General features: G+C 42.7%; 1 protein-coding gene across 6 annotated transcripts; it reads right to left on the bottom strand.

Annotated features, from left to right (window-relative positions):
* Positions 1-33,686: 33,686 nt before the first annotated feature.
* Positions 33,687-99,176, bottom strand: LOC147431849 (uncharacterized). Of its 6 annotated transcripts, none has more exons than XM_086494315.1 (12): positions 98,877-99,172; positions 59,139-59,235; positions 58,910-59,056; positions 57,943-58,074; positions 57,356-57,503; positions 57,157-57,195; positions 35,888-35,962; positions 35,737-35,796; positions 35,593-35,657; positions 34,859-34,949; positions 34,679-34,768; positions 33,687-34,100 (listed from the first exon to the last, which is right to left on the bottom strand). In XM_086494315.1, the coding sequence occupies exons 1-11, from the start codon at positions 99,001-99,003 to the stop codon at positions 34,712-34,714; spliced, it is 1,038 nt and encodes a 345-aa protein (XP_086350441.1). In that variant the 5' UTR covers positions 99,004-99,172; the 3' UTR covers positions 33,687-34,100; positions 34,679-34,711. The 6 variants fall into 6 exon arrangements, with proteins under 6 accessions (XP_086350441.1, XP_086350440.1, XP_086350442.1 ...); XM_086494314.1 differs by having other exon boundaries at positions 34,660-34,768; positions 98,877-99,170; XM_086494316.1 differs by having other exon boundaries at positions 34,660-34,768; positions 59,139-59,226; positions 98,877-99,168.
* Positions 99,177-144,179: the final 45,003 nt, after the last annotated feature.

The raw sequence follows: 144,179 nt of genomic DNA, 5'->3' as shown, positions 1-144,179 counted from the left end.
ACTTCTTCTTCATCTGCTTTTAGTTGTGCATTTTTTGGAGTCGGCTTCTTTGAAACAACTGTTGTTGATTCTTCAAGTATGTCAATGATGACATATTCTTGTGGTTGTTTTTCTTCCTTCGATTGTGCTTCTTCATTTGATTCATGACATAGTTGTTGGTCTCACCTTTTCTGCTTTTGTACTCATTATTTTCATTAGCTTGCTTCAACACCTTTATCATAAAATAGGAAACTACGGCATAGCCTTCCTCGTCACAAAACTTTGTAGGCACTATTTTATTTACGCACACATCTATAGTATCCAAGATTTGGTTCCATCTGAACGGCTCAATTAAATCCTCAAGAAATGAATCTGGGATGTAGTCTTCGTCCTATACCGGTCTTTCTAGCATACAATCCTCTTTGGCTAAACTTCCATGTTCTCAAGCTCCACACAACCAAAGGTGTGTTTTGATTTACATCCATGTTGTTATTTTTGGTTCGTTTATGGTTGTTGAATCAAACCCCTCAATAGGTGTCTTTGTGATATCTCTATAGCTATGGTCTTTTATGTTCTCTATTGTGGTTGTCACTTTATGTCTCGGATAGATATGGTCATAGCCCTAATCTTAAACCATGTTAAGTTGTCTCATGAATGGACATCCGAATTGACATCAAAATTATTGTCTTTCTCAAAATCTACTATTGCAAATGTATCTTCGTATTCTATCCCACAAGATGTTATAATTATTTGCTCTAGCATACTCATAGGTCTCTCTACATATCCATCTACGAGTTGCAATTTTATTTGGGTTTTTCTAAGAGCCGATTTTGTTCCATTTTTTCCAAATTTCTTTGGTGGCTATGGCTACTCTAGTTGTTGCATAGCTGTTGGTGATGCAGCCAATGGTTTTTCTTCCCTATTAAATATGGTTTTTGATCCATACTCTTGATTGGCTATGAACATTAAGGTGTTCTTGTTCATGGAATAATAATTTCTCATGGATTATGGTACATACAATGGTTTTTCCATAATCCTGAACTTTGCCATGAAGGTGGTATCTCTAGCATAAGAGCTACTCTCTAGAATCATTCCATAAGTATCTCTAGGCTTTTCATAAGAAGAAGCTGTCATCACCAATTCTTGGCTCTCATATGGTGCAATAGATTGAGTGTAGTTGACGCTACTCTACTATCATTCAAAGAGGTGGTTGTTGTCCTAGCATACGTTGCCGTCTCTCAATGCTTGGCCAATCTTGTTTTGACCCATTAGGAATCTTGAAGGTGGCAATGTATGCCCTGCTTGAGGCTCGTATGGTCTCTCTCGTACATAGTTCTGGTTATAATAGCAATTGCTCATCTCATGATTGGTCCATTTATGCTCTATGGTACACCATTTCAATGGATATTTTGTGTTTACTACTGTTGGTTTTGGCTGTGTATTACATAAGTGAGTAGGATGGTCCCTCCCACATATGTCACACTTTCTCATTTGTGGTTGTCTCATGTTTATGTTTTGTCCAAATTCTAGTCTCAATCGTTGTGCTACTTATTCTGCTAGCTCATCTAGATTGGGCATTGTTTAGGTTGAGCAACTCACATTGTGTTGGTTTCACTAGAAGACAAGGAGACATCGCTTGTCGTAGTTTTTGCATCCTCTGTAATCTCACCATAGCAGCTATAATAAGCATATTTTATTTAGAAAACGGGACATCCCTTATTGAGCCGTTTAGTACGTCTCATAAAATTTTCTATTCTAGCGTTTTTTTGCTCAAAATGTATTCTATTCTAATGTCTTCTACTAGTTGATCAAGTGTGTTTTAGAGCTTCATGATGCTTGTTTATGTATATTAATATAATCAAACATTGAAGAGCCATTGAGGAGGAGCATGACCTGCTTCATTTTTCCTTATTGAAGTATCATATCTAAAAAAGTTGACGTAATATAATTTTTTATTATCAAAAATGCATCTAGTACTTTGTACACCGCTATTAAACGTCCCATCCCGTCCCGTAGCGTGGCTGCTATGAATCTCACAATAACCTTTACCGTTGTCCACAAGAAGGCACAAATCTTCTTTCGTGACTCACTCAAAGGTGGTACATCCTTTTAAGTGTAGATCTTTTTAGAGAGTTTCATTTTTTAAGCCCTCTATAAAGAGAACTGATAATCTTTCCTCCACCGGTAACTCTCTTGCGGGACATAAGGTATTGTTTGAATTGAAGCAATGCTTCCTTTACCTTTTCATTGTTCTTTTGCTTCGGGGCATATATCTGTGACACTATGTTGTGCTTGATTCCCCTTTTTTTACTCAACTCCTCTGCAGATCCTTGCAAGAATTATTCAACGTTTGAAAAATCCTCTATGTTCAATGGTTGGAATCAAGTCACTGCTATTATCCCTTCCAAGGTTAATCCGAATCCCTCATATTGTGTATGAAAATCAAATACTTGTTGAGCCCTTAATACTTATTTAAATAGTGACACATGTGCATATGGATTTCTAGACCCATTGTTAACCCTCACGGCACACGGACACCCTATGATCTATAAACGTTGTATTGTTTAGAGTCAGGTACCGGGCTTGTCGGACCAATAGGAACAGGGTAAGGGTGATCGCCGATGACAGGCGCACTCTAACTGGAATATTCAAGGAGTTAGTTGGCTAAGTATGGGCGCCCAAGTGTGAATGGGGTGAGCTCATATAAAAGCCACTAAACCTAATTTTTACTCATTCTCTCATTGTGCAATAGAAGCCGCTCTTGCTCCATCTCCACCTTCTCCTTCACCATCTCCTTGTGTGTGTGTGTGTGTGTACGTGTGAGAGAGAGTGTGAGAGTGTGTGTGTGATCGAGCGTTGCGGCGGCACGACGGTGGCGAGGCGGTTGAGCGCGGCATAGCGGCGTCTCCCTCTTCTTCGCGGCGCGGGAATCCTTCATTCGCAACTACGCAGGAAGGTGAGTGACACACCATTCTTCCTTGTGAGCTTGTCTGTTGTATGACTGTGTGCTAGGAGCCTTTGTGGCTCGCACACGGCGCGTAGCAAGTCCCTAGCCTTGACATCTTTGGCGCCGCTGCCGGGGAGCTGCTGCGCGTGAAGCTCCAATGGCGACCTATAAATTGTATTGAAGCTATTTTTTATGTAGGAAAGGCGTGGCTTAAGTTTGATTATTGTTGTTATGAAAAAACAGTAGAGAAAGACACAATGTTGTTGACTGCATTCAAGTTTTATGTGTTCTGTTAAGCTCTGTTTTGCTAGTTCTATTAAGCTCAGATTTCAACTTACACAATTAGCATTTCTTGCGTTTCTGCATTTTCTGCATTTTTTGGTTTGCACTACACAGTTCTGTCAAGTTTCAATTTTCTGCATTTTCTGTGTTTTCTGGTTTGTGCACAGTTAGGCACACAGTTAGTTAATTAAGTAGGTTAGTAATTAGGTGAACCACTGATTACCAGGTCAGTAGGTAGGTGAGACAGTAAATAGGTAGGTGAGGTCAGTAGGTAGGTGAGACAGTAAATAGGTAGGTGAGGTCAACGCGTACCAAATAATATCTATAAATATATTTATTTATTTATTTATTTATTTATTTATTTATTTATTTATTTATTTATTTATTTATTTATTTATTTAAAATTCCTTTTTTTTTAAATTCGAAAAATAAAAACGTGTGTGAGGGGGAGGTTATAAAAACGGACGGGTTGGTTTGTATAAAAGTGAGATCGGGATCAGGATCATTTGACCCAATCCCAATCCCAATCCCAACCTCAGGCTCAGAGACTCCCATGCCCAAGCCCAGGCTCAGGCTCTGTCTCTGTCTTATGATATAGGGTAGTCTCACTCCTATATATATAGGCTAGACTCACAAGGAGGTAGTGAGGAATGTGGGATAAGTCCTACACTCTCCTCTCCTTCATTGCACACTAGGACTTGCTATTTGGAGCCTAGTTCCCCAGCTAGGAAAAGACTGTTTCGGGCTTTTCTGGAGCAAAATAGAACCAAACGGTGGGCTGTAAAGCACAGCGCATCCCTCCTAGCGATACGCTCGTTTCGAGCTATCACACGGCCCATTCCACGACACGCTCTAAAAAATCTAGCAAAAAAACAAACAAAAAACACGCAAAAAACTAGTCACAAGGCCTCCTAGAGCAGCTTTTTGACACCTTAGGGTATCAAAAGCACATGCACTTACGCTCTGGGAGGGTGCTAGAACACGAGCATATTGAGGGTGCCTCTGTTCATACGGACACCCATTACCCATCCACGATAGGCTCTAGACCCTCAGCGGGGACACAAGGTAGCACCACCCAAGACCCTAAAGTAGCCGCTAGTGATTCCTCCTCCGACTCAGAAATCATGGAAGCATACCCTACCCAAAACACTGAGAGAGAAGGCCATGCACCTCCCGAAGCTCCACAGCCTAGTACTAGTATGTTTAGCCGTTTCATGGAAACATTAGGTAGAGCTACTCGCTCGGAACCTGATGCAAATGAAGCATACGAAGGGGGTGGGGAAGTGGACTCTCCTTTCACATCGCACGTGGACCCCACACCCCCAAAGAGTGTCCATGTGGATATCCTGCCAACTTCTTACCAAGAAGGCCCTGTTGAGCTGCCTCCTTCAGAAGTTCCCTCTAGAGTACCGTTGGTGACAAGTAAAACCACGGGGAGCAACATTGCTTCTACCTCACAAGAAATCGTTAACACGTCGACTCTAGAAGGATTGTTCATTAATGATCATTGGACATACGACCTCCACATTGAGGTGTTGACGGATCTACACTCTGGCCACGCCTACCATGTAGGATGGATAGAGATTGTACAATCCACCTCTAGTGCCACGAGCATCGAAGATCAACAGAAAATGATCTGTAATGTTATCCATGGCATTATTCAATCAGAAAGGCAAAACCGAGGGGTAAATATACTCTCAACTCGCCCCATGAGATTTTTGGATACGAGCAAGGCTCAACAGCCTACTCTATCACAAATGGAAACTCCTCTAATGAGTCCCATGGACCCATCTTACGAGATTTCTGGATACGAGCAAGGCTCAACAGCCTACTCTATCACAAATGGAAACTCCTCTAATGAGTCCCATGGACCCATCTTACGTCATTTCACCTGGGGTCTCTATGCAATCTGAGCCTCCGAGCGACAACTTTAGCTTCCCTAACTTGGCTCAACCCTCTATTAAGGAAAACACAGTGCTCACTCCAGGGATAGGCCTGACAGAGAATGTACCGATGACATCTACGGTTAGCACAGTGCCACTACCTAGTGTCGTAGTACCTAATATGGGGCCTCGATCGTATGTGCCTCTAGCCCCTTATGCACACATGGCCCCCACACCTCCAATTGTACCACTTGTTTATGCTCCTCGAGTGCCGCTCCCTAGCCCTTATCCGAGTGGAACTATGCCCGGTTATGTTCCATATCCTGCATCATCCACACATATGCCAAGACCGGTACCCGTCCCTCTCCCACATATGATTCCAAGAGTACCTCCACCGGCCCTGCCTCCTCACATAGGTGACTTGGCAACGTTTGCTCAAACCATAGGTCGATCTATCGCGGAAAATATGCATCATGCATCTGATAGAGAGCCTAGAAGTAAGGCAGTACAAATTGCCAAACTCACGCAAAAATTAAATGGGGACGAAGATGCTAGAAAACACATTGAAGTGTTTGAACAAGTATGTGATTCCTTAGGGGAACGTAACGAACTACGTAAGTGCAATGCCTTAAGCTTGACATTAAGTGGGAAGGCTGGAGATTGGTATAGAACCCTAAGGGTGGACGAGAAAACAATCTACCCTACCCTTCGAAGGTTGTTTCTAAAGGAGTACATACGAGAAGGTGTGCTTTGGGGTGTAGCATCTCAGCTACAGAAGGCCGAACGTAAGGAAGGAGAATCAGTAAGGGACTTCATTAGTCGTCTAAAGCACTTAAACTCTCGTTGCCCTCTAAATGAGCGCTTCAACAATAACCAACTGCTTGATCGATTCATTCGAGGGTTGAGGAATGAAGGAATCTATAATGGACTAGTGATTAGAGGTATCACAACCTGGGAAGATGTCACTGCCAATGCAATCCAATTAGAGGACAACTTGATGATAGCAGGCATGAGGGTGTCTACTGACACGAGATCCACTAGCTCACAAGCCATTGAGTATGAACCCATGACTGCAAAGCCCATTGCCAATGAGCCAAAGGTATTTGAGACATTCTTGACAGACCTCACCAAGGCAATCCAAGAGTCTCTTAAGGATAATCGACCCCCTCAAAATAGTCACATGTATCCAAGAAGGGAGCAACAATGGTGTTCCATTTGCTTAGGTCCACATAGCACTAGTGAGTGCCCTACGTTTAGAGTAAAATTTAATGGAACTTGCAACGCATGTGGTAGGTATGGTCACCAAGCTAAGTATTGTTTAATGATCAAACGTATGATGGCAAATAGACCACCTGTAGCCTGGACGGATGCGCCTCGAGCTCCTGTATTGATGCCTACTCCACCTGTTGAGCAACTACCGCAACACATGGTCCCTAGATCTCAAAATGTTGTACAAGCTACACCGCTACCACCTCCTGTGCTAGGACCGCAGCCCCCGCATCCAAGAGTCGCCCCTATGAACCAAGTGGGTTGCGAGCCATCTAATGCTTATGCAAATGGCTGTGAGGAGGAAATAGACACTAGTATTGCCTACGGACTTGATACATTGGAAGAGTGTCCTATATACTACATGGAAGATTGTTGGGGGCAAGTCAAGCCGGTTTATCAAGCTGCTGCTCTCGCATCCAGAGGTCAAAATATCAACACCCAGGCTAGGAGGCCACCTCTTCAACGCTACAAGTGTGGTGGACCACATCGGGCAGTGGAGTGCCCTATTAGGCTGCAAAAGAATGCTGCACAGATGCAAATGAATCAAGGGAGCACGTCTGCAATGCCAATACTCACATGTAATCGTTGTGGCATACATCACTTGATTTCCCAATGCCCCTATAACCCAAATGCGCCTAAAATCACACCCCTAAATTTGGTCGAAATTGCTAGTGTGACATCGCCAATACCACCCGTCGCACCCGCTTATACGATTACACGGTTCATGCTTCAAGGGCCAGGCCATATCCTCGAAGAGAGAGATACCGCGTCAGTTATCCAAGCAAAGAAAAAGAAGACACGAAGGAAGAGGTCGCAGAATACGGGAAATTCAAAGCCAAGTTCCAAAACAAACATAGGAACATGAGATGACCCCGTGTATATAAATGACCTCGAGGATGATTCAGATTCAATCGAGACAATGGAGACTAGAACCAATACCACAAAGGGAAAGACCGACAAAGAAAACCGTAACATGGAACCAAATGAAAACCGAATAAGAGAAAACCATAAAGAGCCTCTGAAAACACCACAAGTGTTTCCAAATCCAATCCAAGACCCCCAAGATAAACCGCAGGGGCAAAAAGGGAAGAATCGTAAAAAGAAGATTGGAAAGGAAACTAGAACCAGAACCCATGCATGTCAAAATTCATGACACAGTGTTTCCCACACAAGTTCATCCACCCCACATGAACCATAGACCGTTAGCCATACCTTGTATCATCCAAGAAGGGAGTGAGGACGGGACATCAGAAAGTGAGCATACACCTTTCTTGTTGGAAAGGATGTTTAACGAAGGAATACCTAATCCCATTGAGGAATATGAGATTCCATCCTCACCAGTTCCTAGTCAAGGACCTACACCCTGCAAAATGCCAATGAATGTTGCCAAACTAGTGGACTTCATGTCTTCTGAGGTCTGAACCACGATCATAGCAAAGCTATATGGAGGTCCTGAGTTATTCTTTGCACTTCGAGCATTCCTTAACGGAGAGCTACAAACGGGATTGCCGCAGTTTGCGCAACCAAATAGGCCTGAATCGATTATGATTGATGAGGAAAATCATGTGCAATCACTTGACTTAGATGGACACGAGTCTGTGATCGAGGTACCCATTAACGAATTAGGGCAGTATTTTGAAGGCGACGAGTCTAATGCGACCCTACCCATCACTACCAAGGGATTAACTATAAAGGGAATTCTTGATGGTGGTGCGGGAGTTAGCATCGTTACAAAAGATTGTTGGGAATCCATGGGAAAACCCCGCCTCAGTGTTACTAACATTGTGGTAAAGATGGCAAATGGTACCATAGCCAAACCTATGGGGATGCTCAAGGATCTTAAGATCAAAGTTCTAGGACACAAGGTATGACATACGTTCATTGTAATGGATTTCTCTAAACACCTTATGTCATATGAAATGATTTTAGGACGACCATTCATGAGGGAAGCACAAATGGTTCATGATTGGTCTAAAAATCATGTCTATTTGTAATTCCAAGACTCTGTCCTTAGAGTGGATTTGGTGACTGGTAAGGTACACCCCCTTAGGGAGTAAAACCATTATTGATCATCGCTCTGACACCACAGTTCACTCGGCCCTACTACAATATTGTTACACTTTTAAGAAGGATACAGACATTCGCCAAGATTCTCCTTACATGGATGTGTTACCGGGTATGACGGAATCAGACAACGTGGACTGGGTACACCTAGCTACAACCATAGATACCTGGGGAAATAGAGGAACCACTTGGGTCACACCAGAGGGGGAAGAGGTACCACAAATTGCACCCTTGAACATGATAAGTGCCATACATGCATCTTCTAAGGGCAAGGCAATTGTAGACCAATCTGACAGTGACACCGATAGCTCAATAGAAGACTTTGACCAACACGACTCAGACATGGACTCCCAGAGTGAAACGGATTCTGAATCTCATGAATTAGAGAGTGGAGTAAGTTCAGAGTCAAAACATTCGGAAGGACCGAGCACATCAACCGATGATAGCTCCTCCGAGAGTGAAGAGGACACCAACGAGGACTCCTTTAGTGAGCTAGATCTAAATGCAAATCAAAAGCAGGTCTCAAATAAGAAAAAGAAAAACTTTAAGAGGCGTCGATATCGAGCCAATGTACATGCTAGGATAAAAAAGAAGAGATCCTCAGCAGAATGGCTCAGTTATATAGGAGCATGTGATGCTCATCGAAAATTGGTAGATGATTGGGGTGAATATCTCCAAAATGTTATGTGGTGTAGACCACGACCCCATGACATAGCCCAATTAGAGATCATAGACAAGCCAAAGTTGAGCCGCACTGCAAGGAGGCGTCAAAACCAAGAGTTAGCTCGACAACACAAGAAAGCAGAAATAGAAGCACAAACCAAAGCACAACCAGAATCCACAGACTTGCATCCTGCACCAGAACATTTCAAATCTTACACCATAGGGGAAGCAAAGGTTGTGTACACAAAAGCCCAAAGAATACCTATCGATGGGAATAATGGAATCTATGATGGTCCGGCAATAGTTAAAGAAATAGAATTAGCCAACCCCGGTGAAGAATCAAAACCTGTTTTTATTGCCCAAGACCTCACAGAAGTTGAAGACGCGGTCCTCAAAGAGCTTCTCAAGGAATTCAAGGACATATTCGCTTGGACATACCATGATATGAAAGGTGTTCCACCTTCTGTGGTCCAACATACAATCCCTATGATTAGCACTGCGAAGCCCGTACAACAAAGACCCTACCCGATGAATCCTAAGTACGCAAAGATCATTCAAGAAGAACTAGAAAAGCTTATCAAATGTGGGTTCATATATCCTATTGAACACTCTGAATGGGTGTCTCCAATAGTTATCGTGCCAAAAAAGAATGGGAAACTCAAGGTGTGCGTGGACCTCAAAAAAGTTAATGCAGCTACTAGAAGAGACCATTACCCCCTACCATATTCCGAACATGTACTCGAAAGAGTTGCAGGCAAGGAAGCTTATAGCTTTCTAGATGGGTACTCAGGCTACAACCAAATCACGATAGCGCTAGAGGACCAAGCTAAAACTGCCTTCATCACAGAATTTGGCGTGTTTGCATTTCGTGTGATGGCTTTTGGCTTAACGAATGCCCCTGCTACATTCCAACGATTAATAAACACTGCTTTTAAAGAATATTTGAGAGAGTTTTGTGAAGCTTTCTTAGACGACCTTTGTGTTTACTCTTCTTGGAAAGAACATCTATCATGTTTGCGGAAGGTGTTTGAAAAGTGTAGGTTATATCGTATCTCATTGAACCCGTTCAAATGCCAATTTTGGGTCAAGCATGGAGTTATTTTAGGGCATATAGTATCTAAGAATGGTATCTCAACCGATGAGAGCAAAATTAAAGTGATTCTAGAGTTACCACCACCAACCAATTACAAGGGAGTTCAAAGGTTCATGGGACACGTGGGTTATTATCGACGGTTTATTTTATTTTTCGCTGAGATAGCACGTCCTTTGTACAAGCTTCTCATTGAATTTAAATGGAATGAAGAGTGTGACCAGGCCTATGAACAATTGAAGAAAACACTAGCAAGTGCTCCGATTTTAAGGACACCTAACTGGCATGTCATTTTCCATGTGCATATTGATGCATCAAACTTTGCTATTGGGTGTGTTCTCACTCAACCAGGAGAACATAAATTGGACTATCCCATTAGCTTTGCAAGCCGTCAATTGAACAATGCTGAAAGGAACTACACCACTAGAGAGCGAGAAGGTTTAGCAATGGTTTATGCAGTAAAGAAATTTCGCTACTGCCTTCTGGCAAACAAGTTTGTATTTTATGTGGATCATCAAGCGTTGTTGTATCTGGTAAACAAGCCATGCTCCACAGGAAGAATCACACGATGTTTGTTAATTCTTCTGGAGTTTGATTTCACGATTGTAGTGAGACCCGGTAAAAGGCACGTCATGGCTGATCATTTGTCCAATGGTGAAGCCCCTACAGGAGTTGATGATGAATTACCCGATACTTCCCTATTCATAGTTGAGACTATGCCTGAATGGAGTGAGAACATTGTTAACTTTTTAGTTAATGGTTTTCCACCCAAGGAACTTCGTAAGGATATCGCTCGAAGGCTAGTAAAAGAATGTGAACCCTATTGTTTGATTGCCGGAACTCTGTATAGACTAGGCAAGGACGATATTCTTAGGCGTTGTGCCCACGAGGATGAATATTTGTATATCTTGCAAGAAGAACATATGGGCATAGCAGGAGGACATTTTTCAGGAGACCTGACTGCTGGAAAGGTGCTGCAATCAGGCTATTGGTGGCCAACTTTATTTAAGGATGCATCACTTTTTACAAAAGGGTGTGATGAGTGCCAACGTTACAAGACCACACAGCGCAAAGACAGAATGCCCTTACATCTTGTTAAAGTAACCCAACCATTTGAAAAATGGGCCTTAGACTTTGTAGGTCCAATTAGTCCCGCAGCTCGCAACACTCAATCTTGATATATTCTAGTTGCTACAGACTATGTAACAAAGTGGGCTGAAGCTAAGGCTTCACAAAAAGCTGACGTGAGGACAACAGCTAAGTTTCTTTTTGAGAACATTATCACAAGATTTGGTTGCCCTTTTGAAATTGTTAGTGATAATGGTACCCATTTTATAAATGAGGTAATAAGAGAGCTTACCACGACCTTTATGATATCCCACCATAAGTCTACACCTTATTACCCGCAAGCTAATGGACAAGCCGAGAGCACCAACAAGACTCTAATCTCTATTTTAACCAAGACGGTAGAAGCTCATCGCACTGATTGGGATTTGAAGTTGACATCTGCTCTATGGGCTTATCGTACTGCTTATAAAGTGGCTATTAATTGTACGCCATTCAAAATGGTATACGGCCAAGAAGCGGTTATGCCTTGGGAGTTTGTCATTCCTAGTCTTAGGGTAGCTCCGCAAGAAGGATGGAATGGTAACCCCTTAACCGAGCGTTTGTATATCTTAGAAAAACTAGACGAAGAGAGACAGTTGGTTGTGCAAAATGCTCTTGTGGAAAAGGATAGGAGAAAGAAGTGGTTTGATCGCCATGTGAAGGACAAGGACATCAAAGTTGGTGATAAAGTCCTTATGTATGGAGTACGTAAAGAGAAGAAAAAGTTGAAATATGCTGGTAAAGGACCATATAGAGTATGTGAAATTACCCCACAAGGTACCCTTCGTGTGGAAACTCTTGATGGAGTTGAAACCATTGGATTCCTCAATGGGAGTAAATTCAAAAGATATTATGATCCTTTAAGCCAAGAAGAACTACAGGCCATTCATCAAAAGAAGGCCGCCAAAACACAAACCGAGTTAAAGAAGATACAAGCTCAAGCTGAGGCTAAGGAGCGACAACAACGTATAAGACAAAAACGAGAGGCTAACCTTGGAGTCACAAATGCATTCCACGTGGAAATCGAAGAGGATTGGTTGGACTCTGACACACCTCTACGATACCCTATTGAGTTAAATAGTGCCTATGGAAAAGTGCTATATAACGCCTTATTGGACACGGGTGCTAAATATAATCTGCTATCCTATGGAGTAAGGTGTCAGTTAGGGAATCCACCTCTATCTGAGAGTATTATCCAAGTCCAGGGTGTCAACAAGAAAAAAACTACGGTTTTTGGAATCTGGCACACTTCTGTCAGTTATGAAAATGGAATTGTAGCTCAAGACTTTTTGGTCATGCCTACTGGAACTATGGAGGGTAATATAAACCTAGGACGCACGTGGATGATAGCCACCAAGTGCACTATTGATTGGGGGACTGGGGGTGTCACAACACAAAAACCAACTCTTATCCCTACCACTCAAGCCATAGTCCCTGAGATATTTCCTAAGGGAATAAAACCCAAGACATTGCATGTCCAGGAGGTTGAACCATACGTCCCCATAGCCCAACTCTCTAGATCTTCAACTGATGTAGTTGAAAGAAAGCTTGAGACACACAAGAACCATCCTAATATAACAAAGAAAGCATACAAGTGGGTCCCTAAAGCTTCATGCTAAAAAACGGAAGCCTCGTAAGAAACGTCCCACTCGCTCCAAGAAATGTAAAAAAACGTGGTGCTAGATTCCTAAACGACTATTAAAAGCCCAAGGATACTATAAAGGAAATGATCAAATCTGGGTGCCCAAACGTAAATTGTACTCTTACCTGTCGCCTGGCCCATGTAAACCCAATCCTGTGGCTCCAAAACGAATTGAAAATCGTGGAAAGGAAAAAATCACGGAATGCGACACACCTGTTCCAGAGCTAGTTTGGGTACCAAAGAAAGAACGATTTTTTCCACCTAGCTCAGGAACAGGAAAAGCAAATGAAGCTTCTTGCTCTTCATGTAGTTCCTATACAGAAATAGAAGCTTCGACACAACCTCCACCTACCATTGTACATATCCATACAAGCAAGAAAGAGTTTGCACCTCCCGTTGTAGATTCACCACCTCCAAAAATGTTGCAAATAAAATCATGGGAGAGTACCTTACCACCCTTGCAACTAGATGAAACACATAGGGTGATCGAAAACTATTGGTTAAAGCCTTTACCCATAACAACTTGGAACAATTGGTTTCAAAAGGTGATGACATCATTCCAAAAAGTATGATCTACCCAAGGAAGGGGGGAGTGTTTGCTGACATCCGTCATTCACTTGCTTCCCTCTTAACCTTCCTCCCTGACCTCTCAATCTTAGGGAATGTATATATAAAGCCTTATACTCACAAAAACAAGATAAAAAAGTAAAGAGCAAGTGCCATAACACAAAATAATAAAAACAAATTATGCACAAGAACACGACCCTTGTAATATTTGCACTATAACCATCATCTATTTGCATGTACAGATATGGCTAGTACGCTAGAGTCATCCACTCCTGCCTTGGGTGAGAGGTACCCTCGCTACTTTTCACAAATGTTTCACATGGTCTTTCCAGTGCTTGCATGTGAATGGTATTTGATAGGTACGCTAGCATGTGAGAGGAATTTTGAGGAGTTAGAATGGCTGATACGTCTCTTGACCACGTCTGATCCATACTTAGTAGAGAGCGTTTCTCCCATTGCACAAGCCTACCCTTTTGACCAAGATGACTATAGGCATCTAGTGACCTTCTTAGTAAACATGGGCACCTATGATGAAGAAGAAAATTTACATGACTACACGGATGGCACATATGGTCTCATGGATGATGACTTTGTTTATCTTGACGACGAGGATAGGGGTTTAGCCTTAGGGTTTCCCCCCAACCTCTACAATATCCTATTCCCTTGACTCTTTAGGGGGAGTGCAAATAATTAGGTTAGGGTTTCTTATGTTTTTTGTTGTGTTCAATAAGTGTTGGTACCTTTTCCCACTAATGTGCCTCCTGGAGGTATTCATTTTGTTTCCTAGTGTGTACAGGAGCGTGTTGATGTTGATAGGATTTGGACCTTCATGGAACCTTTCTCTCGTTCACACTTCAAATCAAGCGCGACCATCAACACAAACAGGTGTTTTATGTCCATTAACATTGCCCTTATCTTTTTGCATCCATGTTTGTTTGCTTTGATTGTGATTGGTAGCATAATATTCAACGCATTTGCTTAGTATCAAACATTTAATTCAATGTAATGTTTTGTCATAATCACTTGTCTAGGTTTGAAAATCAAGCAGTCCGACTAAGCTAGTTTAACCAAGCTAGGTATTAGAAATCTTCTCTTAATACCATGGGGAATGCCTTCCTAATACGCAATGGTTACTTAGGTTCTTAATCCGATTTAGGCAGCATTGTGTGAAATGTACTAGGGCTTTCTAGTGGGCTTAACCCTATTGACCTTTAGCTTAAGTATTATAAAGGGAGTTTACTAATGTGATGAGCCTGGGGAGGGTAACAGTGTTATATAACCCCCCAAAGTTACAAAATTAAAATGCTAAAAATGAACAAACAAAAAATCAAAGTGCCACAATGTAAAATTTTAGGCTGGAAGAGAAATCCCTGCTTAAATTGGTACTTCACTCACATGTATCGCCTATGGTACTAGAGCCCTAGAGGTTCCCAGTGTGGGCGCTTTTCCTTGAAAAGAAAAAAACCCAAGGCATACAAAATAAGCACACACATCAAAATTGAATCAATGTGAAAAGACTTTGGGGGGTCAAAGAAAAGGTAATCAGTCAGGCGATGATTTCATGAGAAATTCCTTTTATCGTAGCTTAACTACAAGGTCTTCTAGGTATAGCCTCTAGTCAGCCCTCGAACATCAAATACTTGGCTCTCGCGATTAAACAACTTAATTGACCAGAAAAAATTGAGAAGTTACCCATGGTATTAATAGTCGAGCTCTAGTGCCTTTTGACCGTTAAATTAGCGACCCCGGACTTGTTTAATTTTTTACCTTTACATCTGTTTATGCATTTGATTATATTGCAATTTAATGTTTATTGCTGACAAATTGTCTAAAATTCTGTTACCAATCAATTTGTCTGTCTAAAATTGCATATGATTTTTTATTGTATATGAGAATGCAATTACTGTGGCAATGTTGTTTGATTTTGCAGTGATTGAAGAAGGCTACGCACATCCATGTCGACTGCTCATCCATCTCGACGAACGAGCTTCAACTGGATAGCTTCCGAGGACGGAATCTACATCAGGAAGGGGGGCATGTTAACCCTCACGGCACACGGACACCCTAACATTGTATTGTTTAGAGTCAGGTACCGGGCTTGTCGGACCAATAGGAACAGGGTAAGGGTGATCGCCGATGACAGGCGCACTCTAACTGGAATATTCAAGGAGTTAGTTGTCTAAGTATGGGCGCCCAAGTGTGAATGGGGTGAGCTCATATAAAAGCCACTAAACCTAATTTTTACTCATTCTCTCATTGTGCAATAGAAGCCGCTCTTGCTCCATCTCCACCTTCTCCTTCACCATCTCCTTGTGTGTGTGTGTGTGTGTGTGTGTGTGTGTGTGTGTGTGTACGTGTGAGAGAGAGTGTGAGAGTGTGTGTGTGTGATCGAGCGTTGCGACGGCACGACGGCGGCGAGGCGGTTGAGCGCGGCGTAGCGGCGTCTCCCTCTTCTTCGCGGCGCGGGAATCCTTCATTCGCAACTACGCAGGAAGGTGAGTGACACACCATTCTTCCTTGTGAGCTTGTCTGTTGTATGACTGTGTGCTAGGAGCCTTTGTGGCTCGCACACGGCGCGTAGCAAGTCCCTAACCTTGACACCCATTGTACTTTGTCTTGATACATTTGGCCACTTGCACTCCTTGGGCATCTGTATATGTAAATGCATAGAGGCTCTTATGATCTCTCCAACATTGGGTTCTATATACTTATAGAAGGTAAGTTGATCCCCATTTGTGAACCTATACAATTCGTTATGAGTGTAATCCGTTAGAACTCTCATGGCTTTGTTGATTAGCGGATGCTTCTCCTCTAGGTCTTCATCAATTTTTTCTCTCGTATTTTCAAACATACACATTTGAGTTGAGGTGTATAATGGTTGATTTGGTTCCCTTGAGGTGAATAATCTTTTGGCAAAGATCCATGAGCCATGCCTTGAGTTGTACGTTTGATACGTCTCCACGTTTTCTCTCAATCCCACTATCGAGGTTGCAATATTTCTTGTGGTTTTCATTTCTCTTAGTTGAGTAGAAAACCCTGGTGGTGGATGATTTTTCATGTTTGAGGCTCACTCAATACTCTCAAGATAATCTTTGATAAGCCCACATTGGCTTAGTGCAACTTATCCATTTTTTGTCCTTGGTCAGGTCTCTCAAAAGTTACATCTTTGTGATCCTTTGACCTATGGAAACTGGTTTTGGGTACCCTAAAAGTTTAAAATTAGAAAACCTATCAAATTTGAGCTCACAAGCTCTTATCTTGGCTTTACATGACCCAAATTGGAGGTGTGTAGCAAAAGTTAGAGCAAGTTTGGTACTGCACTTGAAACACAACTCAAAACAATCTCAAGACCAGTACATAAAAACTTTTTCTTGTATCTTGGTCTCTGGAGGGTATTTTTGACTCAAAGTTGAGATATAAGATACTCTAAGTATTTAAATACTCGTGCTATGAAGAGGTAGATGGATCGTGATCCATAACCCTCTGTCAAATTTTGATAGTAGTAGCTAGACAAGGTCGTCTATAAGCTCTATACCAATTTTTGAGGTTGGGGGACCTGTGACTTCAAATTTTGATAGTAGCTAGACAAGGTCATCTATAGGCTCTGTATCAATTTTTGAGGTTGGGAGACATGGACTTGATCTCTGGAGAGCTTGTAACACTCCATGTTTACAAGCTATATCTCAAATATTTTTCAATTTGAAATTGTTTTAATAGGTTAATGCCAAACCATAAGTCTGATCTACGATTTTGAACCTGTCATTTGTTTTGATGCCTTTTGACCCTAGTTTGCTCTTTTTTTTTTTCAAAATTGGACTTGGAGATGAATTTCCTTATACATACACTACAGTCTTGGGAAATTTCAGGTCAAGCTATTACCATGGAAACATGGATTATCATCCATGTTTTGAGACCAAATTGAGTTTTCTTGGTACCATTAGGATCAACTTGATTATTAGATGCTATTGTATTGGGTTTCAACCTCTAGAGTGAAAATCGGATCAATTTTTGCACTTTCTCAGAATATTTGGACAATTTTGGGAAATGAGATGAAACTTTGGGATAAGACTATAAATAGCATGTAGATCAAGGCTGCTAGATTTTGGCTCAAAAATTTAGAAAGGGTACATGGATCGCAATCCATGTTTGGAAAGCTTTTGATCCCAAAATGAACCACTTTCAAATGAAGGTATTTTTAGGCTATCTTCAAAATCTTTTTGCATTTGGACAAGAAAAAGTCATCCAAAAGTTAAATCCTAAATCTATTTAAGCGGTTTTTGGTTATCTTCTATTGGCCCTATCTTCTGTTCTAAGCCCTTTTGATCACTTTTTGAACTCTTTTTGTAAACTTGACTTTGGGAATAACATGTCTCTGCTACTCATTGCTCAATTTTCAGCCATAATGTCAGATGAGGTACACAGATTTTGATCCATGTTCCACCTGCTTTTGACATAAAACTTTGTCAGCTTATAATCTCTGCTATCTAGAAGCTATTCCCAAAATCTTTTTTTATTTGGATAAGAAGAAGTTTAAAAAAATTCAAATTTGATCTAGTATATACTAGTTTTTAGGTTTTTTTCCATCAATTTACTATTTTTGAGCTCAATTTGATCCAAACTTTGGTTTTAGTCAAATGAAGTCAATATCTATCAATTGGCCTCTGTTATGTCCAATTTTGTCTCACGGATACATCGATCACGATCCATGTTCCACCACAAAATCTGTTGAAAATTCTCATTTTGCTTTCGATGAGTTTTCTAAGGTTCTGGCACCCTTTTTTTGGATTTAGATAATCTTTTAGGTCACTTCCATGAAATTTCAAAATTTTAGTGTTATGGCCTTCTTGTCCTCAAAATATGGTTTTCGGCTCTTTTTGCCTTGATCTTTTCAACTCAAATTTGATGGTGATTGTTGCTACTTGCCCTACTCCTATGTGCTAGAAAGAAACTTAAAACAAAAAGGAACAAAAACAATGCAAATAAAAGTCGTAACAAAAAAATGGAACAGCACTCTCAGAGAATAGAGAAAATTTGAGGAATGAAATGCATTTGCTATCTCACTCACAACTCTCTTTACCTTTCGAACATAGATCTAGCAAGTCGGCGACTCCTAAACACTATCAAGTGTTAAAGTCCCATTTAGCTACTTTGTTACTAGTGTGAATGGAATAGAAGGAATAATCCTTGGAGATTGAAGGCTCTAAATACGTACTAGATCACTCATCATCTAAGGATCATTCTCCGGCAATGGCGTCAAGTGTTAGCAAGTCACCGCGACAGATGTCTATATCATAGCTTGTAGACGGCTGGATAGTCACCATGTGGGAACGTGTTCTTAGAAGATGGGCAGTGAATCACTTAGTAATTACTAGAGTAATTACTAAAGTAAACCCGAAGTATATAAATAGGGCCCATTACATTGATATCGGGTTGGCAATTGTAATCACTTGTATTAGCGCTTTGGGCTATAATTGCATTTGAGCGTCAGTGGCAATATTATTGGCTATATTTTTTCTCTGTAATCGTATTCGTTGTAATCTCAATCATGGTATATATTTCAGTGATACTTACTTCTCAACAGTCTTCTGAATCTGAATCTGAATCTGAACTTTATTCCAGTCTACAAGTCTGACTCTTATTTCAGTATCTACAATTCAGTCTAGTCTTTGATTTCTGTCTAGTCTGTTGTCTGAAATCTTTCCACACTAGTAGCTGAAATCCTTCAACACTGGAATTAGCTGTCTCAAGAGATCAGCTCCAATTCCATTTTGGCGATCACGGTGGCTCGAGCTGAAGCTCGTTGACTGAAAGACTCTTCTCCCAGTTGAACTTTTCAGCAATGGCACCAAAATCCAATCGTGGCCAGAAATCTACCAATCGTGTGGACCCCATTCCTGAGGAGTCAGGAAGAGAGTCTGACCCCAAGCAAGAGAAAATGACTGACACTGAGTCTCAAGAGGAGCATAGTCAGGCTGATGAGGCGAAGGACTCACAGCACTCCAGTCATTCTCGACGCAGACGGGCAGAACGGGTGGCACGAAAGGCAAAAAGTTCCAAGAGTTCTTTGTCTCGCCAGAAAGATGAGCATATCAAAGGCAGAAAGGGAAGTCACCATACTTCTAGCAGACAAAACAGAGAAGATATTGATACTGAGACAGAGAAAGAGATTGATTGGGATGCTGACACTGACAGTTGCAAGAAGGCTCCCAAGCGTCATTCTGCAGCCAAGAAGAGAACTGGCGGGATCAGCAGTAATCGAAATGATTACACCGCTTCCCTGAAGATTTCCTTTCCCATATTCAAAGGAGGGAAAAAGGATGATCCCGATGTTCACATACAAGCTTTCGAGCAGTATGCTGAACTAAAAATCCATTGATGAAGATGATTGGGGGGAATACCCACAACACTTGAAGGAAGCAGCAAGGAAATGGTATTACCATTACCCTGCATGCTGGAGCATCATATAATAATTATTTTCGAAGCGTTGTCTCCACCCTCCATTTCCTTTTTTCCTTTCCCATATTCAAAGGAGGGAAAAAGGATGATCCCGATGTTCACATACAAGCTTTCGAGCAGTATGCTGAACTAAAAAACATTGATGAAGATGATTGGGGGGAATACTTTCCACAAACCTTGAAGGAAGCAGCAAGGAAATGGTATTACCATTACCCTGCATGCCAGCTGAGATCATATAATAAATTACTTAAGGCCTTCAGGTTGGAATATTTCGATAATCGAGGAGATGAGGATATTCTCTGTGAATTAGATCAGATCAAACAGAGGAATTTGTCAGTCCGCAGCTATGTCGAAAAGATCAAAGAACTAACCAGGTAGTTGCAAGAACCACCGTCTGAAAAGAGATTGAGGGCATGGTTTCTGAATGGATTCAGAAGCAAAAAGCTGAGAGAACAAGAAGTACCAGCCCCTACAAAGAAATTCAATGATCTGGTCCAGCAAGCATTAAAACTGGAACAGCAAGCTAAGAAAGAAAAGAGCCACAAGAAGCGAAGGACCAGTCGCAGTAGTTCGGCTACTAAAACTTATGATGCCAGTGCAACGTCCAGCAGCTCCGAGAGCTGCTCCAATGAATGGACAAATGAAAAATCTAAGAAAGGATCATGGACCAAGAAAATTGAAGAAATGGCTAGGCAGATTGCAGAGATTAGCCACACAAGACAGCCGGTCCGGAAGATGGAGACTTGGTGTTCCAGATGTAAATCCAAGGACCACATCTCCATGGAATGCCCACAATGTACCTACTGCAAGGCCTTTGGTCACCTATGGAATAATTGTCGCATCAGAGTTCACCATTTCAAGAAAGGAAAGGATCTATCAGTGGTTGCCTACACTGAACCAGTAAAGGAAGAGCCAATCAAAGTAGCCCAAGACGAGGGACCAGGTACCAGTGGTACTGGTCAAGGACGTGGCAGATACCAACAAGGAATGGGCAGAGGAAGAGGAAGAGGCAACTTCCAGACCAGGAGCATGAATTGCTACACCTGTGGGAAGTATGGTCATTTTGCAGCCCAATGTCCAGATACACCAGTAACGACTGCTAATGAGGCTAAGGCACCAGAGCCAGTCCCAGTCAGAGTAGTTACCAGGAGCAAGGGAGTGATCATTGAAGAAATTCCAGACATTTCAGAAGTACCAGCTAATCCTAACAGCAGCAAGTGGGCCCAGCAAAGGGAAGTTTGGAAGGCCAAAGGAAAAGAAAAGGTAGTAGATGAGTGGCAAGAGCAGCGAGAACTAGCAGCTAAAATCACAGAGGATTTAGCTAAGAAGATGCCAGAGCAACTAGAAAGTTCTGAGGCTAGGGTCATTCAGAAGATACCAGCCCAATCGACTGATAAAGATCAGTTAGTACCGGCCATGACACAGACCATGCTGGCTGTAGTACATGGACTAGCTGATGAAATGGGAGTGGAAGGAAAGAGTAGTACTGATAAAGAAGAATGGCATTGTGAAGACACTAGTTCTTCCAGCTCTGACAATCAGTCTAACCAGGAGCGAGAGGAAATTCAGGTGAAAATTTGTGATAGAATCCAGAAGCTGACTGTAGAGCTGGAGGATATAAGAAAGACCTTACCTGAGGTGGCCAACTTTATCAGACAACGCAGGAAGACTGAGGCAGAGGCCTGAACAGTGGACCTGACGGCTATCCGGGATAATGAAGTTCCACTTATTCAAGTAGATTACAAGGTCAGGAAGCAGTGGGAACCTCTCTCAAGCATCATACTGGATGGAGGAGCAGGAGTCAACATAATGGGAGCCCATCTTCAGCAAAGAATGGGTATAACTAACATGAAACCAGCACCATTCAAAGTAAGAATGGCAGATCATCGAGTTGTACAAGTGACGGGCATGATTGAAAACATGCAGATAAGAGTTGGGAGGGAGAAATTCAAAACTAGTTTCCTAGTCTTGGATGTAGAGGGAGCATATGGAATGCTATTAGGCCGCCCATGGTTAAGAACAGCACATGCTATTCATGACTACGCAAACCAGACTTTAACCATAGAAGGGGCCAGTGGCAGAATCAAAATCGAGACCAACAACACCAGGAGCTAGAAAAAGGATTTGAGGCCGAAGGAGTTGTGTCGGAAATACCGAGCTAAGAAAATTGAGCGAATGCTAGCAGCTATGAACATCTTTCCTTTGGCAGAAATTGATTTGAATGCAGTCCTACTAAAAAAAGAACAAGCTGACAAGCAGAAGAGACAATTCCCTGATCAGTTTACTGAAGTCCATACAGGGGAAAGAACCGTTCAGCTAACTGGAAGAATAGAGGAACCAGAAGATACTGGTAAAATAGAAGAATTAGTATGTTCTGAAGAGTATCCATTGAATCAGAATAATGATTCAGAGATGAATGGACCTTCTTGGGACTACGCTAAATACTCGACCAAACAAAAAGAAGGAGGACCAAATTGGTTGCTTCCAGATGATCAGGAAGTAGAGGAGTGGAACCTGGGATCAGAGGAAAATCCCAGAATGATCAAAGTCAACAAGCACCTGAAACCGACAATGAAGGAAAAGGCAAGGAAAATGTTCCAGAACCATAAAGATGTATTTGCCTCGGAACATACAGATTTGAAGGGAGTAGATCCTGAAGTCTGTCAGCACCGAATACCACTGAAACCGGAAGCTAGGCCAGTCAGATTGCAAAGATACCGGATGAACCCCAACTATGTAAAGAAGGTCAAGGAGGAGATTGATAATCTTCTCAAGGCTGGGTTCATTACGGAAGTAGCAAGTAGTGATTGGTTATTTCCAATAGTTGTCGTTCCTAAGAAGAATGGGAAATTAAGGGTTTGTGTCGACTATAGGAAACTAAATGCTCAGACCATTAAGGATCCGTTTCCCTTACCTTTTACTGATATGTTGCTTGATGAGATTGCAAGATATGAGATGTATAGCTTCATGGATGGTTATAGCGGCTATAACCAGTTACAGATTGCTCCTGAAGATAGGGCCAAGACCACTTTCATCACTGAGTGGGGAGCATTCATGTATCTGGTGATGCCTTCTCAAGATTTGTACACAAGTTTGCTTCTCAAGCAGTACCACTATATGAGCTTACAAAGAAGACCAGTAAGTTCAATTGGACAGCTGAGTGTGAGGAGAGTTTCCAGAATTTGAAAAAAGCCATTACCAGTAAACCAGTCCTCAGGCAGCCGAATTGGGATATTATTTTTCATGTACACGTAGATGCTTCAGGATTGGCAATGGGGGCAATATTAGCTCAGCCAGATGGCAGAACAGACTATCCGGTCTATTTTGCTAGTCGGAGATTCAGTCAAGCTGAACAAGGCTATACGACTACTGAAAGAGAAGCCTTCGGAATGTTTTTTAGCGCTACGAAGTTCAGGCATTACCTATTGGGGAAGTTATTCCATTTTTATGTGGATCATCAAGCTCTTCTGTTTCTGATTAACAAAGTTATTATTCAAGGCATGCTGATAAGATGGATGATGTTCCTTATGGAATTTGAATTCAGAATTTTTCATAAGCCTGGCCGAAACCACTGTGGAGCTGACTTTCTTTCCAGAAGTACAGAAGGATATTCAGAATCACCTCTGAGAGATGAACCAGTGGATGCTGATTTATTTCAGTTAGAAGCAGAAGAATCAGTGGATCCTGAATGGTATGATATTTATCAATTCCTTTCCCAAGGTGCCTTTCCAGAGGATTGGAAACAGAATCAGAAGAAGGCTCTGATCATAAAAAGCCTGAAATTTACCATCATTGGGAGAGTACTTTATCGATTGGGCGTGGATGGTATACTTCGGATATGTGTCCCTATGGAGGGAAGAATGCAAGTTATCTCAGAAGCGCATAATGGAGAGTCTGGTGGACACTTTTCCAACGAAGTGACCTACAAGAAGATTCTACAAGTAGGTATGTGGTGGCAAACAATGATTGCTGATGTCAGAAGCTTTTGTAAAACTTGTGACATATGCCAAAGAATGGGCCAACCAACAGCTGCAGACATGACTCCCTTAATGCCAATACAACCATTGGGAGTATTCATGAAATGGGGACTAGATTTTATGGGACCTTTTAAAAAGGTGACCCCCAGGAAGAATAAGTACATTGTGATGGCTACTTGTTATGTTACCAAGTGGGTTGAAGCTAAAGCTCTTCCTGACAACACAGCCAAGTCATCTGTAAGGTTTCTGTTTGAGAATATTGTCTGCCGATATGGATGTCCAGTGGAAATTGTGACCGATCAAGGGACACATTTCATCAATGATACTATGGAAATCCTATTGGATATGCTTTCAGTCAAGCATTGGAAATCTACTCCTTACTATCCCAGATGCAATGGACAGGCTGAAAGTAGCAATAAAACAATTAAGACTATTCTCACTAAGGTGGTGGTGCAAAAGAAACCAGACCAGTGGGATTTGAAGCTTCAGACTGCTCTATGGGCTTATAGAACAGCTTATAAGGTAACTACTGGAATGACACCATTCAGAATGGTGTATGGTACTGAAGCTGTGGTTCCTATGGAGTTTGTAATTCCCAGTCTGAGAATGGCTATAAAGTATGGACTGGACTTCAACCATAATCTTAAGAAACGACTGGATGAACTGATGCAGTTAGATGAACTCAGGCAAAGAGCTATATTGGAACAGGAAATTGTTCAACAAAGAAGGAAGCACTGGCATGATCGCCGAATTAAAGTCCGAGAATTCCAGAAAGGAGACTTAGTGCTTCTATATCAGTCTAAATTGCGTCCAAAGAAGCCGAATTTGAAGATTGTCTGGGTAGGACCTTTTGAGGTTGATTGGGTCTTCTCCAATGGCACAGTCAGATTAAAAGACTTATCTGGACTGATGTTGTCGGGAGTATATAATGGAGCAAATATCAAACTTTATTATTCAGAGACCAGAGAAACTGGGTTAGAAGAAGTCACTAAGGAACTGGAAGTTGTTGATCAAGAGATACCAGAATCAGATATTTTTGGTCTTTTCCATGTGCAACCAGTTCCAGCTTCAGAACCAGTATCGGAAGAATCAGATCATGCTGATTTAAGAACCAGTACCAGTATGGTCGAGCCAGAGTGGGAATCAATTCAGAACCAGTATGAACACACTTTCCAAATTTTAAGTGGTCAACGGTCAAGTGGTATGCCAGTGATAATTATTACAAGGATGGGTTGCAGTCTTGTCCAATGCATGTTTGCCATGACAGCAACCGCGCACACAAGTCTAGGAGCGGCGAGTGGTGGAGCTTTTATGGCGCGAACACGTATAACAGTCAGGAGAGTTAGCATTTTTCCTCATAAATCTGTTGCGCGACGCTCACCAGGAAACGGCTTTAACACAAGTAAGTCCTCTTCGCCTTCGCCTGTTTCATCGTCGTCGACCTCACAGTGTATGGGTATAAGGAAACGCTCAGAGAAGATGTAGGAAACTCTTGAAGAAACCCAGGCTATAGTTGCTGAGGCAAAGGCAAGTCTTCCTGTTCTTTCATACAGTAAAATCCAAAGATATGTCTTTACTGATCACGCAATGACTCTGCTACAACTCTGGGATTTGCGAGTTGTGTTGCAAGCCACAAGGATTGCTTTTCAGGTAGATATTATTAAGCAAGTCTTGATTCCTTTGATGATGAAACTAGCAGTGCTGTGATAAATAATAGGAAGGTGTCAGTGACACCAGAAGCCATTGCATTTTCATTTCGGATGCCTAATGAGCCAAAACCGTCTGTGGCAACTGCACAGCAAATAAGTACTACTCTAAAGGAGGACAAAGAAGCACAAGGCAAGTGCTCAAGATGTTCCAGTAGCAGGACTAGAAGCCTCCGCTGCTTACAGGTTTGTCGCCGAAGCAGTCAGTCTTAAGAATAACCCAACGTATGTGTCCGAGAAATTATTTGCTATGCTGCTGGCCAAGATACTGGATCCACAAGTCCATATCAACTTGTGTCAAATACTCTCGCATAATGTACTCCAACAAACTGCTAAGCTGAAATCTCAAACTGTTTTCAAGGCATGGTATGTTTGGCAATTTCTGTATTGGGCTACTACTGCAGATGTTAATGAGCAGGTAAAGCAGGCATGGAGTGAGCAGCCCATTTCTGAACCAAAGAAGATTGAGTTGTCCTCAGACGATGAGAAAACGGACAGTCAAACAATTTCCAATGACTTGAAAGGGAAAGCCACTGCACAGGAAGTTGGCAGTTCAAAGAAACCAAGAATCACACTGACAAAAAGCAGTGATTCTTGAAGCAAATCGAAAGCCATGTTAAGGCAGCAAGCACTGAGAAAACTGTACCTGATTAGTCAGTTGTCAATCATACAGTTGCTACTGGATCTGGGAAAGATCAGGTAAAGCCAGTCATTGAGGCGAAGGTACCAGACCAATCAGGAGACAAATGCAAGAATCAACTGGATAAGGGGAAAGGTCCAGCGACCTCAACGTTGTCTAAAACAGTTCCTGCCACTTCTGGAAACCCTCTGCAACTGGTTAAAAAGGATAAGTTGCAGCAAATGCAAACTCAGCAATTGAGAGGGCATCTCTTGCTCACCAAAACGGATTATGCAACTCTACCTTATGTGGCTCCTGTGGCAATATATGAACCTGTCGATTTTGATCCAACCACGGTCAAAGACAGATGTTCAGTACTGATACAGTCTTCTTGGAATACCATTGTCAGCTGTATGGGACAATTGGTGGAGGCTGTTGGATCAGAAGACGAGATCAATAAGCTCAAGGCTGACTTGGCAGAAGCACAACATCCGATTGCAACACTCCAGAAATCGCAAGAAATGCAAAACATACAACACAGGGTATTGGAAGCTCAATCAGAAAGAGCTCAGGAGTTGTTGAACAAAAAGCTAGCCAAGGCTGAGTCTGAAATTATGATCATGAAGAGTCAAAAAATGAGGCACTGAGAGCTGCCGAGCGAGCTGAAACAGGGCTCAGAATGAAGCGGGCAGAATTCAGGAAGCTGCTAGTGCACCATACAGCTCTGAAGCGTTCGCTGATTGACAGATACATCTACAATAGCTTGTCTGAAATTTTAAACCCCGCAGGCAATGCTGTTTTTGACTTAGAAAATTTAAAGTCCTTAATGGAAAGTTTGCAGAGTGATTTGCAGGACAAGATGGGTGAGTTCAATAATGCTCTGATGAACCAAGCCATAATGGATTATATTGAGCAACAGTCTTCCCCGGATGAGGAAGGAGAAGATGAAGAAGATGAAGCTGATCAGGAGGAGGAGGAGGATGAAGAGGCTGGGCATACAAAGGATGATGGTGATGCCCCACCACCATCTTCACCCCCAGGACCTGGTACTGGTGGGACAGGGCTATATGAAGCGGCTAGTCATAGCCAGACCAACCAGACCAGACTGAAGGACAGCAGGAAGGACAGGGAACAGAGCACTAGTCGGGTCATCAGCAGACTGAAGAGCAGCAGCCCAGTAACACTGAGAATCAGCCCACGGATCAGTCCCATCACAGCAAAGAGGCTAAAGGGAAAATGAAGGTTCAGGATGAAGGACCAGTGAATGATCATCAGCATTCACTGCAGCTCATTACCTTGAATAAGCAACTGAGACATCAACAGGCCTCCATCACCAGATAGTATCTGGAGGATGAAGGACCAGTGAATGATCATCAGCATTCACTGCAGCTCATTACCTTGAATAAGCAACTGAGACATCAACAGGCCTCCATCACCAGACAGTATTTGGAGGATGATGCTCTCTGGACTGATTTAGAAAGGTTCCAAAGACTATATGTGGGAGCCAGGGAAATGGTAAAACATTGGAAATCTGTTGCTTTCCATGATAAAGAAGCTTGTAGACTACCTGCACATCCCAGTACAGTTCAGCTGTTGGAACGAGTTCCGAAATGGATACTCAATGCTGATGAGAAAGTGGTAAACCCGCACTGGCAAAGACAGTTTACTATAGATTGTCAGTCTTTAGCTCTAGAACTGGAACTTCTGCTGGGTAACAAACCAACTTACCGTTGTATGAAGGACGTTAGGGTCCAACTTAAGGATGTTCTGGTACAACTACAAACTGCCAGAGGATTTTTGGACCATAGAGTGAAAGCCATCCTGGAGGACCAGACAGCCACTAGCAGAGGACCTCAAACGCAAATGTCAGTGGGAGCACAGGCAACTGCTCTCCGAACTCTATTCCAGCTAGTAAGAATTACTAGGAAGATGATGCAACAAGAAAACCAGGCAGTCCTGAATTTCGTGGAATTTGTGTCTGATTCTCCAATTCTCTTGTATGCTGTTCCAGCAAGAGAAACTGAGTTGCCAAGATTCTTTCCAGCGCTATATCCACAACATCAAGAACCAGTTGATCGACTCACATATTTCAAAATAACTGATGAGCTTCGGGATTGGTATGAGCGATCAACTGTGGAATGGAAGACTTGGCAGACATTGCTCAATGATGCTCTTCAAATCAATGACATTCAGGCAATGAAGGAAGAGCTACACAGGATTCAGCTATGTATGGGCCAGTGGAAGATTCAGGTCAGAGGATTGACTAGGATTACTAATCACTTACTACAGCTCACGGTCGAATCTTCCAAACTGCCTGAGAAAGACATTGCAGCAAAGCCGGGCCAGGCACCGCAGTACAGGGAGATGGCTGAGATTCTTTTCGAAGCTCGCGTCAAAAAAAATCAGCCTCTTCTAGAAGGATTGAATCATACTGCTTCGCATTGTCATAAACTAGCCAAAACCAGACTGAGCAAGGGCAGGCGTACACTCTATGATCCTGACACCAAAACCTATCATTCTCTCACACCTTATGAGGTAGAGATGACCACAGACCGGCGGGATCAGCTTGAGCAGGAGGCCATTTACCGACTGATTCAGAAGGAGAATGCTGATGCTGGAACTTCTCAGGCACCAACCCGGTCAAAGAGCAAAGGCAAAAGGAAGACGGTCCAATGGAAGGATACTGGGTAGTTCTATCTCAGAATTCCGGGGCGACTTTTCTTCTCAGCAGGCAGGGAGAGGTGACAGCTCCACCTTGGACTTTTCAGCTACCTCTCGCAATCTGTGATCTTTCTAGAGATCTGCATCCTTCACCATCTTCTAAATGTCAAACTCTGACAATACATCAGAACCAGACAATGGATTTTTCAGTCTCACATCAGAATCAGACATGAGAATTTTTTAGAAATTTTGGATTCTTGCCAAAATTCAAGAAAGAAGGGAAGGATGTAGATGGCTGGATAGTCATCATGTGGGAACGTGTTCTTAGAAGATGGGCAGCGAATCACTTAGTAATTACTAGAGTAATTACTATAGTAAACCCGAAGTACATAAATAGGGCCCATTACATTGATATCGGGTTGACAATTGTAATCACTTGTATTAGCGCTTTGGGCTATAATTGCATTTGAGCGTCAGTGGCAATATTATTGGCTATACTTTTTCTCTGTAATCATATTCGCTATAATCTCAATCATGATATATATTTCAGTGATACTTACTTCTCAACAGTCTTCTGAATCTGAACTTTATTCCAGTCTACAAGTCTGACTCTTATTTCAGTATCTACAATTCAGTCTAGTCTCTGATTTATGTCTAGTCTGCTGTCTGAAATCTTTCCACACTAGTAGCTGAAAACCTTCAACACTGGAATTAGCTGTCTCAAGAGATCAGCTCCAATTCCATAGCTATCTGACACTAACATACTCATTTCAATACTCAAGGAAGTGACTCAGATGGGACACAAAGACTCTTTGAGGATATCAATCTCAAGAAGTGAACCTAACAAGCAATGTAATCAGCCTCTACAACTTAATTCTCAACTCAATGATCCAAAAATCTGCATATGTCCTATCTCACAGCTTTCAGTCATCACATATTTTCATTGACTAAATGGACTTGGATGGCCCCATGAAACTTTAGGGGAAGCTATACTAGGTCTTAGGAGACAAACCTACACAATCTAACAGCATTCTGACAAGGTACAAACATTGTGATCCATCATGACCACGTTATAAAAACTCCACCAAAATCATTCAAACAGGTCGTCATAAAAACGACATAAATGGACTTTTAGGTACTCAAATTTGAAGAGAAAGCTGAAAAACACTTCGCGAAGAATTGACAATGCTTACACTCAGATGAAAGTACAAGAGACAAGAAACAGAATGCAAGTTTTGGAATTGAAACAGGATTACCCAATCATGAGAAAACTGGATTACAAGTTAAGAGTTGCTCGGCTGCTTGAGCGCACGTACGTAGATCTCTTTTCGTTCTCCAAAATTAAGCCTCTCTTTCATACTAAGGTTATTATCTTTTATACCTAGAGCTTTCTAAATTGCCGGTGGCCAGGCTCACATGGACCTTTACAAATATCATGAAATAATTACAACTCATAGAATAGATCTACTACTTTGAAATCAATATTTACACAGGTAGCTACAGTAGCTCGAAAAAATAATATAGTAAAATATATTAAAAATGTGGTGTCCAACTAGGTGGACATACGTATGCTAAAATGCCCAAACAAGGGTCCAAGGGAGAAGAGAAATTACAAAGAAGGGTGACGATGATGGGTGCCATTTTATTATTTTGTTAAAAAAGAATCATAACATTATTCATTTGTTTATCTCAATAAAAGCAAAGAATGTGTAAATGAAATGCATAAAAACTAATCGTTTGGAGATGTTTTAGTGTATTTGATGGCAAGAATGAAGCACCTCATACATTTGGCACAAGAGGCTCCCTCCACTTTAAAGAGAGGAAAGGAGAGACCAAAAGTCTCAGATGAGGAGAAGAACCGAGTCGAAGCAAGCAAAGTAAAACAAAAAAATCACAATTAAGTACAAAGAAGTCCTTCAACCTTGGGTACTAGGAGGATGTGCTTATGTTCAATCCACTTATGAGCGTAGGAAACTTTTTTTATCTTCACTTCCTAATAGTTTTGAGAATTTTGGTTACGTCCATCGTAGTTATGAGCAGAATGATTAAACAAATACCTTGGCGCAAACATATTTGTCGTGCTTTAAAGCAAAAGCACATACACACTTTTCACATAATGTTTGGATATTGTATAAAGAACATGGACCAATCACACTATGAAAACTACTCACACAACTTGTTTACAAACGGCATTAATAAAAGAGTCCCAATACAAAATAGACAAGCTCAAGAATAGAGTATGCTTAACGCACATGAACATTTTTTAATGTGTACCCTGCACTGAAAATTTAATTTAAAGCACACTTGGAAATGACTTTTGGTATACATTTTATCACATAATGAGGACTAAAAAGTAATATTTATTATCGTCTTTAACAATACTTTTTCAAGGTCGCAGTATGTTTTTGAAGAAAATAAAAACATTGTGGCAATGCATAATATTGAAGGTTTTGCTTTGTTCTTCACTTTCTCGTATGTTTGTGAACAATGAAAGATTTCATGATCAAAGAAAGCTTTTGTAATGGAGGATCGTTATAAATGCTTTTGTATCAAAGAACTCTTTGTTCGCGAGTGAGAAGTTAGAAAACTCGAAGGAAAGAGGTCACTGTGTTAAATGATAGTGGAGATGAGTGTGAATCCCAAATAGATGATGACTTCATTTCATTAGTTACTAAAATAACGAGAAACATTTTTGCTAGTTACAGTGATGTAAATAAAACCATTTGTACTATTTCGTACAATGTAATGCCATTTTTCTCATATTCTAACTAATAGACTCATGTTTTGTTCGTAGATTTTATGAAAATGTCAACTTTATGTGACAACAATGAAACACCACCACTATAAGCGCACAGTCTAGAAGAAGATGAAACGATGGAAAGCTTGCAAAAAAATACTATTGGAGATGTAGAGAGAATTGTGCGAAGATGTGGAGCATTAAGCATTGCTGCGTACATTCCTTAATAATTCTAATCAAAGCATTAAGACAATGATAGAGGACTATTGAATTAATGTTACAAAAGTGAAAGAGTTGTCTTTGCATGGAGAATTCACATCTTTAAAAGTACATATAAATAGATCAAACATCATTGTAGTTCGCCCAAAAAACACAACCAATATCACCCGCATATAAAAAAACATGTGCATAATCATTGTTCTTAACTTTCGTGGTGATGTTTTCTACTTGAGAAGAAGAACATTGTACTTTGGCATTGATACTTGTGAGAGGAAAAAACTAAAAAAACACCACCAAAGTTTACAACAATAAGTATGGTGAAACACTACTAAAGTTGACAACAATGATTTTGAACTTGGTTTCATATATTAATTCTATTATTTGAATAAATTACAATGACGTTTTACTAATATAAATATAATTGTACTCTCAAAGATGTGAGTTCCCTATGCAATAGCTAAATTTGCACTTCTAATTGTGACACTTGAACATGTGTAATGAACATTTAATTATCTTTTAACATGTCTTCAAGGAACTTCTTCATCCTTGGGAATAAAGATGTGTTTTTGTCGAACCCACCTGTGGACTATGGAACCCACCTGTGGACATAGTCATACTTGGCTTTAACATTTCATTTGGTTTCCTTGCCTCCTGTAAGGGTCTCTCCCTTCCCATGCCTCTTATTGAAGTGGAGGGGCTTCATCTTTACCATCGAACACACGAACATATCTCCATAAGATTTAATTTTGGAACGTGTTTGATTTAGTTCAAGCGCTCTAAACCAAAGAGAAAGGGTTGTCCCTTTGAGGACAATTCCAACTCAGCACCTCCCTCTTGGTGGGCTGGCTACACACTACATTAACACCCACCTTGCTTTTACCGAAAGCAAACGCAAGAATAATGCTACAATGTTTTCTAGAAAACAATAAAATGACGCGCACCACTGACACCCTCCTTTGCAATGCTCTGTCTTGCATACTCCCTTCTACATGCATACTCGCTTCCTCACCACACCTAAGCAGACTGAGAGCAAAAAAATGCGGGCATAGGCTCAAACATTTCGGCGCTACACCCTTTTTCCATCTTCTGCCACTAGGTCACAATTTCGGCACTACCCTCTTTACTTAATGTAATGGTACCAATACTGCATGTGTTGCCTATGCATGGAGAAGAAAGTAGATAGGATACGCTACCACAACTAGCAAAGGGGACACTTGAAGTGCAACGAAAGCTTCCACAACACTTTTATATGCAAATTGCAATTGAAACGAGAGAGAGAGAGAGAGAGAGAGAGATCTTAATATTGTCCTCGGATGTCATTTATGATCTATGGGAAAAAAAAGTTACATGTGATGTAGTATGCGTGACTGATGGGACCCGATTCTCGATGCTCCAAAATTTTAATGATGCGAGTTGCAATGGAGAGCCCACGATGTGGCTGGGTGACAATGTGTAGGTCTTATATACCTAGATGAATCTAGGATAAGCCCAGATTCACCCTTGAAGGAATGTGTAGGTCTTAAGTCACGACTCTTATCTTCAAGGATAAAACAAAAGAGCATTTGAAGGGCGAAAAATGAGCCTTAGTTGCAACTTGGAAGGGAGGACAAGTAGGATTTACATTTTAGTCGGGGGTATCAATTTGTAAAAAATATCTTTTTTAAGTGGAATATAACGAGACTCTCTCTCTCTCTCTCTCTCTCTCTCTCTCTCTCTCTCTCTCTCTCTCTCTCTCTCTGTGTGTGTGTGTGTGTGTGTGCGCGCACGCGCACGCGCACGTGTTGAAGAGTGTGAGTACCACACCACTAGAGTGCTCAGTTTTTGGTCACATCCGAACTTGCTTCCCACACATTTTCAGCGTTAAGAAAAAATTGTCTTCAAAAGAAGAGTCCGAGATCAACCCTTCTAAACTTAGCTTAAACGTAGCTTAATGATCGATGGGTGACTCTCCCTCGCGCAGAGAGAGAGAGAGAGAGAGAGAGAGAGATCTATAAAAGCTGCAAGTGATCAGCAATGTCTCAATGTTTTCAACCCAACACAAGGATCCCTAGAAGAATACAGTCGAGGGGACAGAAGCAACAACCGCTCCGTAAGACGAGTAGAGTGGTAAATCTTCACTTCATTCTTCAGCAAGTGAGTATACTTTCGAGAGAAGATGCATGAGAAGATAATTATCCACTGAAGCTTGAACATATATCAGATATTCCATAAAAGTCCAAATAGCCTGCTCACCTGTGGCAACAACATCGACGGTACAAGTGAAAATTGGAAGTGAAAGTGTCAGACATTCTGTGCACTTATAGAACTTGGACAAGCCATAAGGTGCTCTAGCCTAGACATCAGGCTCTAACAACAGAAAATCATAGCACAAAGCTTAGAACAGTCTACGGCCAGCTCAAATCTGCACTAAGAGCTTCATTGGTTCTAAAATCCTGGTGTTCATACATCAAGTCTTGGGGATATATGAAAACATCACAATCCTTCTTCAAACAGCGGCCACCCCACCTGCTCTGCTCTTACATACAAGCAAAATGGTGAATTAACAAGTTTCTCTACACCTAGCAGCTGTGCACCCTACACACGGAACAAAGCTAGAGGAATAGAGAGAATATTTTTCTATACCTAATCATTCCAACTGCTTTTGTACTGACCAGTTTAAAGCAAATACTGGGTTTGAAAATTTGTTTTTGAATGAAGGCAAAAAGAGAAATTCGATGCAAATGCTAGACTGTACAATCTGGTTCCTTAAAAATAGAAAGCAGAGTTAAGACCTGTCCATACATCAACTTACTTTTCCTGGTCATGCTGACCTTCAAGAGAAGCCTGTATTGAAAGCTCAACACTCAAGCTGGCCGACCTTGTTTGGCAGGAGTCCATCCATAAGTACGAAGCAGACGAATCTGAACAAAGGATCAATATATAAGCAGTACAAGGGATGCAAGGACTAGTAGGGCTTCAACATGTACAGATGAGGTAAAAACTGTCCAAACCTGGGCAAATGCATAGATGGCCTTCACCACTCGTGCATAATCCGTGCCAACAGACTTAATTACAACTTCAGCTAGGAAAGTTCCCCAGAGTCTGGTGTATAGAACATCAATTAGTTTTCCAAAAGGACATTCTAAGCAACATCAGAAAAGGATCCACATTATGGAAGAGCATTGACAGAAAATAATTGTGATGATTGCAAGATGCTCCAAGTTAAATGCCTGACCACCACATTATACCTACACTTTCCACCTTATCTAACTCATTCATTAATGGCCATCTTTTCTCATACTCTTCTCCACCAGAGTAAGCTATGAGAGCAAAGCATGCATTGCAAAACTTTAAGAGTCGAACAAAGTAAGTTTTAACATCAAATCTTAGTTTACAACCTCTGTGCTGAGATATGTTTAATGCATACACGAAAGAAAAAAAGCGGCATAGGATATCAATTACACTTCAGCGAGACAAGTGCAAGATGCCATGTGTCTTAACAGCATGACTTAACGACGAAAGAGAGATCAAGAGTCACTTGGATAACTTCTAATGTAAAAGATTGTCTGAGAGACAACTATAAAACAAAGAATGAACGCACACAAAATATTCAATAACAGATCAAGTGCTAGGCAGCACCACTCTCTTCCAACTTGAAAAATGTTAGCTTGAAAATGCTAACAAATGTCAGTGGACATTTTTCGTCTTTGTCATTCCATGAGATTAAGGGTTTACAGTCACTTACAATGGCCCAAAGAGCATCGATGTTCTTTGCAAGGCGGCATAGCATGATGCAGCTCCAACAAGACCCTGAACAAAAAATCAACAACAAGCTCATCACTACTTTACTCTTGTTCCTAGAGCGCCTCACTATTGGAGCAACAATCACCTGCCGTGCTGCAAGCACTGCCACCCGTGCTTGTAAATTCACAGCTGCTGCTCGCCCACCCTTGAGATTACCAGCAAACTCAATCGCTGAGAACTCTATAGGTTATAACAGCCCAAGTATAACATGCCTCAGTCTAAAGAGAAATACGCACCTTTTTTACAACCTCCTTTGCGACTTGGTAGCGCGCCATTTCTACAAGGACTCTTCCTCCGATTCTTCTTGCAACCTAAGGGCATGTGTAGACAGGTATTCGAAAAGCCGGGCATTCGTGTTATGCATGAATGCCAATCCCCCCACACCTCTCTCTCTAGCTAGCCATCAGCTTCATTGCCCATGTTAGTAAGTAGATTCTCTTCAGGATTAAGGATTTTTCCTTCTTATGTTTTTCCAAGACGATTGTATCACATTTCATATGGTTGTAGAAAGTGGCTCGTTGTAAGAGAGGATAAGCACGCAAAGTATGTTCGGCTTGGAAGCAATGGTAGCACTGATTGTTCTTTCTCAGAACCTCTTGTTGCACGGAGATAAGATTTGATGGGAATGGGATCGTGCTAGCTAGGGCGGATGGAAGACAAACATTGTGCACACAAATGAGTGTGTGTAGGCTCTATAGATTATCACTCAAGGGAATTAGGTTCCAACATAAATTAACTTGGACTCATAAACACGATCTTGAGTAGTTTGCTAACTCATCACAAGCTCACCGTAAACAAGAGAGATATAATGCAAACATGGAATGAGTTTGTTTATTCATGAAATGAGCTTTGAGTAGCTTTACACCTTGCACCACTACATGTGGGATAATTCCACCTTTTCTCTCCTTGACTTATACTCTAGTGACTCTAGGACAAAGTCAGACCTTACAATCCTCCCCTTCAGGTTTGGACTAGGACAATACATTGAAGATTCTTTATCCACTAAGGATGACACGGTATCCACACACGATGTCGATACATATCCACTAAGGATGACAAAAGGAGTCCTCCCCTTGAAGTAGAGAGGCTACAACGTGATGAAGAAAGACAACACTCCAATCCAGGAGCACAGACAATATACATCCCCAATCCAGGAGACAAACAGCATAACACTCCAATCCACGAGCAAAATCCTGAAAAATGTCTACTTTGCTCTAATTCAAGAGCACCTTCGTCTTCTTCGATGATTTGTCTTCAACTACTTCATGGTCTTTGTCTTCTACCCGCACCTTGTTGGTGCCAATGATGTCGATGTCGTCATAGCTTTGTCTTGAGCCTATTTAAAAAAACAAGTGCAATGCAAAAATACTGATGCAAAAGAACTGTTGATGCGGATGCTAATGCTATTGCTGCCAAATGCTGCCTTGGAGCGGTCTTAGCACCTACAGCTTCTCCGTACAATAGCACAATGACATTATCCTCCTTAATGATGGATGTAGTGACATACATTGCAAGAAATTGTGCTTGGCTGCAAGATTTTCAATTTTAATGTGTTCTTTAAAATTTCCCCTCAATGTGAAATACCTCTTCACTCGAGGTGAGGTCACTCTTCACAAAAAAAGGTTGTCTTTTTTGATTGCTTGGAAGCCCACCTTGAAATTCCTTTTGGATTCCTTTTGAAGCTTTAAAGGCTTTGGATTATTCGCCTTTGTAAGCTCAAGAGAAGTTCTTGAATAGCTTTGATAAAGAGAATGCTTAGGGTTCCTCTACTTTCAATGCTTATTACAGGTGTACAAATGCTACAGAGCTCGTGAGAGCAGGCCCTTATGGCTTAAGGTATTGCAGCAGGCAGGAATAAGCCCTTAGCTTGGGGTTTGCCTCGGTGCAACAGGTGCGCGAGAAGGCGGGCTTACAAGCAGGCAGGGGGTAGTCCACCGGGCAGGCGCGGGAGCGGTCCCTTGCGGACCCAACAAGACTTTGCAGTGGATTTTACCACCACAGTGGAGTCTGCCCGTGGAGGAAAAAAGCGCCGCAATGCGTGAATTACCGCCGGCAAACCCGATCGGTGTTTCGTAGCTCGATTGAGTTGATTTTTCGCGTCTGCTTGCTCTCCTCCAAAATAGGCAACCCAAATCGAGCACGGGACTACGTCCACACCCCAAATTAGAGTCAATGCTCTGAGCCACAAGGCCTTGCCACTTTCCTTGTATAGGAAAGCCAAAAAAATATATATATGCTCGTTAGGCAGACCCTTCTACAAACATACACACCCAATAATGTCACATGCACATCTAACCCTATGTGCATGTGGACAAGCTATCATAGGTCTAGGGTTCAGGTCAGCCTAGGAAGTGTTTTGACAACTTTATCAGCCTGTAAGCAGGCCGTGCATGTCCAGGCACTTAGAGTAAGTTGCATATCCTCTGATTGCACATCCAATACCACCCAACATATGCATTGTCCAATGCAGAAGGACCAAATCCCGGCCAGTTTGGGGACAGAGCATTTTACAGAGAATTTGGCAATTTTATTATATTTTTAAGAATTTCCAAGGTCATGGGCTATAGGGGAGCTTGCTCGACCCAGCTTCCAACAGCTATATAGGCAGACAGGGGGCGCTCATTATCAACAAAAAAAGCTCGGGCACTTGCAATGCAACTTCTCAAAAAGACAGGCAAAAGACTCCTTAGCGTTTTAAGCCAACAGAAGCAGCCAGCGTTTTGGGATTCCAATCCTTAGCGTTTTTTGCAGCAAAACCTCCCTAGCGTTTCCACCAACAGCAGATCATCCTAGCGTTTTCAGTTACAGATCAGGCCTAGCGTTTTCCAGATTTCCAACGCTAGATCAGCCAAGACCATTAGCGTTTTCAGTTTTCAGCACTTAGCCTTTGCACATCTAGCCCCTAGCCTCACAGATCTCACCTACCCACAGCACGTTTACAGTTTCAGCCCGCTGTTTTCAAATTTCAGCATCTGCGTTTTTAGCACATCGTCGTCGAGTCGTCGTCATCGCCATCCTCGCCGACACAGTGTCAATAATCAACGGGAAGTTAGCGTTTTGCAGATTCCGCCCTAGCGTTTTCAGTTTCAGCCGTCCTCGTTGTCGTTATCATTGTCATCGACATCGTCGGCAAGTCCATTGCATTTAAACACCATTGTACCAGATTTGTGCAATCTATATAGCATAGACCTCTCTCGCCATAGAGAGGGGGGCCCTTGGAGGAGGGGTTTGAGAACCGACTGGTGTCGTATTCTTCTCTCTCTTTCTCTCGTCTCAGCACATTCATTCACAGTAGCATTCACTTGTTTGTGATCACCGCACTCTCTCTCTAATGGAACGGAAGGCTCTCCCTTCCGTAAGTAAAAGGAACCCTTGAGCACAATTCGGAGCACTCATCCTGAGCAATATCAACATTCACTTCCGCTGCACCTTACAAATAAAGGGGGGTAATGATTTTACTTAAGCGCGGGGGTTAAAGGCTCGACTTCAACAGTGAATGCACACACACAATGCTCACACACACCTATGATTGGAATTTCAATTGAATGGGCATATGGTGTCGGAATGGGGCAATCGAGGGCTCTATGGAGAGCTTGTGTAACGCTTCTAGTTGTTGATCGTTCATTAACTACCTTAACTCATGATTAAGACTTAAGAAACTTGAACTGTACTCAAAAACAAGACTCGAAAGACTCTGGGTTGATTGATTGAATGTGTGATACAAGGGCTTCTTATATAGGAGACGAAGAGACACAAATGAAAAGACACGTCTCCTGGTGAAAAGACATGACTTTAAACGTAAAGACACATCCTTTCGGCGAAGAGCTGCAACCATTGGGCGAAGAGTCGCAACCGTAGAGCGAAGGGGTGTGACCAGTCGTCGAAGGTGTCACGTGACACATCCAACTCTATGTGTCCGTGGACAAGCTACAGCATGACCAGGGTTCAAATTAGTCAAGTCAGTCTAGAATAGGAAGTGATCTGGCACTTTTGTGAGTCTATTTACAGACCGTGCATGTCCATATAAGGTTGTATATAAGCAAACCTAGCGCTAGCAATTTCTGGCAGCAGAGGCAGCAGGAGCACGCTCAACAAGCAACTTCTCAACAGAACCCAAGAGGCCTAGCGTTTTGGCTCCACAGCATAAACCTAGCATTTTTGGACCAGATCAGCCAACGTTTTTGGATCAAGACAAGCAGCCTGGCGTTTTTGCACAGTAGATCAGCCCCGGCAGCAGCAAGACAGCAGAAACCCTAGCGTTTTTGCAACAGAAGACAAGTCAGCCCCTAGCGTTTTTGGATCAGGCCCCCACCTCAGCGTTTTGCAGATTCATCGCGACAAGACCCAAGAAGCATCAGCGTTTTCAGTTTTCAGCAGTCAGACTCCGCAGTAGAACCCCCGAACCTCGCAGATCTCACCTTCCCGCAGCAAGGTTTACAGTTTCAGCCCGGAAAACGCAGATTTCAGCATCTGCGTTTTCAGCTCGTCGTCGTCGCATAGTTGTCATCGCCGTTGCCACCGACATAGAGTCAAAATTCAGCAGATAAAGATTTGCAGATTTCAGCCCTTAGCATTTTCACTTTTCAGCCCGTCTCGTCGTCGTCCTCATCGTCGTCGCCATCGTCGGCAAGTCCAAGCATTGTAGAGATTTGTGCAATCATAAGTAGACCGCTCTCGCCATAGAGAGTGGGGCCTTCGAAGGAGGGTTTGACAACATTCTGGTGTCGTATTTTCTTCTCTCTCTATCTCTCACTCTTAGCACCTTCATTCACAGTGTTCACCACTTTGTTTGTGTCCATTGCACTCTCTCACTAAAGGAACGGAAGGCTCTCCCTTCCGTAAGTAAAAGGAACCCTTGAGCACAGTTCGGAGCACTCATCTTAAGCAAAGTTCAACATTCACTTCCGTAGCACCTTACATTGGTATCAGAGCTTTGGCAGTGTTTTGTATCACTCAAGGAAAGAACCACAAGAATCACACAAAAAAAATTTGCTTGTTACGGTCGCACGCAAACCAAGTTCTCTTAGGCATGTCGATTCCTGATTGTGTTCTTGAAGAGTGACAGGAAACCCAAGAAAGAAGGGCTTGTCCAACCTCCCCTTGTGCCTCTTTTCACTCATTGAGAGCGGACCATGCACTTAGCGGCCGGCCAATCGACATGAGGTGGGAAAAAGCAACCTTGGTGTAAGCACAAGGCCGCCAAGGGGTGCGCCCGCGGAAAAGAGTAGAACTCGGGTGAAGAGGAGATCCTTCTCTAGCACAGATTGCAAGCGAAACAAGAACCTCAAGACTCTCAAGAACCCCAAGAACCAAGACCCCCAAGAACCCAAGTTCCTTGTGGACTTAAGAACCCAAGACCCACAAGAAACCAAGTTCCTTGTGAACTTAAGAACCCAAGACTTCAATGGATGGTCATCACTCGAAGCGGAATGGATACTTCGCTTGGAGGTGATGAGCATGAGAGAGGCGAAGAAGAATTTTCCCCACCAGGAGGTTTTTCTGACCCTTCCCCTTGCCCATCTACGCCAAGGATTGCACCAGATCCTATGGAGGCTTGGTGCAAGACAATGACGGACATGATGACAACGTGGCACGAAGCAAGAATGGCAGCCATGGAGCGTGAGCGCGAGCAATTACCCTTGGAGGCCAAAGAATTTGATCGCAAGTACGCAGAAAGAAAAACAGAATCGGATCGCAAAAACGTTGTTCATTCTTCCTCTCTCTTTTCTAATGTGCAGGCAAAGATTGAAGAGATTCGGGGAAAGGAGACTCTCTTAGTCTCTTCTTCTCCAAAGCACGACACACATGATTTGGTTGATAATGACAAGCATGATGAATTGCATGATAATGATAAGCATGATGATTTGCATGATCAAGATGTGGTTTCTCCCAAGCATGATGATTTGCATGAAGATGATGTGATTGTTCACAAGGATGATGTCTTAGTTGATACTTTCTCTAGTGAAGCTAACCTCATTGCAGAGACGACCAATCACGAAGCACCGATCTTGGCTCTCGAGTCAAGGTCCAAAGATTTCCCTCAGGAAGAACCGATCTTAGCTCTCGAGCCTAGGTCCAAAGAACCCTCACAGGAAGTACTATGTGTTCGCATGATTAGTCAGCACGCATGTTTCATTTGTGATCGTTTCCTGTATTTTAGCCAGCGTCTTTATGTGATCCCTTTTCCTAGGCATGACATATTATACGTTGAGCACCTTTCACTCATGGATGAGCACAAATGTATGCGGATTACTCATGAAAAGCTGAAAAGTATGCATTCAAGAAAGTCACATTCCATGTCTCTTCCTTGGCATGACACAGTATCCGAAAGAGCACAAGAAGGATTGAGCATCAAGCATCGGCATTTCCATTGTGTATTGCCACAGTTGATTGATTTAGATCAGAAAGTTAAGATTCGGCCCCATTGTTTGCGTGTGTTTGATGAACAGTTTGGCACTCCGTCTCTATGTTCATCTCCATTGCATGCACATTTGTTCGAAAGAATAGTCTTTTTCTAGTCACTTTACATGGAATGGGTATGTTCATCTTTTTGTGTTGGAAGTGGTTTCAGGAATTTTCAGCCATGGAGATTCTTGAAGAAGGAAGAAGCATGACTCTAGACGAAGTTGAAGCATTAAAGGAGCCACAGAAGACTTTGTGTCGCTTTCAGCCCGGCCCAAAAAAGCAAGCATTTGCAAACCTTTATGAAGTTCAAGTATCGCACGATCCACGCATCAAATGGGCCAACGAAGAGTCCTTTCCAGGATTCCGGATGCTATTGACGATCTCCTTCGACGCCATATAGTTAGGTACCAATACCTCACTTTGAAAAGGAGGGGATGTCACGTGACACATCCAACCCTATGTGTCCGTGGACAAGCTACAGCATGACCAAGGTTCAGTTCATTCAAGTCTGTCTAGAATAGGAAGTGATCTGGCACTTTTGTGAGTCTGTTCCCAAACCGTGCATGACCAATCACTTAGATTGATGCATATCCTCCGGTTGCACACAGCATGATCATAAGCATTCCCATCAAAATCCATCAGGGGAATTTTCCAGTGCATTAAACCTATTTTCCCTATTTTGATATTTTTCACTTATTTATTAAGTGACTTTTGTTGAAAAGTAGGTAGGGCAATTTTGGTAAGTTTATATATAAGCAAACCTAGCGCTAGCAATTTCTGGCAGAAGAGGCAGCAGGAGCAAGAGCAGGAGCACTCGCTCAACACGCAGCTTCTCAGCAGAACCCAAGAGGCCTAGCGATTTGGCTCCATAGCATAAACCTAGCGTTTTTGGACCAGATTAGCCAACGTTTTTGGATCAAGACAAGTAGCCTGGCGTTTTTGCACAGCAGATCAGCCCCGACAGCAGCAAGACAACAGAAACCCTAGCGTTCTTGCAACAAAAGACAATTCAGCCCCTAGCGTTTTTGGATCAGGCAGAAACCTCAACGTTTTGCAGATTCATCGCAACAAGACCCAAGGAGCATCAGCGTTTTCAGTTTTCAGCAGTCAGACTCCGCAGTAGAACCCCCTAACCTCGCAGATCTCACCACCCAGCAGTTCCTCGCCGCACGGTCAGATTCCGCAAGGTTTACAGTTTCAGCCCGGAAAACGCAGATTTCAGCATCTGTGTTTTCAACGCATCGTTGCGTCGTCGTCATCGATATAGAGTCAGAATTCAGCAGATAAAGATTTGCAGATTTCAGCCCTTAGCATTTTCACTTTTCAGCCAGTCTCGTCATCGTCGACATCGTCGGCAAGTCCAAGCATTGTAGAGATTTGTGCAATCATAAGTAGACCGCTCTCGCCATAGAGAGTGGGGTCTTCGGAGGAGGGTTTGACAACATTCTGGTGTCGTATTCTCTTCTCTCTCTATCTCTCAGTCTCAGCACCTTCATTCACAATGTTCACCACTTTGTTTGTGTCCATTGCACTCTCTCACTAAAGGAACGGAAGGCTCTCCCTTCCGTAAGTAAAAGGAACCAATGTGCACATTTCGGAGCACTCATCTTGAGCAAAGGTCAACATTCACTTCCGCTGCACCTTACAGAAGGAGTGTGGCTTTTGGCAAAGAGATACGTCTTTTAGGCAAAGGGGTGTGACCATCCAAGCGTAGGGGTTCTCCTTGGCACGGCACTTCGCGTATCTGCAACTACGAGTAGATGTAATATTGTTAACATAGTCACAATCTTGACATTCCCTCCCATTTAAAATAAGAGCCCGTGTCAAAGAAATGACTCAGATGTTGATAGAACTCTAGAAAAGCATTGAATCTTTGAAAATCTTCAATCTTTAAGTTATCGGAAACCTTTGTCTTGAACCTTTGCTTCTTGCGAAACCTTTTTGCTTTTACTGTTAAATCCCATGTCATTGCATTGTTCAAATTCTTTTGAGAAGAATCTGGTTTAATCAGGTTGACTGCAACAAGAGATTGATCTTCAGAATCCTTCATGCGACGTAAGTTTTCTGGTTTAAGATCTTCTGATAACTGCGAAACATTTGGTGAAGAGGAAATCTTCTCAAGGCACTCTTCAGATGGGGTAGCTTCAACTTTAGTAATTACCGGAGAGGATTTTGTCTTGAGAGTGTAATCATCGTCTAATAATGAATCCCAAAATTCTTCAGTCATTTTCAGAAACTGCCACTTCATGACTTGCAATTGGCACATCATCATCCAGCAAAGAATCAAAGAAAGCATAGTCGTCTTCAGACTCAAAATCTGCAACCATGTCCTTATCTCTGTCTGGTAACAAAGTATCACTTGGAAACACTTCTTCATTAATAATAATTTATGCATCTACATCGGAAATTATATTCGTTTCATAATCCACTGTGTCATGTTGTTTGACTTGTACACGTGAGGCTTGAATCACTCGTTCCGCATGATAAAGCCCATGTCAAACCAGTTCGCATCCATCTTTGAACAAAGTGATAGTATGATCTCCAAAGCTAATTGCTGGATCATATTGGAATAACCATTGCTGACCAAGAATCATGTCGTAGTAAGATAAAGGCATGACCTCGAAATCCAGTTGATCTGCATAAGTTTGAATCTCGAATTGCAATTGTCGAACTGTCTCATCACAAATTAAAATTGATCCATCTGCTAATTCCACATTACATAAGTGAGATGTCTTTTGAGTTGGTAAGCCAAGCTGTCGAACTATCTGAGTGCTGACAAAATTATTCGAGCATCCACTGTCCACCAAAATATTGATGGAGCGACCATTGATAGTTCCAAGAAGGCTCAAAACTTGCTTTGAGAGAGGCTCCAAAACTGAAGAATTGCATTGAGCATGCTTCATAAGAATAGTCGTATCCTTTGAGACACGAATTGACCACAGATTTTCTTTTATCCTTAGCAGAATCTGGTTGTTCCGAATTCAATGATGTTTCCGCGTTGGAATTTCTTTTCAATTAGACGGATTTGGTCTCTTTGGACATTGATACCATCTATGGTCACCACCGCAAATTGTACATAATCCTTCTTTCTTTGAAGTCGAAGATGCATTTGACGAAGAGCCTTGCTGAGTATTGGAATGCCGATCTTGAGAAAAATCACGTCCTTTACCACGATCAAGTGAAGGAACATTTGAGGAAGATCTGCATTAAGACTGTCGATCTTGAGAGTAGAACCTTGAAGTTGAATAAAGTGTTGTGGCTTGCTGTCTGAATTGAGATTGATATTGTTGACTTTTGGCTATAGCTATCGCGCTGTGAAAAGCGAGCGTATTTAAAGATCTATCACCGGGGAGAAGATTCCGTGTACGGCGCCAATTATCGCCAAGACGCTCCACATAGGCAATTGCGACATCCAAGGTGGTAGGGTTGTATTTATGCACATCGTCCTTCAAGTTGGGTCGATAAAGCTGTGAAGTTTATCAGAGGGACTAAGGGTCTCTATCTCCAGAGTTAGCCTTTGGAACTCTGAGATGTACGCGGCCAAGGAACCTATCTGGCTCAGGCAGCGAAGAGATGACCAGGTATGAAAATCCGCATTGGCAAGCTCGAACGCCTTGCAAATAGCACGCCGGAATTTATCCCAAGAAGGTGTGTGTTTACCATCAACAACCCGTCGTTGCTACCAAAGAAATGTTGTATCCTTGAGCAGAAAACTAGCAAGTGCAACTTTTTTATTTTCGACTAAGTCAGTGTTGGACAAGTAGACCTCCATTTTGAACAGACATTGGTCCAACACGCGCTCGTCGCGACGACCATAATAAGACTCGGGCAGTTTAACATCAAGCCTCTTCTTTTGTACAGCATTAAAAATTTTATGAAGTAATTGAAGTTCACGATTGTCTACCTCTTCAAGTGGATCTGGTTCGTTCGGTTCGTCCACTGAAGCTTCAGAAGGTGTGGAAGATGCTGCATGTGAAGTTTGAGAGGCAACACGACGACTTCAAGAAGTGTTTTGCGTCTGCATCTGATCCAAGCGAGTGTGTAGTGATGCGAGGCTTGTGGAAAGTGTGGCCATCTGCTCCTTGATACGAGTAAGGGCATCATCAAATTGACCACCTCCGTCCTGAGAATTCGGCATGGTTACTAAGCCTCAAAGGGAATAACGAACTGGTGCAAATTCTGGGAACAAGTTCTGGGACGGGTACTCCAGGAGCGGAAATTATATTTAGAACGGGTTCTGGCTCTGGGGGTCGGGTAATAATCTCGGGTTCTGGAGTATCAGATATGAAGATCACTTCACGTTCCGGCAAAATTTCTTCAGGAAGCTCGTCTATGGACAAGAGAAATGGGACCGGGATATGGAAGTCGTCTTCGGCTATGACGGTAAAAAATCTCTCGCGCTCACAGTGCACACAAGGCCAGCACGGGAGAGTGGAAGAGAGGGTAACGCCGGCTGTAAACGGATGCTGGAGTTCATTTTAATCGGGTGGGTTTTTTTTAAGGTTAGTTTTTTGGGGGTTTTAATTTGTCAAGTGAATGAGTCCACATGGGTTTTTTTAAAAAATTGGGGCACACCAACCAATTTGGGCGGTCACTTAAGCATACAAACTTTGGGCTGTTTTTTTCTTAATGGTTCAATAAGTTAGCACTGCTGGGATGAAACGTCAAAACAGCCAGCGCAAGAGGTTCAGCGCAAGGAAATTCAGCAGCCAGGGAGCGGGGAAATTCAGCAGCCAACGAAGAGTTGCGTGACGAGTGCCATTGTTTGGGAAGGGGTGCGAGCACTCAAGAAGAGGCACCCGCAGACATCGCTAGTAAAAGGGGGTGACCCTTGGGGAAGGCTGCACCACTTCAAGCAGAAGGGAAGAAGAAGCACAGCATGAATGGTAGCCGGTGAAGAGGCACGGATGGCTACCAAGAGGCACATCCCAATGAAGAGGTGCATCGCGAGGCTTCCATCAAGAAATTTCAGCACGCACATCGGGTACGCCGTCCCTGCGTATATCTGTATTATGTATGTATTACAGATAGGTAGGGTAAGAGTTACCTCATGCTCGTGTAGAGGTGTGTATACCACCTTTTTGCTCTAATACCACTGTAAGGATTCTAGTAGCTAATCCTTCATTAATTACTGAAACTGATGATTAAGACTTAAGAAACTTGAATTGTACTCAGAAACAAGACTCAGAATACTTTGTGTTGATTGATTGAATGTGTGATACAAGGGCTCCTTATATAGGAGACGAAGAGACACAAATAAAAAGACACCTCTCTTGGTGAAGAAACATGACTTTAGACGTAAAGACACATCCTTTCGACGAAGAGCTGCAACCATTGGGCGAAGAGTCGCAACCGTAGAGCGAAGGGGTGTGACTAGTTGTCGAAGGAGTGTGGCTTTTGGCGAAGAGATACGTCTTTTGAGCGAAGGGGTGTGACCATCCAAGCGTAGGGGTTCTCCTTGGCATGGCAATTCGCGTATCTGCAACTAGGAGTAGATGTAATACTGTTAACATAGTCACAATGGTGACAACTTGCGAGGAGAGCTTCGGGATTATGTGACCAATGCAAGGAGAAAAAGAACTCAATGATATTAATTGAAGATGCAAATTAGCAAGAAATCGACACAAAATGGGTTCTAAGTGTAAACAAAAAAGATCCTGATCCTCTCCCTAATCAAGCCTACCTAGCCATGGAGGGTAGTGGCCTCTTGGGTGTGCCGACGCCATGCCCACACATAGGTAGATTAGGGCTTAATTAGTGAGGGATGCAACTAGTTATGGAAAATGCCAATGGACAGTAACGATAATTAAGAAATAATAATCCCTCTAATGGAGATGCTAATCATTAACACACAAATGCATAATAACAAGCCTAGCTAGCATAACCGGGGGCTTTGATACCACTTGATGGGAATGGGATCGTGCTAGCTAAAACATCGTGCACACAAGTGAGTGTGTGTAGGCTAGACTATCACTCAAGTGAATTAGGTTCCAAGATAAATTAACTTGGACTCATAAACAAGATCTTGAGTAGTTTGTTAACCCATCACAAGCTCACAATAAATAAGAGAGATGTAATGCAAACATGGAATGAGTCTGTTTATTCATGAAATGAGCTTTAAGTAGCTCTACAGCCTTGCACCACTACATGTGGGATAATTCCACCGTTTCTCTTGACTCATACTCTACTGACTCTAGGACAACGCTCAGACCTTACAAAGATTTAAGTTCTGAAACGCTTGCACATTGGTTTAGGGAGGTTCAAATGGTGTATCTATGAATCATGTGGTAGTGGAGGGTTGAGAGGTGTTCTTGATGATGTATTTCTCAAAAACAAAACAAAGTTTTCCTTCCACCATGTGGTCCATATGCTCTTTGCATGGAGGAAACTGAAGTCGCGGAGCGGAGCATGGGTCGACTCTCTCTCTCACACACACACACAGTGAGCTTACACAATACACAGTACGCAGAGATCTGTTAGAAGGGTTATCTCCCAAATCCTTAGTATTCACAAAGAATATGTTAGTATATACAAAGAGTTAGAGGTAAGTGAGTTAGGCGGGCGGCCGGCCATATCAGCATAAGAGGCCACTTGGGCTTTAATCCCAACAACCTCCCACTTAAAGTCCAATGTGGCACTTTAAGTAACTGTAAATCTATGAACATAAATGTACAAAGATTTACATGGCTGCCATCTATCCAATGCCCAATAACTCACGACAATGCACAAAGCCCTCTCTTGGAAGTCCCTTTGTGAGTAGATCAGCAGGATTGTCCTTGGTGTGGATCTTCAGCAGTTGTATCTGCTTGTCTTCAAGTACTTCCCTAATGAAGTGATACTTCACATCAATATGCTTAGTCTTCGAATGGAACACTGGATTCTTTGCCAATTGTATAGCACTTTGACTATCACAATATAACTCTGGCATATCTGCATTGATTCCCAAGTCTGCAACCAATCTACCAAGCCAAATAGCTTCTTTGCATGCCTCATTTGCTGCAACATACTCAGCTTCTGTAGTAGACTGCGTAACACAATCTTGTAATCGAGATCGCCATGATATGGCACCTCCAGCCAATGTAAAGACATAGCCTGATGTAGATCTCCTCTTATCCAAGTCTCCTGCATAATCTGAGTCAGTGTATCCTCTGACACTCAAATCCTGACTACCATAGCATATGCGCATACTCTTTGTATGTTTTAAGTATCTCATGATACCTTTCACTGCCTCCCAATGTTTCTTGCCGGGATTTGACATATATCTGCTAACCACTCCCACTGCAAATGCAATATCCGGACGTGTAGCAATCATTGCATACATCAAACTACCCACTGCAGACGCATATGGAATCTTATTCATTTCAGCCTTTTCTTCCTCAGACACAGGACAATCTTGTTTGCTAAGTTTCACATATGGTGGCAATGGAACACTCAATGCCTTTCCCTTCTCCATATTGAAACGTTGCAAAACCTTGTCAATATACTCTGTTTGAGATAACCAAATCAACTTCTTTGATCTGTCTCTCTCAATGCGCATACCAAGTATATGACTTGCCTCACCCATGTCTTTCATGTCAAACGATTTTGCCATCTTTGACTTCAAAGCTGAAATTTCTTCCAAGTGTTTGCCAGCAATCAACATGTCATCCACATACAAAATAAGGATCAGCCAACTGCCATCCTTAGCCTTCTTTGTATATAGACAGTGATCGAACTCACTACGTTTGTAGCCTTGAGAAAGCATAAACTGGTGGAACTTATGGTACCATGCCCTCGGTGATTGTTTTAAGCCATAAAGACTCTTTAACAACTGGCATACCAAATGTTCCATGCCTTTCTCAACAAACCCTTCTGGCTGCTGCATGTAAATTTCCACATCTAAATCACCATGCAAGAACGCTGTCTTGACATCCATTTGGTGCAACACCAAATCCAATATAGCAACCAATGCAAGAAAGCATCTCAATGTAGTCATCTTGACCACTGGAGAGAAGACTTCATCAAAGTCAATGCCTTGTTCTTGCTTAAAGCCCTTGGCAACAAGCCTTGCTTTGTACTTTGGCTGACTATCATGAGCGGTGATCTTATACCTGTAAACCCATTTACAAGGTAGAGCCTTTTTGCCCTGTGGTAATTTAACCAACTTCCATGTCTGGTTTTTATGCAGAGCTGTCATCTCTGACTGCATGGCCAATTGCCATTTTTTCGAGTCAACCACTTGTAATGCTTCCTTGTAACAAGATGGTTCTCCGCAATCTGTGAGCATGACATAATTTAGAGATGGCACATAACGATCAGGTGGTTTGGAGACACGCTCAGAACGTCTCACCACAACTGATTCTGCCTCTCTAGCCACTATAGGCTGTTCCTGAGCCTGACCATGCTGTCTTGATGTGCTAGCACTAGGTCCATCTTCCCTGAAGACAACTCTTCTGATCTCCTCTGTCTTCTCTGGCTTAGCGTGAAACTTGGCTTCATTGAAATGCACATCATTGCTACGAATAAGCTTTCTGTACTCAGGATCCCAAAGCCGGTAACCCATCTCGCCCGATTCTCCGTAGCCAAGAAATATACACTTCTTGCTCTTTGGTTCTAACTTATTTCTGAACTCCTTAGGAATATGGCTATAAGCTTCACAACCAAAGACTCTGAGATGCTTATACGAAGGTGCCTTGCCTGTCCATAGCATCTCGGCCACTGCACTCTTATCCAGAACCCTACTAGGAGACCTGTTGATCAAATGGACTGCTGTAGCCACTGCTTCCGCCCAAAATCCATCAGGCAACTCAGCATTTGACAACATGCTTCTGACCTTCTCTTGTATGGTCCTATTCATACGTTCTGCAACCCCATTCTGTGAAGGATTATATGGTGCAGTAAGTTCCCGCTTAATCCCTTTTTCTTGACAAAAGTCTTGAAAAGCTTTGGAAACGTACTCTCCACCATTGTCAGTTCTCAAGCACTTCAGCTTCTGACCACTCTGATTCTCCACCAGCTGCAAGAATGTCTTAAAGACCTTGAGCACCTCATCCTTGTGCTTCAAGAAGTAAACCCATACTTTGCGAGAATAGTCATCTATGAATGTACAAAAGTACGCTGCTCCCCCTAGTGACAAACTAGGCATTGGTCCGCATAGGTCACTGTGTACAAGAGCTAACCGTTCGTCCCTACGATTCCTCTTTGATCTGTGCGGTTCCTGTGTTTGCTTACCATAAACACAATGCTCACAAAACTCGAAATCTTGAAATGAAAAGCCAGGCAAATAACCATAATGAGAAAGTATTTCCATTCCTCTTTTTGACATATGTCCCAACCTACGATGCCACAGTGACACACTTGGCTGCTCAATCACATTAATTACATGGTTTTTAACCTCTGAAACATGTAAAGTGTACAGAGTTCCTGACTTGCTGCCATGTGCTACAGTCATCGAACCTTTGGAGATCTTCCAAGCGCTGTTCCCAAAAACTGTCACATAACCCGCATCATCCAACTTCCCTGTACTAATCAAGCTCTTTCGGATTGCTGGAACATGTCTGACACTCTTGAGCCATAAAGAAGAGCCATTCTGAAACTTCAACTGCACATCTCCCACTCCAAGTATGTCACAAACCTGCTCATTGCCAAGTCTGACATAATCTTTAGTAGCCACATATGATGTAAACCACTCTTTGTGCGGAGAAACATGTAAAGATGCCCCTGAGTCGATAATCCAATCACTCATAGCATGTCCATCCTCTGCAGTCAAGAAAACAGAATCAAGATTGCTTGTAAGGAAGATGTCACCAGCTGCTATACCAGAATCACTGTCTGAACCAGATCCTGTGACATTCACCTCTTCAATCTTCACTGAACTCTTCTTTTCATCTTGCTCAGAACTCTTTGTTTTGCCTTTTTCTTGTTTCCACTTCGTACAGTCTCGCTTCATGTGACCCTTCTTGCCACAATGGTAGCATTCTATGTCATCCTTTGACTTCGAATCACGAGACTTACTTCGGTTTTGTACCTTCTTACCCTTCTTCTCTTTAAACTGTTGTCTCCCTCGAACGACCAAAGCGCTATTGCCTTTGCCTTTGTCAATGTTCTTCCTGTTCACTTCCTCTGTGAGCAAGCTGCCTTCTACATTGGCACTTGTAAGACCTTCTGGCGCGACAGAATTACTTAACGCTGTACGAAAAGTATCCCAACTGTCTGGCAAAGTGATTAAGAGAAACATAGCCTTCACTGAATCTGGAAAGACTATCTCTTGTGCTGTTAACTGGCTGAAAAGTGAGTGAAATTCATTCAGATGATTTGACATGGCTGTCCCTTCCTTCATCTTCAAATCCACCAATTTCTTGAGCCAGTAAATCTGAGAAGCAGCACTTTGTTTCTCGTACATATCACATAGCTTTTGCCATACGCCATACGCTGTAGTCTCTTCTGCTACGTTGAAGTAAACATTTTCTGCCAGTGTCAGCATGATTGTGGAACAAGCTAACTCGTCAAGCTCTTCCCACTCATCTTGAGCCATAAATTCTGGTCTCTCCCCTTTGAGCTTCAGTGGCTTCACTTGTTTTTTCTGCACCAAAACCTGCCAAATCTGCTTCTTCCAGAATGGAAAGTTTGTGCCATCCACCTTCTTTATGTTGTAAAGAGTCTCACTGTGAGAAGATGCCATATCTGCCAAACTGTTTACTCCTGAGAAAAATCCGGCAGAGTTTCCCCTGTAAACTGGCCTCTGGTCTATAGATGATGCTCTGAAGACGAATAAGTGATGTATGTCGATGTCGATATTGATGTCGACCACCTCCTGCTTGCCAATCTACACAAGACGGATTTCTTTGCGGCTGAAATCTATCTTCTGCTGTAGTGCTCAGAACGAAATTCTGAGGGCATAAACGGCTTCGAAAGGGGGGTAAAACCCCAGGTCACCTACTGGAAACGCTCCCGGAACGCCGAGTGTGAATTTTCGAACTCGGGATCCAGAATCTGCCGGAAAAGTGCGCGCGCGCGCGATTGCGCAAATCCGCACTGAACCAAGGCTCTGATACCAATTGAAGTCGCGGAGCGGAGCATGGGTCGACTCTCTCTCTCACACACACACACAGTGAGCTTACACAGTACACAGTACGCAGAGATCTGTTAGAAGGGTTATCTCCCAAATCCTTAGTATTCACAAAGAATATGTTAGTATATACAAAGAGTTAGAGGTAAGTGAGTTAGGCGGGCGGCCGGCCATATCAGCATAAGAGGCCACTTGGGCTTTAATCCCAACAGAAACTTGAACTTTCACATAGCAATCCTGAAGAGGAGAAGGAAATTCACAAGTGTTCTTCTCGCATTGGTCCTCCAAGGTACAATCTTTGAAGATTGAAGCCGGTGGATAGGCAACCCAGCCCAAAACTTCTAACTATAGTCATCCAAGGTCTCCTTTGGATACTTAGTCAATTGGTTCTAAGTAGAAGGATGGTGAGTTCAAAAACAGCGATGAGATAATTCTTTGCAAAAGCTAACTTGAACTATTGCCACATCTTGGGTGCATTGTGTTTTGCAATAAGAGCACTCCACCATTGCAAAGCATTGTCCTCCAGAAGTCTAGCAACTCTTCCAAGCTTGGAATCTTCAGTGTGAGAGCCGTTGTTGAAAACAACATTAAACTATTGAATAGACTGTAAAGTTTTAGGTCAATTCTTGACAACGGAGAAAGTGTCCAATTTGACAGTAGAGTTGCCATCTTTGAATGATGGTTAAAAATCATTCACTTGTCGGGGTAAGGTACATCCCAATGTATCATAAAGGCTTTGAAAATCACCTTCAACATATGGTGCATCATGTTCAGAAGAGACAGCCGATTGGAGCTTTTGTACCAAATCCACTAGAAGGTCTCGATCCATTAAAGTTGTCATGGGAATCTTGGGATTGAGAGGATTCAGAGAAGTTTCATTGGTTTCTTTTGCCAAAGTCAGATTAGGGTTTGCCTCCATCGTAGGTAAACATTTCTCTTGTGACTCTGTGAGAGCAAGAGAAAGGCTGAGCTCTAAAACCACTATAGCTTGTCGGCATGCCGACAAGAAAAACAATGATACGCCTTGAAAATAACTGAAAGAATAAATAACTACTAACTTTACTTGAGCAGATGCAGAAGAGGTATAGCTCCCCTTTAGAGAGCAATGGCCTTCAAGTCGAGCGCCCCTCGCAGTATTTCTTTATTTATTTGCAAAAGAGAGTTTATAACTTATTTGTGTCACCACACAAATAATCTGAGTACACCGGCACAGAGGCCTTTAACTTATAGGCACTCAAGTCCCAAAAAATAGCTTAAAAGCTTTGCTATTAAAAAGTTGTACATCAAAAGCATCTGTTATTAAAATCATAGTGTCACAAACTGCTGACGTGTCAAGCCATTGAAGAACGGAGCCAACCTGCAGATCCCAACCGAGGGGCCTAAACCCTAGAAGAAGCAGCCGAAGAAGCTTTACCAACTTGCAAAGTCTTGCCAAGTAGCCTATTGCTAAAGAGGAGTTCCCGCCAACTTATGGGACACCGTCCGATGGGGCCCAAAGTGACTAAAGACATTAAAACCGAGCAAGACACACACTCAGAAGAATGCGCAGCCAGCTGATGACGTGGCAGCTGCTGACGTGGCAGACCTGTACGGATTTCCGGATTCTGCGCTGACTGCTGATGTGGCACTTATACGGATTTCTGCGTTTTACGCTGACTGCTGATGTGGCAGATTGTACGGATTTCCACAGTTTGCACTGGCAGCTTTTGGGCAAGATGCTTTTTGGGACCAGATGCTTTTGAGTTTGAAGCTTTTCATGTAACTGCTTTTTAAGGCCAAGGGCCTCTAAATATGTGCAGAGGGCTCATACTCTGGCACTCTTCCGGGTGAAGGTGCAGAGCGTGAGTACCGGCATTGTACAAAGTTCAAGTAATATAAAGAAATACCGAAAGGGGCGCCAAGGTTTGGGGCCAGTGCTCTCTCAGGGTGGAGCTCCGCCACTCACCGTCTCGTGTCGTGCATCTCTTTCTGTTCAGTTGTTATTTGAAGTGCTTAGAGTTGTTCCGTTTGTTCTTTTCCATTGGCACGTGGTGCCCGTCCCGGTTACACATACCCCAAAAAAAGCTTTTGCTGCCACATCACCAAAATCCATAAACCTGCCACATCAGCTGCATCCATACAGCTCTCAAATCGTGGCAGATTTTGCACTGCAGCTTACGGGACCATGGACTTAGATTTGGGCAATGGATTGGAGCCATGTCACCAAAATCCATAACTGCCATATCAGCTGCATCCAACAGCCCTCAAATCGCTGCAGATTCTGTTTATGTTTGGTTGTAGCTTCATCATGTCAACAGCTTGCTACATTCTCCAGCGTATGGGAGATCTTCTTCATGGGGGAATTGAAGAGGAGAACACAAAGCAGGCAGTGCAAGACATATGAATTACAGGAGTCTTGAGATGCTACACGCTTTAGATGAGGCACGAGTAGAGGGGACCTCACTGGACAATACAGTCCCCCATTTGCATATGGTGGTCATCTACTTCGACAAGGGTCATGGCACCGTCTTGTCTTCTATAAGGGAGGGCATAGTGGCCCTATCCCACCATCGATCTTAGAGGAGGGCAGCACAGAGGCCTACACACTTGGGTTCAGAGAGGCAGCACATCTTATCACTTCTTTCACCATATCCCCACTACCCCTTGGAGCCAACCACGCATATCTTTCATTCATTCAATAGCACACCACCTAGATGCACACTATACATGACCATATATATCACACATGACCTCTCTAATGTTTACACCCAAGGACATCTACTAGTGTATATGGAGGCATCTACTAGTTGGACCCCTCGGCACCCTACTAGCACTCACCAGTCAGATTACCTCCATCTTACATACCTCAACTATTACCAGCTTCCCCACCACTCACACAGGAGGCACCGCCCCTTCTAGGACCATGCCCTAGAGCATATGATAGGATGATGAGTATAGACAGCTCCACATATAACTCCATGCACAACCTGCCTGGAAGAGATCACAGAAAGAAAGAAAAGATGATATTAACATCCTTTAGAGGGTAACTTGACCAATAAAAACATCTTGGGCATCAACGCCATAAAGGCCTAAGAAACAAAAAGGGAAATGCAATGCTTCTGGATAACATCTTAGGACTGCTAAGAGCGCCACGCTTGCAAAGAGATGAGAACTCCCATCCACCATAAGAAGCGACCTTCGAGGAGCCCCAAGAGCTAGAGTTGTATCACTTACTTAAGAGCAGAGATGTAGCCATAGCCTGTGTCAGCTAAAAGAACCTCGCCCACCCACCTCCATTGAGGTGGCATGACTATGTGTAGAGCATCTAACATGCACAAAGAGCCGTAGCCTGTGTCAGCTCAAAGAGGCTCGCCCGCCCACCTCCACTGAGGATCTACAGAGATGGCATAACTATGTGTAGAGCATCTACCATGCACTGGGCAATCACTGATACCAAAGCTCCCAGAGCCGCACCCAGTCACATCTACCGAACAATTGAGGAGAGGGGCCATACCTCGTGATCATACAAGGATGCAGAGTGATCACCTCATATATGCCTTGCCTCACTCTAGTGCCTGGCCCAGTAGATGTTATGCATGCCTCTTTACTTCCCTTCTCTTCGATTGTTGATGGCATGAAGGCAACGCGCCTCTCTCATCCCCTTCGTCAAAATAGTGGCGAAAGGCACACTCTCCTTCCCAATTCTTGGTGTTGAACAATAGGGCATGCATCTCTTCTTCCTCTTGAATGTTTCTCTAATGATAATGATGACCCGCTCTTTTCAACATTTTTGTTGATTGCCCTCATAAAGACTCTTTGCTCGTTCTGTTAGAAAGCTTTTGAAGCTAGAGCTAATTTCCTTCATGTGCTACATATGACACCTAATAGTGTAATGTCCCGAAACAACAGTATCTGATTTTTCCTGTGATAGCATAATAAAGCTTTGTTTCTTTCTGCTCTCTCTCTTATGTGCACCCGCACATTGGTCCACAAGGATACCATTGACACATTTCATCAATTACACACCGCGCATGGTACACACATACATCTTCAAACAAAAAAGGCAAAGCTCACCATTCTTTGGAGAAAAGATACCGAAAAGACACCTCCTCCCTGCAAACAGAGAATAAATACGACTTATTTTATCCCTTTTGATGACATATTTCAGAATTAAAAAAGATCTAGCAACATGAGGCGTTAATTCTGATATGCACAGACGAAACCCAAGCGATAGATTAGAAACGACTAATTATAAATAAGACCTTAAACAAACCTTTAGAAGGACCTTCAGGAACTCTGCACCGCCAAGCCTAAGAGCAACATGCAAATTTTTTGAGTACTGATCCATATGGTTCACTCTTTCTGCACTACCTGCAAGCTGATGCTTCCAAGGAGACTGCAAAGAAATGTTGGTCCGTTCCCTGCATATGGCAGACATATTGTAAGGACGCAAGTCTGAAGCCTCTTACGATTGTCTTTGCAGTCAACAACTTTCTTGAAACACAAACATGAAAATAAAATCAAGGAGAGACTGGGATACAGGTTTGCATCACCATTGCAAACAGAATCAAGGCACCAATGAGACAGCATAGAAGAGATCTGCCTGCATCAGAAGTATGATACTCTTTCATGACAATATGCCATTTAAACCATCTTCACAAAGCAGTTTCAGACATGTACCCTGCACACCTCCAAGTCCAGCTAAAAATAGCAGTTAACAGTGCCTACCAAGCATGCTGCAGCTCCGGCATGAACAGCCAGAAAGGTAGAACTTCCGAGCAAGATTCCAATCTTCAAAAAGATTACAGCACTATTGTACTTTTATTAATGCTTTCTCTGAGACTAGGTATAGAACATGACCTAGTATTTTGTTGAAGAAGATGTAAGAAAATTTCAGCTTCTAAATCCTCAGTGGAAAGCTTCGCTGAGCAATGGACATTTAATTTTGCGCGAACACCCAGTAATATGGCACGGTATGTTGGTCTCCAACCTCTGCATAAAATGGAGAATGAGAAACTTCACAGCGTAGGAATCTCAAATGAAAGTAAAAGCTTATCTGTCATGAGAAAATCCACATAAGTCCTTAAATCATTTCAAATCAATGTCATTTTGTTTGCTTTCATAGTCGACATACCACAACTGATCAATTACCTTAAAGCCCCTCTTCGAAAATTGTCCACTCTTGAAAGCCGCCAGGAAGGCTGAACCAGCTGGACTGGCTCACTGCCACGTACTACCTGCTGACCTGGCCACCTCATGACAAGAGGGTGCTACACCTAATCTATGGCTAGAAATCATCCACGTGATCAGAAGAACTTGGTGCCACACATTCTTAATGTGAACTAGCTGTGATCTTGGTGTCCTGAACTTTCACAGGTTACTCTTAGTTCACTCTCAATTCATACCCCAAATAGATTACACCTAGTTCACCAGACATATATTTTTCCTCAGGTCTGCAAGACAGCTACACGTTCTTCTCTTGTCCATGGACATGTAGATGGTTTGAAGTTGAAATTAGAGACAAGAATGCATTATCACTGACTTTCTTTTGCCGTCTCTAATAATCTTTCTGAACAATGTTTGTCACCAAACATCCATGCCATACTGAGTTTGGCATGATCAAAAAAATTAACCACGTCAATAAGACCCTGCTTCAACAACGGAGTTGCTAAGTTAAATGACTAACACTGTCTTCATATTATAAACTCGGAAACTTATACTAAAGCCATGAATGTTACAAGCATCCACATTATACAAAAACTCAAAAAACTGAAAGGGTAGAGAACTAAAGGGCAATGTTTATAAAAGAAGCTCAATTGCAAGCTACCTTAGCGTCTCCTTTGCATCTGCACCCAAATACAAAAATCTTGATTCCAAACGCTCCACCAAGGCTTCTCTCTCTTCTGTTTCCTGATCAAACTTTTTGTGAGACCCGTCTCCTCTTGTTACGGACTTCAGCAAAGGACTTAACAAGCTGCCATAAACATAACCAAATAGTTTTGACCAACGCAGCAATGCATTCAAGAAAGTGCTTTGAAAGTAGGAGCGAAATTCACCTTTGACCATACAGTATGTTGGCCAAGTCATGAAGCTCAGCATCACTTGCTAGCTCTAGTACATCACGAAGATCCCGATCCAATGTTGCTGCATGCTCTCTCATAGAAATTGAAACCAATAGGCAATAAGAGTCTAAAAACAAAAGTTTTTCATTTAAACAAAACATTTTCGTCAAATGCAATCTGTTGTAAGCTTTGGAAGATTTTGTTAGAAAGAGTAATAAACAGCAATTTTACATTTAAAAATATTTTTTCAATTAGATAAGAACTTTCTTACTATTACTAAATATCTTCTAAGCTAAGAGCGCGCGCGCGCACACACACGGGGGGGGGAGAGAGAGAGAGAGAGATGAAATGAAATGAAATTATATATTAACTGTAAGGTGCAACGGAAGTGAATGTTGAACTTTGCTCAAGATGAGTGCTCCGAACTGTGCTCAAGGGTTCCTTTTACTTACGAAAGGGAGAGCCTTCTGTTCCTTTAGTGAGAGCGTGCAATGGACACACACAAAGTGGTGAACACTGTGAATGAAGGTACTGAGACTGAGAGATAGAGAGAGAAGAATACGACACCAGAATGTTGTCAAACCCTCCTCCAAAGGCCCCACTCTCTATGGCGAGAGCGGTCTACTATTGATTGCACAAATCTCTACAATGCCATGGACTTGCCGACAATGTCGACGACGATGAGACGGGCTGAAATCTCAAAACGCTAATGGCTGAAATCTGCAAATCTTTATCTGCTGAGTTCTGACTTTATGTCGGTGACGACGGCAATGACGATGATGCAACGATGACGCGCTGAAAACGCAGATGCTGAAATCTGCATTTTTCGGGCTGAATCTGCAAACTTCGGTGGATCTGACCGTGCGGAGAGGATCTGCTGCGGGAAGGTGAGATCTGCAAGGTTTGGGACTTGCGGTGCAGAGTCTGACTGCTGCAAAGGCAAAACGCTGATGCAAGGGGTGTTCTACCACCAGGAATCTGCAAAAACGCTAAGGGTTCTACTACTCCCAAAAACGCTAGGGCTGATTCTGCTGTTCTGCTAACACTAAGGCTGATCTGTGATCTGTTGTCGCCAGGCTGCTGCAAATGCAAAACGTTGGGCTCATTTACAAAGCTGAAAACGCTGGGCTGGTTCTTGATGAAAACGCTAGGGTTGCTCCTTGGCTGAAAACGCTAGGTGATCATGCTGGGGAGGGTCTTGCCGAGAAGGTGCCTATTGAACACGCGGTTCCTCCTGCCTCTTCTACTAGAAACTGCTAGCACTTGGGTTTCTTATATACATGCTTATCAAAATTGCCCTACCCAGTTCCCAACAAAAGTCACTTTAAAAAAATAAGTCAGAATTAGCTAAAATAGGGAAAATAGGTCTATGCACTGTAAAAATGCTCCTGATGGGTTCTGATAAAAATCTGATGATCATGTTGTGTGCAACCAGAGGATATGCATCTACTCTAAGTGCCTGAACATGCACGGCCTACGAACAGACTCACAGAAGTGCCAGGCTGACTGAAGTGAACTGAACCCATGTCATGAGGTAGCTTGTCCACGTACACATAGGGTTAGATGTGCACGTGACATTGACGTCTACAAAAGGCCAAAATGACCTATGAGACCAACAAGTTACAAATTGGTGAATCTAATACAAAGTCTGTGTGCAGAAAGAAAGACTACCATTCTAAACAAAATGTTGTAGTGAAAGTATAAGTGGGGGAAAGACTAGAGACTCTCTAGTCAATACAAAGGTACAAAATAATGAGGGATGCAAGAAACTTAAGCTACTAAGAAGGGAATTATCCTCCAGCTCAGAGTAAATCCACCATCGGTCAGTGTCGGATCTCCTCCATGTCCTCCATGGTCAAAAACCTGATTGGGTATCGTTCGTGGCGCGCCAGAATAATGCAAATCCTCCTCTGTAATCCCCGTCTATGTCAAGATTCCCTCCTCTATAATCGTGAATGTCTAGATCTCCCTAGGTGCATCGCACGGTTAATCATTGTGCCTCTAGTGGAGGTGTGTCAGGTGTAGTGTTTAAGGATTTAGCTCGGATCTAGTACTCCGCACAAACACAAGGTTACTTTACTTCACTTGAAAGAACCAAACTGAATTGAATGAAAGAGAGATGCACAGAGAGAGAGAGAGAGAGAGAGAGAACACCGTCGATTCCAACCACCCTCGAGGGTCCCCCTTGCTCTACTGCCAAAGTAAGTACCTTGCTTTATTACTTGCACAAATGCTCATACAAGGATGCTAAATGCTGAGATGCTGAGATGCTAATGCAGAGATGCTAATGGGTCCTTGGTGCTACTGATGATGGGTACCAATGAGGTACTAAAGAGTACTGAAGTAGATACTGCGGGGTACTTTGGTACTGCTCGTGTTTGGTACTACGGGTAATTGGTGCTTCGTATTGCGGGTACTTCGTACTTGGTACAACGGATACTCTCAGTACAGAATGTACTTGGGTGCTAAGGACACAGAGATCCTGATGATCCCTACGCTGAGCCAAGCAGGAGCCAAGCCAAAATGCAAGGGGTGCTAGATGTTGGGGTACTGCATTGACGACGAGAACGACGACAATAAGGGGTACTTGTGTTGCGGTGTTGCTGAGGTACTAATGCGTACTACCGGAGATGCTTGGTACTGCACTTCACAAGACGGGCACCACGTGCCAATAGAAAAGAACAGACTCAACAGACTATTAGCACTTTCAATAACAACTGAACTGAGAGAGAGAGAGAGAGAGAGAGAGAGAGAGAGAGAGAGAGATGACACGCGACACGGAATGCCAGAATTCCACCCGAGAAAGTATTGGCCCCAAACCTTGGCGCCCCTGTCACAAATACGGAAGCGTAGCTGCTCACTAAGATAAATATCATGCGGAATTTAAGAGAGACAGTTCAACATGACGAGTATGGAGAGAGAGAGAGAGAGAGAGAGAGAGAGAGAGAGAGAGAGAGAGAGAGAGAATTGACACAGTATTGGGGACCAAAAGATGGGCTGGTCCCCCCCCCGTCAAGAGTATTCTTTTATTCAGGGAGAATTCGTATACAAGCACGAGAACCCGAGGAAACCCCTCCGTTCTGTAATCTTAGACCCAAAGGTCGTGCTTTCCCGTAAAGGGCTTGGGCACAAGGATGTTCCTTCTCGTAAGGGACTTAGGCGCGAAGCCGTACTTTCCCGTAAGGGACTTCGGCGTGAAGCCGTACTTTCCCATAAGGGACTTAGGCGTGAAGCCGTACTTCCCGTTAAGGGCCTTCCCGTAAGACGGGAGATTCCTGCAAAACAAACCACACAAACACGCGACAACAATTCATATGGCGAATCCACAATAGATACCTGTCGCTCTTACGCGGGAAAAAGCGACTTCCGTGCTTCGTAGTCTCGCGATCTCTTGCGGCAGAGTCTTCTCTTGCTGACATTGGTACCCCCCTTTGAGTGAGGGCATGTGGTGCTTTTATAGCTCCCTCGCCATGGCACGAATAGCTGCTCGCGTAGAGATCGCGGCCGTTTTTTTTCTTTTTTTTTTCCCCCCCTGCTGTTCTATCCGAAATAGGGAGAGAGAATTCGCTGGCTGGTTTTGTTGCTTTATCTTCTAAGTGGCTGCCCACTTATTAAGTGGGCGGCCGGCATATTTTAAAATTAGTCTGAACCTGCCCAAAAACTCAATAAAACCTTATAAGTTAAAACCAATGCATTTCACAACACTTCCCAGGCGTCCCTGGATGCAACCACATGCACGAATGCAATGCAAACATAGATTCCTCACGGGAAAGCGTCTACCTTCCCGCGATTGTTCCTGCTTTTCGTAAAAAGCTTCATTGAACCCATCTTTATTCTTGTGCTTGCGTTCTTACGCGTATTTTCTTACTCAGTTCTGATTTCCTCCTTAGACCCTTAGTGTGTCCCCTTACCGATGAACCTGTCACCCATCTTGTGACTCATGAGGGACCACCATTACCTGGTCTTCTCCCACCGAACTAACAGGCCAACTCCCTCACGGTGCTTCTTGTCACCCATCATATGACACACCAGAGTTGTCTGTTTCCTGATGGCTTTTCTTACAGATCTGTGATTCCTTAACTTATTAGTTAACTTGTGCACATTTCTTAATAAGGTCCTAATTCTAGAAAACAAAAATTAGAAACAAAATAGTCAAATTAGTTTCAGCCCCTTTCGATATTTCTTTATATTGCATCAACTAAGTACAAGCTGGTACTCCACACTTTGCACTTCTCCAGGACGCATGCCATAGAATGAGCCCATGGCCTCATATTTAAAGTCCCTAGGCCCAAAAGCGATTTACATGAAAAGCCCTCAAACTCAAAAGCATCTGGTCAAAAAGATACTAGCGCCAAACACTGCCAGCGCGTTTTGCGAAAATCCGTACAACTGCCACGTCAGCATTGTTAGCGCGTTCTACAAAAATCTGCCAGGTCAGCACTGTCATCGGAATTTCAGGGTTGTCCGTACAACTGCCACGTCATCAGCCCACGCGCGCGTGTGTGGGTCCTACTTTATTTTTAATGCCTTTATGTCACTTGAGCCCCATCGGACAAGGTACCCATAAGTTGGTAGGACTTCTTCTTCTGCTGTTGCTTGTTGTATTTAGGGTTTAGGCCCCTCGGCCGTGATGTGAAGGTTGGCTCTGATCTTCATTGACTTGACACATCAGCATTTTGTGACATCTCCCCTTCTTGAAAGAAAGTAATCGTCCGCAATTACAGCATATCTGCAAAACAACTCAAGCTAGCTCAAAAATTTCCGAGGGTCGTTCTGAGGAACAATCGGCTTGCTCTTTTTGTTAAGGAGTTGGCTTCTCCTTTCGGCTCTTTTGATCAAGGAGTTGGCTTGTCCTTTCGTTCAGATCGGAACTCTTGATATTCCGGCGTAGTAAAATTAGCAATCACACTCAAAGCGCACTGACCTTCCACGGGTGTCTTCATGCACTAAAATTGCACACCCAGGCAATCTCATCCAATTAGGAATATTCAGCGGTTGGCACATCTCAATGCAACACAAATGCTCACATATGCATGTTACAGACACAACAAACCGCGCCGCTAAGCACTCCCCTGTGAGACAAACAGTCTACGGTATGAAGCTACTCAACGACTATCTCGTCACCCCCTCCCTCGCAAATAACCTAAAACGGTCCAGGCCATGAGCTCAGAGGACTGTACAACCAAACACTCCCCAGAGCGCAGCCTGCGTCGCTTGGAGGTTCAAGCATACAACCAAATGCTCCCCACACATCCCGTCTTCGTCGTTCGGAGGTTCACGCATACAACCAAACACTTCCCACACATCCCGTCTGCGTCGTTCGGAGGTTTTCTAGCATACAATGAAACGCCCCCCAGACATCCCGTCTGTGTTGTTCCGAGGTTCAAACAAAACCAAAACAGCATTTCTCACTACTCCACCCGGGAGTAAAATCAGCAATCATTGAAACCAGTATTAAAATCAGAGTCAGACAATTCAAATCGGCACCAAGACGGGTTTAAAACAGATACCATCCATTTCAAACAATACTTTCTCAAACAATGTTCAAAGTATCTAACTCTAAAGCAACTAGAGAGTTTATTCAAGGCTTTGTTTGGACAACCAAACTTTGAGGATGACTAGCTTGCCCTTCTGTGTCACGATGATGATTCGATTCCGAACCTGGAAAGTCGCATCATTCTTGTCGTGCCAGGGCATGCCGAAGAGAACGTCGCAATTGCCCAACTTCATAATGTGGAAATCAGCTTTTCCATGATAATCTTGGATAGTCACTGGAAGAGCACCAATGAGCGGTACCACTTTCTGAGTTTGCCCCATGGCTAGCTCAGCTTCAATTTCTCCACCCCTGCAGGCATCATAATCAAAATGCATCTACTTCAAGATTTCTGGATGGATAAAGTTTTATGTAGCTCCGGGGTCAAAGAAAATAAGAGCTTTGAAGCCATTGACTTTGCCATATGCTCGACAAATTCATTTGTACTCTCAAGGCGTATGCCATAGATATTAGGGACTAGCCCAATAGCGGGTCTAGCTCTCTTGGCTAGAGGTGGACCTGAGGATCGTTCTGTCGTGAGAGCAGAAGGTTGCTTTGAAGACGTTGAGCCTCGCTCAGGAACATGTAGTAAATGTATGTCCTGTTTGAAAACATCCAAAGCATCGGCCTTCTTGTAAAAGGGTTTCTCGTTGACGGTGTGTCAGACGAGGCCTTTAAGGTTGGGTGTCACAAGACTCCTGAGAATTTATTCGTTGTTCTCGAGAGTTGTGATTAATGGCCGGAGGTTCTTCTGTGGTAAACTCCAACTTTCCCTTCATGAGTTTGTAGCCGACTGCGACATGGTCCGTAAGCTCTTGCATCGTGGAGACTTGCTTGGAGAGAGTATTCCTGCAATGGCGATGGTAGTCCAATGGTGTATCGCTTGCATTGGGCCTCCAAGGGAACAGATCTAAAGGACATTGGCAGGTACACATCGAGAAACCTTTGGTTATAGTCGTCCATGGTTTCGATGGCAAGCATTTTTAAGTTGCCCCACTCTGCCAAAATCCGGACTTCAAACATAGAAGTCATGTAACTACGTGCAAAAACTGTCTTGAAAGCTTGCCAGGTCCTTGGAGAATGCAATTGACTCCACCCATTATCTTTAAGAAATCCCACTGCTCGAGAAATCTTGGACTCTTCTGTATAGTTCCCCAAAGCATAGATGTTGTCGAATTGCTGTAGGAACAGCAATGCTTTCTTGCGATCTTTCACCTTGCAAAAAGTGAAAAATTTGATTGTCGTGCCGCCGTCTTTGAAATCTTTGGGTTGGTTAGTGTCACGTGCACATCTAACCCTATGCGCATGTGGACAAGCTACCTCACCACAAGGGTTCAGTTCAGCTTAGGAAGCGTTCTGGCACCTTCGTTAGTCTGTTCGCAAGCCGTGCATGTCCAGACACTTAGAGTAGTTGCATTTCCTTTGGTTGCACACAGCATGATCATCAGATTACAATCAGTACCCATCAGGAGAATTTTACAGTGCATAGAACCCATTTTCCCTATTTTAGCCATTTTGCACTTATTCTTAATAAGTGACTTTGTTAAGAAACTGGGTAGGGCAAATTGGCTAAGCATATATATAAGAAAACTAGCGCTAGCATTATCTGGTAGAAGAGGCAGCAGATAGCATCTCGCAGTGCACCTTCTCAGCAAGACCGGCAGGGGAACCTGGCGTTTTCAACAGCAACAGATCAGCCTGGCGTTAGCAAATTCACAGCAGATTCCTTAGCGTTTTTGCAACAGACAGCAGATCAGCCCAGCATTTTTGCAATTGCAGACTACCATCAGTGTTTTGTAGATTCCTGGCGATAGAACCTTCACTTGCATCAACGTTTTGCATTTTCAGCAGTTAGACTCTGTACCACAGTCCCCAAACCTCGCAGATCTCACCTTCCCGCAACAGACCCTCGCCGCACGGTCAGATCAGCCCGCTATTCACAGATTTCAGCATCTGCGTTTTCAGCGCATCGTCGTCGCGTCGTTGTCATCGCCGTCGTCACCGACATAGAGTCAGAATTCAGCAGATACAAGATTTGCAGCTTTCAGCCCTTAGCGTTTTCAGATTTCAGTCCGTCTCGTTGTCGTCATCATCGTCATCGACATCATCGGCAAGTCCATTGCATTTAGACCATTATACGAGGATTGTGCAATCAATAGCATAGACCTCTCTCGCCATAGAGAGTGGGGCCCTTGGAGGAGGGTTTGACAACATTCTAGTGGCATATTCTTCTCTCTCTATCTCTCAGTCTCAGTACCTTCATTCACAGTGTCATTCACTTTGTTTGTGATCATTTGCACTCTCTCACTAAAGGAATGGAAGGCTCTCCCTTCCGTAAGTAAAAGGAACCCTTGAGCATAGTTCGGAGCTCTCATCTTGAGCAAAGTTCAACATTCACTTCCGTTGCACCTTACATTTGTATCAGAGCTTTGGCAATGTTTTGTATCACTCAAGGAAAGAAACACAAGAATTTTTTCTTGCTTGCTGCGGTCGCACGTAACCCAGGGCGTGTCGATTTCTAATCGTGTTTTTGAAGAGTGACAAGAAACCCAAGAAAGAGGGCTTGTCCAGCCTCCCCTTGTTTCTCTTTTCACTCATTGAGAGCGGACCGTGCACTTAGCGGTCGGCCAATCGGCATAAGGTGGGAAAAAGCAACCTTGGTGCGAGCGCAAGGCCGCCAAGGGGTGCGCCCGCGGGAAAGAGAAGAGCTCGGATCCTTCTCTAACACTGATTGCAAGCTAAAGAAGCCCTCAAGAACTCAAGACCCCAAGAACCACAAAAACCCAAGTTCCTCGTGAACTTAAGAACTCAAGACTTCAATGTATGGTCATCACTCGAGAGAAATGGATACTTCGCATGGAGGTGGCGACCAAGAATTTTCCCCACCAGGAGGTTTTTCCGACCCTCCCCCTTCCCGATCTACGCCACGGTTTGCACCAAATCCTATGGAGGCTTTGGTCAAGTCGATGATGGACATGACGTTACAACAAGAGCGTTGCGCCATTTTTTATCACGAGCGCGAGCAAGCGCGCTTGGCGGACGAAGAAAGAAGGGTAGCCATGGAGCGAAGCGCGCATGACGGCCGAAGAAAAACGAGCGGCCTTGGTATTAGAACGTGAGGCGCAGAGAGACCAACGCATGCAAGAGTTGGTCTTACAGGTTCTCACCTCGAAGTCCGAGCCACTCAAGGACGTGGGCGAATCATCAGGTAGTCAAGAAGCGGATTCCAATAACCCTATCGCAGAGAAGTTGACATTTAGTAAGTACGACAGTAAGATAGATGCTAATGTTATTCATTCTTGGTTGCATCAATTTAATGCTTATTTTGTGACAACTAAGAAGACAAAGAATAGCAAAGTTTTGACGACAGCCATGTATCTTGCCGGTGATGCCATTAATTGGTATGCAGTGTGGAAAGAGGAACAATTGGCCGCGCACCTAGAGGAAGCCGAGGTAGGCTTGCCTCTTTCTTTCAGTTGGGCCGACTTCCAAGATAAGCTCTAGGCGCGGTTCTTGCCACCTCAGTACCTAGCGCGATCAAAAGAAGATTGGCGCAATCTTAAGCAAAATGATACTCCAGTCATGTCTTTTTCTACCGTGTTTTGCAGCTTGGCGCCCAATTACGCAAATCGGATGCGAAGCGCAAAGAGGCTTTCATTTTTGGGTTGGGTGGACGACTATATTATGTTTGATGTGGAAGTCTTCGATCCCGTAGATCTCAACAAGGCATTAGCGATTGCTCTCGCACAGGAGATGAAGCACAATAAGGGGAAGCCTAAGGAGAACAAGTCTTCTCAAAGTAGCTCTCAAACTCCTCAGAACCCTCAGAACGGTAAGAACGGTAACTCTTCTAACCAATCTTCCTCTAGTCTCTCAGAAAAGAATTCACACAATGAATCTAAGGGTAAAGCTAACCCAATTGCTAAACCTAAGCTCACTCCATATGAAAAAAAAGCATAAGGAATTTTAGGAAGCCATAGGTGTCGCGGAAAAAAAAAATTGGGGATCGGATTTCCCGTAGAAGAGAAATCGGCCGTGCTCTGATACCACTATAGCAGACTTGGACACTCCAAGTCAAGGATCAACCGCGACAGCACCAAATAACCACTTCAAACAATTCACAGATCACAATAGATTTGCACTGGCCCGGCGGAGTTCCGTGCCTAGAGATATTGGCCCCAAAGCGCCCCTTTCGGTATTTCTTTTTATATTAATCAGTTCAAAGTACAAGGGAGTGACTCGGGGTTCACTCTCAGACTCTGTGTCCAGATGCTCTGAGAAGTGAAGACCCAAGCCACTTATTTAAAGGTTTACAAGGGATGCCCAAAAGCAGAGCCCCAAAAAGCTTCAAAATGAAAAGCATCTGCTCTCTCTCTCTCTCTCAGAGAGTTTAACTAAAAGCAAAAAGCATTTTCTCTCTCTTTCCCATTGCGTGGAGGCCAAAAAGCAGGCTGCCGTAAATCCTACCGCAAAATGCGGAATTCCGTACCAACTGCCACGTCAGCATGCGCCTGCATTTTTAGGGTTTGCTGAATTTAGGGTTTCAGCCAGAAATTAGGGTTTACTGCAAATTAGGGTTTCTGGCAGTTTTTAAGGTTTGCAGGAATTTAGGGTTTCAGCCAGAAATTAGGGTTTTTGTTGTCCGCCACGGCATCACTTTGTGACAAAATAAGTGGTTTGGGCTTTCACTTCTCAGAGCATCTGGACGCAGAGTCTGAGAGTGAAGCCCGAGCCACTCTCTTGTACTTTGAACTGATTAATACAAAAAGAAATACCGAAGGGGGCGCCAGTCTCTGGGACCAATATCTCTAGGCACGGAACTCCACCGGGCCAATGCAAATCTATTGTGATCTGTGAATTGTTTGAAGTGGTTATTTGGTGCTATCGCGATTGATTTTTGACTTGGAGTGTCCAAGTCTGTTACAGTGGTATCAGAGCACGACAGATTTCTCTTCTATGGGAAATCCGATCCACAATTTTTTTTCCGCTTCACCTATGGCTTCACGCAAGGATCAATCGACTCCCTCTGCATCTAGAGATGCGGGCAGGGATCACAACGAAGATTCCTCGGCCTACTCAGGTGGAGCGGCGAGAGATGGAGCGTCGCCAGTTGATCGGCGATGCAATGAAGATGATGCTCAATTTTGCGAAGGACCCAAAATTTGCAAAATATATGAGCAAGACTTCTTTTCAGGAAGTGCATGAGCAGTGGCAGAAAACCACTACACCACCCCCGAAACCCACTCTAAAGAAACCTTTTGCTCACAAGAAATATTCAGAGAAGGAATTAGAAGAGGATTGATGCACGGATCGCTCAGTTGTTTGACGCGCAAAAGAAAGCCAAAAAGAGCGGCAAAAAGCAGAAGAAAAGCACTGACTTCCCGGGATAATTGGGTCGTCAGTCGACTTTTGACAAGCAAAGAAACAGAAGAAGCATGTTCGATTTGAAGAAGTAACCAATTCTTCTGCTTCTTCTTCTTCTTCTGACAATTCTAGCTCTTCAGATTCGAGCGAAGAAGACAGAAAAGGTAAAAACTGAAGAAAGAAACAAAGCTTCGGAAAGGGCAAGAAAAAGGCAAAGAAGGCTAAATCTCGCCCAGAGCCTGACAGTTCTACTGAGGACTCGTCCACAGACAGCTCATATTCTGATGATGGAAACTTCTATGCGAACAAGAAGAATTTTCACAAAGTCAACCAGTATGACTTTCTCGAAGACAAAAGCAAGAAAGTCGGAGAGTTTAAGGAAGGTGGCCACTCGATCAAGTTTGATACTTTTTCAGGATACTCAGATGCTTCGAAGGCTTTGTCTTTTATACAGCAGTTTGACATCGCTTTCGCGGGAGGACGCTATTCAGAGCATTCCAACCTCTTACCTTAAGGGGAATGCTACCTTAAGGGGAATGCTACCTTAAGGGGAATGCTCCTACTTGGTGGTCCACGCTTCTTTTAAACAAGACTGCGCCAGTTAAATGGCTGAAATTCAAAAAGCTTTTTATTTCTTCTCGGTTGACGCAAGAATATGAACGAGATATACGAGCCGCTTGGAACCATCTTCGGAAAGATACAATCAATGCTTATTGTGAAAGATTCTGGAGCTCTTTTCTACCCGCCTCTTCATTCAAGAAGATCACTTTCAAAGAACAGATTGAGCGGTTACCTACAAAGATCCGAGATCACTGCTTGGAGCAGAAGTCAGCTCCTATTCAACAGTTGATGAGTCATGCGAAGCGGGGCTTTGCCATTCACGCTGGCAATCTGACTTACCCCACAGATGAGAACATGACACAGTGAGCCGAAGAGACTTCTGGGAATGAAAGTAGAAAGAAAAAGAGCAACCTAGAGAAAAAGGATGCACGACCCAAGCTTACTCCTCTAGAGGGAGCTCGATTCATCAAAGAGGGGAAGTGCTTTGGGTGCGGGGAACAGGGACACATCTCCGCGAAGTGCCCTAAAAAGGCACAGAAAGATCAGAATGATAAGGACAACGACAGGCCTGAGAGTTCGAGAGCAGCTGAGGAACGTGGACGAAAAGGCAAGATGAAAACACGACTAGTTCCAGATAGTGTGGGTACCGATCCCGACACCATGGATGAGAGCTCAGAGTACAGAACTTTGTCGAGCTTGGGGCAAAGTGAAAGATCAAGAGGCCCTGATTTTCTTTGATGGAGGAGCCAAGGCCAACTTCATTTCACTGGAATTGGCGACGTGGCTCGAGATTACTCCCGATCGGACGGGACCACTTGCAGAGGCAGTTCTAGCGGCACCCGGCAAGGACATAGCCATTACACCTGTCATTGGCAAACTTCGGTTGCATTGTCAGGGGTATTTGGGGCATGAGGACTTCTTCATAATGCCTTTGGAGGGTTGTGATATTCTCTTAGGGATTCCCTGGTACCACAAGAACAACGCCGTGGTCGATTATCGGGCGAGAAAAGCGACTTTGATTACAAAAAAGGGCAGAACAATTGTACTTGACATAAAACTGAAAGGCTAGTCTGTCCCTATTGCATCGGCTTCGGCCATTTCAAAATTAATGAAATCCAGTCTGTTTGTTTACTCGATCTTTATGAAAGAAATGAGCAATAAGGATAGGACAAATATGTCTAAACTTGATAAAGAACGCCAAGATTTTTTCCACTCTCACGCCGATTTCTTCTCAGAGGGCCTACCAGGAGAGTTACCACGTGCTCCTCCTGAAGATCATACCATTGATCTGCTAACTGGAAGCCCACCACCGAACCGGCCACCTTACCGTGTGAGCCGAGCACAGAATGAAGAGATTATGAACCAAGTGAAAGACCTCTTGGAAAAGGGTCTTGTCCAACCTAGTACTTCACCGTATTGCTCTCCAGTGTTGTTGGTTTTGAAGAAAGACGGATCTTGGAGGATGTGCATCGATTATAGAGCTCTCAACAAAATCACCATCAAAGACAGATTTCCGATTCCTAGGATCGATGATATACTCGACAGGTTACAGGGATCCTCGTGCTTTAGCAGGATTGACTTGAAGAGTGGATATCATCAGATCCGAATCGCGCCGGGAGACGTCTACAAGACAACCTTTCGGACTCCTTTTGGGTTATTTGAGTTTTTGGTGATGCCTTTTGGCTTAACCAATGCTCCTACGACATATAACCGGATGATGGACAGGATTTTTCGAGAGTACAGACTATTTGTTGGCACTTTCTTTGACGACATCATTGTTTTCTCCAAGAATGAGGCAGAACACAGAGATCATCTGCTTCAGGTCTTTCAGGCATTACGAGATCACAAGTGATTAATGCAAAGAAAAGTGAATTTTTCTTACCAGAGATACACTTTTTGGGTCAGCAGCTGGAGTGCAAAAGGACCTGGCCAAGATAGAGACTATCCACGATTGCCCCGATTTGAAGAATGTCCATGAAGTTAGAAGCTTCTTGGGATTGTGTTCGTACTACAGGCGGTTCATACGAAAGTTTGCAGAGGTTGCTTCCCCTTTGCATATCTTGACACAGAAAGGAATCTCTTTCTCGTGGGGATCCACAGAGGTGACTTCCTTTCGGACCTTGAAAGAGAAATTGACTACGGGACCAGTTTTGACTTTGTCGGACTTGCAGAAGTCATCTGAAGTATATTGTGATGCTTGTGGTCGTAGTCTGGGTGCGGTCTTGATGCAAGAAGGCCATGTCATTGCTTACGAGAGCCGATTGTTCTCTAGGCCGGAGATGACAGCACAGATATATGAGAAAGAGCTTTGGCGGTTATCCATGCTCTTACTCAATGGCGGCATTACCTACTCGGAGCGGATTTTACTATCTTTACAGACCATCAGAGTTTGCACTACTTCTTGTCACAGAAGCAGCTTTCGGAAAAGCAGATGCGGTGGGCGAACATCTTGTCACAGTTTCACTTCCAGATTGTCCACGTTCAGGGATAGAAGAATATGGTGGCAGATGCTTTGTCTCGGAAGCCGTTGGTTCTAGCTATTTCCGTGATACATCATAGGAGCTTCGAGGATATGGTCTATCAGTATGCCACAGATACAGATTTAGCAGATATTTTCACACGGATACGGGATGGGGAGACAGTAGCTGGATACTTCCTTCGCGAAGGCTACTTGATTAAAAAGACTATGTTGTGCGTTACACAACCGTTGAGGGAAAAGGTTACGACTGAATGCCATTGTCCACCTTGTACGGGTCACCGCGGCATTGCTACCACCATGAAAGGGGTAGAGAGATACTTCTTGGTCGAGACTCAAAAAGGATGTGGAAGAATTTATGTGCAGTTGCTTGGTATGCCAGAAGGTCAAGTTTGACAGGCATAAGGCACAGGGATTGTTACATCCTTACCCATACCCACCCGCCCCTGAGAAAGTATTGCGAGGGTTTTCATTTTTGATCTCCCGAGAACACAGAGTGGTCACGATGGGATCTGGACTGTTATTGACAGATTTAGCAAGCAGGCTCATTTCATTCCAGTGAAGAAAACAGTCAAGCCAGATTATTTAGCGAGACTGTTTGTGGCCCAGATATTCAGATTACATGGAATGCCTGAGACGATTGTCTCCGACAGAGACCCCAGATTTACGAGTTTATTTTGGAAGGCAATTTGGAAGAACATTGGCACGCGGCTGCAGTTCTCGTCATCGTTCCACCCGCAGACTGACGGGCAATCCGAGATTGCCAATTCAGTGATTCTAGATTTATTGAAGTCTTATATCTCAGATCAGAAGACTCAATGGGAAAGATACTTACCTTTGGTGGAATTTGCCTACAATAACACGATACACTCTTCGACGGGGAAGGCGCCATTTGAGATTGTTGAAGGTGCTGCGAAGGTTCCACCCTTCTTGAGTACGAAAGATAAGATCTTTGAAGCGGATGAATATACACGAGATTTGGATACGGCTTTTGCCAAGGTTCGCGAGACTTTGCTGAAGTCTCAAGAACGACAGAAAAAGGCAGCGGATTGCCATCGTCGCGACATGAAATTGAAGGAGGATGATTGGGTGCTCTTACGTTTTGAGAAGGCACACCTACGAAAGAAAAAGGGAAAGGAGAGGCTTTTTCCAAAGCTTAGTATACGATACTACGAACCTTTCCACATCACTGAAAAGATAAATGATGTCTCCTTCCGATTGAAACTGCCTGATACTTGGAGGATTCACAATGCATTCCATGTGAGTCTCTTGAAACTTTTTAAAGGTGATGTGCCTAATGCTAGGGAGCCTGATGAGCAACCCGAAGTGGAAGAAAACGAGGAGATCCTTGTTCCCGAACAGATTTTGGCACATAAAGATACGAAGACTAAAGGTAAAGTCCGAAGGCGGTTAAGTTCAAGAATTATCCTGCACTAGATGCGAAGTGGATGGAGGAGGAGGATCTAGCAGATACTCCTCAGATTGTGAAACTTTACCTCGATGCTTTTGGTTTAGCATAGTCTACTCCAAATGGAACCCAGAATTCAGCTTGGCCGGAGATCTGGTGCAGTGGGATGCATAAGAGGGGAGTCACTCCACTCCTTTGTCAACAAATGCCTTGATGTAGATACTAGAGTCACTGATGTCTCTTTGAGCTTCAGGGATACTGAGAGCTGACAATATTCTGTTGTATGACTTTATGAAATGGAATTCCTGATAATGATACTGATTTGTTTCTTCACTTCTTTTGAGTGCAGGAACTGATAGACGAAATGACTGCAGCATTTTGGTGTGATTGATCTCGAATAGACATGGTTGCAATAGGGGTCAGTCAATCGGACATCGATGAGGTCCCGATTGGACCTAGATGCGATTGCTAGCTACATTGCCGATAAATCATGGTCTAAGATCCGAATGAATGTTCAATGTCATGTGATGTCCCGTGATGTCTGGTGATGTCTGGTGATGTCCTCTGATGTCGTGTGATGTGACTATCGATTTGGTACATGTGCTAGATGTATGTTCCTAGTACGTAGGTCCTAACAGTCAGTATCTGCTAAGACGGTTTATGGCTTTTGTCGGTTTTGCAGGCGTAATCGCGGTCGATTACAATGCTTTCAAGCAGGGGGTATGTCACAAAGCGATGACGTGGCTACGGACAGCAGAAACGCTAATTTCTGCCAGAAACCCTAATTTTCCTGCAAACCCTAAATTCTGCCCAAAACCCTAATTTTCAGCAAACCCTAAATTCTGGCTGGAACCCTAATTTCAGCAAACCCTAAGGTGCCGGGGAAGTGACACGTGGCAGCTGGTACGGATTTCCGTGAATTGCGGCGCGTTTTGCGGCCAGCCGTACGGCAGTTTGCTTTTTCTTCTCTACGCAATGAGAAAGAGACAGAGAATGCTTTTGCTTTCAAGAAGACTCTCAGAGAGAGAGAGAGAGAGAGAGAGAGAGAGAGAGAGAGAGAGAGCAGTTGCTTTTGATTTTGAAGCTTTTGGGGCTCTGCTTTTGGGCATCCCTTGTAAACATTTAAATAAGTGGTTTGGGCTTTCACTTCTCAGAGCATCTGGATGCAGAGTCTGAGAGAGTGAACCCCAAGCCACTCTCTTGTACTTTGAACTGATTAATACAAAAAGAAATAACGAAAGGGGCGCCAGTCTTTGGGGCCAATATCTCTAGGCACGGAACTCCGCCGGGCCAATGCAAATCTATCGTGATCTGTGAATTGATTGAAGTGGTTATTTGGTGCTATCGCGATTGATTTTTGACTTGGAGTGTCCAAGTCTATTACATTCGGTATCTCTTTATATTGCATCAACACAGTACAAGCCGATACTCCAGACTCTGGACCTTCTCCAGGAAGCATGGCAGAGAATGAGCCCATGGCCTCATATTTAAAGGCCCTAGGCCCAAAAGCAGTTTATATGGAAAGCCTTCAAACTCAAAAGCATTTGGTCCAAAAAGTACTAGCGCCAAAATCTGCCAACGCATTTTGCGAGAATCCGTACAACTGCCACGTCAGCACTGTCAATGCGTTTTGTGGAAATCTACCACGTCAGCACTGTCAGTGGAATTTCAAGGCTGTCCGTACAGCTGCCACATCAACAATCCACGCATGTGTGTGTGTCGTGTATGTGGGTCCTACTTTATTTTAATGCCTTTATGTCACTTGGGCCCCATTGGACGAGGTCCCCATAAGTTGATAGGACTTCTTTTTCTACTGTTGCTTATTCTTATTAGGGTTTAGGCCCCTCGGTAGTGATGTGAATGTTGGCTTTGCTCTTCAGTGACTTGACGCCCATCGGACGGGGTCCCCATAAGTTGATAGGACTTCTTCTTCTGCTGTTGCTTGTTCTTCTTAGGGTTTAGGCCCCTCGGTCGTGATGTGAAGGTTGGCTCTGCTCTTTAGTGACTTGACACATCAACAGTTTGGGACACTGCGACGACGATGACGACGACGACGACAAGGTTGTGGGCTGATCTGCTATCGCTGGGGATGGCAATGGGCTGAAAACACTGGTGATGCAAATGGGCTGAAAACTGAATCATTGATGATCTGCTGATGGGGAATAGTTTGGCGATGACGAAAGGCTGAAAACTGGCCAAAAACGTTGATGCTGGCGTTTTGGTGGCTGAAAACGTTGATGGGAGGGCTGAAGCAAAACACTGGTACTTGTGGATACTACTAAGAAGAGGTACTGCTGCGAATGCTACTTCTTCTTTTGCCTCTTCTCACCTTCAAGTGTTGCCCATTTATAGGTCTTTTAGCCATTTTCCTTACCTACTTTTAATAAATGTCATGTCAAAGTCACTTATTAATAAATGACTTAAGTGACTGTCCATATGCCTATATGCTTAAATGACTTAATTGTGCAAGTGAGGGTATGCAATTGTGACCGGCCTGGACATGCACGTCCTCCTGGAGGCTCACAAGGGTGCCAGGCTAGGTCCTAAGCTAAGAATAACGCTAGATTGTAGCAAAAGCTTGTCCACGTGGCACAAAGTCTAGTGTGCACGTGACATCCCCCCCTGGTAAAGGTGAGGCACAACTACCAAACTTCTACCTGTACTTCTAACAGTGAATGCTTCTGATGCTTGTGCAATGTGGATACATAAGCCAATGAAAGCACCTCCAAACTTGTGGGACATTGCGGATGTAGATACTGCTGCGATGTAACCACTGACCATAGGAGCTACTAGTAGCCTTACTACTGTCGCAAAATACCAACCTTGGTGCTGACTCTGCCTTGCGAGCAAGTACTTACCACTCGAATAGTCCTGTCGTGAAACATCGCGGGTAAAGATAAAAGGTAAGAGTGCTCGGAGGTATTTCCACGGGTTCCATGTCGACGGAAGTGGATGCACGCTACATGTGAATGCAAATGCAGGAGAGGGTTAGGGATCCTGTCTCCAACTCCTTCGATATCCGCATTCAAGGCAAGCAAATCTTGGTATTCAAGATCTAGAGTTTTGTGTATCCGATGTCAATCTTCGTTCAAAGACATAGCGATGAAGATAGGAGTGCGCCCGATGCACGATGGACTAAGGGTGGGAATAGCTGATAAGTCTGGGGCAGGCACTCGAAGCTTCTTTGGGGGGGAAAAAGATTGAGAGGTGTTCTTTGGGTTCTTCGTCTTACTTGGGTTCTTGGTTCGGCTTGGGGTCTTGGCTTCCCATGAGATCGTGAAATAGAAGCACGCACACAACTCTGATACCAATGTCAAGTGCAACGCACATAGAGCTCTGATACCAATGTCAGGTGCAACGGAAGTGTTAAAGGATTCAGCTCAGATCTAGTGCTTCGCACAAACACAAGGTTACTTTACTTCACTTGAAAGAACTTAACTAAACTGAGTTGAATGAAAGAGAGAGACGCAGAGAGAGAGAGAGAGACGACACCGCATGTCGGGTCCCAACCACCCTCAAGGACCCCCTTGCTCTGTTGCCAAAGCAAGTACTTGCTTTATTACTTGCACAAATGTTGATAAAATGATGCTAAATGCTGAGATGCTAATGAGTCCTTGGTGCTACTCATGGTGGGAACTGAGGAAGTACTGAAGGGTACTGCGGGGTACGGTGTTAATGTAACAAACTGCTGACGTGTCAAAGCCCTGAAGAATGGAGTCAACTTGAAAATGCCGGCCGAGGGGCCTAAACCCTAAGAGAACAAGTAACAGAAGAAGTCCTACCAACTTACGGGGACCTCGTCCGTGGGGCCCCAACTGACATAAAGGATTAAAATAAAGCAGGACCCACACATAGAAGAAAAAGCTAGCAGATTTCCGAAAATTGCGCTGGCATGATAACGTGGCAGGCTGTACGGATTTCCGCGTTTTGCGCTAGCTGATGACGTGGCAAGTTGTACGGATTTCCGTGATTTACACTGGCAGTTTTTTGGCTTTGCTTTTGGATCAGATGCTTTTGAGTTTGAAGGCTTTTCACTGTAATTGCTTTTTAGGCCAAGGGCCTTTAAATATGAGGTGAGGGCTCATTCTTTGGCATGCTTCTTGGAGAAGGTGCAGAGTCTGAAGTACCGGCTTGAATTGTGTTAATGCAATATAAAGAAATACCGAAAGGGGCACCAAGGTTTGGGGCCAATACTCTCTGGGGTGGAATTCCGCCACTCCGTGTCGCGTGTCGTCTCTCTCTCTCTCTCAATTCAGTTGTTATTGAAGTGCTAAAAGTCTGTTCTTTTCTATTGGCACGTGGTGCCCATCTTGTGACAGTCAATGCTAGTGCTTGGTACTACGGGTACTCTGTACTTGGTACTTTGGAAACTGAAGGTACTTGGGTGCTAAGGACACCGAGGTCCTGATGATCCCTACACTGAGCGAGGCAGGAGCCAAGCCAAAACGCAAGAACCTGTGATTTCCTACAAGTTGCCCCGCATAATCCAGGCTGAAAATGACCTGTTCTGGCCCGATTTCGGCAACATAACCCTACTAGGACGCTTCACAGACAGTATCCCCACGCAAAAGTGACTTTCCCGACGCATACGGACACTTTGCAAAACCTGGTGAGAATTTGCAGCACGCTGAACTCTCTGTTTTCTGCCCTGAAAATGCGCCACATCACTCGCACAACGGTCCGCCCGTGTCCCGGGACCTCCTGGGGGGGCTCCGTTTCGCGAGCCAGTCGCATCCGTAGCAAGTCCTTGAGCTCCCGGACCTGTAGGGCTACTTGCCCTTTGAATCGGACGAGATTTCTCGCGTGAAATCTCTCTGAATTCACTTGTACCTACGGGGGATGAGCAACTAGCTAATCTAGTACCTGTGCAAGAGGCTCTTGCCTCGGCAATCGCGCATGAACCCACACAACTGTACATAGGTCAAATGAAGAGCCCTCTTGTGGGGCATCACATAACTGCACGGATGGGAGAGAGAGAGAGAGAGAGAGAGAGAGAGAGAGGAGAGAGAGCAGTGAATGATGTGCAAGGCTTCAGTTCTTGCACTTTACTGTACATAGAGGATTGTTGCAAGTACCAAAGCTACTGTATGCTTGCCTACCCTCTATGTACAGTGAAGTGCAAGAACTGAAGCCTTGCAAAGCATTCACTACTCTCCCTCTCAAGCTGGAAAGTGCCCAAAAATGTGCCAAATGGCATTCGTGCATGGTTTTCCCGTTTTGCACCTTCCGGTCTAAAAATATCTCAACCGGTTGCTCAGTTGACCTAATTAGCGGTAGAGTAATAAAATGTTCCTCTTGTCATTTCGGAGCTAATGACGCAAACAGATTTCATGGCCCAAAATAGCAGTTCCAATAAATTTTAGGAGATGCTTCCATGACACTTTTATTGGTCATCTGACCATCTATCACCACTGGGACCACATCCAAAAATGCAATGTAGCCCAGTTATCGGGTGATCTTCCTTCAAACTTTGAGTAGAGCCTAGACATACTTTTATTGCTCGGATTCCAGTGCCGGTCGGCCCGACCAACTTGTGGCGACGAGGCCTTCCCGTCTACGGGTGAAACTCTCGACTGTCGGCCGTTTCACACTGGCCACAGTGTCCGACCATTTGCAACTTCAAAAAGAGGGTCCCAAAAATTAAACAAAAATCAAGGAAAAGAAATCAACAACTAAGGTTAGCAGTTGCCACGTCCTCGTGACATACCCCCCTCTTGAAATCACAAACGTCCTCGATTGCATGCCATATATACATGCCATTGATGATCTTGTGTTGTTAGCACGCTTTTATCATCGCATGTATCCGCAAGAAAGGTTATAACACATAGACAAATGACTTAATGAGACCTTCATAATTTTGTCATTTTCATCTATGATAGAAGTGAGCATAATACCTTTAACACTTGAAGAGCGATGCACGCTTCTATTGCACTGAATTCGCATGTACATTTGATGTGCTAGCTCCATCATTACCCCTCCTTTGAACACGATGGGTTGGGCATACGTAGGCTGTAACCCAAAGGCCTCAAGATAAAGCTGCAATACAATTGGTGACTCTGACAATTCATGCTCTTTCATCCACTTTGCATCCATAGGTGGATAGTTCTTGAACTTCACCAAATAGCATCTTGCAACCTGTCCCTTAACTTATGTGCCAAAATCTGCTCAGGTACCAAGATCTCATCAAGTTCATCGACTTCTCGTTGATCCTCTTGTGGCACATCTTCAGGCACATCACCCACGAAAGGTCTTAGAAGACTCAAAGTGTCACGACATTTCAGCCGATAAGCAACATCGTTGATCTTATCAAGCACTTAAAAAGGCCCATATATACGCATGCTGAGCTTCGGAAGTAACCTTTCCTTGCCCTTCATCTTCTTTAACCTTGCCTTCAAGCATAGGCAAAATAATGTTCCCACGTGCCCTTATTATCTGACACGGCATTTCAGCAGATCCAAGACAGTAGAATTTGTCACAAAACAGGCACCATGTGCCAATAGAAAAGAACAAATTGCAAGACTTTTAGAACTTCAATGACAACTGAACTGAAAGAGAGAGAGACGACACGCGACACGGAGTGGCGGAATTTCACCCCAGAGAGTATTGGCCCCAAACCTTGGCGCCCCTTTCGGTATTTCTTTATATTGCATCAACATGGTACAAGTCGGTACTCCAGACTCTGTACATTCGCCAAGAAGCATGCCAGAGAATGAGCCCTAACCTCATACTTAAAAGCTCTTGGCCTAAAAAGCAATTACGGTGAAAAGCCTTCAAATTCAAAAGCATCTCGTCCAAAAGCAAAACCAAAAAGCTGCCAGGGTAATTTACGGAATTCCGTACAACTTGCCACGTCAGCAAATCAGGATTAGGGTTTCGGGCAAAATTAGGGTTTCGGATTTAGGGTTAGGGTTTCAGTAGAATTAGGGTTTTGAATAGAATTAGGGTTTTTGATTTTAAGGTTACGGTTTCAACAGAATTAGGGTTTCGGACAAAATTAGGGTTTTTGATTTTAGGGTTTCGGACAAAATTAGGGTTTCGACACGTCAACAGTTTGTTACATCTCCCCTTCTTGAAAGAGAGTAATCGTCCGTAATTACAGCATATCTGCAAAACAACTCAAGTTAGGTCAAAAATTTCCGAGGGTCATTCCGAGCGACAATCAGTTTGCTCTTTTTATTAAGGAATTAGCTTCTCCTTTCTGCTCTTTTGATCAAGGAGTTAGCTTCTCCTTTCGGTTGTTTTGATCAAGGAGTTAGCTTCTCCTTTCGTATAGATCGGAACTCTTGATATTCCGGCGTAGTAAAATTAGCCATCACACCCAGACCGTACTGATCTTCCACGGGTGTCTTGATGCACTAAAATTACATACCCATGCAATCTCATCCAATTAGGAATATTCAATGGTTGGCACATCACAAAGCAACACAAATGCTTACATATGCATGTTACAAGACATAGAAACATAAAGCCGCCGATGAACGCTCCTCCCGCATAACCTAACAAGGTCCGGGCTAGGAGATATTCAACGACTCCCTAATCACTCCTCCCGCATACCTAAAAAGGTCAGGGCCGGGAGATATAGAGGCCTTTTACAACCAAACGCCCCCCAAACTGCAACCTGCGTCGTTTGGAGGTGCTGAGAGTAACCACTGCTCAGACTTCTTAATACTCCTCCCGCATAACCATCCAGGTCCGGGCCGGGAGTCAAAAACAACAATTATTTTACAAGCATACAACCAAACGCTCCCCACACATCAACCTCGTCGTTCGGAGGTTTTCAAACATACAACGAAACGCTCCCCAAGCATCGGCCTGCGTCCGAGGTTCAAAAAATACCAAAACAGTATTCCTCACTTCTCCACCCAGGAGTAAAATCACCAATCATTGAAGCCAGTATCAAACCAGAGTCAAACAATTCAAATCGGCACCAAAACAGGTTCAAAACAGATACCATCCATTTCAAACAAATTTCAAACAAGATCACCCAAACAAGATCAAAAAGAACTCAAACTTAAAAAGCAATCTCGACATCAGTCGAGCTCGAAAAGTCGACCGACTTTCCATCTTGAAACCTGTACCAAAAATTAGGGTTAGGTTACTTCCATGAGGTCGTAGCCGAGCACAACATGGTCCATCAACTCTTGGACAAACAGTGTTGCTTTGGCGGCGATGGTAGTCCAAGATAGCAATCGCACTAAACCTCCAAGGTCGTCTGATCGTGAAGAGACATCTACTGAGAGATGTCGAGAAATTTCAAGATATAAACTGATAGGGTTTCCATGGCAAGCATTTCAGGATACCCCAATCTGCCAAAAGTTGCACTCTAAAGGAAGATGTCAGAAACCATATAACTTTGGACAAAATTTTTCTTGAAAGCTTGCCAAGTCCTTGGAGTGTGCTGCTTGGTAGCTGTAGACATCAACATCTGCATGGCACTGCTTCTGAGAAAAACAGTGACTTGAAACAAATCTGGATCCTTCTCTTGCAAGTGATCTTAATTGGCTTATGCCCTGTAAGACATGAGCGGTGAAGACGGGAGCGCGCCCGATGCGCGATGAAGTAAGGGTGGGAGTGGCTAATAAGTCCGGGTTGAAGGACGAAGATCCCTCAAACAATAGCTTTGTCTGCTCTTTTTTTTGTAGGACTGGTATGCTTTCAGAAAAGCCTTTTTTTGTAGGACCGATATGCTTTCAGAAAAGCACAGCCTGATGCACTGATACCACTGTCACAAGACGGGTACGTGCCAATAGAAAAGAACAGACTGAACAAACTTTTAGCACTTCAATGACAACTGAACTGAAAGAGAGAGAGAGAGAGACGACACGCGACACGGAGTGGCGAAATTCCACCCCAGAGAGTATTGGCCCCAAACATTGGCGCCCTTTCGGTATTTCTTTATATTGCATCAACATAGTACAAGCCGGTACTCCATACTCTACACCTTCGCCAAGAAGCATGCTAGAGAATGAGCCCTAACCTCATATTTAAAGGCCCTTGGCCTAAAAAGCAATTACAGTGAAAAGCCTTTAAACTCAAAAGTATCTGGTCCAAAAGCAAAACCAAAAAAGCTGCCAGCATAATTTACGGAATTCCGTACAGCTTGCCACGTCATCCTGCCACGTCAACAAATCAAGGTTAGGGTTAGGGTTAGGGTTAGGGTTAGGGTTTTTTATTTTAGGGTTAGGGTTTCGGATAGAACTAGGGTTTTTTATTTTAGGGTTAGGGTTCCAATAGAATTAGGGTTACATGAAGAATTAGCGTTTTTATTTTAGGGTTAGGGTTTCAACAGAATTAGGGTTTTGGACAGAATTAGGGTTTCTAATTTTAGAATTAGAGTTTCAACAGAATTAGGGTTTCGACACGTCAACAGTTTGTTACAGAATTAGCTTCTTCTGACTGTCCATCAGTTTATGGATGAAACGAACGAGAACTTGAGCATAGTGTCCATGTTCTCAAACAATCGTCTCCAGGAAAAACTTGTCATGCGAGGATCACGATCACTGACAATTGATTGTGGCATACGGTGGTACTTAAACACATTGTATATGAACAACCATGCCATCTGGTCAGATTTTATCTTCTTCCTGACGGGAATAAAATGGGTCTGCTTGCTGAACCTGCAAATAATGGTCCATATACCATCATTCCCTATCGGCGTTCTTGGAAGATCAAAGCTAAAATCCATAGCAATACTTTCCATGGCTTATCCAGAATCGGCAGTGGCTGTAATAACCCTGGTGCCTTTTGCCTGTCAAACTTGATCTTTTGGCAAATCACGCATGCTCGCACAAAGGCATCCACATCTCTCCTCAAGTAGGCCAATAAAAGAATGTCTATCGCTTTCACTGTCGCATCAATTCCACGATGCCCTGCATACGGTGGGACATGACTTTCTACCATGACCTTATGTCGCAATGGCCTAGTAACCATAGCAACTAAAATACACGTATTTTTTTTAAACACACGACGTCCCATATTGAAACGTACAATACGTCTCATAACGTTTTCTATTCTAACATTTTTTGCTCAAAACGTATGTCTTTTCCTAGTTGATCTATTGTGTCTTAGAGCTTCATGGTGCTTGTTTCTGTATGCTATGGTTAAATATTCAAGAGTCATTGAGGAGGTCCATAAACCGCTTCATTTGTCCTTATTAAAGTATCATATCTAAAAAAGATGAAGTATTTTATTTTTTATTCTCAAAAATTCGTCAGTACGCGTATTGTACACCGCGTATTAAACGTCCCGTCCTGTACTGTAGCTACTATGCTAGTAACACAAAGTCTACCATGCATCATCATAAAACCGTCTCTGAGGAGGCAGTGTTCATGACGTTGCCCATCTTGCAATTGTGCAAAATCTTCATCGGTAGCATACTGTTCCTTCATGTCATCAAGCTCATGATGATACGGAATTGACACAGCTGGCTTCCTTGATAACGCATCAGCCACAACATTCTTCTTGCCTTCCACGTGCATAATCTGGAAGTGGAACATAGAAAGAATATTTTCCCATCGCATATGCTTTTCGGATAACTTTGACTGTGCCAAGAAGTATCTCAAGGTCTGATGATCTGTCTGGACAACAAGATCAGCACCTAACAGGTAGTGCTTCGAACTAGAAAGCGCATGAATCACGGCCAAAAGCTCTTTCTCATAGATTTGCAATGTCTTTTCTGGCCCTTGCAAGATTCTGCTCTCGTAAGCTACTACCGGACCATCTCGCATTAGCACTGCTCCGATGCTATTGCCACATGCGTCACATTGGACCACAAATGACTCCCTAAGATCGGTAAAACAATCACAGGATCAGAAGTCAACTTTTCCTTTACGAGACTAAAAGTTGAATCTCTTTTTGGGTCCATCTGAAAGTGACCTATTTCTTTTGCAAAGCGTGAAGAGGTGAAGCTATCTCTGCAAAATTCTTGATAAACCTTCTATAGTATGAGCACAATCCCAAGAAGCTTCGAACATCGTGCACAGTCTTTAAGTCTGGCCGTGTCTTAATAGCTTCAACCTTTGCGGGATCCATTCAAACACCATCCTTTGACACTATGTGGCCAAGAAAGTGGATCTCTTCCAAGAAGAATTCACTTTTCTTAATATTGACAAGTAACCTATGACTGTGTAACTCTTCGAACACAATGGTCAAGTGACACCTATGCTCCTCTTCATTCTTCGAATAGACTATCATATCATACAAAGAATGTACCAACAAACTTTTGATGCGAGCGGAAAATCCGGTTCATCATCCTATTGAATGTAGCACGAGCATTTTAAGACCAAATGGCATCACTAGGAACTCATAAAGACCAAATGTCGTTCTAAACGCAGTCTTGTGCACATCCTCTGGCCTTATACGAATATGATGGTACCCACTCTTAAGGTCTATCCTTCTGAAAATTGCAGCACCCTCTAAAAGGTCAAGAATATCATCAATCCTTGGGATAGGAAACCTGTTCTTGATGGTATTCTTATTCAGCGCACGGTAATCAATACACATGCGCCAAGAGCCATCCTTCTTATGTACAAGGAGCACTGGGGAGCAAAAAGGTAAAGAACTAGGCTGAATCAACCCCTTCTCTAAAAGCTCCCCAACCTAGCCCATAATCTCTTTCTACTGAGCCGCTCTAACCCTGTAGGGAGGTCTGTATGGTGGGCTACACCTTGCACCAAATCTATCGTATTGTCCTCAGGCCGCTCCGGCGGCAATTGTGACAGTAATGAATCAAAAAAACAATCATTAAACTCTCGCAAAAATGCTAACCTTTCTTTATCTAACACTAATAAATTTGACTGACATCTATCTGAAACATCACGTGCAAAAATCGCAGAAAGATGATTTTTAATTATAGAAGTGATAGCCGAAGCAGATACAATAGGGATAGACTCCCCTTTGAGCTTTACATCCAAAACATGAGTTTTGTTCCTATGGTGAAGGGTGATCGTTTTGCCGAAGACATCCAGCACACCATGTACTCTGAACATCCACGGGATTCCCAGTAGCTCATCACACCCTTCCAATGGCCTGATATAGAACATTTCAGTGTCCACATACGAGTGAATATGCAGATGCAATTTTTCCAATAATGGGAATAACACGTTCTGAGTGGCCAGGACATGCCAACCTTGCCTCTTCAGCTCTGATGCCCAGCTTCATAGCTAACTTTAGTTCAAAGAAGATGAGTGTCGTCTGATCTCTGACTTTACCCCATGCTCTGCATAACTCGTTGGCATTTGTACTTGGCCTATCACCCATCATATATGGCACCAAACCTGCCGTAAGCTTAGGCTTCTTTCCTTTTTTGTCCTCTATCATCTGAGTCAGCTGGTCTTTTCCTTTGTGGACAATCTGTAGTAAAGTGACCAGGCTGCTTGCATATAAAGCATTTATTCTCAGCCATCAAGCCCTTCTTTTCCTCGAGCGACTTACGCACAAAAGGATTTCTTTTCTGTTTCTTTGTTTGTGCTCCAGAAGTCCGGGCTGAGTCCTTGTCCTTGTTGACCTCTTCTGGCCCCTGTGACCCTTCAGGAGCAAAGGGCTTCTTTGCTGAATTTTTCTTTTGTTGCCTCCCTTTCACGTTGCCTGGAAACCCACTGTCCTCTCCCTTCAACAAAGCAAGACCACAGTTGGCAACTTCCATGAGCTGAGTGAGGGTAGCCACTCTATACTTTATACAGTAATCTCGAAGCCCTATAGGCAGCCCACAACAATATTTCTCAATATGCTCTGTCAGCGGCACAAACCTGTAGGAGGTTACTAAGAGCAACGCTTTACAAAACCTCCGATTGTACTCTTGTAGGCTCTTGCAAGTAGCCGCAGTAAGTTGGTTCCAATCTGTCATGACATTAGCTTCAAATTCATCTGACAGTCACGCAGATGCAAACATTTGCTTGAAGTATACTATCACGTGACACATCCAACCCTATGTGTCCGTGGACAAGCTACAGCATGACCAGGGTTCAGTTCAGTCAAGTCAGTCTAGAATAGGAAGTGATCTGGCACTTTTATGAGTCTGTTTGCAGACCGTGCATGTCGAGACACTTAGATTAGATGCATATCCTCTGGTTGCACACAGCATGACCATTAGATTCCAGATAGATCCCATCAGTAGCATTTTTACAGTGCATAGGCCTATTTTCCTTGTTTTTGACATTTTTCACTTATTATTTTTAAGTGACTTTTGTTGGAAAGTAGGTAAGGCAATTTTGCTAAGTTTGTATAAATAAAAACCTAGCGCTAGCACTTTCTGGCAGAAGAGGCAGCAGGAACACCTTGCTCAATAGGCAACTTCTCAGCAAAACCAACACCCACAGTAGCCCTAGCGTTTTCAGCCATCAGAGGACCTACTGTTTTTGCATCAGATCAGCCTTGGCGTTCTGTGCATAGCAAATCAGCCCCGGCGTCATTACGACAGGTCAATAGACATCCCAAAAGGGAAGTCGTTAATATCTGCCAATGAAAACTTGAAATTATCGTTGGGTATGTTCCAACCCACACGAAAGGCATAACGATCTAAGCGTTGTCTCACAGAAAGACTTAGTGAAATAGAGCAGATCAGCCTAGCGTTTTGCATTTGCAGAACCACCGGCGACAGCAGGACCAATTTCAGCCCTAACGTTTTTGGGACAGCAGAGCACCTAGTGTTTTGCAGTTCCTCCACGACGGAATTAGCAGAAGCACCAACGTTTTCAGTTTTCAGCCCTTAGACACCACAGATCAAGTCCCGAACCTCGCAGATCTCACCTTCCCGCAGCAGATCCTCGCCGCACGGTCAGATCCAGCGAAATTTACAATTTCAGCCGGGAAACACAAATTTCAGCATCTGCGTTTTTAGCGCGTCGTCGTTGCAACGTCATCGCCATCGTCATCGACATAGAGTCAGAATTCAGTAGATAAAGAATTTGCAGATTTCAGCCCTTCGCAGTTTCAGTTTTCAGCCCGTCTCGTCGTCGTCCTCATCGTTGTCGACATCATCGGCAAGTCCAAGCATTTGTAGAGATTTGTGCAATCATAAGTAGACCGCTCTCGCCATAGAGAGTGGGGCCTTCGGAGGAGGGTTTTACAACATCTCTGGTGTCGTATTCTCTTCTCTATCTCTCAGTCTCATACACTTTCACGCACAGTGTCCATTCACTTTGTTTGTGTTCACTGCACTCTCTCATTAAGAACGGAAGGCTCTCCCTTCCATAAGAACAAAAGGAACCTTGAGCACAATTCGGAGCACTCATCTTGAGCAAAGTTCAAACATCCATTACGTTGCACCTTACATTGGTATCAGAGCTTTGGTAGTGTTCTGTATCACTCAAGGAAAGAACCACAAGAACCACACAAAAAAAAATTTGCTTGTTGAGGTCGCACGAACCCAAGTTCGCTTGGGCGTGTCGATTACTAATCGTGTTTTTTTGAAGAGTGACAGGAATCCCAAGAAAGAAGGGCTTGTCCAACCTCCCCTTGTGCCTCTTTTCACTCATTGAGAGCGGACCGTGCACTTAGCGGCCGGCAAATCGACGTGAGGTGGGAAAAAGCAACCTTGGTGTGAACGCAAGGCCGCAAAGGGGTGCGCCCGCGGAAAAGAGTAGAACTCGGGTGAAGAGAAGATCCTTCTCTAACACACATTGCAAGCGAAGAAAGAACCGCAAGAACCTCAAGACTCAAGAACCTCAAGACCCTCAATCACCCAAGAACCAAGACCCCCAAGAATCCAAGTTCCTCATGAACTTAAGAACCCAAGACCACAAGAACCCAAGACTTCAGTGGATGGTCATCACTCAAAGCGGAATGGATACTTCGCTTCGAGGTGATGAGCATGAGAGAGGCGAAGAAGAATTTTCCCCACCAGGAGGTTTTTCGGACCCTCCCCCTTCCCCATCCACCCCAAGGATTGCACTAACTCCTATGGAGGAGTTGGAGCAATTGTTCATGGAAAGAAAGTCAGAACGCGAAGCAAGGAAGTTAGAACGAGAAGAAAGAATGGAAGCCGCAGATCGTGAATACGAAGAAAGAATGGCAGCCATAGCGCGTGAGCACGAGCAAGCGCGCTTGGAAGCCAAAGAAAGACAAGCAGAATTTGATCGCGAGCACAAAGAAAGGCAAGCCCAATTGGATTGCGAGAACAAAGTAAGAAAGGCAAAAAGAAAAGCAGAAAGAAAGGCCGACTTGGAGCGTGAGCATGAGCAAGCGCGCTTGGCGGCCGAACAGAGCGCCCGACACATGAAAGAGATGTTGCGACTCTTTTCTCAAGTGCAGGCACAGATGCAACAGAATCAGGAAAAGGAGACTCTCTCAGTCTCTACTTCTCCAAAGCATGACACACGGGATTTGCATAATGATAAGCATGATGATTTGAATGATAATGATGAGCATGATGATCTGAATGATAATGACAAGCATGATGATTTGGATGACAATGACAAGCATGATGATTTGCATGATGATTAAGATGTGATTTCTCACAAGCTTGATGATTTGCATGAAGATGATGTGATTGCTCACAAGGATGATGTGTTAGTTGATACTTTCTCTAGTGAAGCTAACCTCATTGCAGTTCAATCAATCACGAAGAACCGATCTTGGCTCTCAAGCCTAAGTCCCAAGAACCCCCTCAGGAAGAACCGGTCTTGGCTCTCGAGCCTAGGTCCAAAGAACCCTTACACGAAGTACTATGTGTTCGAATGATTCGTCACCACGCATTGTACGAGTGTTTCATTTGTGATCGTTTCCTGTATTTTCGTCAGCGTCTTTATGTGATCCCTTTTCCTAGGCATGACATGTTGTCGTTTAGCACGTTTCACTCATGAATGAGCACGAATGTATGCGGATTGTTCATGAAAAGCTGAAAAGTATGCATTCAAGGAAGTCACATTCCATGTCTCTTCCTTGGCACGACACAGTTGTAGAAAGAGCACATGAAAGTATGAGCACCAAGCATAGGCATTTCCGTTGTGAATTGCCACAATTGATTGCTTTAGATCAAAAGAGAGGGATTCGATCTCATTGTTTGCGTGTGTATGGTGAACGGTTTGGCACTCCGTCTATTGGTTCATCTACATGCATGCACAGTCTTTTAGGAAGACGAGATTTTTTCCAGTCACTTTACATGGAATGGATATGTTCATGTTTTTGTGTTGGAAGTGGTTTCACGAATTTTCAGCCTTGGAGATTCTTGAAGAAGGTGGACTTACGTCCATAGACAAAGTGGAAGCATTGAAGCAGTCTCCGATGACTTTGTGTCGCTTTCGGCGCAGCCCAAAGAAGCAAGCGTTGCAAACCTTTATGAAGTTCAAGTACCGCACGACCCACACATTAGAGTGGGCCGGTGAAGAGTCCCTTCCAGGATTCCGGATGCTATTGGCGATCTCCCTCGACGCCATACAGTTTGGTACCAGTCCCTCACTTTGAAAAGGAGGAGATGTCACGTGACACATCCAACCCTATGTGTCCGTGGACAAGCTACAACATGACCAGGGTTCAGTTCAGTCAAGTCAGTCTAGAATAGGAAGTGATCTGGCACTTTTGTGAGTCTCTTTGCAGACCGTGCATGTCCAGACACTTAGATTAGATACATATCCTCTTGTTGCACACAGCATGACCATCAGATTCCAATCAGATCCCATCAGTAGCATTTTTACAATACATAGGCCTATTTTCCCTATTTTTGACATTTTTCACTTATTATTTTTAAGCGACTTTTGTTGGAAAGTAGGTAGGGCAATTTTGCTAAGTTTATATAAATAAAAACCTAGCGCTAGCACTTTCTGGCAAAAGAGGCAGCAGGAGCACCTTGCTCAACAGGCAACTTCTCAGCAAGACCAACACCCGCAGTAGCCCTAGCGTTTTCAGCCATCTGAGGACCTAGCGTTTTTGCATCAGATCAGCCTTGGCGTTCTGTGCATAGCAGATCAGCCCCGGCGTCATCACGACACAACAGATCAGCCTAGCGTTTTGCATTTGCAGAACCACCGCCGACAGAGCAGGACCAATTTCAGCCCTAGCGTTTTTGGCACAGCAGAGCACCTAGCGTTTTGCAGTTCCTCCGTGACGGAATCAACAGAAGCACCAGCGTTTTCAGTTTTCAGCCCTTAGACACCGCAGATTTCAGCATCTACGTTTTCAACGCGTCGTCGTTGCATCGTCGTCATCGCCATCGTTATCAACATAGAGTCAGAATTCAGCAGATAAAGAATTTGCAGATTTCAGCCCTTAGCAGTTTCAGTTTTCAGCCCGTCTCATCGTCGTCCTCATCTTCGTCGACATCATCGGCCAGTCAAAGCATTGTCGAGATTTGTGCGATCATAAGTGAACCGCTCTCGCCATAGAGAGTGGGACCTTCAGAGGAGGGTTTTACAACGTCTATGGTGTCGTATTCTCTTCTCTATCTCTCAGTCTCATATACTTTCACACACAATGTCCATTCACTTTGTTTGTGTTCATTGCACTCTCTCATTAAGAACGGAAGGCTCTCCCTTCCATAAGAACAAAAGAAACCTTGAGCACAGTTTGGAGCACTCATCTTGAGCAAAGTTCAAACATTCATTCCGCTGCACCTTATATATACCCATGTGGCGGGTGCCTGCCCTTGCATCAACAATGTCGTCCACCATGTAAGCGCATTGTCTTTCAAGAAAGTGGCAGCTTTTTTGACCTTGGCCTCTCTAAAATTCCCTCCTGCATAAGCTGTATCAAGGTGTTGGAGGAAAGTAAGAGCCTTTGCTAAACTTTACAGTTGCACCACCTTCTTTGTAAGCTTTCGCCTTTTCCAGTGCCCCCAAATTGTCATAAGGAATTGTCTGCAACATGTGCACTGTAGTAGGGATCATCGGCATTCCTTCGCCATTGACATTTTGCGTCGTAAGTGCCATATCTGGCTGCTGTCCAGAAAAACCAGCCATGCCAAATTTGCCCTATGGCACCCCAAACTCGCCTTGATTGCTATGAAAGCTTTGCTGCATGCCGATATTACCATACATGGGGTTTGGCATCATGCCTTGCATACCCCCAAACACTGTTCCAGGCAAATATTGCCGGTTTCCAAACACATAACCAGCCATGCTCTGAAACACTGATCCACCCCCGAAATACCCGGGATGTACCGTGGGTGGTGGAAAAACCTAATGCATTGCCTGGAAACTAGTTCCCTATCCATTTAATGCAACATGTGGACTCTAAAAGGTGGTGGGCTGAATTGGTAAAACTTGTGAAATTGGTGTCCTAACCACATGTTCATGGACGAAAGGAACCTATCTTGGAGCCCCTGACTCCGCAACGTGCGAGTACTCCCTATCCTGCTAGGACGCATGAAGTACCTCGGCTTGAGCCTCATTGGGCTCTACTAGCTGTGTGAGTTGCCTTGTCTGCTGTGGCACTGGTGGCGCTTGCAAAAACTCCATAAACCTTGGGTTCTGCACCAGTCGAGAAAACACATTCACAGTGAGAACCAAATGAACGCATCATCTTCAAGTTGCCTAGTCATAAGGAGCTGCACTGGTGGAGCATTCACATCAACAAGAGGTATAGACAGACGTGGCCGTGAACGAGAGCTCGCCAACCTCATAACACTGTAGAAATTGCCGGCCTGTCCTGCGAAGAGGAACCCTCTTCCATAATGCCTTTCCCTTTGTCGGCCATAGTGTAATCCCGCGTTCATGTACTCTATCTTCACCAAAACCAACAGAGGCTCACTTCTTGAGGAAAAAGTGATTCTGTCCCGACGACGGATCCATGAAACCGGCCCGTAGGGCAATAGACTTTGGCTTCACCCGAAACTTTACTTAAAACTTTAAAACACACAGAAACTTGCAAATAAAACCTGTAACCAAAATTGACACTTCAACTCACACAGCTTGGAAGCTTGAGCGCTACCAAGCATATGCCGACACCTGTTGGCCCCAAAGACTAGCGCCCCTTTCGGTATTTCTTTATTGTAGTCAGAGAGGGAATAAAACCTACGATTTCCTACTAGCTGCCCCGCATAATCCAAGCTGAAAATTACCTGTTCTGGCTTGATTTCGGCAACATAACCATACTAAGAAGCTTCACAGACAATATCCCCACTCAAAAAGTGACTTTCCCGATGCATACGGACACTTTGCAAAACCTGGTCAGAATCGGCAGCACGCTGAATTCTCTGTTTTCTGCCCTGAAAATGCGCCAGATCACCTGCACAGCGGTCCCCTCGCATCCCCGGACCTCTTGGGGATATTAGGGACCGTTTAGGGCCGAAACTCTAAACCTGCAAAAATACACAGTAGGCTCTATTTCCCTGTTTTGGGCTCTGATTCGCAAGACAGTCGCATCCGTAGCAAGTCCTTGAGCTCCGCACCTATAGCGCTACTTGCCCTTTGAATCGGACGAGATTTCTCGCGTGAAATCTCTCCTAATTCACATGTACCTACAGGGGATTGGCAACTAGCTAATCCAGTACTTGTGCAAGAGGCTCTTGCCTCGGCAATCGCGCATGAGCCCACACAACTGTACATAGGTCAAATGAAGAGCCCTCTCGTGGGGCATCACATAACTGCACAGAGGGGAAGGGGGGAGAGAAAGAGAGAGAGAGAGAGAGAGAGAGAGAGAGAGAGAGAGAGAGAGAGAGAAGTGAATGTTGTGCAAGGCTTCAGTTCTTGCACTTCGTTGTACATAGAGGGTAGGCAAGCACACAGTAGCTTTGGTACCTGCAACAATCCACCATACGGATGAAAATGCAGCCCCACGTTTAATTTCAACGCCTCTCTCTCTCTCTCTCTCTCTCTCTCTCTCTCTCTCTCTCTCTCAAGCTGGAAAGAGCCCAAAAATGTGCCAAACGGCACTCATGCATAGTTTTCTTGTTTTGCACCTTTCGGTCTAAAAATATCTCAACCGGTTGCTCAGTTGACCCAATTAGCGGCAGAGTAATAAAATGTTCCTCTTGTCATTCCGGAGCTAATGACGCAACAGATTTCATGGCCCAAAATAGCAATTTTCTAAACTTTAGGAGATGCTTCCTAGACACTTCCATTGGTCATTTGACCATCTATCACCATATTGGGACCACATCCAAAAATGCAATGTAGCCCAGTTATCGGGTGATCTTCTCTTCAAACTTTGAGTAGAACCTAGACATACTTTTACTACTTGGATTCCAGTGCCGATCGACCCGAGCAGCTCGTGGCGACGAGGCCTTCCCGTCTGCGGGTGAAACTCTTGGCCGTTTCACACTGGCCATACAGTGTCCGACCATTTGCAACTTCAAAAAGAGGGTCCCAAAAATTGAACAAAAATCAAGGGAAAGAAACCAACAACTAAGGTTAGCAGTTGCCACGTCCTCGTGACAGCTGCCCTTCGCACCAAGGATTGTTCTGTGAATCGACCTCCAGAGAAGGCGACGTCAAACTCTTGTACAAACTCTGGGTGTCCTAGTAGCCTGAAAATGTCTCAAACCTGACAGCCTAACTCCCTTCCTTCAACTCCTTGGTGTTCTTGCTCATCTGGTCACTATCATGAAAGGACGAGCTCTCCTCCTCTAAATTGCTAGATGGCCTTCCGTGCCGTCTAGACTTTTTCAAAAATCTACTTTTCTTGCTTTTCCTCCGCTTCAAAAATCTTGTCTTCGGTGCTCAAAAATGGTGGGACCTCCACCAAGGGCAAATACTTTTCCCATTGAGTCTTTTGAACCGAAATATAAGACTTCAACAAATCCAAAACCACTTAAATGGCTATCTCAAAGTGTCTATCTGTCTGCGGGTGGAACGAGGACAAGAACTGCAACCGTGTGCCAATGTTCTCCCAGATTGCCCTCCAAAACAAACTAATAAACTGGGGATCTCTCTCCGAAGCAATGGACTCAAGCATGCCATGTAATCGGAAAATTTGTGAGACAAACAGTTTCGCCAAATGATCGGGCTTAATTGTCTTCTTTACCGGAATAAAGTGGCCTTCTCGCTAAATCTGTCAATGACTCTCCAAATCCCATCATGCCCACCTTGGGTCCTGGGAAGATAAAAGTTGAAATCCATAGCAATGCTTTCCCAGGGGCGGGAGGATATGAGTAAAGGTTGTAAAAGTCCTGGTGCCTTATGCCTGTCAAACTTCAAGGTTTGCCAAAAGCAGAGGCCCAAACTCTAAAAGCTCTGCTCCCAAAAGCATGGTGCCAAAAGCTCAGCATCAGCCAGTGCAATTTTCGGGATTTTTGGTATAGCAATGCCATGTATGATGTGGCAATTCAACGGAAATGGCAAAAATCTCCAGTAGCCCTTACGCTTTTGTCTTTTAGGGTTTAGGCCCCTCGGCTCGTGTTCTTCAAGTTCTTTAAGTTGGTGGGTTAGGTTTTTAAAATCCTAACCCCTTTTTAGGCCCCTCAGCCACAACTTCAGCAGTTCTTGTTTTTAACTCTTAACTTGGTCTTGAGTTGGGCACGCCACGTCCCCAACTTGTGACATTCCTCCCTCCTGAAAGAATTGTGATCGCGCTCGATTGTGCCTGCACAAACCAAAGGACGGAAACTTTCCTCAATAGACACTGACTCTATATACTCGGACACCAGACTCCACAAATCCAACACTTCTACAAAGACGTCAGTCTCACTGATCAGATCAGGTTTCCGTCGAGGGTCTCAGATACAAATCATGATCATTGTAACCATTTAGCAATCACATCTAGACTGCGTTAATCTTTTCACAGATGTCTTGATCTACTAAATCTCATTGTTATTTTTAGATTCATATCCTTTCTTTTCACATTTCAAGCAAACCATACCCATGACCATCCCTACAAGACTATACATTCCCAGAGTATACAATCACAAAATCACACCCATTTGATCTAGCCATCTCATCATGTCCAAAATTCTTAATGCCCCCAGAACCGTATGCAACCATCTCATCCGTCCGGAACTCTTGATGCACTCACAATAGTATCTAGTCATCTCATCCAGATAGAAATCTTGATGCGCTAGAATCACATTCCCTTAGCCATCACATCCAGATCTCGCTGATCTCTAACGGATGTTTAGATGCACTAAGTTTAAATCATTCATCAGATAAAATGTTGCAGACATTTCATCGTTTCAACACATACTCTGACAATACACACATGAAAGAGCACGTTCAATTCGAGGAAATTTCTAAATCAATGTACATATTTTCATGGTGCCATTTCGCAAAATACTATCAGCTTGTTAGTATCCCTAACATCTCGAGGAGAAATTAGTGACTTTATTCAATCTAAGCAATTTATGACAAAGGAGTGGAGTGGCCCCCCTCTTGTGCAGCCCGCGCCACACGAGATTCAACCAATTGATTCACCGGTAACTTTTGGATAGACATTGCTAATAATCCAAAAGCTTCAAAATAAATTGAAAATTAAAGAGAATCTGCGAGGTTCACTTCCCCCATGCACTTTGCATCGAGAGCTAAAAGAAATGCCCTTGATCAAATAATCTGGTGGACCTAGCTTGCCTTTCTTGTGCCTTGGGACCTATCGGTAGCCCTGCATGCCTCCCCTGTCCACTAGCACCTCAATCTAAATCGTCAGAATTCTATAATGAACTATTAAGTGATTCCCTTGCTTCTTCTGAACTCTCTGATAAACTATCAATTTATTCTCTTGCTTCATCAGAATTCTCCAATGAACTATCATCCAGTTCCCTTTGTTCTTTCTTTTCGTTGGAAGACGGTGGACACTAGCTTGTCCGTAGGATAGGTCAATGAGCCGGCATGCATACCAGAACCTTCCCCGTAAGTCTCTGAATGGAGTCAAACTTATTTCACAGACAAAACCGTCGAATCTATATTGGTAGTCTATAGTAGAACCGCTCAATCTGGTCCTTCAAAGTGATCCTCCAAAATGAGGACACTAGCAAATAGGTATCCCAAAACCTCTGGCAATAGTCATCCAAAGTGTCTTCCTTATTCATTCTCAGATGATGCCAAGCTGTGATGACATCTTTTTCATATTCTTCCGTTATGCAGGTAGAAGTCATAACTCTCTTGAATTTTATCCACTTCTTAGGTGCTTCTCTATGCAACAACAGAGTAGACCACCATGTCTGTGCGTTTCCTTTCAAATAAGATGCCGCCCTTCGTACCTTGGAGCATTCCAAGAAATGACCTCCTATGAAGGTGATGTCAAATTGTTGTATGAATTCATGAGCTCGATGGGTGTCCTGGTAGCCTGAAAACATGTCAAACTTGACTCCTTGACACCTATCCTTGAACTCCTTGGTCTTCTTGTTCCTTTCCTCACTGTCTGAACGGTCAGAAGAGGACGAGCTCTCCTCCTCTGAAGTGCTAGATGGTTTCCCGTGCCTTCTAGACTTTTTAAAAAATCTGTTTTTCTTACTTTTCTGCGTTTTTCTCCGCTTTTTCTCATCCTCTCTAGAACTAGAGGAAGACGAATTGGCATAACTCTCTGAAGGCAAAGAAAAATCTAGGTCATTGTCAAAATGAACACGCTTGTTGGATCTGCTTACCACCTCGAAAGTCGATTTTTGGCCCATCTTGCTCAGTTGTATAAAAATGGTTGTGGACTTGCGTGAGGTATGTACTATTATTCCATAGCATGACTGATGGCATGCTATGAGGTGGATGTTCACTACAATGACTCCTATTCGCCTTCAGATGAACAATCACATATGAAGAGGTCTACACATCCAGACTTGAGCATACCATCTTGCACCAAAAAAATAGGATTTTATATACATTGTCACCTACTATCCCTTATAATTTGGTGCAATATAGGTCACCTCATGACACTTGAGATATATAACCGAGGGAAGAAGTGTCGCTGCACACTGCACTTCTTGATTCAAGGCGGCCTTCTTCATGGATCTCTAGCAAAAATTATGGTACGCTAGGATGAAGGAAGCTAAATCCTTTTTTCCTTCTAACTCCACATACCACAAGCCAATGCCACAATTCAAATTGGAAAGAAGCATAATCAGAAAGAGAACTCCATTTTGACTGAACATTTGCAACTTATGTGTAGGCCAGAGTCCTCCCAAATGCCAAGTACCTTAACACCTACTCAAACTCAAAAAAAGACAGTCGCAGAGGAAAAGGCAGGCGAAGAGCAACTAAACTCCACCTGGAATTACACACAAAAAGGCGAACCAATGCATTCCACATTGAATTCTATATCACAAACAAGTAGTGAAGCCTTGTGGATAGGCAGTTTTTCAATGTAATCATATGTACTATACCCAATGAAGCAGATCATACATAGGGAATTTACATTTGCATCATCCCTCATCATACACTGAAAGTTTACATCCTGCTAATCTTGCTTGTGAGGAAGCAAACCACTTTTGTATTGGATTGCTTAATATATCAGCTCATACCTTCCCCCAAGCATACTTGCACGAGTTGCCCGTTTGCAAGACACAGAGAAACTTGATGCTAGAGTTGAGGTGGAACCAACCAGAGAGGGCAACAGATGTTCGATGAGGACGAACGCATACAACACTTGGGGTCATGTGTTGAAGCTTTGTTGCAGGGGACCACCGGAATGGGGTAAAGGTGGGAGAAAGACAGGGGAGGGGCTCCATTGAAGCAAGCCACAGAGTCCGCAGCTCTCTCAAGGTGTCATTCTTCTCCCCGTTCTGCACACACACGGTTGGCCGGCCTTTTAGCAACAGTTTATAGCTGGGTCCTGCGAAGTTGGAGTGATGCTATCTGTATATACATAGCCGACTTTAGCTCCTACAGTGGTAGTGAGAGTGCAAAATATTGAATTTAGATATTAGGGGAACATTTCTTTGATTTTCGAACCCCTCCTAGAGTTGTGCTAGCACTTTGAAAAGAGTAGGTTATAAGTTGTTGTTTAGGCGATACTGCTACCACCTAATTTGTAGGAAAATTTTGACCAATCAAAAACTTGAAAAGCTGCAATGCAAAAATCCATCAGAGGCGCGACCCATCTTTTCCCACTTGCTATTTCAAACACCACAAGATCCAAAGAGTCTACTCGAAATGTAAGATGGCATGCCTCTGCATAAATAAAGTGCTAAGTCCCACCAAGAAATTGATGCCACAATGGGTGTTTAGCAACCAACCAAGAGAACTAACCAGCTTATGATACTTTGTAACATAAGCTACTTCTAAGGGGTCGTACAAGGATAATTTCTCATTGGGATCCATTGGAGATCGTACCAAATGCTTCCAACAACTCTTGGACATAGCGGTGCTTAGAGAGAAAGATGCCCCACTCTGTCTACCATATATCCAATCTAAGAAAGCAAAAAAGCAAGCCAATACTTTTCATCTTAAACTCCTTTGCCAAGGTCTCCATTGTTGGTTTACTTGCAATGCCCACCTCTCTTAGTTTTGCCACCACAATACATGTTGCACAGTTTACAAGGCCCAATGGTGCACATATATTTGGTGGATACCAGCTTTTCACTTTGATAAGATCTCTATTTGTGATCGTGAATGGTATAGAGCAAATTTCGGGTCAACTTTGTCAAAATATTCCTTTCGCCTGAATATCTTGGCCGGACGGAAAACAATCGAAAAATGGCCGTCCGGTGGTCGGTGGCCGGATTTCCTTGGCCGATGGTTTAGTTCTAAGAGGATTTGTCTACCCAAAAGCGGCTACACATGGGCTCATGGAAGAGTCCTACTTGGACTTGGCTATCTAAGGGCGGCTACACATGGGCTTTAGAGGCTCCCTTACATCTATATAAGGAGGCTTTCTCATGAGTAATTCGGTAGAATGGTGTGCACACTTGACGCACACAACACATCCTTATTGAAGGATTGTTAGTCCCTTGTATTCCTACTTGCTCTAGTTGTCTAAATCGCCATCTAAGCTCTACCTTGAGAGCGCATGGGTTGATGACGCCATCACTTTGTAATAGTGCGCTAATCTAAAGTTTTTGATTTGCCACTAATCTACTTTGCATCGTATCTCTCTCTACTCTCCTTGCTACTAGATCCTTATTGTATTCCACATTTCTTACATCCATGGTACTACAAATATGTGAATCGTGGCTATTTTTAATCACAAGGTCATCCACATACATGATAACAAGTGTCACCAATCCTCCGTCTTTGAAAATTCATAAGTATAGGTCTATAGAAGAATGCCAAAAGGAACGACATAGGAAGAAAGAATCAATTTTCTAGTACCACACTCAAGGAGATTGTTTTAGGCCATAAAGAGTCATCGAGACCGTCTCATAGTACCAGCATCATGCCAACTCGGTGGAAAGTCTGATGTAGAAGCATCTCCCAATGTCTCCAATAGCCACTTCAATAACTTGACTAGTTTGACTCCAAACTCCAAAATTGGACGTACCAATGTCTCCTCATCATCATGTGCACCATGGTGAGAACCATCATTCATTACATCATCATGAGATCGTGCATCACTTTTTGGAGCGCGAGGGACAGGAGCCAAGAAGAAGTTTCACCAACCAAGGGAGAGGAAAGGTCATCCAGATTGCAAAGAGGAGGCAAAATTGGCAATAATTGAAGACTTGGGAGCTGAAGTCCCCTTTGAAGATATATGCTCGTCGAAGACCACGTCTCGGCTAACCACAATCTCCTTTTACTCTAGATCATAAAGTCAATTTCCCTTGGAAAAAGTATTGTAGCCAACGAAAATCTTTCATTTGACTTGGAATAAAACTTCTTTCATTGCTTCTTGGGAACATGGACGTAGGCATTGCTCCCAAAAGTGAGAAAATTGGAGGCGTTAGGCTTTCTATCAAAGTAAGCCTCAAACAAAGTCAATGAAGGAAACCTAGAAGATTGATTGAGAGTATAAATTGTTGTTGCACTGCCTCCGTTCATAAGATCTTTGGTAGCTCTCTATGCTTGAGCATTGTTTGCACCATCTCCACCACAATCCTATTCTTTGCTCCACAACTCCATCCTATGAGGGCGATCCAATATTCGCAAGCTCTCCTTGATGCCATGGTCCACACAAAAGCAAATAAAAGCATTGGAGGTAAACTCCCCACCCTTGTCCACACAAATAATCCTCAAATCTTTTCTAGACTCCTTCTCACAAGTGTACACTAATTCTTGAAAATTGCAAAAGCCTCATCCTTGCGCTTTAGGAAGTATACCAAAGTAAAGTGTTAAAATCATTCGTCAACAACATAAGTAAAGAGCTCTACCTAAGAAAAAAGTATCAATAGCATAAACACATAGAGTAGAGAGGGGAAGAAGGAATCTGCACCACCACAATGATCTAATCTTAGTCCCCCAAAGTGCACTCCACGGGTCGCTTTGCACTTAGGTTTGATATGTTTATTATAGTAACATGCCAATTTTAGAAGCAAATTACAAAAGGTGCTTCCCATTAGCATTATTTGTAGACTAACTTATATTAAGCTAAGCTATGTAATAACTAATTGATTGGGTGGCGGCCATGATGACAACTAATGCAAGACTATTTCACAAACCTCCTCCAACTCTAATGTACAATGCATTCACCCATGCATTAGTTAAACCACTAACCACAAGAATAACAAGCAAGTATAAACAAGTCCGGCTATCCCTATCTACATGATGATGCTAATTCACATCAGCATATTTATTTTCTAGGCATCCAAGTCAATCACTCTGAGAGGGTAGAAAAAATCATAACATCCCTCCCACTAGTGTTAGTAATTGTCCTTAGTTGCTCATATGAGAAAATCAATTGGCCAATGATTCACGAATGATGAAATGTGGAGAGAGGGCTTGAAAAATCTCAAAAGAATTTTTAGGCATCCAAAGGGCATTTTCTTTAGGGTGGCCTTTAAATATCTATTGTAAATAGATATCTATTTTAAACGATGGTTTCATGATTTCCTATAGTGCAAGAGGCAAGCCTTTCTTATTGGTAAACAAGTAATGGTGGCTCATATAGACAGGATGAGATGGTAGGGGTTTGTTAAATGGTCTCAATGAAGTAATGGTGGCTCATATAGACAGGATGAGATGGTAGGGGTTTGTTAAATGGTCTCATATAGACAAGATGAGATGGTCTCAATGAAGTGATGTGAAATGCATTGTGTTTGTGCTAGTCAAAAGGCAAATCAATTCTAAATGAAACATTATTAATAATATGTGAGATGTGGAACGTTCCGTAAAAGCTAGGAGTAAGTTTAACAAAAGCATTCCTATCAACATTTTGAATCCTATGCTTTCAATTCTAAACCCTTCTTTGAAAACATGATTCTTGCGGTGTTCTTTAAATGCTTAGTGTATTGTTTTGTGAGTGTTCTATGGCAATACTAACATAAGCATAAATATAACGGAGATCAACATGAAAATCATCAGCACTGGAACAATGTTAATCAATCAAGAAGCTATTGTAGGAAGTGAATGACCATAAACAATGTTTTCATGGTTACATACAAAAAAGGCATAAGAATCATTTACAACATTGACTCTTTCTCTTGGTGGAGGTGAAGAATCCTTAGATGCTTCCTAATTCTTTCTTCTTATAGGATGTCCATTGTTGACATTCATTGACATGATAGTCATGTCTCTTGCAATTTTTGAAAAGATAAATTGTCCATGCCGATGCTCCATAAATTGTCAGATAAATATGAAAGTCCAAGTGGAGTAATTAGAGCCATCTCGCTTGCCCTCTTTAGTTAAAGCTTTTATGTACCATGTGAATTTTGAGCTATATTGAAAACCCATTTGAAAAAGGAGCACAAAGTCAAAGGTATGTGCCTTAAATTTACTTTGTGGAATGAACTAGCACTACAAGGATGCTAATCACATCATAACTCATGAGGGTGCCCTATTGCATTAGTGAATAATAATGAACTTGCAATAGCTAGGGATAATAGCAATGTATTACTCTCAATCAATAAACTCATTACAATGCTTGTATGAGGGCCATTTTATAAGCATACATAAATTTAAATAATATCTATAAGGTGCAATGTTATTGGGCCATGTAGGTATCCTACTTGGAAAATATATAAGTGAGATATGTAGTGTAGAAGAGGTTAGAGTTATCTGGAAGATTCTAGGTTTCTAAAAAGTTCTTTAGAATATGCCATTGAAATATTTTGTGAGCACCAGATATTCCTTTGGAACATTTGCACCTCTTCTAGACAAAAGTGAGGTCCTCTCTCTAAGCTTGACAGGCTATAGTTGCATCTTGAAGGCCTATTGTGCTACATAAGATGCCAACATGAGAGAACATTTGTATGGATTATTAGTTATAAATATAAAAAATAAGTATTGTTCTTGAAAAGGCTTTGGTAGATAGTATGCCAAGTGTGGGTGTATTGCAAATGTGAGAGGCTTCCTACCTGAAATGGCATCTCTTAGAATGCATTTATTATAGGGTATTTTTTCCAACAAATGTAAAGTAAGGCCCTCCAACCCAATGCAAATCACCTACGGAGGCATCTTGAAGGCACAAGTTCTTGAAATGTCGTTTCTTGGAATGCATTGCCTGCAAGGTAGTCCAACATGGGCAAGGCAATGAAGCTCATGTTTTCTCATCGGATGCAAAGTGGAGGTCTCTCTGGAAATTTGATCGCCTATGCTTACATCTTGAATGTTTATGCCATTACATGAGAAGCTAACATGGGGGAAAATTTGTAGAGGGACATTATTCTCATTGGGAACTGAAAAATATGTGCATGGCAATGCTTTGATTCTCATTTACAAAAAATTTAGTGTGATTCAAAAGCACAAAAAGTGCTTGATGATCTTTCTATGTGGATTTTTTTGTGGAATGCATTGTCTCTAGGATATGTCCATCAGGGCAAGACAAAGAAGCTTTAGGCTATTTTCCAACAACCTGTCTATAATGTTGTGTGGGGGTAAGCATTTATTGGAGGGCATGCCTAGCATGAAGAGGGGAGAAGAGGGGAAAGGAGCTTGAGGTTGTTCTTATTGGTTACCAATCAAGGGTCTCGCTCCAAATTGGATCACATATTCTTACATAATGAAGGCCTATCGCATCGCACAAGAAGTTGATGTGATGAACATATTCAGAGTGAAATTAGTTGTTGAGGATTATTGGAAACATGCTTTGCTTTGAAATGATTTGGTTGGCATGCTTTCTAGATGTGAAGTATTCACAAAAACACAAAAGTTTTTCTGATGAGATTTATGTATGAATGGCATCTCTTGGAATTCATTTCTAAGTGCCTACAAGGTATGTCCAATAGGGCTAGGTCAATGAAGCTCTAGGTTGTTCTTAGCTTCATGTTCAAAATGATCTCCCTTGGAATGTACTTATTTCATTTTCTTGTGGTGTTTCGATTGTTTATGTATCACCTACCTTAGTCGTGTATAGAATTGTTTCCACTCTCTCTCTTTCCCATCAAAGTACATGTCACATACTCATCAATAGTAAAAATGCAAACCCACAAACCCATATTTCACAAACCTTTAAACCATGCTTGTTTAAGGGCTAATACTTAGGTGGATTACTTTTGGACATATGTATGAACCTTAGGCTAGTATGGTGACTTTTCAAATCTTGACAAGTTAGAAGGTCGTTTTGGTTGTTCATGTGAAGAAGATTATACAGTTATGTAGTGTGATGATGATTGGCGGATTTACTGTGTATCCATGGCGAAATTATGAATGTCAAATGCAATCTGTCATATTATTTGTCTTAATTCTTTGTCTTTTTCTCTTTATGTATTCCTTGTTCTGAGTATGAATCAAGTGCAGCAATATTCATTTGGAAGTGCATGAATCGTTAAAGTGATGTTCTATGTGGTAGAAGGATTATTCATGTCTGTCAAGGTTGAAGCCACATTGTTTGTCAAAGTTAGATTTGGGTGACAAACTGCTCGGTTGGGTAACCATTATACATTGGCGATCATGGTGCTTATGACGGGCGTTCATGGTCAATTTTTCTCTCTCCTGTGGGATTGACGAGTGCCGAGAAGACTACGAAGCAGCAGTTATGATGACGGTTAAGGTGATTAACAAGAAGGCAAGGTTTACAATAAAGAGAAATGAACAAACTTAGGAAGAAGGCGAAGGGTTTTCGAAGCAAAAAGAGGAAGATGATCAGAATACAAGGAGAAATCTGATTTGCAGAGATGGAATCTAATTTGCAACCACAAGGTAACATTTTATAGAAAGGTTTTCAAGAAAAATCAAAATATCATCAACTTAAAATATTTCAATTGGTTTAAGCAACCAATTAAATGAACTTTGCAGATCTCGGCGTAGCATCAGCGGCTCTCCATTTAGCAAATTAAATGGGTCTCGGATTGGTGTGATGCACCTTTCTAGAGTGCTGAATATGATAGTTGTATTTTAATGACATGATCATAATGGGGGGTAAAAAAAAGAAGAAGAAGTGCGAGATTTTCATGAGTAGGAAGCATCATGTGGATGATTGTCCAGGTTCAATTGATGAGTGCTCAAAGGGAGGTGCATGTAGGAAATGGTGTATGTTTGATCTATGCACAAAGTTTCATAAAATAATATGTAAAGTGCATAAAGCATCAAATTGGGGGGAAATGAAGAATGCATTATAAAGGCTAGCTGATTTTGAGGAATGGTTGGATAATCATAGAGGGGACATGCGAAAGTCATGTTCAAATAGGAAAAGCATTGGGCGATTACAAAAAGCATGTGAGAAGTTGAGAGATACATTTGAGGATGAGTTTGAGGGGGAGTCAAGTGATGATGATGACATCTGTATTGGCATGGAGTTTGAAAGTCACCAAGTGAGAGTAACAAAGATGGAGGAGAAGGAAGTGCAAAAGGAGCTTGGCCAAGAGAGCCTCAAAGAGCCCTGAGCTACTCCTAACCTACCACTAGAATATGCTCATGCATTGACTGTGGAATTTCTATCAAACATGTTCACACAAGAGGATTTTCAATCAAACAATTTTGCGGACTTGATACGTGAACCCCATAAACATAGTTTGAAATCAAGAACCCAGTGCGCTAAACGAACCTTAGAGGAGTTTACATATGCTAATTGTGATGGTTTGCACATTTAAGCAAAAAGTCATTTTATTATGTTTGATATTGTGGTTTGTCAGGAGAACTCTAAAAAGTCATCTGATAAGTAAAAGAAAGGAGATGCAGATCAAAATTCAATTCAGAAGTCAGAAGTCAGCTGCAGGTCTAAGTTCAAGGAGGATTCAAAATATTCAGAAGCGGAGGTTACAAAAGGATACAATCACTAGAGCTGAGTTCTTGTATGATAAGATGACGGAGAAGGTTTCACGAGTAAAAGAGGATGATTTTCAAGATTTGAATCTAGGATCTGAAGTTAAACCAAAAGTTGTCAAAGTCAGTGTCAACATAGATGACAGATTTAAGGAGGATCTTAAGCAGTTGTTGCAAGAGTTCATTGATGTATTCGCTTGGGATCCGAGAGTGTATAAACATGAGATCAATTTGAAGGAGGTGTTTGACTACTCTAAGGAGCTTTGGAACCATGCTACATGAATGTTTCAAGAGCATTTGGCAATGCCCATTGACAAATACAAAGCATGGCTTGAGGCTGCAGGAGAGCATACAATCAAGGTGGAGAATGATAAGTTAAGGAAAGGGTTGCAAAATTGGGAATACAAGTGGAAGCAGCAAGGAAGGAAGGGATGATGCAAAGGACCAGTCTCTTGTTTGAAGTTCGGGATAAACAGGTTGAAGATGATAAAGAGCTCGAAAATGAATGTGACAGGAAGGCAGCAGAGCTGATTGTAGATGTGGATGCGGATGCAGAGCAGGAGTCAGTGGAATGACGAAGTCTTTTGTGGGAAGGTACCAAAGTTGTCGAGGGTCAAAACCCTGGTTTTGAAGTATCTAAAATATGATGTGGATCAGGAATGTTCAAACTTTCAAGATGTTTTCATTGTGAAGAAAGTTGGTGATCAAATTGACCACTTGGCAGATTTGGGTTCAAACTTATTTGACAAAAGTTGTTTTGATAGCATTCAACTTGGAGGATGTCAAGTGCAGATATTTGAAGGATGTGAAGTAGGTTTTACAAGTCCAATAATGTCAAAACAGGTGTGGAGGATCAAATCGGATTCAAGGAGGAAGTATGAGGCAAAAATTTTGAGTGTTCCAGAAGTGTTGATGGTCAAATTTCTTTCATTCAGCTTAACAAGGGAGTATGATCCAATTTTCAAAATGTGGAGGAAGCATTTTTTCAATGACAAGGCAGGTAGTTAGATAAGCAAATAGTCACTAGTGCGGGAGATCGATTAGAAATTACTAGACGAAGTATAAGGCAGAAATTTCTAGTGTTCCAAAAGTGTTGTCTAATTTGACAATCAAATTTCTTTCATTCAGCTTAACAAGGGAGTATGGTCCGATTTTCAAAATGTGGAGGAAGCATTTTTTCAATGACAAGGCAAGTAGTAAGATAAGCAAACAGTCAGTAGTGCGGGAGATCGATTAGAAATCGGTGGAGAATTATGTTGCAGATGGAAAGTCAGAGGATTTGCAAAATTTCAAAGAGGAGGATGTTATGATGGCATTTATGCTTATTTTGTTTTATCTTTTCAAGATTCTTTTCCTATCTAGTTTATGGATTAAGGGATTGTGGGTCCGAAGTCAGCCTTTGGCTCAAGCCACCGGGCTGTGCCAAGTGTTTAAGGGCTAATACTTTATTTTTGGACATACGTATGAACCTTAGTCTAGTACGGTGACTTTTCAAATCTTGAGAAGTTAGAAGGTCGTTTTGGTTTTTCATTTGAAGAAGATTATGTAGTTATGTAGCGTGATGATGATTGGCAAGTTTACTGTGTATCCATGGCAGAATTATGAATGTCAATGCAATTTCTCATATTATTTGTCTTGATCTTTCTATGTATCCCTTGTTTCGAGTATGAATCAAGTGCAACAATGTTCATTTGGAAGTGCATGAATCGTTGAACTGATGTTTAGTGTGGTAGAAGGATTATTCATGTTTGTCATCAGGGTTGAAGTCACATTGTTTGTCAGAGTTAGATTTGGGTGACAAACTACTCGGATGGGTAACCAATTATACAATGCTTATGTTGTACGTTCTAATTATTCTTGTGATGTACGTTCTAACTATGTTGCCTTGCAATAACATTTCTAAAACAAGGCAAGACAAAATAAATGGAAAAGGAAAATCTAATATTACTCTTGATAATGCAAGAAACTTTCTTTGACATAAGAGGAATCCTTATGAGCTTAGCAAGAAGATGCAGGTGAGTACTAAAAGGAGACACTTAACATTTCTAAAACAAGGCAAGACAAAATAATTGGAAAAGGAAAATCTAATATTACTCTTGATAATGCAAGAAACTTTCTTTGACATAAGAGGAATCCTTATGAGCTTAGCAAGAAGATGCAGGTGAGTACTAAAAGGAGAGCCTTAACTATACTTAAGGCTCTCTCTCTCTCTCTCTCTCTCTCTCTCTCTCTCTCTCTCTCCACACTATATTACAAGTTGAATGTTTAAATTTTTATATTGGACAAATGTCCAAGAAAGGACCAAAGAGTTTTGTGTGCCTCTAAAGAAGTGGAATTTTTTGTGTCACGACAACACAATGTTGCAATTTAGCCCGTGTGAGATAATTTTTTTATCCAACATGAATTGTGGAAATCGATCTTAAATCAACAATCTACAAACAAACACAAGCAGATGTCACCTCGGCAAAAATATTAAAGACCTACCTTAGTAAATTCTTCTTAATTTCATGACCATGTGAGTCTTGTATTGGGAAATGAAGCACATGTATAGTGGTCTACTCTTTGAGAACTTGCCAATACAAGATTATTTACCCTATTATTTTATGGTCATGTTTGCTAATGCTTATACATCTTCATACAGCTCTTTGTTATGTTTTAATTTAAAATTAGAGGAAATATTATCTTAACATTCTCTCATAGGATTTTGATTCGGCCACATGTATGAATGAATGTTTGGTCATGTATAGGATTTGACCATGATATGTCTTTGCAAAACAAAAATATTGAACCTCTATGGAAAACATAATTTTTTGCTACATTGTTCATGTTTGATAGAATATATGCACAAGAAAGATGCATGGTTAAGGGAAGAAGAAAAGTGTTTAATGGAAATCTAGTAAGGTAGAGCAATATCACTTTTCTTCTTTCTTTTGTCACCATTGACTTGCTCTTGCTATTGCAACCAAAACCTCCTTTGAGTTGAGCAGCAAAAGAGGTTGCTTCTGAGCTTGGCAAGAAATAACAACATTAGGAAAAGTTTGGACTCGGGCCTTGTAAGAAATGCCATGTCAGCATAGAGAGAGATAATAGAAAATTCATTTTGACCCTTTTTCATGCCTGTTTTCTAAAATCTGGATAACTTATTCATGCAAGGTACGTTTATTAAAAAACCTAAAAAGTATTCCAGTCATGATAACACTTCACTGTGCGCGGCGGCTACTGAATTCAATGCCGAATATCTTAATCTTCTGCATTTTTGAAAACTAAGCTTTGTTTCCTCGCCTCCTTCTTCCCCCCATTCCCTCATGCGTTCTCTCTTGCGCGCGTGATATTCAAATTGCCATTCTTCAATCACCCCCACCTCCTTCTGCACACAATTTCAGTCATGTCTCAATTGACACTTGTAGCTTCTTCACGAACAACTTCACGAGGAATAGGAAGAGAGATGTATATCACATACACATAGAGCTCTCACAAGAGTATGAACCCCTCTACAAGAAAAAGAAACAGTAGATGATTTCTAAAGCTTTGAAGGAAAACTTAAGATCACAGGACATGAAAAATGTGGACGTTTGGCTGGACGACAGAATGTATCCAAAGCATCCCGTCACAAATTCCACTCCACCTTTTAAGGATATTACATTCTTAGTAAACTATGTCGAAGATAGCCACCCCTGGCTACACTAAGCAGTTGGCTACAAGAAAGGACGTTCTGCAACAAGAGAGAGATATTGCATACATCGAGAATGTCCGCTTACACCAAAAAGTCGTGCAATGTGCTCAACAGGTTGAAAGCAACAAGGAGACCATCAAGGAGCTTACACAACAACTCCTCTTACTCAGGTCTGTGCAAAGACAAATCAAAAAGTTCAGCATCAAGCACACGCTTCTTCCAAACCCTTTCTCTATTCAAAAAACAAGACGGGAAGTCAATGAGGAGGTGCTTCAAAAGCTAGAAAGTCCTTTTCACAATGAATCGACATACAAATGGCCAAAAGGAGAAGAAATAGTCTATGACAATTATAACAATATTTTTTATGATATCATCGAGCTGTAGTCATACATTGTGCAGTTGTTTGATGTCATTGCTGAAGAGTGCAACGGCGTCCTGAAGTTTTTCATCAAGCTAGATGAGTGCGAGCTTGTACGAGTCACAATCACACTTATGAATAGAGCTCTGGATGCAAGCATTAGACCAGATGATCCTTGAAACTTTAGTGTGCAATTTGAGCACAACATTTTCCTTCTTGCAACGTCAAAGTTCATAGAAGTTATGTTTAAAATAATTTATCGTTATGTTTCAGCTGAATGCTTTCGAATGTGCATTGCACAAAGTTCAAAATTATCCTTTCAGGTGCCTACTAAGAACTTCAATATATTGAATTGGGTTTTTCATCAAACAAACATACCAGAAACAATAAGCGAACAGAGAAATGGAAAGAAATTGGATGTGGAGGGCATGGGATCCTACAATGTTGAGTGGCACATGGTTAGAGACCTAAATGCATGTACTACATTTCCAAAGCAGCAACAAGCAAAAGCCCTTGCTTGTATTGCTTGGGAGGGGTTCACATCCTTGACAAACCATTTTGGAGGAGAGCTTCGGATAGGCATCCGCGAGACCCTAACTTTCGACCCATTTTGGATATCCCACTATCTAGAGTACACATATACACTGTGCATGCACTTTGTAGAATAGTGAAAAACTAATGTTTCTCCACATCTGTTTTGCCTGAACCGCTCGCGCTCTCTTTACAAAGCAAAGGGTAATCTCACCCTTAGAGACGGCCTTCTGAGAAATGGGTTTGCACGGAGGACATGTTAAGATAGAGCAGGATAAGAAGAGATCAAAAAATGGCCGGGATGTTCCAAAGAAGCTATCTATTGGTGGTGTGAAAGCCTGAATCTTCCTTTCAGTGCCCACAACTAGACGACAATGCAAAAGCCAAAGTGCACAAAAAAGACAAGCATTAAGATACAACAGGTGGAAAAATCTACACAATGCTGTAGTTGACCATGCAGACAATGGTGCAGCAAGGACTTGCAAAGCGAAGGTAGGAAAACTTTGGACGCAATATTCAGGTTCTGCAAATTGAATTCATGGACTGATGGTGACTATACAAATTTCCAAGAAGCCATAAAGACCTACCACAAAACATTCATAAGTGCATGGACAAATCAACATACTACTCACTACATGGTACTGTAATTTGCTTGAAGACATGATAATCTTTTAAACTGCGAATACTCGTCCTTTTAATGTATGCATGATTTGTGTGCAACACATTATTTGTAACCACATGCCTTGATTTGCAAGGCAATATGGCAGCTTGGGTGTTTGGTCTACACACGGGGCATGGAAAGAACCCACTACCAAGCTCGTACTGGTTATTTCAGTCACACTCGACATGGAGGTGGTGCGGACAAAGCAAATAGCTTAGAGGAGCTACACCAATGGACGTATCGAAAACTAATGCATAGGTTGTATCGCAAGGAACAAGTCAAACAAAGTCAGATTGGCTATGCGGTGAGATTAGCCAAAAACGGCGAAGAAAGGAGATATGGGAGTTATTGTCTGCGGCTAGGCAACATGCGAATTGGCAGCTACAAAAACAACACGTTGGAAGGGTTTGGACAACACAGTTGCAAGTTATGCCATAATTCTCAACAACAGCAAGATCCAAACAACAAACTTAATGTATCTAGAAGAATCAATGTAATTTCAATTTTTCATATTGTGAATGATGGTTGCAACAAAAAAATTACGTTGCAAGATATTGTTACATAATCCATCTAACTTTGATGCATAAAACAAATACATTCTATTTATTTCTAATCATCTAGAAATGATACATAATATTCTAGCCTCTTGCCCTTATCTGAAGGACCCTCTTCCTCACGCCTTCGTCTCTTTGAATGATGCGTTTCGTCATCAACATCCGTCTCGAGCACGTTGAGGTCGAGCAATTGGGACTCCTCAACTGCCTCAACCTGCGGGGCCTCTTCTATAAGTTGAATGATTGGCTGCTTTTGTTTCAACAGATCATGTTTTCCATATTGTGGCAACTGACGTGGGTCTGTGATTCCATAAGCTAGACTATGCAACATGTGTCAAAGAGTAGCAACTGCACAGGTCATACATGCCAGGCCCTACACCACAAGCCTTTCCTGTACCGTCCTGAACTCTGATTCCATTGGAAGCGTCGCAGCACATGCAGCTGCATCCTTGTATATCATTGCTAGTACCTCTGTTGGTTCGATAAATTCACCCGCTATTACATGAGCATCCATGACAGAATACTTGTCATCGGTAGGGTTGATTATACTACCATCCTCTTGTAGATTTTGAGCGATTATGGCAAGGTAGTAGTCCTCTCTCAAGTCAACAGTTCCATAATGTCATTGAGCATTACATAACGATGAACACCGATGGGGACGGTTATGACACATTTGTTGGCAAAGCTCCTTCTGGCAGCTGAGCACCTTCTAAAACACACAAAGCACCACTAGGTGGTTGCACTAACTTGTCACCAGTTGACTGGTCTCGGCCTCCTCTGTTGTGTCCCGATGATCGTCCAGATTAACATTCAAAAAGAGCATGAACCCAGCAGAGTATTCTACAACTTGACACTTTCAATTATGTACGGGACATCTGATGTCATTCCTGCGAGACTGCAGTGGCAACTTGAGGCTGCTTCTGTAGAAAATATTTTTCTTTAAACGATCAGAACTGATATCCTTCATATGAACATATCGACAACCCTCAAACTCAAATGTGTCGTTGATCATCTATTGATCGTATGTCTGATAAAACTCTGCAAGGAAATGTGACATAGAAGCCAAAAACTCTTGCAATGAGAATGCAGGATTGAAAATAGGCTGTTGAAGCCTAATTCTATAGAGAAAATGGTACAGCTTGTCTTTGGGTGCCTCGTTAGAGCAAGGCAGTTCCTCCTCTATCTCGATCTGAAAGGGATCCATTTATGGAGAGAGGTAAGAAAACTTGGGTTGTTCGTTAGGGTGAAGGTAGAAGGCACTTGCTAACACTAAAGAGTACGAAGGGGGGACTGACTGGTCTCCTATATATAGACTCCTTAAGAACTCGACCAGGTCATTTCAGCCACCCTTATGATTGCATTAGAAACGGTGCAATGAATGCAGCACAAAGACCGAGGCAAGCTCCACCATTCCTATGACACATGTCCTTCATGCGGTGAGTATCGTAGCTCTATAAAGCACCTTGACTGCACACTCCAAAAGTCGCTCACATCTACCCAACGTAGGTATGGAGGACAAGAAAAGAGGAAAGGTGAAGTTTTCCCAAAAGATGATGGCGGAAATCGAGGTAGAGAAGACGATAGCTGAGGCAAAAGCTCTTCGAAAGGAGCTAAAGAAGAAAAGCCAAAAGACAAAGACTGAGGAAAACAGCACCGTAAAGACTGAGGACAAGAACTTACCGATGATAAAGGAGGAAAACTAATAATTGAAATGGACAAACAAGATTGTGCTTTCTTGAAGTTGATTGAAGATAATGCAAATGTATTCATATATTGTTCTTTTGTCTCTCCCTATTTGTTTCTTTTTTTGGTTAATGATTATGAAGGAAGAGCTTCTATCAAAATGTGTCGCACCACAATGCGAGTGGTATATTTATGTCACACATCCATTGACTTTCTTGCAATGTGCATCGACAAAAAAATATCACGACACAACGCGATAGGGAGCTCTCTCCACGATATGGGAGGTCCCTATCGTGTTGTGATGCCACATCCAAATGTCGTGCCACAACGCAATAGGAAGGCGTATCCATGATATGGGTGGTCCCTATCGTGTTGTGACGTGATATCCAAATGTCGCACCACAACGCGATAGGGATGCATGTCCATGATATGGGTGGTCCCTATCGCATTGTGACACGACATCCAAGTGTCGCACCACAACGCAATAGAGAGGCATCACCACAACATGGTTAGTCCCTATTGCGCTATGGCGCGTCTTTAAGAGTGTCACACCACAACGCGATAAGGAGGTCTGGATGTGGTACACTCTCCCTACTCACGTTGTGCCGCGACATTTTTCCTTATCACGACACAACACGAGGAGGGGGTTTGGTCGAACAAGGCACATCCCATATTGCGTTGTGTCGCAACAACCAAATTCTCGACCTCGTACCCCAGTCGACATGCAGTATGTCACGTGTCGTTCATGCGGTGATGCACTCTTCCCAATGATGATGAACGACTCAATTAATTGTGGCTGCCACATGTTTGGTAATGATGATGATGTTCTTGATGATTATATAACGTTTCTATTTTCGTATACCCACTCCTGTTTGACGATTGTCCTCACCTCTCAGAATCAGCTTTTGCGACGTAACCTTCTCATTGCTCAATCTTCTTCTTATTCTTCCCCACAATGCTTTCCAGGGTAAACACTTGTTTCCATGGCCCGCACGAAACAGACCGGAAGGAAGGTTTACCTGCAAGACAACCAACCTTCATCCTCAAGAGCTGCAGGCAAAACCCTGCCTAATGTTCGGGCAACAATGCGTAGTTGGAGGTAGGAGCAGAATTGAAGGCTTGAGCTGCGCAAACTCCAGAGGTATATTTCTCTTGCTATTCTTAAGTTACCCTTTCAAAGAGTAGTTCACCAAATTTGTGAGAGCTCAAATTTGGATTTTCAGTGGGCGAGAAGTGCAATGAGTTGCCTCCACGAGGCAGCCGAGGACTTTTTGATCAAGTTGTTCCAAGACAGCTATGTCCTCACAACTCATGCCCAGAGAGTGACAGTGATGCCCCGGGATATCAATTCTCTGAGGCTGTTACGATTTAGGTACGACAAGACACTTGCACGGGTCCATCTATATGACAGGAGAATGGACAACATTTTGGCAGTCCCTCCAATAACCAAAGTGAAGGTGACGGATGTGAGCACCACATAACACACATATGGCACACGTTTGAATGTGGAGCGGACCCAAGAGGCACATGTGGAAGAGCCTTCCGAGGAGTCAAATGAAAGGGAGATGTTGTTAGCAATTGACCAAGCTAACAATGACACCCTACGTTTCTTTGGCCCAACTTTCGATGTAGCACTTCTTTTATGGGGCCAAATTTTGTACTTTCGACTTGGTCCTCATGAGATAGGTGTTTTTTGAAATAGTGGGAGGGAGCTTACGGACCAAAATATCAAATTCAGTCTCTGGTATGTTAAATTATTATTGTAGAGGTATTTATTTGATTTTGGCTTATTAGAGATCCTCATCAAATAATTTTCTCAATTCGCAGCATGCTGGTTTCGAACCTTGCATGGAATCTACAATCTGAGATAGTCGTTTTGGATGCACAGCTGTCAGTCGTGCTTACCTCGTAGGACACTTCCCTGATGGAAGTCGTTGATTGGTTTCAACGAGTGAACATGGACATGGTGAAAGTTTTACTTTTAGCTTACAGGAAAAGTAAGTATTTTTTATACCGCTAGTTTTTAATACTTTGTTAATTGTATACTACAATTAACAAACTAATTCCTTTTTTTGTGCAATCAGTTCACATTGGAGCCTTGTAGGCTTAAACATTGAGCGCAAGCGTTGGTACCTTACAAACTCTACGCATGGTTTTCATGGGAATGTCTAAAGGTACGTAGTTACTTGTTTCTTGATTTTGCAATTTCGATGCAACGTGTGGTCACCATATGCTATGTATTGTAGGTTTGTTAGGAGCTTGTTGATGCATGGGAAGCATTGACCCAAGACAGTGTTTGAGAAGATATGCTGATTTTGAGTTGCAAGGTTCCAAAGCAAGATGACGTGCTTTCTTGTGAATGGAGAGTTCTTGCAAATGCAGAGCTTCTTCTGGAACGCATTTATGTTAAAAAGCATAGAAGTGTAAGTGCAATGTTTCGCTTTTGTAATCCTTGCACACATGATTTCTTTCAATTACATATAAAATCTATGGAATTCATTTGCAGGCAAGGAACTTGGCAAATTATTTGAACTTGCATGTGGAGGCATTCAGGACGACGATCATCTAGAATATGATCAATCTTGTCGAGACTCGTCCTGAAGGAGTCGCCGATGCATTTGTCGTGCCACCGTCACGACCACAACCTCGGCCTCCACCTCCGAGGTACGAAGCAATACCTCCACCAATGACAGACCAAGGGCCCGGACCTGCCTCCCCTCGTGTTTCTAGCCACTCGACCTCTAGTCGTTTTGTAATACTCGATTTTACTGAAGAAGACGAGGCTACTGCACAATCTTTACCTCAACCCCAAGCCCATGACCCAACCTCCAAACCGTCTCATGAGCCTTCACATCCTAATCATGATAATCAAGCCAGGGGAATCTCCCCTCAATTGTAAATGAGAGCTACTGAGATTTAATTGGAAATTATTATAACGTACATTATTAAGCACAATGTAAAGACAACTTGAGTCAATTTTGAAAAGATAATTGTTCTCATACTTTATTTGCAAGAAACTTCTTAACAATGCATTTTCGCATGAATGTAGATTGCATGCTTGTTGTCAACAACTTTCTATAATATTCATAGTACATAGCAATGTGATATATTGTGTGAGCCGCCTTCTTCAATCAAGAGTTGCATTGCACTAGAAACAGTCGGTCATCCTTTATCTCTGCGCACAATGTCTTCTTCTCCTTTCTTTGAGGCACCTGCACGACAAATAATCAAACAGTTAGAGTAGACCAATATTTTGTGATGATAACCAGCAGGGAAATAATTAACACAACATTAATGTTTACATACAAAACATACTACCTTTCGCATGTTGCACTGGAAAAGAAATTTTGGAGGCAAGCTGAGGTCAGCCTCATTCTCCAGATCCTCACGCACTTGTCATAGTGTCACATTGCCTAGAATGCTAAAAACAGTTAGCAGATCAGGTCCACACCATACCTCGAGCATTCTCAAAGGATTGTTAAGGTTGTCAATTAAATCTTGGTCCAAAGCTACCAGATGACCATTCACTCGATGCCACCTTATGTAGTGGAAGGAAACCATGAAATTTTGAGAAGCTATCATGCACTGACACTCAATAGACTTCTTATTTACCTTGCATAAGACGCCATCAGAATCATGGACATCCCAAGATTCATCTAGAAAATCGGGGCATTTCTCTGTCTTGCAGAGTAGCATAGTTCCTATCTTCCTAATCTCTTCATCATGGAAAAAGTTGATGAACACATGCATGGGCATGAAGCTTGAAACACGTACCAATGAACTAGCAATATTTGGTCTTAAGCACTTCTGTGTTTCCTGATAAAGCTTTAGTCTGAAACACTCAGAGGTTTCAGGATGAAGGGACTGGCCACCCTGGAATGTACTTCGAAGGAACTGGGAGATATTCTAGAGTGCAAAGCCAAGCGTAGAATGTGAAGCATTATAAAAGTGGTCGAGGAAAAAAACCCCCCTTTCAGCCAACATTCTTCGCGCGCTGGTGTTATAGAGTAGCTCTCCTAGTGTTGCATGGAATGCATCAAAATTGCCAATAATGCAATCCACCGGCTGCCAGTCTTCTTTCTTGGAAGGATAAATATCTACAACTGGCACGTTAAACACACAATACACGAGTGACCATTGTGGATGTAAGAAAACTTACAATTTGGTCGGTTTGTTGAAAATCATGTCGGCGTTGTTCGTAGACACAACTCTGAGTGCATACATGCGTGTTCTATGAGAACCTCTTTGACTATTTTGCCCGTTTGGGACAAGCGAAAGTTTTTCACCCTACCTTTATAACCGTTCACAAACTCGTTGCCCATGCGCTTTCTCTTCCTCGTCTACAGGAGAACCCAGCTTCCAACTGTAATGGTGGTGGAATAGCCATCGACCGTTGTCCAAATCAAAGCTATTGAAAATTTTGACAGACTTAATACTTGCGGATGGTCGTCGAGGTCTTCTATTCTCCATTAGTGATTCATATGTGTTGACCGCTGGGTCAACAACACAACATAACTCAAGTTTCGTACCAAAGTCTTATCTTTTGCGAGTTATGAAATGCTGCAGATTATGGCTATAAACGTCATTTGTAATGAGTAGTTATTCTAGTTCAGAAGCCGGGGTGCAATGGCACTTCCAGATTGTAAATACAAAGCCACTTGACCCTTTCAACCCCATTTTTGGTTAAACCTAAGGTAGCCTTAGTATATACGGTACCTAGGTCATTTTGTAAAAAAAGACTTTAATCATAATCAAAACATGAGCGCGCTGCCGTCTACTGTGTGTGACAGAGAAAGAGAGTGAGTGTGAGCTTAATCCTCTTGCTACACCCGGCTCGCTCAACACATTAGAGATCCGACTGCACCATTGTCGTAGGCTCAAGGAGAGCTACGTGACCACGCCAAGCATTCCACGCGAGACGAAGCGCACACGCCGACGCATCTACGAGCTATTTGTGGTCGTAAGTGTATCAAACGATGTCTGTTTTTTGCGTGCTAGTAGTCTATAGAATCGTGGCGACATAAGCTACGCATAGGTACTCATAAATTTCAGTTCTAGGCACTTTCAAAATTCTGCTCTGTCATCCTACGCATTTTCTGCAGACGGGTTTAGAGTGAGGGTTTTGAGTGTAGAAGCTTAGGGACAGGTGTATCCTAGTGAGGGGATGGTGTTCCTTAAGTTTCGTGCGAATCTGGCATGATTAAGTGAGTTACCTTCCGTATGTGTGTATGTGGCTAGGTGGTGTAATTGAGAGCAGTGAGGTTCTTGATTGTGGTTTAGTTGGCCTTCCAGAGTGTTGTATGTGTAGGATGGTCTCAGCCTGACAAGCTAAAGAGATTTCCTCCGTGTGTCTATCGTGTCATCTGTGTCCTCGATTGACATTATGTTGATCTAGGTAGTGTTTGCATGCACTTCATGGGTGTGTGAGTCGCTTCCGTCCAACATTGGCGCCGTTGCCGGGGACACAAGGACCTAAGTAGGTTTCCTACTAACACTCGTGTGATGGTTGCTTGATTTAGTTTCGGCTAAAGAAAGCATTTTTCCTAAGTGGATCCGGAAGAGGATATTTCGTGATCAAGTGGATAGCCAGGAAGCGTGTGTCTTGCCGAGGGTCTGCGACTAGATAGGTTTAGTTAGGATATGTGGATTAGAGTAGTTGTCGGTGGTCGAGTGAGTTGTGAGGTGATAAAAGCGTTTACTAGTCCGTGTGTAGCAGTGAAGCGTTTTTCTACTCATAGATGCAAAACCCCATATGATTTGTAGGAGTAGCTTTAGGTAAGTGATCCGATTCTGATCTAGAGCTATTCAACACTGAATTATTTGCAAAGGTGCTTGATTGCATTTGAAATCACGAAAAAGTGTGCTTTTGAGGGTAAAAATGCATTAAACAAGCTTTTGTGGACATTTTTGTATGACTGACTGATGTTGTGCATATAAAAGAGCATTTGCAAGGGTTCTGTGAAGAAAACCTGCAATTTTGTAAACATAGACATCCTACGCGTAGGATGTCTCAAGGGGGTTCTGGAGACCAAATTTGAAAATTCTGACTGCATCAGTGTGTTCAGAGGGTAGGTTTTACCCTAGTAACATATTGACTTGGGTGTTTTTCCCTATTTTTGTTGACCAAAAGCCAAAAGGCGGAGTCAGAAAACGTAAAATTTCAGCAAAGGCTTAAATTGAGTGATTTTTGCACGTTTTTGCAATTGTGAAGCATACTTGCACTTGCTGAGAGCATAAGGAAGCATCGGGGACACTTCAGTTTGAAAAAAAAAGCAGTAGACATCCTATGCGCGTAGGATGTCTACAGGGTGATCTGGTGGAAATTTTGAAAATCTGAAGTTACCAGTGTGTTTAGAAGGTAGTTTTTACCCTATTTTCACCTGGAAAGTGGAAATTTGAGCAAATTTTGACAGATCAAAGCCAAAAGACGAGAATTGCCAGACATCCTACCCAAATTGTGTCCAAGGCCTAATTTTTAGACCAAACCATAGGATGACTCCATAGGCATGTTCTAAATGTTGTTTTGAGTGCATGTGATAAATTTCATCTCATTTGGGTCAGTAAAAGGAAGATTGAACAGACTTTAGCATTTTTTACTGAAAAAAGGCAAGACTAGCTAGTTTTGGGGTCTTTTGACATCCAAACTCAAATCTAAGCATAGCATTGGGTTGCTGACATCAAGGGGAAGTTGTGGCTCAAGTTTGGGGCAATTCTAAGCACTTAGACATCCTACGCGTAGGATATCTTCACCATGATTTAGCACTCAAAATCAACCTCTGAGCATACCACAGTGATCAGCACCTTAAGGAGAGTCTGTGATTCAAATTTGGGGCAATTCTGAGCAGTTAGACATACTACGCGTAGGATGTCTAAGGCATGATTCTGAGACCAAAATTCTCCTGTGACCATACCATGCTGTCATATTGCCTTAGATAAGCCTCCTACGCAAATTTGGTCCAATTTGGAGTTGATTTGACTTGGGAATTCATCAAAACAGACATCTGGCTTTTGGAACAGATTCTTGATCATTTGACCAGCCTATAGGTGTCAGAATCAAAAAGTAAAAATAGTTGTGAGTTTAGCACATCAAGGGGAAGCTACAGTGCAAGTTTGAGCTAAAACAGAGCAAAAAGACATCCTACGCGTAGAATGTCTCCAGCTTGATTTAGGACTCCAAACCAACCTATGAGCACACCACTGTGATCAGCACACCACAGTGTCACAGAGATCCCAAATCTTCTTTTAAAATTGAATTTGGACTCATTTTGACCATTCTAAACTGCATTTCACTATTTTGGCCATAACTTTCAAAAATGGTATCGGATCGGAAAAGTTTTTATATCAAAACATAGCCTGAGAGCGGCTCTACAGATCTTAGAGCAAAACATGAACTAATTGCATGCCAATGGTAGACATTTAGGCCAACTTTGAAAAAAACATCGTTTAAGGCCTCAAAATGCATCCGGAAGTTAGGGGTGTCTGAAAGCGACAATTTGCGAGAATTGTGACAAAACGGTTGCCGTTTTGGACATAGTTTCGACTTTTCCCTAACGAAAGCACTTGAACACAGTGGACTAAGTCTACTTGAACCAAGCAAAAGCTCTTAAGCCCAGAAATCATGTCTACCCTAGATTCAAACGCAGCTTACACAAGCTTGGAGATCCCGACGATAGAGGAATATCCTCCCACAATGGATCTTCCAAACTTGCAAATGATAAAGATCCATCTTGTTGAGAGAGTTTGGATGATTGGTCATGAGAGTGAAGGACTATATAGATACATTGACAACAATGAGGTCAATCTTTATAGTTTCTCATATCCATACCTACAAGAGATAACAGATTACAAGCTCTTATGTCTACACATACGGAGTCGACTGTCAATGGAGATCTATAGTTGTCGACAAGTATGGACGAGAATACAGAGTTGTAGAAAGCACAAATCCACAGACTGTACTAGAAAGAGGTGGATATTTGGTCAATGAAGGACCACAAATGCCTCCACCAAACACAAGAATTCCTATAGGAATTCCAAGAAGAGAGCCACCAGGATTCCCTTCAAGAGCGATAACGATAGAAGGATTGGGAGAGTCTTTGGTTAGACTTGTAGACAATCGACGAGTTAGACCATCCCAAGTCCAGAAATGGGTAAACAGAAAATACTCCGGAGATAAAGATCCGAGAGATCACGTAACGGCTTTTAAAAGAGTGAATAGAGCAGAGGAAGTTTCAGATTTTGCGACACAGTTTGCAGGATTTGGATTGACTCTAGAAGATGATGCAGCTACATGGTTCGACTTGGTGGAAAAATGGGATTTTGAGACCCTAGATGAGCTGTTTGAGGATTTTATTGAAGAATTCTCGCCAAACGGCATTACTCACAACACGGTCTCGCAAATCCATAGATTCAAACAGAAAGAGGATGAATCAGTACGCAAAGCATCATTACGACTCAAGAGATATGTTAAGCTCTGTCCGAGAGTGGAATTACCTACGCAAGCACGACTGATGATGATCTTTATCCAGGGAATGAGACATGCAAGCCTTCAGAAGGATCTGCATATGATAAGGAGGATGACACGAAACGAGTTGTTCAAAGAAGCTCTTTATCTAGTGGATAACTGTGAGGCATACAAAGAAAAGGACTTAAAGAGTCAAGGAGATGACACATCCTCTCAACACAATGTTTCACAGATAAGTGAGTCCATTGCCAAGCCAACGGAACCTATTGATCAACAAAAGCTTATCGACGACTTGGTCAAGAGGTTGGATTCCTCTTGTAAGGTCTGATTCGGGAGAGCCGAAGTGTTGTGAAATTGAGAGAAAATGGACGAACCATACGGAGGAAGAGTGCTATTATAGCATGGAAAATGCTAGGGAGAGGTATGTACAACCTGTTCCAGAAGCACCTACTTCACCTAGATACATTACGGGGAATGCGCCAAGACCAGTAGGAGTTTTAAGGCCACGGCTTGTGTTAGGACAACAACCTCCGCTGCCACGTGCTAGAATTCCGGTAGACATGAGATACATGCCAATGATGGAAGCATCAAATAAACCAACGCCAGTACCACCTACAATGTGGTATAGCAACCAAAGTGAGTACTACCCTTCGGAGCAACAAAATGTGAGAGAAACACATAGAGTGGTGAGGCTAGTACAACCTCCACCTCCTGGGTTTTAGTCGAAAGAAAGAAGGTATGAAATGGACGAAAGGACATTGCGATTCATTGCAAATAACGGCTTATCTAGGTCAAATCTTGCTTATAGCCAAGAGGAAATGCTAAAAGAATCTCCTCAACCAGAGACAGATTGTCACAAAAGTCGTGAAAACCACTTGGTCAAACAATGTCCTCATACGGAGATCACTAAAGTAAATGCCTATTGTCTTGAGTGTAGCATCACTCACTTGATCCCCGATTGCCCGAAAAACCCAAACCAAATAAGGAAAATAACGACAAATGTATTAGGGACTGTTCAGCTACCTAGTAGCTCAGAAAATGAAAACGTCGTACCAGTTCAAGTAGTTACGAGAGCACAAGCTCAAAAGAAAGCTGATGAGAATCCAGAGACAAAGAACACGGAAAGTGACATTAGTCCAAAGACAGATGATGGACCAAAGACAAACGCACCTAGTCAGAAAACCAAGAGCAAACGAAATAGTTGGAAAGCTAGAAAGACTAGGAGGAAAGCACGCAGGGAACGAGAGCAAAAATCCCTAGCTGAGAAGCTTACTGAAGCTGAGGAGAAGATAAAACAACATGAAGAAAAGGAGGCACCTTCTCTTACACAGATGGTTAAACCCTTTCCACGGATGAGAAACCGAGAAGTGCTAGTTCAGGAGGATCTGTGTTGGCAGAGAAGGTTAATGAGACATTAGATGCCCTCTTGAAAGCCTATGATGTGAGGCTCAAAAACGACCAAACCCAAGAACGCAAGTGGATGACATAGCCCTATGCGGAACAAGAAAAGCAAAGGTTTGAAATATGCCAGAAAATGATTCAAACGGCCCATGCTTTACTAGACCCACCAGTTGCAAAACCTGAGGATGTGATCCGTGTGATGCCTACACAAGTAATCCCACCAAACTAGGAACTAAAAGAGCCAGATTCTTTCCATAAGCACAGACCAAACCTCAAAGACCCAGCATTTAAACCAAGGATAGTACTGAATACCACGGATAACTCTTCCGAGGGATTTCACCAAGCTATACCTGAGGATTGTAAAGAGATAGATAGTCTTGACGAATTGTGGAAACAAGTCAGAGAGGCCAATGAAGCCGATGACCTAAGAAGACGAGTAGACAAGACTGGTGATGAACGAGGAGTGTTTCTACCACCAATAGAGGAATTTGAGACTGGATCTCAAATGAATCTAGACGTGCGATCGTATTGGGGCAACAAAGGATCTGTACAATCTATGGATAGTCAACCCCATTCGCTAAGAACACTACCGTCCTACATGGGAGAGTACGAGACCAAGTCAGATGTGGTTGCAGTCCTATCACAGAGACTGTCTCTCAACAAGGCCATCGATTCAAAGGGGCTAGTAGATATTCTATCTACCCGAGTCACCTGTACAATAATGTTAGCCGAGTTGCTCAGAATAAGACCAAACATGTGGGCTAATGTGGGTAAATGTCTAGAGAAATTTGGTGTAAAAACCCCAATGACTTAAATCGAGGAAGGCATCAAAGAGCTTGAAATGCCTCAACTAAATACTAAGCCAGTGCCATTAAACAAGGTAGGCGAGTATTACGAGGGAGAATATGGAAACACCACCCTTCCTATGGAATTCAATAATGTAAAAACCATAGCAATCCTTGACAGTGGAGATGGTGTGGCCATTGCAACCAAACAGGTTTGGAAAAAATGGGGAAAACCGGCCTTGATATCCACACGAATGACCCTGCAGCTTGCAGACGGACACAAGGAAAAGCCCCTAGGACTGCTAGAAAAAGTACTTGTTACTTCTTGTGGCATTGAATATGAACACACTTTTGCTATTGTTGACTTTGGCAAGAAGAATAACTATGACATCATTCTGGGAAGACCATTCATGCGACAATTGAAAATGGTCCAAGATTGGGGTTATGACCATATATACCTGAGACATATGGAAACCATAACAAAGATAAACTTGAGGGACCATAGCTATAGGGATGTGACGAGAACACCGGTAGAGGAGTTTGATTCTGCCACAGTAGCAGGATCAGAACTTCCAGCTTGGTTAGGTAAGCCTAAAGAACTGTGGATGTGTGGAGCTTCACAATGTGGTAGCTTGAAACGTGAGGAATGTATCCTAGAGCGAGTTATAGAGGATAGGGATTATATCCTAGAACCATTTCGTGAAGAAGAGTTAGAGCCTTTTGGATGGGAACACATCTTGGCTACTCTAGACGTATGCGCCGTGGAGGATGCTCCCACAACAAAGTTTTGTGATGAAAATGGCTATGATGTCGTTCCTTATTTTGTACTGAGTGTAATCCAGGAAAACGAAGAGAACCAGACATCAATGCTCTAATCAATGGGCTAGAAAAATCCTCCAAGAAACTACCACCCACAAGCAAATAGACAGTAACTTTCCACTACCAGCCAAAAAATCAAGGGAAAGTACAAGAAGTCAACCTTGTTGAGGATAGTAGCGATAGTGATGAATCTTACGACATCCCCTATCATCAACTCAGGCCATCACTATCACCAACCCCTTCAGCAACAACCATGACAGGTCAAAAGAACAGGACAACAAGTCAAAGCCAAAAAGCTCAACAAATCTGGATACCAAAAAGCCAAATCGGCCAAAAACAGATATGGATCAAGAAGACAAAGATCTCTAATGACAAATCACAAGATCCAACACCAAAACAAAAACAAGGAAAGCGTGCACGAACGGGTAAGAATATCACAAAGTCGCAAGCTTTCACAACTCACGTTTGGGCTCCAAAGAAGTTGATTCAAGCACAAAAAAGTCCGGAATTCATTTGGATTCCAAAACAACCACAGTATGAACTTTCAAAGCCTAAATCTCGTTCCAAACCAAGCGTACAAGGGCTAAAGCAAAGACCACTGTCGACTCACATAACAAAAAGGTGGATCCCAAAGAAGTCTCTTCAAACACAAACGAAGCACGGGCAAGTATGGGTTCCCAAACGAGAGCCAACAACAAAACAGCCAATAATCGCAAAGAAATGGGTCACAAAGAAGAACAACAAAACTGCTGTCAGTGCTTCGCCGCTTGAATTCTTACAATTCTTCCTACGATTACAGTATAGTTAGAAGAGAGCAAGTCACTTCAATCAAGCAACGATACAAGTGCTTCAAAGACCATTACATTGCTTAGAATAGAAAGCCTCGCCAACAAATGCCAATAAGCAAATTGCTTATACCCACATCTTGCACAACATAAATCTTTTCCATGCATTGACAGTGTATGCATAATAGGGCTACATTACAAGGCCTGCATAGGCACAACTTTTAATTCCCCAAGCACAACACATACTCTTTGCGATACCCTGTCGTAAAGGATGACTCCAAATAGGAAGGGGGGAGGCATTCTAAATGCGGACCTAACATTATGACTATTAGAGGGCAATGTTTGGTGAGATGCATTGAATTTTTGCGTTTTATTGTGATAATATTTTTTACGAAATTTAGAGTATATGCCCTCATAGTAGTGTTACAGAGGAGTATGGGGACAAAATCCATATATGAGCCCCTAGGGACATGTGTATAGTGTACATAGCATTTAGATTTCTATTTGAATGATTTTTCTTTTGTTAAGTTTTTTAAAGATTTTCTTTGTTTATTATTAAGAAAAAATAAAAAAATCCATAATCCACATGAAGAAAAGACCGACGAGAGGCCTGAGCACTACAAAGAAATGAAGGTACACGAAAACGATGAAACTTCACGAAGTATGTTTCAGCAGGCACTACAACAACCGAAGAACTTGTCACAAAGCAATGTCAACATGCAACCGACAAGTCATAAAAGTCAGAGTGGAGTAGCTAAGCCACAAAATGAGTGAGGTGTTAGTCCCAAAGCTTCAAGTAATATTTTCTGTGGTCTAAGCGTCTTATCTATTCTAAGTACTGCTCAAGCTGGAAGAGTTAAGTATATTTACGTTGTGTCGCTTATGCTGGTATAGGTGAGCAAAAGAGTCGAAGTCTAAGTACTTAAGTCCGGTGAAGTGAAGGAGAAGGTCCCAAAGACACTCACGTACTGAGCATGGTGAGATACGAGTGGAGAAACTTCAACATCGACAACCCTTCTTGGAAAGGTGAAAGCTATTGAGACATCTTTTGATGTCACATGTGCTACATTTATTCCTCGAAATACCCATCAACTCCTTCTTTCACATTGCATGCTTTTGTTGACAAATTTCTCATATGCATATAGAGTGTCCCATAATTGGCACTTGCATTAGGCACTCTTTCCGTGTTTCACCCAAGCACTCACCTTTCATGAACATGTACTTCACGTTCAACTGCTCAACTCCAATAAGAGCATATACCAAAGGTATTTTATTCCCACCGGGTTTTTTCCCTTTGGTCATCCAGGTTTTAGACCCTAATCTAAAGACACCTATCACCATCCTCTTGTACATATTACTTCTACATCAACAATAATGAAATGCTACTCAAATCAATTGACAAATGAATTGGAGCACCAATTTCTGATCATAGCATACTTCTCCTCAATGGCGAGTCGAAGAATGGCCTACAATGACAAAGCTGCAGACAACACTGACAACATAACTCAAGAACAAAGAAGTCCCCAATGAAGAAGCGCAGACATAAAAGTAATCAGAGGATCTCAAAAGATGAATGGTTACGATGATAAACGTCCGCTCTAATGGATCATAGTTCTTGTTGTGGTTCGACAAAGATACAAGCAGTGGAACATATGAAACCAAAACAACAGCAAAGTGTTGACCGCTGGGTACCCAACACAACATAACTCAAGAACAAAGAAGTCCTCAATAACAAAGAGTAGACATAAGGGTAATTAGAGGATCTCAAAAGCTTGTCCTTGATAATACACATCGAATGCTCGGCAGGGTTTTGAACCTCGAATTAGAATAATTAAGTCCTGAATTCGGCATGACAGACAGACTTTGCATTGGAGTGCAACTTGGCCTAAAGAAGTTAAGGGTTTAGCCATACAATTTCTACAAAATCCTTACAAAGTTGTCATTGGCTCACAAGATCAGAAAGCCAATCACTCAATTCTACAGATTGTAGAAGTTGTTTCTGAGAATCACAAATACTCCGAATTGACAGATTTGCTGGAGCAAGTGATGGATGGAGCTTTCTCTATCCATGATGATAAGAGTCAAGCTAAACGACATTGGGTTCTTTTTTAATTTAGATCTGGCAGTAGACCTATAATGACAGAAACAGATACTGCAACTCGGAGCGTGGATGTGAAAAACATAAAGTTCGTCATCAATTATGATTTTCTTGAATCATGTGAAGATTATGTACATCGAATTGGACGAACAAGACAAGCTACTGCAAAGGCTATAGTCTATACTTTCTTTACAACAACAAAACGACAGCAAAGACCACATCGCCATCGACAATCAGGTCATGTCGGGGACGACATGAACGCGGAAGGGGGGAATGTTGACCGCTGGGTCAACAACACAACATAACTCAAGTTTCGTACCAAAGTCTTATCTTTTGTGAGTTATGAAATGCTGCGGATTATGGCTATAAACGTCATTTGTAATGAGTAGTTATTCTAGTTCAGAAGTCGGGGTTCAATGGCACTTCCAGATTGTAAATACAAAGCCACTTGACCCTTTCAACCCCATTTTTGGTTAAACCTAAGGTAGCCTTAGTATATAAGGTACCTAGGTCATTTTGTAAAAAAGGACTTTAATCATAATCAAAACTCGAGCACTGCCGTCTACTATGTGTGAGAGAGAAAGAGAGTGAGTGTGAGCTTCATCCTCTTGCTACACCCGGCTCGCTCAACACATTGGAGATCCGACTGCACCATTGTTGTAGGCTCGAGGAGAGCTACGTGACGATGCCAAGCATTCCACGCGAGACGAAGCGCACACGCCAACGTATCTACGAGCTATTTGTGGCCGTAAGTGTATCAAACGATGTTTGTTTTCTGCGTGATAGTAGTCTATAGAATCGTGGCGACATAAGCTACGCATAGGTACTCATAAATTTCAGTTTTGGGCACTTTCAAAATTCTGCTCTATCATCCTACGCGTTTTCTACAGACGGGTTTAGAGTGAGGGTTTTGAGTGTAGAAGCTGAGGGACATGTGTATCGTAGTGAGGGGATGGTGTTCCTTAAGTTTCGAACGAATGTGGCATGATTAGGTGAGTTACCTTCCGTATGTGTGTATGTGGCTAGGTGGTGTAGTTGAGGGCAGTGAGTGTTACCATATACATGTGGTAGTGATGTGTGTGAACACACTAGGACCGCCGGGGCATTTTTTCCCTCTTTAGGAGGTTTTTTCCCCCGTGCATTATATATACGCCCATCACTCTAGGGCTATCTATCTTTCCATTGCACACTAAGGAATACACTCTCTATTGTGTGCCTTGAGCTTCCTTCGTCTTCTCCAAGCTGTGTGTGTTTCTCTGCAACCCTAATTCCAACAATTGGTATCAGAGCAGGTCACGTCCTCCCGGGCTTAGTCGCCAGCTGCTCCAGCACACGCCTGCTCACTTTCTCCGATTTCAGTGAGCTTTGGCAACCGTTCGCAGGTCGACAAATATTTTGGGTGAGCTCTAAGAGCTCGGTCTGCTCAGAATTTTGATTTGGGCTCATTTCGGCCTCCGTTTCCACTACGGGCAGTACTGCACAGGCTATTTCGTCATTTTGTGCAGATTTTCTGTCAGTGCCGTTTTCTGCATAACAGGTGCCTTATAGTCTTCTACAGTTTGTGCTATATAGCACAAGTTGTTCCCGCTCCATTTCTCCTATTTTCGGGCAGTTTTCACATCAGGTGCAGCATTTACCATGGCTGACAACAACAACACAGATGTGTTCAAGATGTTTGCTGCTGAGGACAGGTTGGATGGGGACAACTACCCTATGTGGGCTTATATGATGCAACACGTTCTTGTGTCAAAAGGTGTCTGGAACATTGTGCAGGGCATTGATGTACGTCCTGGTTCTGAAGATGTAGGCGATATTGAGGATGTTGCAGTTCTTGCTGCAAGGATTGCAGCTGTTAGAGTTGTTTTGCCTACAGCAGAACAAGCTCGTTGGGATGTTAAGGATGCGCAGGCTCATGCATTGATTGCGTTGTCTGTGAAGCGCACCATTATTCCTCACATCCGTTCAGCAAAATCTGCAAAATAGGCTTGGGATATTCTAGCAGGTCTTTATGCAAGCCGCAATGAGGCTAAAATTGCTTTGCTGCGTAAAGAGCTAGAGTCGAAGATTATGCATGAGGAAGATGATATGGACACTTTCCTTGCTAGTGTCAAGGATATAAATGAGCAACTCATTTTTGCAGGTGAAGTCATTTCTGACAGTTCCCTTGTGCAGACTGTTCTTGATGCCTTACCAGATTCCTACCAGACTTTTGCTAGTACTTGGAGACTGATGACCCAAGGAAATCCTGAAGTTGTCAAGTTTGATGCATTATGCACATTGCTGTTGCAAGAGTCACTTTCTAGAAAAAACAGGACTAGGCAGCGTGCAGTTGAACAGGCTTTTATTGCTTCTCAAAGAAAGGGTGGTAACAGTAATGCAGCCACTTCTTATGGTTCTGCTGCGAGTGGCAAAATTTCTGTTCCTAATGCTTCTGCTGGCAGCACTTCGTCTGGAAATTCTGGTGATAAGGGCAAAAAGAAGATGCGTTGCCATTATTGTAAAGCCAATGATCACTTGATCAAGTCGTGTCCTAAGTTGAAGGCCAAAGAGGCTAAGAAGAAAGAGGGTGGTTCCACTGCAAATGCTGGTTCCACTACAAATGCAGCCATTGTTGAGTCTTCTGTGAAAGGAGATTGTGATGCTGATGTTGATGCAGAATGGGCTTTTAGCGCAGAGTGCACTTACAATCCTGCTGTCCATGATGCATGCTTGTCAGTTGCTGCAGATTCACATGTGTGGTATTTCGACAGTGGTGCTACAAAGCACATTACCTCACATCGTGAATTGTTTACCTCTCTCGAGTCTGTCCCTCATGGGAATTCAGTCACTTGTGCCAACAACGCCTCTTATCCAGTTCAGGGAGTTGGAAAGATTGTGCTCACTGCTGCTAATGGCAGTTCCTTCACACTTGTTGATGCACTTTATGTACCTGGGATCAAGAAGAATCTATTGTCTGTATCCGCACTTGCTAGACTTGGACTTGTAGTCAAATTTGTGGATGACAGATGTACAGTTCATGATCTCAGTTTTGGTGATGAAATTGTTGCATCTGGGCTTTTGTGCCGTGGGCTGTATAAGCTCACTTTGTATGACAAGTGTGGACAAAATTTTGCAAATGCTGTTGCAGATTCAAGGGCTATTTCAGATGCAAAACTTTGGCATGCACGTTTTGGTCATCTGAATTTTGCCAGTTTGCTGCGTTTGCAAAAATCTGATATGGTTGCTTCTTTGCCGCCTCTTGAAGCACCTATCAAACATGTTTGTGAAGGCTGTATTCTGGGTAAAATGCAGCGTTCTAAGTTTCCAAAGGATGGTTCAGTTAGGGCCACATGCAGGTTGCAGCTTGTGCATAGTGATGTTTGTGGGCCCATGCAAACTCCGTCCTTGGGCAATTACCTGTACTTCGTGACTTTCATTGATGATTACTCCAGGCATGCATGGGTATTTCCGCTTAAAGCAAAGTCCGAAGTTTTTATGTGCTTCAAACAATTTTTGGCTATGGCTGAAAATGTCTCAAAATGTACTATGGGCACCCTCCGTTCCGATCGAGGGGGGGAGTATATGTCTCATGAATTTAATGCATTTCTGGCTAGTCGTGGGATAAAACACCAATGTACAGTGCCTTATACACCTCAGCAAAATGGTGTTGCTGAGAGGAAAAACAGGTCACTAACGGAAATGGCACGATGTATGGTCAAAAGTCAAGCTTTACCGCATTCTTTTTGGCTTGAGGCCATCATGTGTGCCACTTATGTACTTAACAGGTGTCCTACGAAAGCTTTGCAGTCTATTACTCCATATGAAGCATGGCATGATAGAAAACCTTCTATTGAGCACATGCGTGTTTTTGGCTGTTTGGCATATGCTTTGGTGCCACAAGTGCAGCGCAGGAAATTGGATGATAAGGCTGTCAAATGTATTTTTGTTGGTTATAGTGCTGAAAGCAAAGGTTACAGGTTGTATCACCCGCAAACAAAACGTATTTTGGTTTCACGGGATGTAGTGTTTGTGGAAGATTCTGTTCAACCCTTGCTGTCATGTACTAGAGACAGTAATGTAAGCTCACAGGACATTTATGACACTTTGTTGCCTCTTTTCAGTGGTGGAAATACGAATGTAAGTTCCAATGAGGCAAATGTACAGCCTATGGGGGTTTCTGAAAATGTTTTAGAACAGCCTATTACTGATGCAGATGTACATGATGTACTTGATGAGGAAAGGGCTGAAAATGAGCAGGCTAGAGGTATGCCAAAATGGCTGGTGCACACTTTGCGTGACAGTAAATTGGATGCACCTTTATCTAGTCGTACTCGTTCAGGCTCTCGCCATGCATCTTATGCATCAGATTGTTATGCTTTGGCTGTGTCTAGTTTACATGATGTTGAGGAGCCTCTGTCTTTTGATGAAGCACAGAATTCAGAAAATTGGATTGCTGCCATGAAATCAGAATATGATGCACTTATAGAGAATGACACATGGACTTTATGTGAATTGCCTCCTGGCAAAAAGGCCATTGGTACGAAGTGGGTTTACAAGTTGAAACGCAAGCCGGATGGTGAGATCGATCGCCATAAGGCTCGACTTGTTGCAAAGGGTTATGCACAACAAAAAGGCATAGATTATGAAGAGACTTTTGCTCCAACTTGTCGTATGACTACTGTGCGTTTTCTATGTGCATTGGCAGCTCATTTTGGTTGGGATGTACATCAATCAGACATTGTTACTGCTTTCTTGAATGGTGACATATTTGAGGAAGTTTATGTAACGCAGCCTCGCGGTTTTGTCATAAAAGGACAAGAGGACAAAGTGTGCAAATGTAAGAAGGCTTTGTATGGGTTGAAGCAATCTCCTCGTGCTTGGTATGAGAAAGCTGACACTCATTTGGTTAAACGAGGCTTTCGTAACAGTCCAACAGAAAGCACATTGTATGTAAAGCGTGAGGATGATGTATTTCTCATTGTGGTTCTTTATGTTGATGATTTGTTGATCACTGGACCAAATGAGAGACATATTGCTGAATTTAAGGCTGATTTGAATGCTACTTTCAAGATGAAAGATTTGGGGCTGTTGCATCATTACTTGGGTATACAGTTTAAGCAGTGTGATGGTGGTATTGCCTTGTGTCAGAAAAGTTACATAGAGACATTGCTATGTAAGTTTGGACTTGAGGATTGCAAACCTATTGCCACTCCCATGGAAACAGGTTTGAAGTTGAGTCTACATGATGCTGGCGATCCTGCTGATGTCACTCTTTACCAAACTGCTGTTGGCTGCCTCATTTATGTATGCAACACGAGGCCAGATATTCAGTTTGCAGTCTCGCAGGTCAGCAGATTTATGCATAGCCCAGGGTCTAAGCATTGGCAGGCTGTCAAGAGGATTTTCCGCTACCTTAGTGGCACTTTACATCTTGGCTTGTTTTATCCCAAGGGGGGATCATTGCCGCCAGACTTACATGCTTTTTCGGACTCAGATTGGGCTGGTTGTTTTGACACGCGAGTGTCCACAAGTGGTTTTTGTTTCATGCTTGGCAGTTCATGTATATCATGGTTGAGCAAGAAGCAACCTACTGTGGCCACTTCGAGTTGTGAGGCTGAGTACAGGGCAGTCTTCACAGCTACGGTTGAGTGTGTATGGCTCAGACGCCTTATGGCTGACTTGGGTGTTGGACAGGACACTGCCAACACTATCTACACTGACAGTCAGAGCGCATTGGCAGTTGCGAGGAACCCAGTTTTTCATGCTCGCACAAAGCACATTGAGGTGCATTACCACTATGTCAGGGAGAGGCTCTCAGCAGGAGAGATCAGCTTGGCTTATGTGCCAACACAGGACAACCTTGCAGATCTTTTCACAAAGGCATTGTCTCGTGAGAAGCTTGAAGCTTTCCGCAAAGCTTTGGGCTTACTCCCCTTTGTGGACTGATCCTGTCCTCAGGGCATGGCACTTCCCTTTACTCATGTGCCAGCTCTCGTTCACCGCATCACTCCAGGGGGGATTTGTTACCATATACATGTGGTAGTGATGTGTGTGAACACACTAGGACCGCCGGGGCATTTTTTCCCTCTTTAGGAGGTTTTTTCCCCCGTGCATTATATATACGCCCATCACTCTAGGGCTATCTATCTTTCCATTGCACACTAAGGAATACACTCTCTATTGTGTGCCTTGAGCTTCCTTCGTCTTCTCCAAGCTGTGTGTGTTTCTCTGCAACCCTAATTCCAACAGTGAGGTTCTTGATTGTGGTTTAGTTGGCCTTCCAGAGTGTTGTATGTGTAGGATGGTCTCAGCCTGACAAGCTAAAGAGATTTCCTCCGTGTGCCTATCGTGTCATCTCTGTCCTCGATTGACATTATGTTGATCTAGGTAGTGTTTGCATGCACTTCATGGGTGTGTGAGTCGCTTCCGTCCAACAATATGTATGGCAAGGTGCACAACATATATGTGAGAGGGGGAGTGTTTCTGAGCGCAAACACAATACAGTCAAATGCGAGCAGAATAGTTAGTTGCGTGCAAATAAATGAGAATGATCGGGAACACTATGAACTCTCTCCTATCAAAAAAGAGCGCACAACTGCATTGAGTGTGAGTTATGGTACATTTGTCCTATATTCGGTCCTGACAAGAAAGATTCGCACAAATCACAATGTATATTATTGTTAAAAATAAATCATGCAACTAAAAACTATTTTTTGAAAATGCCAAAATTTGAGATAAAAACAAAGAAAATTCGAGCTGTCTTTACGGTAGCCCGCCATCCATTGCTCGCGTTGCATTCTTTCTCTAACGCTTAAAGGACCAAATTTGAGTCCAAACTTTCTCTAATGTGTACTTGTGAGAGGAGGTGCCTTAGTGCAACAACGTGCTCCTTGGCGGTGTGTGTATGTGTGTGTGTGTGTGTGTGTAAGGTTCTTGTTAGTTTTTTGGTCGATTAAGAGATTGTTTTGTAGCCAAATGAAGCCACATGCATGTTTTGAAACTATGATATCCAAGGAAATTACTAAAAAATTGTGTGCCAAAACAAAGAAATTTTGTGTTCTATAGATCCATATAGTTCTTTATTGTGATGAGTATCTAGTGCTATAACAAAATGGCAGTTGAAGTTCCTTTGCCACGAGTCATAAACTTCCCTTTGGGATGATGGTCGTTGGGAAACTCCTATGCCCAAAGGCCCAAGAGCAAAATTCACTAGGTGAAATAAAATGCCATCTACCACGAGCATTGACCCCACCATCAATATTGACAATCTTTACTTATTTCACCCTAGGGCCTATCAATAGATAAAGCTCCAACATTCCCAATGGCCATCAAGTAGTGGATTTCGAAATTAAAATTCTTCTTTAATTGCCTCACCTCCCTGGTCACAATGTATTCTCTCAAGAAGCCTTTGTTTTTTTGAACACGTACCTGCATACGATAATGAGACTATGGGCTATGAGAGCAAAAAAGACTCCTTCAATGTCATTTATTCTTTCAAATGACGTGAGTATCATTGCCATTAGTTATATCACCTTGTGCCAAACGTTGCAAGTCGCTTGACTAGCCTAGATAAGAGGTAGGATAGTCACATGCTAAAGAGGTTTTTAAACTACATTGAGAGAGAGAGAGAGAGAGAGAGAAAGAGAGAGAATACAACACTATGAATGAGGCCAAGGTAGAGATGTAGTCATTGTAGCGATGAGAGCAAGGCCAAGGGGAGGTGGAATGTGGGCAGCCTCTATGTGTGTGTGTGTGCACGCATGGAAACAAATGGTGCAAGCATTACGGCATGCATGCCCTTTGCAACTTGGCCCTCTTGATCTGGACATCTCTCTCCCACAAATACAAGGTTTATGCATGTTACCTCTCCTCTCTCTCACATGCATAAATCACACGCACTAGCACCTCTCTCTCTCTCACCGCCCTTCTCTCTCATTCTCTCTCGTAAACTATGAGGTCCCTTGGGAATGGTTCTATGATGTTAACGACTTTGTTCTCTTGTTTTTCTTTTTCTTCTTCTCTCCCTAGACACAATCGGATCCATTGCCACAATGACCTTTTTTTAGCTCAATTTTTGGGCGTGCAAATGGTGCACTTGCATCAATATCCGCATTTCTACTTGTTCTGTGCATTTCCCCGTAGTTGCTATAAGTTCTTGTTGTCTGGATTCTTGGGACAATCCTCTAGAAAGTATTCTCCTTTCCTTCCCCAATGTGAATTGTATATTGTAACGGTCGGCACTTTGATATGCTTGTCCATAGGAAGCTCTTGTTGTGAATTTCCTTCTTTTGTACTCGCCAAATTTCAAGTTTCATCTTTAATGATGCTCAACATCAAGCTATAAACTTCTCCGTCTCATCCTTGATGCTACCTTTGACTTGGTTCTTCGATAAGGATCTCTTCAATTGGCTGATTTATATGATTAACCATTTGTGGCTCTCGGCAAATAACTTGACCATTTTAGTCCATGTACATTGAACCAGACTATGTATGCACCAAGTGTATGGTTTGCTAAGTTGTGTAGAGTCCTAGATATTAGCTTAAATCAATTTTGTGGGCATCTACCTGCACTTCGTCATAGAGTTTGCATTACCTAGCTCCTATTGGAAAAGTGTGTGTGTGCGGATGCATGCGTGCGTGGTGCGGATGCGGTGCAGTGTGTGTATGCGAGAAGGGGAGAGGGAGAAAGTAGAAGTTGTATGTGGTGGAGCAAGACTCAAATGATCTACTCCTTATTGTTGTATATATGTACAACTAATAAGGTGGTCAGTGGGCGGGTGCCCATAGCCTGAGCAGTCGAGCAAGGCACATATGCCTTTACCCCAACAATCTCCCACTTAAAGGCGAATGTGACGATAAGTGGGTCCTACTAGTGAAACTACTAGTATGTACAAGAAAACAGATGAGAGACTCTCTCGACCTATGCCCACTGGCTCGCTCAGTCAATCTACATGTAGCCGTATCGGCTCTAATGATAGCGAGCGTGGTATCCACGCTAGAGCCTGCATGTAAATCCCGTAGACAACTCTGTATGGTCTGCAAAACTCCACTATGCATCATGCTAAGGTCATTCGCTATATGACTTACAATCCTTGATGCAAACGCTCCCACTATAGCTGCTAGGTCGGGTCTCGACACTAGTAGATCGTACATGAGATGCTCGAATACTGACAAAATCTACATAAACCTGGTTGTACTCGCCACCCCTATGCTATCTGCATGTACTGCATCATCAAGACTACCCATCATGTATGGATGTGTCAATGCCGACACTGGGATGGCTACGTCCCTCTTACCCATAGGCAAAATCGTGTGTCTTGGATTCAACTCATCAGCCTCTAGCATGAGGATATCAAAGAACTCCACGTCTGTCATCTCTACATGTATCTCTAGGGAGCATACCCATTCTACCTCTACCTGCACAAACTCTGACGACACCTGTTGTGTCTCACTAGAGCACTACCGCTCTACCTCTGTCACTACAGAGTGTACTGGCACGTCCTCCACAACTAAATGCTCTGTCTTGTGAGCATGGTGGAGCTCACCGGCGAAGGAGACATGTCTCGTGCCTTGCTCAAAGCATGCCAACAACAAAATAGAGACCATGTCGTGTTGAACCTCAAACACATGCATAGGATATACCAAGCCACTGCGGGCACCTCTGGCAATCAATAATGAACTGCAATGCATCTAGAAAGACTGCTCTCTAAGCAGTGCCTGACACCCAAAATGTGCTAACCGTCTCACTGAGATCAAGCTCTGTCTTTAGGAATCGCAACCCTTGAGCGAGTACTTCCGAGTGGAGGAGAAACCAAGAAAAAACATACAATTAAAAAGATGGTTGTCAAGGCCTCAATAATACTCTGTAAAGGATAGTGTAGTAAAGTAAACCTATTGCATCTCAATTATTCTTAAACAAAAGAACTATACTCTTACTTTAATGTGTTCACACACACACACACACACACACACACACACATTGATACATATTCACAAATGCAAATGCAAAATATACCAGCAATGAGAGCATTAATGCTAAATGCAAGGACCTCTTAACTTGTCCTTATTACACAAATAAACTCTTTAGGCCACATCCTAGCTCAACGGTGATTGACGGCAAAATACCCCACAATGCAAAACTATTACAAACCAAGACACTTAAACTACTACTGTACCACACTCTACCCAAGGCTTGAAAGAGCTCCACTTTGGTCAAGGCTGCTTGGTGCATAAACTCATGGACATGAGAGTCACAACCTAGAATTTGGAGAAACACGCGATTGAGACTCCCGTCCCCCCTGGCAATGGTGCTATCTATGGCAACAAAAAGAGAAAATCCAAGATGTATCCTGTAGTAATAAGTGTAATCCTTTTTCTTTGGTGTAATAGAACCTTTTCCCCCTTGTGTTGTCTAAGTACATTTATCCCTCTTGATGATAAATGCTCCACCCAGAGAGTAAGAAACTCTATTGTATCTAGGACTCTTTCTATTACAATCACTTGGCATAGAACATGATAAATTTTAAAAGTGTGCTAATTTTCTCCATTGTTTTAGACTAACATTTATTCAAATATAGGTTGTTGAGCATTTTATGTAGATCCTAAATAGCATCCAATCATCCTATTGCCAAGAAATTATAAACAAATAGAGCCATGAATGTCCACCATTGTGTTCCACATGGATAAACATATGTATATATTGCAAGTGAATCATGTTCCTTACCAAAAGATCTTAAGGAACCTAATAGCTTCTAACCTTACCAAAGGACCTACACATGAACTTGGTACACCTCCAATAGCCCACAATGGAACAAACTTTGAATAAAAATCTCAAATCTGCATAAACAATAGAATGCTAACACCAAAGCATTTTGTATCTCTACATGACTTTTACACCGAAAAGGATTTGAAATGAAACCACATTTATTGCTAACACCATTGTACTTATTATATATCCTATCACTAACAATCTCATGTTGATTTTATTGCACGTCGCATAATGGTACATACCTTCAAGATGCAAGCACAAGTGCGCACTGGGGAGAAACTCACATTGAATCACATGACAACCACCTAAAGCATATGTGTTGTGCCCCCATACTTGGACATCTATATCAAGCAAAACATAAAAGGGTGGATGCCCCTAGCTATTCAAAATTCGAGTATAATCAAGCAAGCCAATTATCCAAAATGGATAGAGTGGATAATTAGGGACAACTATGCCTCTTTAAGCCATAGTAGGTAGCTATGACCACTATCTTTGTCACATACATGTGCAATTATGGGAGTGCATGTCGGAAATTGACAGAGGGCATAGTTTGATGCCACATTGAATCTTGCCCCTTAAAGAATGGTAGCCACATTGTGATCACAACGTGAAGCCTAACAAAGGCTCTTCATGCAGAGGCTCAATGAATCAGAGGCACATTTGAATCTTGCCACTTAAATCACAATGCAAATCCTAGCAAAGTCTCTTCATGCAGAGGCTCAATGAATCAAATGCACATTTGCTATTCAACTTGCATGCTTTACCCCATCAGAAAAAACTGTCCATGGATCTTGAGTAGCATTTGGATGGGCATTATCTTATCATCTATATAGTACCTCTCAAGCTCACCTAGTTATATGGCCACAAGGGGTTTCATGCCTCGTCTCATGAAATTATTTCAAGAATATCAAAATCCTACCATTCACGAGGACTAGAGTTTCGGCCACCAATAACCCAAGGAATACTAAATGGCACATATTACTTAAATTTTCTACGATGGATGCCTAAACCCTTTTAAAGCGTAAGTTGGTATGGTGAAAAGGATTCTAACACTTAATTCAAAGAATAATTAGGGTCCTTGCTTTGAGGATTAACTGTGCTACAAGGAAGTGCTACATCAATGTCAGTGTTCCACAATAATAGCCCACTTGAACCAATATTATAAGTTATTAAGCATTAATTGTTGTGTCTAGAACATATGTAACAATGAGTAGGACTTCGTTTGATATGGTCAAGTGTTCAAGAAAAATCATTTTTGCAAACCAACAAAATTCCTTTCCTTGGTCCCCAAAGAGTTGGTCTAGCGGTAAGGCTTTGGCCTCTCAACGTTTGGGTTGTGGGTTCAAATCCCCTGTTGGGTCACTCTCTAGAGGGACACCTTGTGCTCACCTGGTGTTCACGTTGCTAGAGCTCTTGCCCTTGGACACTTGATTGAAGGCTCCTCCTGGGTTGGGTCACCCGACAAGGAGGTTCCTAGCTGGTTGCTACGAGTTCTCTCCGTCGTTCCAAGCATGCGCTTCATCAACTACGTGGCCATGGTGATGCCTATGTGTGGCTCTTGCCTCAATGCGCAGCCCTTGCCTGACCATGTAACATGGCTAATATTTGGAACGGATAAGCACCTCCCCTTGTGAGCCCTCTGGTGTGTTGAAAAAAAAAAATCCTTTCCTTGATTTTGTTAGGAGGAAATTTTAGAAAATTAGGTTAGTTTTAAAGGGTTTTTACAATATTTTTCTCTATTTTGGGACGGAATTCGTCTTGCCCTTAATCAAAAATTAAAAATGCTACGATATTAAGTTGAGACGTATTTTTCTCGAACACTAGTGAGGGCCGTGTTCACGTCGACGTGCGGTAATTGGTACAAGAAGTGACTCAAGCCTTGATATCGGCTAGAAAACCTTCACTCGTTGCATAGCTTGATGGCCCTCACTCGCTACACAGCCTCACAACGGCATGCACATTTTGTCAACAACTTGACAGCCCTTGCTTGTTGTTGTGCTTTATCGACAACCCTGACTCGCTGGGGTATTTGCTGTAAAAATTCATGGACGAGTGCATGCCGACGTGCAGTGATATGTCAATGCAAACGAATGCTCATGGAATCCATATGAGTTTTCAATTGGCGACTTCTTTTTCTCATAACTAATACTCAAGAATGTTGACGTGGTGGATGGGTTGGCACGTACCTATACCCAAGGCACTTAAGTGCCCATCGAGACAACACAGAGTGATTTCATGATTGGTGTCGTCTCCATCGAAACTTGTTCCAGAATCCATAACAACTGAGCTCTATCTCCACGTGGTCTCCTTGGCCAAGCTACAGGTCTCCCACATCTGGAAACATGCCATGATCGCCATGAAGGAGGGAAAGGCTTCCCTTGCGCTTCTGCTTGTTGCAACCACTTATACTGGCGAGGAATATTTTGCATTACCAACACGTCCTCCTTCGCCCTATGTATATGTCATGGTTGACGACCCTGTGGCTGAAAAGGTCCTCCTCCACCTCCATCACATCCATATATATATCATCAAGGTCAGCGGCATGTCGACGCAACAATATTGAATCGACACCAACCCGGATCATTGCAGCCAATTGTAGCCCCCTATCGGAGGTCACACATGACTCTAGTACTAGTGATGTTGCGTTGATGCATACTAAGAAGCGCTTGATTAGTGCTTTAGATGCAAGTCTAAACATTTTAGCATTGACCATCTCGCACAAAGTTGTTTTACACTCCCATGCAAGGACCTTACCCAATGTATCGAGACCGCTTTTGTATTAAGCTCCACCCATCTTGAAAGGCTCCAAACCATTAAAAATGGTGGTTCTACATAGTCAATAATGAGAATTATACATAAGATTCCAAGCTTGCTATAGTGGCAGGATTTATTACAAAGAATGCTTGGAAATGGCAGAGTGCCCTTATTGCTAAAATCTCTACTCCAGGGCTTCGCAATTGGTCTTTTCTTCTTCACGTAGGCCATCAAACCATAGCCTCGCTTTACCACAAACCAGGAGTGGGAACACTTGCACCGCACCATCTTCTCTCTGCACACTACTCTCTAGTAGAAAGAAACCATAGTCTAGGAGCCAGGTTTTTTCATTTTCAACCCCAGGGAAAATTAAAAAAACCTATCCACACCATCTCTAGCAGCGCTTGCTCTTCAAAGGCCGCACTTTTGGCATCGAAAATTCTACCACTTTGACTTCAAATAGGAGCACCAAAGTGCTCCTCAGTGGGGACACTAGAAGATGGAGAAGGGGAAGGGGGAACACACCCGAGACACAAACAAACTACCTCTCTATAGCCCAAGATATGCACAACACCCCAATCCACTCAAAAAATACCTTCAAACAACTCACTCATGCTAGCAAACCGCCATTTGCACACAACATGACGCACACACGCACCGACAGAACACCACGCCGCACTCACATTCCATTACCATCTGTCTCTACCCTCTCACCACACACACCAATGCTCTACCTCACTCTCTCTGCACACAAGAACCGTCGGATCGGGTGGGCACACACCTCCACAAGCCGACATCACGAACACAAGACAAGAGCAGGAGAAAGAGAAGGGGGGAAGGGGAGAATCGACACCAAAACGGGGCAATGTAGTCTTTATTTCTTTAAAAAAACTTCTTTACACAGGCACGAGCGCCAAAACACGACTAGCTCGACAAACATCACACTATCCAAGCTTTATTTCACACAAAGACATGGGGGGTGAGCCCTCATTGGCTTCTTGTTGCACCATAAACTTCACAATGCAAGCTCACCCTCCACGAGAACGGCCTCTCAAAAATACTCTTTTTTTGGCCTCCTCAAAAGGACCCCATGGTCGGTAGCTGAGAGAACCCCTCCAAAAAAAAAGCCCCCAAAAAATGAGCAAGAGTGTGTTTTATAGGGCTCCCCTCTTTTTCAAACTATCTATTTTCTTTTTTCACCTTTCCAAACAAGTGATAAAATCACCGTGAGGCATATTAGAAATTTCTTTTTGACATGCAATTTTTCAAGTCCCCTTTCATATGCTTTGTGTAATGCGATCAACTTATATAATTTTTCATATATAATGTTAACTCAAGGGTATAAACACAAAAAATGATAGGTTCTAGCAGTTAAATGACATGAGATTTTTGTTAAGCAGTTGTTTTGATAGGCAAAATAACCCTTGCCAAGAAAAATAGGTGTCATTTTTAGGCCTTGATCTGAGTCTAAATCTCGCTTTAAAAGCTCTACATCTCTAAGCTTTAAAGTCGTATGCTCTAGATTCCACTTTAAAAATTCTATATCTTTAAACTTCAGAGCACCCTTTACAAATTTACAACTCTAGATCTCTAAGTTATAAATCTCATTTTAAAAGCTCTAAAGTTCTAATCCCTAACACTTTATCGCTCGGGGTGACCCTACTCCTACTTGTGAGTTTATGTAACCTTTTCACTTTCTTTAATTCAAATTTTTACGTTCTTTTTTTAAAAAAAAACTATAGGTTCAATAAGTTGGAGACTTCACTTTAAAGTTTTACATCCTTAAGTTCTACACTTAGCTTTAAAATCTTTAAAAATCAAAATAAAACATATGTAGAGATTAAGGCTCCAAAGCATAGATCCCTTCCTTACTTAAAGTTTGAAGTAGCAAAAATGACAACTTTAGTCTATCACCTATCACCTAAAGGGTGAAATAACTTCTTAAAATGAAAAGTTAATAGCTAGGTGTTTATCATTTAACCTCTAAAGGTTTCAACATTTCATGCTTTCAAGGGCAACCCAAAATATTTTCTTTGGTAAACGAGCATTCATTTTATATTTCAAAACTAAAGACATGCCTATGAGTAGATTTACACTCTTCGTTTAAATGAGTGATCACTATTTTATTTCAACCAATCAACGTTTTTGGCCTATCAAAAAATGCTTAAAAATACAACTCAACCTCTTTTTTAACCTACCCAAAGGGCAAAAGCTATAGCAATGCCTTCTCTTTTTGCTTACTAAAATGGGAAAAAAATTGAGTTATATTTTTAAGCATTTTTTGATTGATAAAAAAGGTTGA

The sequence above is a fragment of the Adiantum capillus-veneris genome, chromosome 21, assembly GCF_014529385.1.
Source record: "Adiantum capillus-veneris isolate H3 chromosome 21, ASM1452938v2, whole genome shotgun sequence".
NCBI lineage: Eukaryota > Viridiplantae > Streptophyta > Polypodiopsida > Polypodiales > Pteridaceae > Adiantum > Adiantum capillus-veneris.
Note: the sequence above shows the minus strand (reverse complement) of the source record. Positions and strands in the feature narration are given on the sequence as shown.

What these genes read in the sequence shown, in the direction of transcription:
- LOC147431849 (XM_086494315.1), bottom strand. Translation starts at nt 99,003, where the DNA reads ATGGAGCCCCTCCCCTGTCTTTCTCCCACCTTTACCCCATTCCGGTGG. An exon ending in AACATCTGTTGCCCTCTCTG is followed by an intron (nt 59,236 to 98,876) that starts GTTGGTTCCACC and finishes TTTCTATGAGAG; the next exon opens with AGCATGCAGCAACATTGGAT. An exon ending in CCATCTATGCATTTGCCCAG is followed by an intron (nt 34,769 to 34,858) that starts GTTTGGACAGTT and finishes TCCTTTGTTCAG; the next exon opens with ATTCGTCTGCTTCGTACTTA.